Source organism: Pseudophryne corroboree, chromosome 6 (assembly GCF_028390025.1).
Source record: "Pseudophryne corroboree isolate aPseCor3 chromosome 6, aPseCor3.hap2, whole genome shotgun sequence".
NCBI lineage: Eukaryota > Metazoa > Chordata > Amphibia > Anura > Myobatrachidae > Pseudophryne > Pseudophryne corroboree.
Genome location: NC_086449.1, coordinates 327,673,933 through 327,818,111, shown reverse-complemented (window position 1 = coordinate 327,818,111; position 144,179 = coordinate 327,673,933). Strand labels below are relative to the sequence as shown.

Here is a 144,179-nt window from a genome sequence, read left to right as displayed (position 1 = left end):
TGGTCGGCTGCCTTAATTGAGGATTTGGATACGATGGATAGGGATGACGTTGCATTGTATTTACGCAACATTCATGATTCTGCACCCTTCATGGTAGAGTCCATGAAGTACCTGCGTTCCATGGCTGCAGGAATTTCTTCCATGTCTGTTTCAGCTCGTCGGGGACTGTGGCTCCGCCAGTGGTCGGCCAACACGGAATCCAGGAGAAGTATGGAGTCGCTACTCTATACAGGTAAGGCTCTCTTTGGGGAAGCTCTAGACGCGTGGATATCCACCGCTACAGCGGGTAAGTCTCAGTTTCTTCCCTCAGCAGCACCTGCTCCGAAGAAATCCTTCTCCTCAGCTGCGCAGCAGTCCTTTCGGCACAACAAGCCTAGAAAGGCCAGATCATCAATACCTTCTTTAGGGGAGGTAAGGTTAAGTCCAAGAAACCTGCCGCTGCAGGTTCCCAGGAACAAAAGCCTGCTTCAGGTACCCCAAAGTCCTCCGCATGACGGCCCGGAGGTGGGGCCTGTGAGAGCGAAACTCAGACAGTTCTGTCATGTCAGGGTATCGTCCGGCCTGGATCCCTGGGTAGTAGTTATTGTGTCTCAGGGATACAGGCTGGAATTTCAAAGTCTCCCTCCTCATCATTTTTTCAAGTCGGGCTTGCCAACTTTGTTGGAGGACAGCATAGTGCTTCAAGATGCTGTCCAAAAGCTAGTGGAGGCACAGGTCATTGTGCCGATACCACCTCACATGCTGACAAAGGGTTACTATTCGAACCTTTTCGTGGTACCGAAACCGGATGGTTCGGTCAGGCCCATTCTGAAGCTAAAATCGTTGAACCCTTTTCTAAAGGAGTACAAGTTCAAGATGGAGTCTCTCAGGGCGGTGATATCAGGTCTGGAAGAGGGGAAATTCCTGGTATCACTGGATATCAAGGATGCGTACCTTCACATTCCGATTTGGCTGCCGCATCAGGCTTATCTCCGCTTCGCATTGCTGGGCTGTCATTTTCAGTTCCAGGCTCTGCCATTCGGCCTCTCCACAGCACCGAGGGTGTTTACCAAGGTGATGGCGGAAATGATGATGCTACTCCGCAAGCAGGGTGTGAACATCTTTCCTTATATGGACGATCTCCTGATAAAGGCATCGTCCAAGGAGAAGCTGCTGCAGTCCATTGTTCTCACAACGCAACTGCTCCAGAGTCACGGGTGGATTCTGAATTTTCCAAAGTCACATTTGGAACCAACCCAGAGATTGTCATTTCTGGGAATGATCCTGGATACGGAAGTGCAGCGGGTGTTTCTTCCGCGGGACAAGGCGTTGGTGATCCAATCCATGGTCCGGGATGTCTTGAAGCCACCCTGGGTGTCGGTTCATCAATGCATTCGCCTATTGGGAAATATGGTGGCCTCCTACGAGGCTTTCCAGTACGGGAGGTTCCATGCTCGGACCTTCCAGCTGGATCTCCTGGACAAGTGGTCGGGATCTCACCTCCACATGCATCAGAGAATTCGTCTGTCGCCAAGGGCAAGGATCTCTCTCCTCTGGTGGCTCCAATTGCCTCACCTCCTAGAAGGCCGCAGGTTCGGAATTCAGGACTGGGTCCTGCTAACAACGGATGTCAGCCTCCGGAGCTGGGGAGCAGTCACTCAAGAAGTAACCTTCCAAGGACGGTGGTCAAGCTTGGAAGCCGGCCTGCCCATCAACATCCTGGAACTAAGAGCCGTCTACAACGGTCTTCAGGCGGCCCTGATTCTGAGAAATCGGGCCATCCAAGTGCAGTCGGACAACGTAACAACAATGGCTTACATAAACCGACAGGGCGGAACGAAGAGCAGAGCGGTAATATCAGAGGTGACAAGAATACTCCTCTGGACAGAAAAACACGCGTTGGCACTGTCAGCCATCTTCATTCCGGGAGTAGACAACTGGGAAGCAGACTTCCTCAGCAGACACCATCTCCATCCAGGAGAGTGGGGCTCCATCCGGAGGTTTTCAAGGAAATAACAGATCTTTGGGGATTGCCCCAAATAGACATGATGGCCTCTCGTCTTAACAAGAAGCTTCGGTGTTATTGTTCCAGGTCGAGGGACCCACAGGCAGTGGCAGTGGACGCCCTGGTGTCTCTGTGGGTGTTCCAGTCAGTGTACGTGTTTCCTCCACTCCTACTCATCCCAAGAATCCTAAAGCTCATAAGGAGAACAAGGGTTCAAGGGATCCTCGTTGCCCCCAGATTGGCCGAGAAGGGCTTGGTACGCGGACCTTCTGAATCTACTGCAAGAAGAGCAGAGGCCTCTTCCTCTTTGGGAGGACCTGCTGCAGCAGGGGCAGTTCGCCTATCAAGACTTACCGCGGCTACGTTTGACGGCATGGAAGTTAAGCGACTGATTCTTGCTCGGAAAGGTATTCCGAAGAAAGTTATTCCTACCCTCATACAGGCTAGGAAAGGGGTAACGTCAAAACATTACCATCGTATTTGGAAGAAATATGTTTCTTGGTGTGAGTCCAAGAAGATTCCTGCGGTGGAATGTCAACTGGGACGTTTCCTCCTCTTCCTGCAAGCAGGAGTGGATAGTGGTCTGAGGTTGGGATCTGTGATGGTCCAGATTTCAGCCCTATCTATTTTCTTTCAGAAGCAACTGGCTGCCCTCCCTGAGGTTCAGACCTTTTTGAAGGGAGTTCTGCATATCCAACCTCCCTTTGTACCGCCTACGGCGCCACGGGACCTTAACGTGGTGTTGCAGTTCCTCCAGTCGGATTGGTTTGAGCCTCTACAGGAGGTGGAGCTCAAATCTCTTACACGGAAGGCGGTCACTTTGTTGGCCTTAGCTTCTGCTAGACGTGTCTCCGAGCTGGGGGCTTTATCCTGTAAAAGCCCTTACTTGATCTTCCACGAAGATAGAGCTGAGCTCCGGACTCGTCAGCACTTTCTTCCAAAGGTTGTGTCGACTTTTCATATCAACCAACCTATTGTGGTGCCAGAGGCTACTGACTCCTCAGTTACTTCAAAGTCCTTGGATGTCGTGAGGGCTCTGAAGATATATGTGAAGAGAACTTCTCATCACAGAAAATCAGACTCTCTGTTTGTCCTATATGATGCCAAGAAAATTGGGTGTCCTGCTTCTAAACAGACTATTTCTCGCTGGATTAGGTTCACTATCCAGCACGCTTATTCTACGGCAGGACTGCCGTGTCCAAAATCTGTTAATGCCCATTCTACTCGTAAGGTGGGGTCTTCCTGGGCGGCTGTCCGAGGTGTCTCGGCAGTGCAACTTTGCCGAGCTGCAACTTGGTCTGGGTCGAACAAGTTTGCAAAGTTTTACAAGTTCGATACTTTGGCCTCTGATGATTTGAAGTTCAGTCAATCAGTTCTGCAGGAGCCTTCGCGCTCTTCCTCCCGTTCTGGGAGCTTTGGTACATCCCCATGGTACTAATGTGGACCCCAGCATTCTCTAGGACGTTAGAGAAAATAGGATTTTGGTACCTACCGGTAAATCCTTTTCTCATAGTCCGTAGAGGATGCTGGGCCCCCGCCCAGCGCTTCATTTTCCTGCAATTGTTATTTGGTTCAGTACAACTTCGTTTTGGTTGAGTACTGCATTGTTCCTTGGTAAGTAATGTTTCAGATGTTGCTGAGTAGTTCAAGCTAGTTGTCTTGACGTGCCTTGTATGTGTGAGCTGGTATGAATCTCACCACTATCTGTGATAAGTCCTTCTCTCGAAGTATGTCGTCTCCTCGGGCACAGTTTCTAGACTGAGTCTGGTATGAGGGGCATAGAGGGAGGAGCCAGCCCACACTCTCAAACTCTTAAGGTGCCAATGGCTCCTGGTGGACCAGTCTATACCCCATGGTACTAATGTGGACCCCAGCATCCTCTACGGACTAAGAGAAAATGATTTACCGGTAGGTACCAAAATCCTATTTTCACTTACACACACACGCCTCTTTCACTTACACACACATAATTACACACACGCCACTTTCACTTACACACACACGTCACTTTCACACACACAATTACACACACACATGCCTCTTTCACTTACACACACACAAATGCCACTTTTACTTACACACACACCTCTTTCACTTTAACACACAACTTTCCTTTAAAAAACACTGACATACACACCTCACTTAAAAACATTCACACACAAAAACACAGTGCTGCCTACATTTAAGATACCCCTGGTAATCACCCCCCCACACACACACGAACACACACACACACATACACCCATACACCACACACACACACACACATACACACACAATGCAGCAGCTTGAGTAGGGTGGTGCCAGTGCCTACCTGTTGCTATCCCCAGGACGGAGGAAGAGAGAGCTTAAGCCGGCCAGCTCTATTGGAAGTCCCTGTGAGCAGCTGTGTGCTGGAGCTCCCCCTAGCTGCATCCAGCTGTCAGCTGAGCTCTCTCTGTGGATACGAGGAGGCAGCTGCCGTCTCACAACACTGGCACAGCTCCTCCGTCCAGTCAGATGTGGCAATGGATTGTCAGGCAGTGGGAGGCAATGGAGAAGTGCCCCCTGCGGGTCAGGAGACCAGCGGCAGCCGACTCCATTGCCTCCCACAGTTCCGCCACTGCCCCTTTCTTGCTAGAAGAATCTTCTTTGGCATTCACCCAGAACCAGACACCCTCTCGGATCAGGTACTAGTTTGAAAATACCTAACTCTACAGATACTGGCCTGGCTTTCCCAAGAGAAGTGGAAATGGGGGTACTGTAGAGCAGTGATGTGCGGTCAGGTGAGGTAGAGCCTCTCCTGTCACAGGGCCTAATTCAGACTTGATTGCAGGAGCAAAATCTTTCTCTAATGGGCAAAACCATGTGCACTGCAGGTGGGGCAGATATAACGTGCAGAGACAGTTAGATTTGGGTGGGTTATTTTGTTTCTAGGCAGGCAGGGCCGGTGCTAGGTTGTTTAGTGCCCCCCTGCAAACTATAAATTTGCGCCCTCATACTTTACAAAGGGACAGCGCGCGCCACTGATACACACCAAAAAAGAGATGTGGTGTTACAAGGAAGGATCATGGCCACACAATAGTACCCTTATTTCAAATTACGCCACAGTAGCACAATTTTATTCACATAACACTGCATGTAGTAGTGCTTCTTATACACATAATGCCCCTGTAGTAGTGCCGCTTACACAAAATGCTCCCTTAGTAATGTTGCTTATACAAAATGCCCTCTGTTGTATTGCCGCTTACACAAAATCCCCCCTATAGTAGTGCCGCTTACACAAAATGCTCCCTTAGTAGTGCTGCTTACAGAAAATGCCCCCTGTAGTAGTGCCACTTACACAAAATCCCCCCCTGTAGTAGTGCCACTTACACAAAATGCTCCCTTAGTAGTGCTGCTTACACAAAATGCCCCCTGTAGTAGTGCCGCTTATACAAAATGCCCCCTTAGTAATGCCGCTTACACAAAATGCCCCCTTAGTAGTGCTTCTTACACAAAATGCCCCATTAGTAGTGCCACTTACACACATTATGCCCACACAGTCACATATAAACACAGATACACACACATACACACACACACACACACACACACACGCAGATAAACACTTGCACACAGATAGATAGATACATATATATACACACACACACACACACACACTTTCTCAAGCTCACACACTCTCTTTACATCTTCAAGTTCTAACCGAAGGTCTGGTTGGCTGGAGTTGCTCATGCTCCTGTTCCTCCTCAGTCCTCATCATGATCAGCCTGGTCCCGTGTAGCTCCACCCCTCTGTTCCGTGTAGGTCCGCCCCCTTTTTGGGTCTTCTTTCCTGCACAGTGCACAGTGACTGCGCGCCAGGGACGTGCAGTCAGGGGAGGCAGTGCCTCCCCTGTCATTACTGATTAAAATAATACAAAGAAGATACTTATGACACATATTCTGTGCCATATAAGTATCTGCTTTAACCTTTGTATTATTTTAATAATGTTTTTCGGTTTTAAAACTGAGTTAAATGTGTTTAGGAGGCACCACTCACAGTGCCTCCCGCTGTCAGTGTAAATGTCAGGAAGCGGGGGGCGGGGCCAAGCGGGGGGGCAATGAAATCCCATTAAAAAAAGCAGCTGAAGCGGCACTTAAGGGAAGTGCCGCTTTCAGCACGCCCCTCTCACATGCAGATCCAGTTGAGCATTGGCTTCTCTGGCATCGAGGGAGCAAAGGCAAATTATTATTATTATTTACATATGCCCGCCCCCCGCCCCTCCCCTCCCTTATTTTACTATGTGCAGCAGCGATAGATGCTGTAAGCTGTAGCTGCTGCACCCACCCCTTTCAGCTGCTGTCACTCTGGCCGGGAGTGCAGACATGTCATAGTCTGACATGTCTGCTGCAGCACAGCCAGCAGCAGCAGTGCCCGATGCCCGTCCCTTCCCTATTTGTATGGCTGCTAGCTTCCCCGGGACCAGCCACAGTCTCCTGCATCTGTATGTACCTGCTCAATACCCTCCTGAGGCCCCGCCCCCTCACGGCAGAGGCCACGCCCCTTTCCTGCTCTTGTTGGGAAGATCTGATTCCTTCCCAGCCAGCTCCATGGGGTGAACCAGGCAATACAGTATAGAGAGTGACTGCAACTTCCCACAGTCAAAAGTAAGTATCTGTGGGGGATGGGTGTGGGTTTTTTTTATACATGGGGGCTGGTGTATATATTAATATTATCTAGGAGTGTTGTGTTAGTATTATCTAAGGGAGTGGGTTGGTAAATAGTATTGTGTGGGGTGGGGATTGTATCACTGTCATGGGATTGTGTACTATCTTGTATTATAGTATGCTGAAGTTACTTGAAGATGGTGTAAAGTGTGTGTGTGTGTGTGGGGCAGAGGCGGAACTACCGCCAGTGCAACCAGTGCGTTGCACTGGGGCCCGCCTCTGTCCAGGGGCCCAAAGCATGTAATGAGACAAACTGACTCATTACATGCCGCTGTGCGCTGCGGGCAACCGCTGCCTGCAGCACACAGCCGCCCGAACAGAGAGGAGAGGAGCAGCAGTACGGAGGAGAAGGAGGAGGAGGGAGCCGAAGGAGGGAGCCGCAGCTGTGCTTTACTACTGGTGGAGGCGCTGTCTTCCGAGAACAGCCTATAGTGAAGCAGAGGGGCAGCAGCAGCAGCAGCGCCTCCACCAATGACACAGCGCTGCTGTGGCTCCCTCCTCCTCCGTCTCTCCAGCCCGGGAATCGTCTGAAAAATGGGTGACTGCCTGCCGCAATGTGTAAAAACTGTGGACTACCTGCCACAATGTGTAAAAACGGGGGACTGCCTGCCGCAATGTGTAGAAAGGGGGAATCTGCCTGCCGCAATGTGTAAAAAGGGGGGACTGCCTGCCGCTATGTGTAAAAATGGGGAATCTGCCTGCCGCTATGTGTAAAAAGGGGGAATCTGCCTGCCGTAATGTGTAAAAAGGGGGACGCTGTCTACCGTAATGTGTAAATAGGGGACGCTGTCTGCCGTAATGTGTAAAAAGGGGACGCTGTCTGCCGCTATGTGTAACAAGGGGGACGCAGTCTGCCGTTATGTGTAAGAAGTGTACGCTGTCTGCCGTTATGTGTAAAAAGGGGGACGCTGTCTGCCGTTATGTGTAAAAAGGGGACGCTGTCTGCCGTAATGTGTAAAAAGGGGCACGCAGTCTGCCGTTATGTGTAAAAAGTGTACGCTGTCTGCCGCTATGTTTAACAAGGGCACGCTGTCTGCCGTTATGTGTAAAAAGTGTACGCTGTCTGCCGCTATGTGTAACAAGGGCACGCTGTCTGCCGTTATGTGTAAAAAGTGCACGCTGTCTGCCACTATGTGTAACAAGGGGGACGCAGTCTGCCGTTATGTGTAAAAAGTGTACGCTGTCTGCCGCTATGTGTAACAAGGGGACACTGTCTGCCGTTATGTGTAAAAAGGGGACGCTGTCTGCCGCTATGTGTAAAAAGTGCACGCTGTCTGCCGTAATGTGTAAAAAGGGGGACGCTGTCTGCCGTAATGTGTATAAAAAGGGGACGCTGTCTGCCGTAATGTGTAAAAAGAGGAATCTGTCCGCTGTAAGGTGTAAAAGGGTCTCTACCTGGTGGAGTGGTGCTACTGTGCGGCGTAATTTGAATAATGGAGACTACTGTGCACCGTTTTATGAATTGGTATTAATTTGTGGCCACACCCCTTCCCCACGAAGCCACGCCACTATGTATTTTTGCGCGCGCCTACGGCGCGCACTGCCCGTTTTGCATGCAGGGGTGGGGCTCTAATGCCGTTTCTTGCACACAGTGCTAAAATGTCTAGTTACGGCACTGTTGCTAGGTATCCATTTCTCTGGTCCTGAGCAGGTCCCCCTCACCAGATACTCTCCAGGGGTGAGGGGGTGGACTTGGATGGGATGTGTGTGTGTGGGGGGGGGGGGCCCAAAGCATTTTGTCGCACCTGGGCCCACCGCTCGCTAGTTCCGCCACTGGTGTGGGGGGAGTAATGTTTTGTGAAAGTTGAGGAAGTGGATGTATTATTGTTGTCTATGTACAATACAGACACCGGGATCCCAACAGGGGTACTATACCGCCACTGAAATACCGGCGAGGTGATTCCCCCTCTGTGTGTGTCCATGACATCCATAGAGGGGGAATAGAACCTGTGGCGATTGAGACTCAACACTGAGCCCGCAGCGTGGTGAGTGCAGGGAGCTTTGTTGTGCTTGCCCCCCCTCTGCCGGCATTCTGGCTACTGACATTCGGCATCCCATGCAACGGAATCCCTTACCGATCCCACACAAAGGTGTATTCAGCAAGGAGGGGGCCTGTGTGCCATCTCCATCCAGGCCCCCTTCTCTCTAGGCGGTGGTGCAAGTGAGTAGACTCTGGTGCTGCCCTACAGTCTACTCACAAGCTTTTCCCAAAAGTCAATTGTGCAGGTTTTTGAGGGAGGATGGGTGGTAGGCTAAAATGTAGCCTAGAGCGCAGTGCCACCGGGCACCGGCCCTGCTCCCAGCCACACCTGGAGCCCTAATGACAGAGTAGTAATTCCAGCTGCCTGCGGCCCTGTACAGGGGGAGCTAGGAAGTACTGAAGGATGAGCAGCCCTGCCACAGGGAGCAGGTTTGTTGTTTCCTCTCTGTTACCGGTGGCGGCGGGAGCTGGCTAGGATTTTCAGGGGAGAGTGGCAGGTACTTTACTTTGACATGGGCTAAGCTCATCGGGAACCGGGCTGTACTGCTTATGTTCTATGCTGTACTGCCAACATGCTCTCCTTAGTATCACCGTCTCCCTTTCACCCTCTACTGTCACCCACTGCTGTCACCCTCTACCTGGCATCACCCTCTTCCTGTCACCCTTTCCCTGGCATCACCCTCTTCCTGTCACCCTTTCCCTGGCGTCACCCTCTCCCTGGCATCACCCTCTTCCTGTCACCCTCTCTCTGGTGTCACCCTCTTCCTGTCACCTACAGCTGGCACCCTCTCCATGTCACCCTCTTCCTGTCACCAGCTCCGTGGCATCACCCTATCCTTGTCACCTACTGCTATCATCCTTTAACTGACATCGCCCTCTTCCTGTCACCATCTCCCTGGCATCACCCTCTTCCTGTCACCAGCTCCATGGTATCACCCTCTCCCTTTTACCTACTGCTGTAAAACTCTCCCTGGTGTTACCCTCTTCCTGTCATCCTCTCCCTGGTGTCACCCTCTCCCTGTCACCCACTGCCTCTCTCTGTCACCCTTTACCTGTCACCCTCTCTCCGTCATCCTCTCCCTGTCACCCACTGCATCTCCTCTGCATCACTGTCTCCCCATCACCATCTCTCTACTGTCACACCCACTGCCTTTCCAAGGCATCACCCTGTCCTGATCAGGCATCACCCTGTCCTGATCACATGGATACAGCATTCCCATTGAGGCCATGCCCCTTGTTGTGAGGCCACACCCTCATTGCAAGACTACATCCACTTTTCCAGGAGCATGTGTGCCTTTGACGCACGCAAGGACAGTGGTGGTAGCGGGCATTGGCTCGGCGGCGGTAGGTTTCATCAACAAGGCTCGGCGGACATTATGGCTGCAGTGCCTCACCAGCCACTGACCTCACCGCACGCCACTGCTGCGCGCTATCACACAGCCAGGGAGGGGAGAGGACACTTAAAGCTGACGGCGCTTTCCTGCACTGCATCCCTTTGCTGAGCGGGTGGCGCCGGGCCTGTGTACAGGGTAAATACTGGCTGCTTTATTTTTTCACTGCAATTTAGATTTCAGTTTGAACACACCCCACCCAAATCTAACTCTCTCTGCACATGTTATATCTGATCCTCCCTGCAGTGCACATGGTTTTGCCCATTAGAGAAATAAATTGCTGATGCAATCAGGTCTGAAGTAGGCCCATACTCCAGTATACTCCAGAGTTTTGACTATACAAATTATAAGAAAACTACAAAGAAGATATTATAAATATCTTTGTAGTATTCTAATAATTTTTATAGTAAAACTCTGGAGGATACTGGAGTATGACAGGTAAGACAGTGCCTCACCTGCCTACATGGGCCCTCATTCCGAGTTGATCACTCGCTAGCTACTTTTAGCAGCCGTGCAAACGCATAGTCGCCGCCCACGGGGGAGTGTATTTTCGCTTTGCAGGAGTGCGGCTACAAGCACATTTTGTGCAGAACAAGACCAGCCCTGTAGTTACTTATTCTGTGCGATGATGGCTGCGACGAATGACACGGTAATGACGTCAGATACCCGCACAGCAAACGCCCGACCACGTCTGCGTTTTTTCCAAACACTCCCAGAAAACGGTCAGTTGACACCCAGAAACTCCCACTTTCTGTCAATCTCCTTGCGATTGGCTGTGCGACTGAAAGCGTCGCTAGAACCTGTGCAAAACCACGATGCTCTTTGTACCCGTACGCCACGCGTGTGCATTGCGGTGCATGCGCAATTTTTCCGTTTTTTTTAACTGATCGCTACGCAGCGAACAACGGCAGCTAGCGATCAACTCGGAATGAGGGCCATTGTCTGCTGCACACCTCTGCTCAAAACTCATCAAATTTCCAGCAGTTAATACTGCAGATCCTTTGTATCATGCCTACATGAACCCTCAGGTTCATATATGTGTGTTAATCTGGCTCTGATACTAGCCAGTGCCTGCCCAGCCATTTACCTCACTGCATGTTACTGCTTGTATAGAAGCGTGTGAAGGAAAAGCTGGAAGGGAAGTGGCATGCCTTATGTGAGGAAAAATGTGGTTGGCGGGGGGGCATTTAAGGAGAGGAGGGCATTGAGGGAAATGTCTGTGGGCTGGGGTATGTGAGAAAGCAAATGGCCATAAAAGCATATGAGGGAAACGTTGGCGGGCAGATGTGATGTGAATGCATAGCTGGTGAGTTTCATGTGTGGATTAACATCAGCAGCCACAAACTTTTCACTAGTGTACAGAGAAACTATATATATATATATATATATATATATAATTAGCAGAAGCGAACCGTCACTCAATGCTGGAAGAAATGCTGAACGGTGCCCTCAGTGAATTGATGATAGCAGACATGATAACTGCGGCACTCGTGGTAATATTGAAGAAAATAAGATTTTACTGTCAAAGTCAGAAAAATATCTCTATGCACACTACCATATTTGCACCTCACACAGGTCCGTGCTGCGCATGCGTACGCTCTCCCGTACGTGCGCATACTCACAGTCGCGGGCACCCGCAGGCGCATGGTATGCGTATTTACGGTAGAGTTTATGTGGTTGTAGCGTGCGACTCAATCGTAACATATTTTCAGTAATAATGTATTTTGTAGATCATGGTCCCTTTGATAGATTCTGAAAGTTTGGTTAATATAGAATGTTTATGAACAGAGGAATCCCTCTTTGTTTGATACGAAGGGTCAGACAGGAGTAATACAGTGGTGTTTAGTATCCATCGGAAGAATATTTAATTAGAAATATTCCGGTGTTGGTTTGAAGCAGATCAATCGCTCGTGCGAATAGTTATGGACATAAGAAGTTTATGAACATTTACTTTATTTGCACTTTATTACCCATGCGGCGGGAAACCCAGTTTCCCTCCCACCTGAGCAGTTGGAAATAGTCACAGCCCACCTGTATGAATCAACCTATGACCTTTTGTTATAATGCGAAGCCGAATTCCTATGTCCAATGAACAATGAGATTGTAGGGACCATTGAATTGTATTGTGTGTGGGGCATAAATAGGCAGGCCGACCGTATCCAGTTCTCTCTCTTCAACGGTTCTCATTGCTGATAAATCGGGAGCTGGATATCGAGGCGCATGCGATCGTTCCCCTTGTGCGTAAGTTTTCTCCGTAATCATATTGTCTTACTGTGAGCCATCTCTCTCTCTCTCTCTCTCTATCTCTATCTCTCTCTCTCTCTCTCTCTCTCTATCTCTCTCGTATTTTCCTTTAATTGTATTGTATTGTATTTCCTGTGTAGTTTATCTGGTTAGTTGGTTTATGTTATATTGTAGTGTATGCTTTGTACTGTGATTCTTTTTGCAAGTATAATAGTCATAATACATATAATAGGTTTCGGACCCTAAGCCCAGGTATCTGTGTATTCTTTATAAGGGTTAAGTATTCTCTGAGCGTCGGTGACGCTCAAGCAGCTTTGTAGTTAATCAGGTTACACCAGGTTGCACTTACACTCTGTCTCTACACCAGGCATTCCCAACCGCGGTCCTCAAGGCACACCAACAGCACAGGTTTTAGTGATATCCAGGCTTCAGCACAGATGGTTAAATCAAAATAACTGCAGTACTAATTAAGGCACCCGTGTTCAAGCCTGGATATAACTAAAACCAGGACTGTTAGTGTGCCTTGAGGACCGTGGTTGGGAAACACTGCTCTACACTAAGGTATACTGTGTATCTCACTGTTAAAGGTATAGCTATAAAGGTTTAACGTTGTAAGCGTCTCCACCGCTGGTGATCTCCTCGTGGTCCCGAGCGTACGCTACGCTATAGCGAATCATTACGTTAGTCGGCAGCCAATAGCGTCCCTGCCTGTGATCACTGGGCCGTAAGCGAACGTGACGCTTGAGCGTCTCGACTACGGTTGAGCGATCGCTACACAACTTGCGTACCCTTACGGTACTTCTTACGTAGATAGCGTATAGTGTTCTTAGACCTCTTAAAGTGTTTTATATACGATAAATATTTAGCTTTATCAATTGGCGGCTCGCCCGTCCTTCACATATCTGCACTAGGTAGATCAGCAGACATTATCCCTCAGCAAAGGGCGGGAGGTTGTATCCCTCGTAGTGCTGACAGGATAAGCGTCTGCTTCGCTTAAGTAAAGAGTGCTGAAGGAATCCGGGAACCGGAGGTAAGAACAAAACGCTAGTGTCTTTTAAAACTGTTTATTTTTCTGTCTTGCGTACACACGCACGCACACATATATATATCTGCATTTCTTTTTCTTTTTCATTTTCGTATATCACTCTCCTGTCTGCCAGTTTTTATAGTTGATAGAAGTGCTAAAAGAGAGTTGCCGTTATTTCATAGTTTAAGAGTAAAGGTAATATAGTTAAAAGATAGACAAACACACAGTTTTGCCTGGGAGATAAGGCGAAGTCAGTGTGTTGTGTGGTAGATGATCAAGGATCATCTACATTGATAAAAGTATAAATTGTGTTACGGTGGATCTTTGCTTTGCGTATACGTGTCTCTAACAAAGACTTGCGTACGCAATCCAAAGGCCGACGCACGCAGCGTACGTTACGCAACGGAGCGTCCGGTTACGCCCACGTAGCTCAAGTCACGATAAGTTGATTTTTAACGCAAAGCGATAAATAACGCGAGGCGAGAAATAACGCAAGTCTATTTTTGGGTGTCCAAAATTTAATTAACAGATCCTGCTCCTAATTGGTAACACACCTGATCTGAAGAAAAATTTCTGCGCAGAAATAGAAATAGAAACAAAAGTGTACATGTGATGAGTGAGTGTTTTTACAATTTTTAAAGGTTGAACCACAAGAAAAGTCGAGTACTCGTGAGGTACATGCGTGTAAGTGACGTGCACGGTGGCTAGGGAGGCAACTCTGGTTAAATATACAATTTTGAGCATTAGAGTATAGCAGACCAGGAGGTCATACTGTAACAAGACCAGGAGGTCGTACTGTAACAAGACCAGGAGGTCATAACAGACCAGGAGGTCCAGGTACAGCCGACAAGGAAGTCCGCTATACAGTCCACAGGCACAACACCGAAAAGGGTTGGTGCAACACCCATATAAGCTCTGGCTGAAGGAATTCGCAGTCGTAAGTTTCGATTCCATTGGTCTTTCCGTAAATAAGCTTAGTTGTTTGTGTACTGAACGACTGGACCGCACGTAAGTGTGTGCAGTAGTTAGTAATCTGACCTAATACCATTAGAGTAAAGGGGTCACAAACGCTATCTGTACACTCTAACGTGATTTGTGTAATTTTTTTATTTTAAGGGAAGTTCGCTGCTCACTCAGGAACTATCCAGCAACCAATAGTTACTGGAAAGAGTAAGTGTTCTTCGGATAACCCTCGCAGGTTCCAGTAAATAGAGGTTCAGGTCGCAGGGGCCCTAGGTCGAGTACGCCAGCACCATATCGGTGTGATCAGGTCGTATTGGTCGGCGTGGGCGAGTGAGTGGGGTACTCGGTAAACCGCCACCGTCAGCCTATTGTTGGCATTTGGTTTTTCGTAAGGGTTGGCTAAATAAAGCAACACTTTCGAACTATGGGGGCCACTTGTTCAGGTAGGGGGCGATCAACCTCGGTTCGGGTTGATTCAGTGGTCCGACCAATTGGGTCGGCCAGGTATATAATGTGTGAGAAATATGGAAGTCACACAGAAACTTTATGTGATGAATGGGAGAGAATGACTGTACATGACGGGGAGAAATTCCCAAGAATAGGGAGCTTCAGCTCAGAAGTGTTACAAAATTTAAGGAGGAGGATATGTCTCATAAAATCAACAAAGAGACGAATCCAGCATTATGATTATTTACAGTTGTGGCAACAGGAAGGTGAGATACAGAGAGGTTTGGCTCAGGCGGCGGGATCTGGCTCTAACAGAAAACTGATTGCCACGGCCCCGCCGCCACCATACATATCAGGAGAGAAGTTGATTGCGGAGAAAGACGCACTAAGGTGTAACACAAAATCACTTAGTAACTGTGTAAATGTTAATGATAATGTTAACCCATTAACCCATGCAAGTATTAACCCGTGCAAGTTGTACCCTGTTTTGAACTTTCCTCAGGAGTGTGATCAAGAGGACGAATCGGCAACGATTTCAGCGCTCTCTCTAGCAGCCACCATAGCAGAGACCACAGTAGGCACAGCTCCACCCACGAGATTAGTAAAGGCCCCTAGCGGAGGGATAGGTGAGGTCGTATCAACAGGTAAGTACGGCACCATGCATTATGCTGAGACTATTTCACCACAGCCTGTAGAATCTACACAGAATGAGGTTGTTAGAATTACACCTGTTAGAGTAATAGCAGTGCCAAATGGGAAAACAGACGCATCAGGAGCCACTCCCATTAGGAACATTGCCATGTACACCCCATTTTCCCGAATGGAATTAAGGACCATAGTGTCTGAATTTCCTGACCCTAGAAAAGACTTAGTTGCCAGTCAAAAATACATCAGAGACTTAGGTAACACTGTAGAGCCCAACAATAAAGACTGGCAGATATTGCTGAGAGCATGTTTACCCTCAAATGTCGACGCAACTCAATTTTTAGCTGATTGCAGACTAGGTCATGATGCACCTCTTACAGATGTGTACAACCAAGATAATGTGAAAAGAATAAACTTGCAGCTAAAAGAGTATTTCCCAGCAGTAGCTAAATGGAATAAGATATTCTCCATTAAACAGAAGGAGTCAGAGACAGCTGCAGAGTATTTTCACAGAGCATTATTAGAAATGGCAAAATACACAGGCATAGAGGACATTAAAACAGACACAAACCATCGGGAAGTAGGAGTATCGGTACTGATGGATGGTTTAAAAGAGTCATTGAAGACTAGGGTACAGACCACGCAACCATGTTGGCGAGGTCTGTCTGTGGCTACTTTGAGAGAGGCTGCTATTGATCACGATAGAAACATCACCAGACACAGGGAGCAACAAGGTGATAAATTAATGTCAGTAAGTATACAGGCTCTGACCACAAGGCAGCCTTTGTTTGTATCACCAAATCCTGTGGGTAAGTCAAGTATGGTTACTTGTTATTCTTGTCACAAACAGGGACACATGGCACGAGATTGTAGAGTAAAGAATCCACGAAACTCATACCAAACCCCTAGACAACGACACGACACACGACATTGGGAGCAAGGTCCGCAGAAACGGAGTTATGAGCCACATACAGGGGAAACAAAAAGATATCCCCCAAACAGAGACTGGCATGCCTCTGGTAGTTCCCAACTATCTCCCTCACAAGTAGTTGCTGCCAGCGGGATTCAGGGAGGTCACCATACCCAATAGGGGTGTGGCCATACCTGTAATCTGCAGCCAGTAAAATTAATTGCCAATCTTGGAAGTGAACCCGAGATCGCAATTAATGTTGCTGGTAAAACTTTAAACTTTCTTGTAGACACAGGGGCGGCCAAGTCAGTGATAAATTCGACAGTGGGCATGAGAACCACTGGTAGGACAATTCCAGCCATGGGAGTAACAGGAGTAGTCCAGCACTACCCTGTTAGCAAACCAGCCGAGATTACAATAGGGCCTTTGCATACCAAGCATTCCTTTTTGCTGGCTGCATCGGCACCAACTAATCTCCTGGGAAGAGACTTACTGTGTAAAATGGGGTGCGTCATTTATTGTACTCCTGAAGGTGTATTCTTGGACATACCTGAGAAACACGCTCAGGAAGTGCAAGACATGTTAGACTCCCCATCAAAATTAATGTCACATACCATTATGACAAATAGGAATCCATCCCAAATAGAAGAGATGACATCTCAGATACCAGAGTCACTTTGGACAAAAGACGGACAAGACACTGGATTAATGGCAAACGTAGCTCCAGTAGTTGTACAAGTAAAAGATGGTAGGATAGCTCCAAAAATCCCACAGTACCCTCTGAAGCCAGAGGTGGAGTTAGGAGTTTACCCAGTAATAGAGCGCTTGCTACAACAGGGCATTCTGGTAAGAACGTCCAGCACTGCCAATAGTCCCATCTTCCCTGTGAAAAAGAGTGGGGGGAGGGGTTACAGACTAGTGCAGGATCTAAGGGGGATTAACAAAATAGTTGAGAGTCAGTTCCCCGTAGTGCCAAATCCAGCTGTCATCCTAATGCAAATCCCTCCCACTGCCAAATTTTTCACTGTTATTGACCTCTGCTCCGCTTTCTTTTCGGTACCTCTGCACCCTGACAGCCAATATTTGTTTGCATTCACATACAGAGGAGTCCAATACACGTGGACTCGATTACCCCAAGGTTTCATAGATAGTCCAAGTATATTTTCTCAGGCTTTGCATGATTGTTTACAGTCTTTCCAACCAGACAGTGGATCAGTATTGATACAGTATGTGGACGATTTATTACTGTGTTCAGATTCACTGGAAGCATCTCTGAAGGATACGAAACAGCTCCTGTTTCATCTTTCAGACACCGGACACAAGGTGTCCAAAGACAAGTTACAATTATGCCAAACTAAGGTAAAATATTTGGGACACTGTCTAACACAAGGACTGAGACACCTGACCGCTGATAGAATCCAAGCAATTAGAGACATGACTCTGCCACAAACCCAGCAACAGATCAGAACGTTTTTAGGAATGTGTGGGTATTGCCGTAATTGGATCCCAGGGTTTTCCATTTTGGCGTTACCTTTGCAGGAAATGGTCTCCTCAAACAAACCTGATAGGATTTCGCATACAGACGAGTCCGAAACAGCATTTGAGAGACTCAAACAGTGCCTAACGCAGGCACCAGCACTAGGTATGCCAGACTATGGGAAACCCTTTGAACTATACGGAACAGAAAGTGCTGGTTGCGCGGCAGGTGTACTAACCCAAAAACACGGTGATGCCAGCAGGCCAGTTGCATACTACAGCGCTCAGCTAGACACGGTAGCGCGATCCCTCCCCACATGCTTGCGAAGCGTTGCTGCAATAGCATTGCTAGTGACAAAAAGCGAAGATGTCGTGCTAGGCCACAACCTCACAATCCATACGCCACATGCAGTATCAGCCTTATTGAATTCTGCCCAAACCAGACACGTCTCATCAGCGAGGTTTACAAGATGGGAATTGGCACTAATGGCCCCCGTAAACATCACCATAAGGAGATGCAGTGCATTAAATCCTGCAACGTATCTCCCAGGTGTGCCTGGTCAGGCACAAAGGGTGGAAGGTGAGAGTGATGGGGAAGGAGGATTTAATACAAAGGAAGATACACATGATTGTATGGAATATTTGACCCAAAATTTTACCGCAAGGCCTGACATCAGTGACAACCCACTGGAAGATGCAGAACTCACGTTCTACACGGACGGTAGTTGTCATAGACAGTCAGACTCGGGAGACTTGTGTACTGGATACGCAGTCGTAGATGACCAAGACACCATAGAAGCGGAACCGCTAGGCCCACCTCACTCAGCCCAGGTTGCTGAACTGGTCGCCCTAACCAGAGCATGTGAATTGGCTAAGGGTAAGTCAGCCAATATCTACACCGATTCTAGATACGCATTCGGGGTAGTCCATGATTTCGGAGCCCTATGGCGTCTCAGAAATTTCATGACGGCCGCTGGTACACCGGTAGCGCATGCAGCTCACATAAAAAGGCTTCTAACAGCGATACAGGAACCCGACAGAGTGGCTGTTATCAAATGTAAAGCACACACATATAGCCAAGACCCGGTATCACTTGGTAACAGCCGAGCAGACGAAGCTGCTAAGTTAGCAGCTGCTACCCCCATACAGACAGACACCACACAATTAATGGTATTTAATACCATTAACACACAGAAGTTGTGTGAAATGCAAAATTTGTGTTCCACACAGGAAAAGGCAGTCTGGAAGGCAAAGGGATGTGGCCAGGAGTCCTCAGGACTCTGGACGGATGGACATGGTAAACCAGTGGCCCCCAGAGCATATCTTCCATGTCTGGCTGAAGCAGCTCACGGGCTCACTCATCTAGGCAAGGAAGGGATGTGCAAATTGGTAAGAGCCTATTGGTGCGCCCCAGGATTCTCCTCTCATGCGAGTAAAAGAGCAATGTCATGCCTTACCTGTTTGAGAAAGAATATTGGAAAGGCAATACCTACAGAACCATCCCATATCCCACCTGCCGGCGGCCCTTTCCAGGTAATACAAATTGACTTTATACAATTACCCCCTTGTCGGAATTTGAAATATGTACTTGTTTGTATAGATGTTTTCTCAAATTGGGTCGAAGCATTTCCTGCGGCTACAAATACCGCTATGTTTACTGCTAAGAAAATTGTGCAGGAATTTGTATGTAGATATGGTATCCCTAGAATAATCGAAAGTGATAGGGGTACCCATTTTACAGGTGATGTCTTTCAAGGAATGTGTAAGTTGATGGGAATTGATAGCAAGCTGCACACTCCGTACCGTCCACAGGCGAGTGCGAAGGTCGAAAGAGTGAACAGCACTATTAAAAATAAATTGAGTAAAGTGATGGCAGAGACAGGATTGACATGGCCAGAAGCTTTACCCATTGTACTGTACAGCATCAGAACCACTCCCAGGTCCCCTCTTAATCTGTCCCCTTTTGAAATCTTGTTTGGTCGACAACCGCATGTCATGATTAACCCTCAGGATGATTTGAAATGTAACAATGAAGTGACTGTAAAGTACTTGATTAACATGAGTAAACAGTTAAGGAATCAAAATGATAATCTGAAGTTGGTGATTCCTGATCTACCTGATAGTAATTGTCATGACATTGAACCTGGGGATTATGTAATGATACGGAATTTTCTACGCTCAGGTTGCCTTATTGATAGATGGGAAGGACCATACCAGGTCTTATTGACTAGCACTACAGCACTGAAGGTTGCTGAGAGAGAGACTTGGGTCCATTCATCCCACTGCAAAAAGGTTGCTGATCCAGAGAAGTCCCGTGATAAGGAACAGACGGTAGAGGTTGTATCACTGGAGTGTCTGTTCCAGGAGGACTGAGGCGGCACCTGAGCCTTGAAGACCGAGAGCTGTTGTCGACTCCCCACTCCCTTTTATTATTTTCCTCCACTTCCCATCCCCTCTCCCTCAAATTTCTTTTTCCTCCTTCTCATTCTTCTCCATTTCCTCCTATAAGATGGACTTGCCCCAAGAGACTGTGATCCGGATTTTCCTGTTGACCATGATGTTGACCAGAGCAGTCTGTTCCGGCGAGAGTACCATGGAGGTCGATAGAGGTTCTGGAATGGGTTCTGATGATAAAGATGGAGGCGTAGTTTTCCAAGATCAACCTAACCAACAAGCAAAGGCGAGTATCAGAAAACGATCCGATAGCATTGACCATAGAAGAAATTGTGACGGATTGTTAGCTGAGGAAAACTGTATCTGTAGGCTCTGTAACAATGTCATTGAAGATGGGTGCATTAAGAAATGCCAATCCAGTTTTAATATCCATATGGACCGGCATCCATTGAGTGACTATCACTCCTTAGTGGGTAATGTGTTAAACAAAACAGATTGTTGGGTATGCTCTCAAGTACCTCAAGGTCATAGCAAATCAGGGCTAGTGCCATTTCCTTTAACGATAGGGGAGGTACTTGAGTTAAATGGTGGGAGACCGGTGGACAGGAGGTTTAATATCTCCAGCCCTCCTAGTTTGAAGCTCCACCAATACCATGTGGATAGGTCCCTATTATGTTTCAACATCTCCAATCCCAGAAAGCCGGGAAATTGGGAAGTGTCATGGAGTAACCACACCATGACCTTTTCGCATAGAGCAGATAGAATGCCTACAGATACAGAGCTTGTACGCCACATAGCCAGTAGAGGAAAATCTTTCCGGTATAGGTACACCTTAGGAAATAGGATTACGAGAGTTGGAGAAGTATCACCAGGATACTGTGCACATATCGTACAACCTGATACGTGTATTAAGCAAATGGAAGAATTAGGGTTAGGAGAGTTCACCTGGAAGGTGTGTAATATGGTTATGTCCTTCTCCGTCCCATATGTTCTCCCCGATGATGCATATTTCATATGCGGGAGAAAGGCGTACAAGTGGCTTGCCCCAAACTCTGAAGGATTGTGTTATATTGGAAAAGTATTGCCTGAAGTAATGACTGTAACACATGACAAAATGAAAGACATACATCGTGGTGCCCAAGCTCCTTATACTCACACCCATTACGAGCACGTCGTTAAAAGACACCTGATAGAGAAGACAGAGCATCCGGCCTCTGATCTGATAAGTGAATCCACCGGGATTCAATTCTTAATCGCGTTAGATTTCACCCGCACCGCTAGAGGAGTGCTAAATTATAAATACATATCGGCGCTCGCAAATTTGTTAGATAATATCACTGAAATGTATGATGACACGTTTAGATATACTGGAAGGGAACTTCAAGCTTATAAAACAGAACTGGTGCAGCATAGAATGGTTCTTAATTACCTCACAGCAGTGACAGGCGGATATTGTGTTACATTGGCAACACAGTACGGCGTGAAGTTTTGCACGTATATCACGAATAGCACAGAGGATCCGGTCGAGGTCATAGACCAAAAGATGGACGATATTCTCCAATTGAAGTGGGAATTTCGCCGAAAACACAATCTCACTCTTGCTGCTGTAGGTAATGAGCTGACTGGTTGGGTGTCATGGTTGAACCCGCGAAATTGGTTCTCCGGTTTGGGAGACTGGGCTCAAGGAGTCATAATGGATGTTGGGAAGTTTCTCCTATGTATCTTAGGTGTTATCATAACGATCGGTTTGATATTTAGATGCGGTCAGGCTTTAATGAGGTGCAATCGTCGTACTAAGGTAATGAGTTTGAGGAGTGAGGAAACTGTAATTAACCTGGATTTGATTTATGACCCAATGATAGAAACAATGATGTGATGAAAATGCGATTTCTACGGTCCGTTTCTTTCACCTGTTTTTCTGTTTTTCTCCAAGATAAAAAGACCCCCTTGGACGAGGAAGTCGACGAGACGCTATACAGACAACAGATAGACCAAAGAAGAAGTTTTGACCACTTGAGATATGGACACTTGATGAACTTTGCCATGGATCCCCAGTTTCCCTAGAATTCTTAAACTTACGCTAGCCCAACATTTTTTTTGTAAATCTAATGGCATTGACAAAGCTTTTTGCTCACACCTAATGGGCAACACAGCGCAAAGAAGACGACTTTCAACTGATACCGAACAAAACTTCAACCGACAGATGTACATTAACCTGACATAGAATACCACCGCATTTACCGTAATTATGTCTTTTCTACAACCCTCAGGTAATGACACACATAGTATAGGGAATACAGGCACAGATATCAGCAATCACATATTCCCCCATTCATGTATCATCAACTAAAATGTGCTCCCCATTTTGTTCAAAATCCGAAAAGAGCTCGGTAAAGTCTGACAGCCCATCCACAGACCCGTACCACGGGATAAGAAGGAATTCAAATGTATACTTCGCAATACCTCGAAGCTTGATTTACAACACGTACGGCACGATGATACATGACCCCCCAAACATGGACTCATACACACATGCTCCTGCTATCTCACTAGGTCATACCCTCTTCCCACCTACTCCTCTCTCCTCCCTTACCCAACCATGGAAATGAATTAACCCCTGACATATATTTTTCTCCTTTTGAAATGTTTTCAGGAAGTGGCAGTTATTATTGACTGCCAAAGGGTGGACTGTCAAAGTCAGAAAAATATCTCTATGCACACTACCATATTTGCACCTCACACAGGTCCGTGCTGCGCATGCGTACGCTCTCCCGTACGTGCGCATACTCACAGTCGCGGGCACCCGCAGGCGCATGGTATGCGTATTTACGGTAGAGTTTATGTGGTTGTAGCGTGCGACTCAATCGTAACATATTTTCAGTAATAATGTATTTTGTAGATCATGGTCCCTTTGATAGATTCTGAAAGTTTGGTTAATATAGAATGTTTATGAACAGAGGAATCCCTCTTTGTTTGATACGAAGGGTCAGACAGGAGTAATACAGTGGTGTTTAGTATCCATCGGAAGAATATTTAATTAGAAATATTCCGGTGTTGGTTTGAAGCAGATCAATCGCTCGTGCGAATAGTTATGGACATAAGAAGTTTATGAACATTTACTTTATTTGCACTTTATTACCCATGCGGCGGGAAACCCAGTTTCCCTCCCACCTGAGCAGTTGGAAATAGTCACAGCCCACCTGTATGAATCAACCTATGACCTTTTGTTATAATGCGAAGCCGAATTCCTATGTCCAATGAACAATGAGATTGTAGGGACCATTGAATTGTATTGTGTGTGGGGCATAAATAGGCAGGCCGACCGTATCCAGTTCTCTCTCTTCAACGGTTCTCATTGCTGATAATCGGGAGCTGGATATCGAGGCGCATGCGATCGTTCCCCTTGTGCGTAAGTTTTCTCCGTAATCATATTGTCTTACTGTGAGCCATCTCTCTCTCTCTCTATCTCTCTCTCTCTCTATCGTATTTTCCTTTAATTGTATTGTATTGTATTTCCTGTGTAGTTTATCTGGTTAGTTGGTTTATGTTATATTGTAGTGTATGCTTTGTACTGTGATTCTTTTTGCAAGTATAATAGTCATAATACATATAATAGGTTTCGGACCCTAAGCCCAGGTATCTGTGTATTCTTTATAAGGGTTAAGTATTCTCTGAGCGTCGGTGACGCTCAAGCAGCTTTGTAGTTAATCAGGTTACACCAGGTTGCACTTACACTCTGTCTCTACACTAAGGTATACTGTGTATCTCACTGTTAAAGGTATAGCTATAAAGGTTTAACGTTGTAAGCGTCTCCACCGCTGGTGATCTCCTCGTGGTCCCGAGCGTACGCTACGCTGTAGCGAATCATTACGTTAGTCGGCAGCCAATAGCGTCCCTGCCTGTGATCACTGGGCCGTAAGCGAACGTGACGCTTGAGCGTCTCGACTACGGTTGAGCGATCGCTACACAACTTGCGTACCCTTACGGTACTTCTTACGTAGATAGCGTATAGTGTTCTTAGACCTCTTAAAGTGTTTTATATACGATAAATATTTAGCTTTATCATTACTCACCGGTAAATCTATTTCTCGTAGTCCGTAGTGGATGCTGGGGACTCCGTAAGGACCATGGGGAATAGACGGGCTCCGCAGGAGACTGGGCACTCTAAGAAAGAATTAGGACTACTGGTGTGCACTGGCTCCTCCCTCTATGCCCCTCCTCCAGACCTCAGTTAAGGAAACTGTGCCCGGACGAGCTGACATTACAAGGAAAGGATTTTGGAATCCAGGGTAAGACTCATACCAGCCACACCAATCACACCGTATAACTTGTGATAACATACCCAGTTAACAGTGTGAAAAACAACAGAGCATCAGACAACCTGATGCAACATAACATAACCCTTATTGAAGCAATAACTATATACAAGTATTGCAGAAGAAGTCCGCACTTGGGACGGGCGCCCAGCATCCACTACGGACTATGAGAAATAGATTTACCGATGAGTAAAATCTTATTTTCTCTAACATCCTAGTGGATGCTGGGGACTCCGTAAGGACCATGGGGATTATACCAAAGCTCCCAAACGGGCGGGAGAGTGCGGATGACTCTGCAGCACCGAATGGGCAACACAAGGTCCTCCTCAGCCAGGGTATCAAACTTGTAGAATTTTGCAAAAGTGTTTGATCCCGACCAAGTAGCTGCTCGGCAAAGTTGTAAAGCCGAGACCCCTCGGGCAGCCGCCCAAGAAGAGCCCACCTTCCTCGTGGAATGGGCTTTTACTGATTTAGGATGCGGCAGTCCAGCCGCAGAATGTGCAAGCTGAATGGTGCTACAGATCCAGCGAGCAATAGTCTGCTTTGAAGCAGGAGCACCCAGCCTGTTGGGTGCATGCAGGATAAATAGCGAGTCAGTTTTTCTGACTCTAGCCGTCCTGGAAACATAAAGTTTCAGGGCCCGGACTACGTCCAGCAACTTGGAATCCTCCAAGTCCCTAGTAGCCGCAGGCACCACAATAGGTTGGTTCAAATGAAACGATGATACCACCTTAGGGAGAAATTGGGGACGAGTCCTCCATTCTGCCCTGTCCATATGGAAGATCAGATATGGGCTTTTACATGACAAAGCCGCCAATTCTGACACACGCCTAGTCCAAGCTAAGGCCAAAAGCATGACCACTTTCCACGTGAGATATTTTAGCTCCACGGTCTTAAGTGGCTCAAACCAGTGGGATCTTAGGAATCCAACACACGTTAAGAGCCCAAGGTGCCACAGGAGGCACAAAAGGGGCTGAATATGCAGCACCCCTGTAACAACGTCCGAACTTCAGGCAGTGAAGCCAGTTCTTTTTGAGAGAAAAAGGGATAGGGCCGAAATCTTGGCCTTTAAGGATCCTAATTTTAGGCCCATAGTCACTCCTGACTGTAGGAAGTGCAGGAATCGAACCCCCTGGAATTCATCTGTAGGACCTTCCCGGCCACACACCAAGCAACCTATTTTCGCCATATACAGTGAAAAAGTCTTGCTGTCACGTCTTTCCTAGCCTTTATCAGCGTAGGAATAACTGCATTCGGAATGCCCTTTTCCGCTAGGATCCGGCGTTCAACCGCCATGCCGTCCAACGCAGCCGCGGTAAGTCTTGGATCAGACAGGGTCCCTGTTGCAACATGTCCTGACTGAGAGGCAGAGGCCATGGGGCCTCTGAGAGCATTTCTTGCAGTTCCGGGTACCGAGTCCTTCTTGGCCAATCTGGAGCAAAGAATATTGTTCACACTCCTCCGTTTATTACAATTCTCAGCCCTTGGGTCTGAGAGGAAGAGGAGGGAATATATAGACCGACTGGAACACCCACGGTGTTACTAGTGCGACCACAGCTATCGCCTGAGAGTCCCTTGACCCAGCGTAAAACCTTTTTTATCTTTTTATTGAGGTGGGACGCCATGTAGTCCACCTGAGGCAGTTTCCATCAATTTGCAAAACTGCGTGAAGACTTCCTGATGAAGTCACCACTTTCCCGGGTGGAGGTCGTGTCCACTCCCGGAATGAACACTGCTGACAGTGCGCTTACTTGATTCTCCGCCCAGCGAAGAATTCTGGTGGCTTCTACCCTCGCCACCCTGCTCCTTGTGCCGCCCTGGCGGTTTACATGAGCCCGTGCGGTCTGACTGGATCAGAACCGGTTGGTCGCGAAGCAGGAACTCCGCTTGACTTAGGGCGTTGTATATGGCCCTTAGTTCCAGGATATTGATGTGAAGGCAAGTCTGTTGGCTTGACCACAAACCTTGGAATTTTCTTCCCTGTGTAACTGCCCCCCACCCTCGGAGGCTTGCATCCGTGGTCACCAGGACCCAGTCCTGAATGCCGAATCTGCGGCCCTCGAGAAGGTGAGCACTCCGCAGCCACCACAGGAGAGACACCCTGGCCCTGGGGGATAGAGTGATTAACCGATGCATCTGAAGATGTGATCCGGACCACTTGTCCAGTAAGTTCCAATGTCCTTGCATGGAACCAGCCGAAGGGGATGGCCTCGTTTGATGCCATCATCCTTCCCAGGACTCGAGTGCAGTGATGCACTGACACCTGTTTTGGTTTTCAATGGATTCCTGACCAGTGTCATGAGCTCCTGAGCTCTCTATCGGGAGATAAACCCTCTTCTGGTCTGTGTCTAGGATCATTCCTAGGCGAGGCAGATGAGCTGTAGGAACCAACTGCGACTTTGGAATATATAGAATCCAGTCGTGTTGCCGTTTCACTTCCAGAGAAGGTGATACGCTGTCCAGCAACTGCTCTCTTGATCTCGCTTTTATGAGATCATCCAAGTATGTGATAATAGTGACACCTTGCTTCCACAGGAGCACCATCATATCCGCCATTACCTTGGTAAAATTGGTAATGGCAATCCCGTACCGCAATTCTGAGGTACGCCTGATGAGGTGGATAAATGGGGACACGAAGGTATGCATCACTTATGTCCCGATTCATTTCAGGCATGCAATGACCGCTCTTAGCGATTCCATCTTGAACCTGAACCTTTTCAGGTATATGTTCAGGGATTTTAATTCAATATGGGTCTAACCGAACCGTCTGGTTTCGGGATTATAACATGGTCGAATAATAACACCCTCTTGTTGAAGGAGGGGACCCTTGACCACCACCTGTTGAAGATACAATTTATGAATTGCAGTTAACACTGGCTCCCTCTCTTGGGGGGAAGCCCGCTGGGTCCTCGGTGAGGGGGCATCTTCTCACAGTCCAGCCTGTATCCCTGCGATACAATTTCTATTGCCCAGGGATCTAACAGGGAGTGAACCCACTTGTGGCTGAACTTACGAAGGCGTGTCCCCACCGGGCCTAGCTCCGCCTGTGGAGCCCCAGCGACATGCAGTGGATTTTTGTAGAGGCCGGGGAGGACTTCTGTTCCTGGGGACTAGCTGTGTTGTACAGCTTCTTTCCTCTGCCCCCGGCTCTGACAAGAAAGGACGCACCTCAGACTTTCTTGTTTCTTTATTCGAAAAGCTGCATTTAATAATGTCGTGCTTTCCTAGGCTGTGCAGGAATATAAGGCAAAATATCAGAATTACCAGCTATAACTGTGGAGACCAGGCCCGAGAACCTTTCTCCACACAATGCTCAGCCTTCCATATGCCTCTTAAGTCGGCATCATCTGTCCAATGTATATTCTACAGGACACGTCAAGCAGAAATCGACATAGCTTTTGTCTCTAGGACCCAGTATACTCATGTCCCTTTGGGCATGCTTTATAATTATATATCTATCACTTAAGACAGCATCTTAAAATATTTATATGCATACTAGGGTCTCAATCTCTGGTGATAAGGTACCTGTCCACGCTGCCACAGCGCTATAAACCCATGCCGACACAATCGCCGGTCTGGGTAGTATACTAGAATGTGCACGCTATCTGCAGGATCCCTAAGAATAGCTAGTGCAAACAGGACACCCAAGGAGAAGATTCTCAACACATCCTGGCCCTAGTGGGGAAAGGATACAGCCTGAGAATTCTCTTGTGGGAAGCTGCCGTCTCTTGTCTGGAGATTCCCGCTCTTTTTCCTCATGAGAGGAGGGAAATTTACCTCAGCATTCTTCCCCTTAACATGTGTACTCTCGTGTCAGGGACAGATGAGTCATCAGTGATATTCAAATCATCTTTTATTCCAATAATCATATATTGAATATCTTTTAGCCCTCTTGGCTGTAACTTTGCATTATCGTAGTCGACAGTGGAGTTAAACTCCGTGTCGATACTTTGTTATTTTGGATAGTGAACATAGAGAGACTCTGAAGGACTCTGTGACATAGGGACAGACCAGGGTAGATTTCCTTTCTGTTCCCTAACCTTTTGTGCAATAATTTTACCTCAGCACTTACACATATCCAAACAGGTGTCGGCGTTGTTGATGGAGACACCCTCCCACACACTTATCCGCTCTATCACCTCCTTAGAGGAGCCTTTTACCTCAGACATGTCGACACACGCGTACCGACACACCACACACACAGGGGATGCTCTATTTGAAGACAGTTCCCCCACCAGGCCCTTTGGAAAGACAGAGAGAGAGTATGCCAGCATGCCAGCACACACCACAGCGCTATATAATACAGGGATGTACACTATACTGAGTGATTTTTCCCCTATAGCAGCTTATATACACAGTTTTGCGCCTAAATTTATGTGCCCCCCCTCTCTTTTTTACCCTTTGTGTACCAGGATACTGCAGGGGAGAGCCTGGGGAGCTTCCTTCCAGCTGAGCTGTGAAGAGAAAATGGCGCCGGTGTGCTGAGGAAGAAGGCCCGGCCCCCTCAGCGGCGGGCTTCTGTCCTTTTATGTACTTTAATGGCGGGGGTTAATGCACATATACAGTTTATCAGACTGTATTATGTGCTTTTCGCCAAGTAAGGTAATCTGATTGCTGCCCAGGGCGCCCCCCTCCACCCAGCGCCCTGCACCCATCAGTAACCGGAGTGTGTGGTGTGCTAAGGGAGCAATGGCGCACAGCTGCAGTGCTGTGCGCTACCTTAATGAAGACCGGAGTCTTCAGCCGCCGATTTTCAACTTCTCTTCGTTCTACTGGCTCTGCAAGGGGGACGGCGGCGCGGCTCCGGGACCGGACGACCGAGGACTGGGCCTGTGTTCGATCCCTCTGGAGCTAATGGTGTCCAGTAGCCTTAGAAGCCCAAGCTAGCTGCAAGCAGGTAGGTTCGCTTCTCTCCCCTCAGTCCCACGTAGCAGTGAGTCTGTTGCCAGCAGATCTCACTGAAAATAAAAAACCTAACAAATACTTTCTTTTCTAGGAAGCTCAGGAGAGCCCCTAGGGTGCATCCAGCTCTGGCCGGGCACAGATACTAACTAACTGAGGTCTGGAGGAGGGGCATAGAGGGAGGAGCCAGTGCACACCAGATATAGTACCTAATCTTTCTTTTAAGAGTGCCCAGTCTCCTGTGGAGCCCGTCTATACCCCATGGTCCTTACGGAGTACCCAGCATCCACTAGGACGTCAGAGAAACACATAAACCGACTGGAACACCCACGGCGTCACCAGTGCGTCTACAGCTATCGCCTGAGGGTCTCTTGACCTGGCGCAATACCTCTGTAGCTTTTTGTTGAGGCGGGATGCCATCATGTCCACCTGTGGCAGTTCCCACCGACTTGCAATCTGCGTGAAGACTTCTTGATGAAGTCCCCACTCTCCCGGGTGGAGGCCGTGCCTGCTGAGGAAGTCTGCTTCCCAGTTGTCCACTCCCGGAATGAACACTGCTGACAGTGCTTGCACGTGATTCTCCGCCCAACGAAGAATCCTGGTGGCTTCTGCCATCGCCACCCTGCTTCTTATGCCGCCCTGGCGGTTTACATGAGCCACTGCGGTGATGTTGTCTGATTGAATCAGCACCGGTTGGTTGCGAAGCAGAGGCTCCGCTTGACTCAGGGCGTTGTATATGGCCCTTAGTTCCAGGATATTGATGTGCAGACAAGCCTCCTGACTTGTCCACAGCTCTTGGAAGTTTCTTCCCTGAGTGACTGCCCCCCACCCTCGGAGGCTTGCATCCGTGGTCACCAGGACCCAGTCCTGTATGCCGAACCTGCTGCCCTTAAGAAGGTGAGCACTCTGCATCCACCACAGAAGAGACACCCTGGCCCTGGGGGATAGGGTGATCAGCCAATGCATTTGAAGATGCGATCCGGACCACTTGTCCAACAGATCCCACTGAAATGTCCTCGCATGGAACCTGCCGAAGGGAATGGCTTCATATGACGCCACCATCTTTTCCAGGACTCGCGTGCATTGATGCACCGACACCTGTTTTGGTTTTAAGAGGTCTCTGACCAGAGTCACGAGCTCCTGGGCCTTCTCCTCCGGGAGAAACACCTTCTTCTGGTCTGTGTCCAGAATCATGCCCAGGAAGGGCAGTCTCGTCCCGTGCTGTTGTAACACCTCCCGAGAGTGTGCTAGGCTGATCAGCAACTGCTCTCTGGACTTCGCCTTTATGAGGAGATCGTCCAAGTATGGGATAATTGTGACTCCTTGCTTTCGCAAGAGCACCATCATTTTCGCCATTACCTTGGTAAATATTCTCGGTACCGTGGACATACCAAACGGCAACGTCTGGAATTGGTAATGACAGTCCTGTACCACAAATCTGAGGTACTCCTGATGAGGTGGATAAATGGGGACATGCAGGTAAGCATCCTTTATGTCCAGAGACACCATAAAATCCCCCTCTTCCAGGCTTGCAATGACCACTCTCAGCGATTCCATCTTGAACTTGAACCTTTTCAGGTATATGTTCAGGGATTTTAAATTCAATATGGGTCTGACCGAAGCGTCCGGTTTCGGTACCACAACATGGTTGAATAATAACCCTTTCCTTGTTGAAGGAGGGGAACCTTGACCACCACCTGCTGAAGATATAATCTGTGAATTGCAGTTAACACTGTTTCCCTCTCGTGGGGGGAAGCCGGCAGGACCGTCGGTGAGGGGGCATCTTCTCAAAGTCCAGCTTGCATCCCTGAGACACAATATCTATTGCCCAGGGATCTAACAGGGAGTGAACCCACTTGTGGCTGAACTTACGCAGGCGTGCCCCCACCGGGCCTAGCTCCGCCTGTGGAGCCCCAGCGACATGCGGTGGATTTTAGTAGAGGCCGGGGAGGACTTCTGTTCCTGGGACCTAGCTGTGTTGTGCAGCTTCTTTCCTCTGCCCCCGCCTCTGGCAAGAAAGGACGCACCTCGGACTTTCTTGTTTCTTTGTTCTAAAGGCTGCATTTGATAATGTCGTGCTTTCCTAGGCTGTGCAGGAATATAAGGCAAATTATCAGAATTACCAGCTATAGCTGTGGAGACCAGGTCCGAGAACCCTTCTCCACACAATCCTCAGCCTTCCATATGCCTCTTAAGTCGGCATCATCTGTCCATTGCATATTTTACAGGACACGTCAAGCAGAAATCGACATAGCTTTGTCTCTAGGACCCAGTATACTCATGTCTCTTTGGGCATGTTTATATATATATATATATATATATATATATATATCTTAAGACAGCATCTTTAATATATATATATCTCTATATATATATATATATATATATACATATGTCTATATATATCTGTCAGATTGTGTTTGGGCTGTGTCCCCGGAGGGGGCGCTAGTGGGTCAGTGGAGGTAGATGGGAGAAAACGAGGAGGCTGGATAACGTTCCTGCGCATGAGCGCAATGGTATTTTATTTGGCAGATGATATAACACAGAATGGTAGCAGAAACAATAATAACAGATGAATAAAGTCAATCACTCAGTATGATAACTGAAAGTCTATGGCAATGGATGACAGATGACTTGAGAAAATAATATCCGGTAATATATAAACAGAAGAACAAGTGTTTGTGAAATGGTTCTGGTTTGGAAACCAGTGCAGGTTTTAAAACAGGAAACTTAGGCAGCAAGGTGTAGAATGGCAAACCTGAGCAGAGGCAGGAGTCTGACTTCACAGTGCAGGTGATGAGGCACTGGCAGCAGCAAGCTGTATCACAGGTGGAGGAATGAAACACACCTGGAGTCAGTCTTCAACTGCAGGCTGAAGCACACAAGGTGGTGATGAGTGTGAAGCCTTATTTGCAGGTTGCAGGTATTGCTGGGCCTTGAAGTTCCACGGAGCTGTGCAGAGTAACCAGGAGTACAAGTTCTTAAGCAGAGAACCAGGAACACAGGAGGAACAGGAACAGATCCTTTCACATGGGTCGCTGGAGAGACACAAAGTCCAGGATGCCTGCAGACTGATCCTGCAGTCTCTTATGTACCCCATGGTGCACAGGGATTGGATGAGTGAAGGAAAGTGGGTGCGGCCAAGCACCGGATTGGCCGCAGTATACTGGCTGTTTACAGACTGTCATGGCGGCGCCCACGCTGCGGCCTAGCAGGGACGCGGCGCGCTACATGCCCGCTGTCTCAGGAGTGTTCCCAGGCCCTTGATGATGTCCCATGGCAGGGGCATAGGTGACAGGTGACCGCAGGGAGCCAGGACGGAGTCCGCAGCGGCGGACGGATGTCAGCCTGGTAAGTCGATTCCTGACAGTACCCCCTCCTTTAGGGGTGGACACCGAACACCCACGTAGTTTGGAGGGATGAGTGCTATGGAAGACACGGACCAACCTAGGAGCATGGACATCGGACGAATTCACCCAACTTCTCTCCTCTGGGCCATAACCGGACCAATCGACCAGGTACTGGAGACGTCCATACCGACAACGGGAGTCCAGAATTTTGTTGATCTCGAATTCCACGCCCCGCTGAGTTCGAACCTTGGGACCTACTGGAAGAGTATTCTGAAAGCGGTTTAGGACTAGAGGTCTGAGGAGAGAAATATGAAAAGCGTTAGGTATACGAAGGGAAGATGGTAACTTTAATTTATAGGCCACTGGGTTGATGACTCTTTCGACAGGGTAAGGACCAATGAAGCGTGGTGCAAACTTCATGGATGGGACCCTGAGACGGAGGTTACGGGTTGATAGCCAAACCTTGTCCCCAGGTTTCAAATGGGGAACCGCACGTCTCTTGCGGTCGGCAAAGACCTTGTACCGACTGGAGGCCTTTTTGAGGGAAACGTGAATTTTTCTCCAAATAGATGAAAACTGAGTCAGAGCAGTAGTGGCAGCAGGAACATCCATATGAGGGAGTTCTTGGAAATCAGGTACACGGGGATGTTGCCCATATACTGCAAAGAATGGTGTCGTTTCAGTGGCAGTATGGTATCGAAAGTTGTGGGCAAACTCGGCCCATGGGAGCAGATCGAACCAGTCATCCTGGGAAGATGAAACATATAATCTTAAAAAAGTCTCAAGTTCTTGATTGACCCTCTCTGTCTGCCCATTCGTCTGAGGATGGTATGAAGATGAAAACTTCAGTTTGACCTGCATGGCAGAACAGAGGGCCCTCCAAAACCTCGCTACAAACTGTACCCCCCGGTCAGATATTATTTCAGAGGGTAAACCATGTAAGCGGAAAATCTCCCGTAGGAAGATTTGGGCAAGTTTTGGGGCAGAAGGGAGACCCTGGAGAGGAACAAAATGAGCCATCTTGGTGAATCTGTCCACTACAACCCAAATGGTATTATGTCCTTGAGAAGGAGGAAGGTCGGTGATAAAATCCATGGACAGGTGTGACCAGGGACGACTAGGGATAGACAGTGGTTGTAACTGACCTGCTGGAGACTGACGAGGAGTCTTGTGCTGCACACATTTAGGACAGGATGCCACGAAATCCTGGATGTCCATTTTCATCTTTGGCCACCAATATGTAGCAGAAAGGAACTTGAAGGTCTTCAGGACCCCAGGATGACCAGTGAACTTGGATTGATGGGCCCAAGATAGCAACTTGGGACGGAGATCTGGGGAAACAAAAGTCTTACCAGGAGGAGGAGCTGGGGAGACTTGAGATGCAGCGAAAACCACGGGACTCAGGATGGAATGTGGCACTGAGTCAGATGTTCCTTCTTCAGATTCCATGGATCGGGATAACGCGTCGGCTTTCACATTCTGCGAACCTGGGCGGAAATGAAGCTTGAAATTAAAACGTGAGAAAAACATAGCCCACCTGGACTGGCGAGGGTTAAGGCACTGAGCTGCCTTTAAATATAGCAGGTTTTTATGATCCGTGTAGATATTAAACGGATGTTTGGCCCCTTCTAGGAGATATCTCCATTCCTCGAGAGCCAGCTTGATCGCCAGTAGTTCTTGATCTCCCACGGAGTAGTTAGCTTCTGCAGGAAGAAACTTTCGAGAATAAAATCCACAAGGGTGGACTTTCCCATCGGATCCCTTCTGGGAGAGAACAGCTCCAACCCCAACTGTAGAGGCATCTACCTCCAACTCGAATGGTCTATTGACATCTGGCTGAGACAGCACTGGAGCAGACATAAAGGCTAGCTTGATCTTCTGGAAGGCTGCCAAGGCTTCTTCTGACCAGTTGGAATGGTCTGCCCCTTTCCGAGTCAGGTTGGTAATAGGAGCGATGAGAGTGGAGAATCCTCGAATAAATTTTCTATAGTAGTTGGCGAAACCCAGGAATCGCTGGATAGACTTGAGAGAGTTTGGAATGGACCAATTGGCAATAGCTTCCAATTTTGTCGGGTCCATCTGAAGATCCGATCCGGAAATTATATAACCCAGGAAGGGTATAGAGGGAACTTCAAAGGTGCATTTAGATAGTTTCCCGTAGAGCCGGTTCTCACGAAGACGTCGGAGAACTTCACAAACTTGTAGACGATGAGATGGAAGGTCTTGGGAGAAGATAAGGATATCATCTAAGTAAACAACGAGGTACTTATACAGGACATCACGAAAGATTTCGTTCACAAAGTGTTGGAACACTGCTGGAGCATTACTCAACCCAAATGGCATTACCAGGTATTCATAATGGCCATCTCGAGTGTTGAAAGCTGTCTTCCACTCGTCACCACTCCGGATTCTGATGAGATTATAGGCACCGCGGAGATCTAACTTGGTGAAGATGCGGGCTCCTTTAACTCTGTCAAATAATTCGGTAATGAGTGGTAATGGATAACTATTCTTGATAGTAATGTCATTGAGACCCCGATAGTCAATGCATGGACGCAGTCCTCCATCCTTCTTTTTAACAAAGAAGAAACCTGCACCAGCGGGAGATGATGACGGACGGATGAATCCCTTCTGAAGATTCTCTCTGATGTAATTACTCATCGCCTCAGTTTCAGGAACAGACAACGGGTAGGTGCGCCCCCTAGGTGGCTTCTTGCCAGGAAGGAGATCGATGGGACAATCCCATTCCCTATGGGGCGGCAGGATATCAGCAGCCTTTTCACAGAAGACGTCTGAGAAGTCTTGATAAGCTGCTGGGAGACTTGACTGTGTCTTTACTTCGGTAGACTTAATGGGACACACTTGGGCTAAGCAGGATTGATGACAATGTGAACCCCATGAGGTAAGCTGCAACGTTGACCAGTCAAACTGTGGATTATGTAGCTGGAGCCAGGGCATGCCCAAGACAATCTCCTGGGTGGCTTGAGGGATGACCAGGAACTTGATCAGTTCAGAATGGAGAAATCCAACTCCCAGAACCACTGGAACAGTTTGATGAGAAATGTTCCCCTTGGAGATTCGACTACCATCCACAGCAGTAATGTAAACTGGACAAGAAAGTTCACAGGTAGATAGGCAAAATTTATTTACCGCAGCTTGGGTGATAAAGTTTCCTGCAGCACCGCAGTCCACTAATGCTGACGCAGACTGGAGCCCAACTGGAGTCTCTAGCATCACTGGAAGGATGAGGTCTTGTTGAGAAGGAGCTTGACTGAAAGATCCTAACTTGACTCCTCCCTTACAAGTCAGGATCTGGCGTTTCCCGAACGCACCGTGCAGGAGTTAATCTGATGGCCCGCAGCAGCACAGTATAGGCAGAGTCTCTCACGTATTCTTCTTGCCCGCTCTTCAGGAGTTAGGCGGGACCTATTTATCTGCATAGGCTCGTCAGAAGAGGGAGACTGGAACTGTACAGAAGGTATGAACCTTGATCTGCGTGGCTCACTCCGAGCGCGTTCATTATTGCGTTCGCGGATGCGAGAGTCCAACTTAATGCACAGGGAGATCAAATCAGACAGTTGAACAGGAATGTCACGGGTCGCTAGTTCATCCTTGATCCGATCCGAGAGTCCGTGCCAGAAAGCTGCTACCAGAGCTTGGTTGTTCCACTGAACCTCTGCAGCCAACGTCTGGAACTGGATGACATATTGTCCCATGCTTCGGGTACCTTGACGAAGTTGGATCAGGTCTGCCGAAGCTGATGTCGCACGACCAGGCTCGTCAAAGATCCGTCTGAGGGTTGACACGAAGTCTGTGTAGTTGTTAATCAGAGGGTCAGCACGTTCCCACAGAGGAGACACCCAACTCAGAGCAGATCCAGAGAGTAAGGAGATGATGTAGGCAACCTTGGATCTTGGCGTGGGGAAATTATGTGGCAATAACTCAAACTGTATTTCACATTGATTGAGAAACCCGCGACATAACTTAGGACTGCCATCATACTTGCTCGGCACGGGCAGATGCAGACGTGACACTGGAGCTGATGCAGCCGGCATAGAAGAACTCACAGCACTGGCAGGTGCTGGAGTAACAGGAACAGTAGGAGAGAATACACTAGGCAGGGATTGCTGTAGTGTATCTAATCGGGAGGACATCCCTTGCAGGAATTGAAGCATCTGCTGCTGCGCAACCTCTTGACCATCCAGACGGGAGACCAGATTTTGCAAGGCCTCTGACCCCACACTCCGTCCACCATCCGAGTCCATCGATCCTGGACTTACTGTCAGATTGTGTTTGGGCTGTGTCCCCAGAGGGGGCGCTAGTGGGTCAGTGGAGGTAGATGGGAGAAAACGAGGAGGCTGGATAACGTTCCTGCGCATGAGCGCAATGGTATTTTATTTGGCAGATGATATAACACAGAATGGTAGCAGAAACAATAATAACAGATGAATAAAGTCAATCACTCAGTATGATAACTGAAAGTCTATGGCAATGGATGACAGATGACTTGAGAAAATAATATCCGGTAATATATAAACAGAAGAACAAGTGTTTGTGAAATGGTTCTGGTTTGGAAACCAGTGCAGGTTTTAAAACAGGAAACTTAGGCAGCAAGGTGTAGAATGGCAAACCTGAGCAGAGGCAGGAGTCTGACTTCACAGTGCAGGTGATGAGGCACTGGCAGCAGCAAGCTGTATCACAGGTGGAGGAATGAAACACACCTGGAGTCAGTCTTCAACTGCAGGCTGAAGCACACAAGGTGGTGATGAGTGTGAAGCCTTATTTGCAGGTTGCAGGTATTGCTGGGCCTTGAAGTTCCACGGAGCTGTGCAGAGTAACCAGGAGTACAAGTTCTTAAGCAGAGAACCAGGAACACAGGAGGAACAGGAACAGATCCTTTCACATGGGTCGCTGGAGAGACACAAAGTCCAGGATGCCTGCAGACTGATCCTGCAGTCTCTTATGTACCCCATGGTGCACAGGGATTGGATGAGTGAAGGAAAGTGGGTGCGGCCAAGCACCGGATTGGCCGCAGTATACTGGCTGTTTACAGACTGTCATGGCGGCGCCCACGCTGCGGCCTAGCAGGGACGCGGCGCGCTACATGCCCGCTGTCTCAGGAGTGTTCCCAGGCCCTTGATGATGTCCCATGGCAGGGGCATAGGTGACAGGTGACCGCAGGGAGCCAGGACGGAGTCCGCAGCGGCGGACGGATGTCAGCCTGGTAAGTCGATTCCTGACAATATCTACATACTAGGGTCTCAATCTCTGCTGATAAGTAGTGTTCACTCTAGCCTTCTTTCACGGGGCGCTGCGCCCTGCCCCTTTTCTGAGTGGCAGAATGCGCCCTGCCCGTTTGTGCCCGCCCTGCTGATTACTAAAGGACTGCCTACTCACCGCCGCGCCGGGTGCGCTGTCACTGCCTCCTGCTCCTCCCCACCGCTCTTTCACATCACGCTGTCACTGCCCTCTGCTCCTCCCCGCCGCTCTGTCACATCGCGCTGTCACTGCCCCCTGCTCCTCCCCGCCGCTCTGTCCCGCCGCGCTGTCACTGCCCCCTGCTCCTCCCCACCGCTCTGTCACATCACGCTGTCACTGCCCTCTGCTCCTCCCCGCCGCTCTGTCACATAGCGCTGTCACTGCCCCCTGCTCCTCCCCGCCGCTCTGTCCCGCCGCGCTGTCACTGCCCCCTGCAGCTGCCTTAGGCTTGTCGCGCTGATGCGCTGGCTGAAGGGAATCTGGTAAGCTAAGGAGGGCTGGGTTTGCTTCTCCCGCCGAGGCAAACCCAGCCCTCCCTCCTCTGTGTGCATGGATCAATGTGGTGGCCATTTTTAACCAGCTCCGCGGTGTGTGAGGGGGGACCAGCGCAATCAACTCCCGCAGCATCAGCCCCCAGTAAGTAAAATTGGCACAAAAAAAGCAGAGATCAAAAATGTACCCTACCTGGTGCAGTGTGTCTCAGTGCTCTCTACCTGGTGCAGTGTGTCTCAGTGCTCTCTACCTGGTGCAGTGTGTCTCAGTGCTCTCTACCTGGTGCAGTGTGTCTCAGTGCTCTCTACCTGGTGCAGTGTCTCAGTGCTCTCTACCTGGTGCAATGTTTCTCAGTGCTCTCTACCTGGTGCAGTGTGTCTCAGTGCTCTCTACCTGGTGCAATGTTTCTAAGTGCGCTCTACCTGGTGCAATGTGTATAACGTGCTCTCTACCTGGTGCAATGTGTATAACGTGCTCTCTACCTGGTGCAATGCGTATAATGTGCTCTCTACCTTGTGCAATGTTAATCAGTGCTTTCTACCTGGTGCAATGTGTATAACGTGCTCTCTACCTGGTGCAATGTTTTTCAGTGCTCTCTACCTGGTGCAATGTGTATAACGTGCTCTCTACCTGGTGCAATGTTTTTCAGTGCTCTCTACCTGGTGCAATGTGTATAACGTGCTCTCTACCTGGTGCAATGTTTTTCAGTGCTCTCTACCTGGTGCAATGTGTATAACGTGCTCTCTACCTGGTGCAATGTGTATAACGTGCTCTCTACCTGGTGCAATGTGTATAACGTGCTCTCTACCTGGTGCAATGTGTATAACGTGCTCTCTACCTGGTGCAATGCGTATAATGTGCTCTCTACCTTGTGCAATGTTAATCAGTGCTTTCTACCTGGTGCAATGTGTATAACGTGCTCTCTACCTGGTGCTATGTTTTTCAGTGCTCTCTACCTGGTGCAATGTGTATAATGTGCTCTCTACCTGGTGCAATGTGTATAACGTGCTCTCTACCTGGTGCAATGCGTATAATGTGCTCTCTACCTTGTGCAATGTTAATCAGTGCTTTCTACCTGGTGCAATGTGTATAACGTGCTCTCTACCTGGTGCAATGTTTTTCAGTGCTCTCTACCTGGTGCAATGTGTATAACGTGCTCTCTACCTGGTGCAATGTTTCTCAGTGCTCTCTACGTGGTGTAATGTTTCTTAGTGCTCTGTATCTGGTGCATTGTGTATAACGTGCTCTGCCTGGCGCAAAGTGTAGAATTTGCTCTATCTGGCGCAATATGTATAACGTGATCTACCTGTCGCAGTGTGTATAGGAGGTTCTACCTGGTGCAGTGAGTATTAGCTGCACTACTCTGTGGTGTACTGTGAATTGCCACTATTATGTGGCCGTGCTCCTTCCCCATGAAAAACAGCGCTCCTAAATTTTTCGCCGGGCACTGTCCATTCTTTGGCCTTTCAGAATGGGAGGACCAAGCATTATAGTATGTACCTAATTTTGCCCTTCTAAATGAAAAATGTGCCCTCCCGAATGAAAAATGTGCCCTCCCGAATTAAAAATGTGCCCTCCCCGTGATCAGCACCCTGCCCTAAAAAAATCCTAGAGTGAACACTAGATAAGGTACCTGTCCACGCTGCCACAGCGCTATAAACCCATGCCGACACAATCGCCGGTCTGAGTAGTGTACCAGAATGTGCACGCTATCTGCAGGATCCCTGAGAATAGCTGTTACGACAGGGCTACCTTTTGGGCAAACGTGACACCCTAGGGGAAGATTCCCATCGTATCCTGGCCCTAGTGGGGAAAGGATACTGCCTGAGAATTCTTTGTGGGAAACTGCAGTCTCTGGTCTGGAGATTCCTGCTCTTTTCCATCATGAGAGGAGGGAAATTTACCTCAGCTTTCTTCCCCTTAAACATGTGTACCCTTGTGTCAGGGACAGATGAGTCATCAGTGATATGCAAATCATCTTTTATTACAATAATCATATATTGAATACTTTTCTGCCATTTTGGCTGTAACTTTGCATTATCGTAGTCGACACTGGAGTCAACCTCCGTGTCGACATAAGTGTTTATTATTTTGGATAGTGAGCATTGGGAGACACTGAATGTCTCTGCGACAGAGGGACAGACATGGGTAGATTTCCTGTCTGTTCTCTAATCTTTTGTGCAATAAATTCACCTCAGCACTTACACATATCCAAACAGGTGTCGGCGTTGTCGACGGAGATACCCTCTCACACAGCCTGGTTTGGGAAGGGGACGTAATTGGAAACGTCGTCCCCAGAGGGAGAGGCAGTAAAGGCGGGGTAAGAGGGCTGGTGTGAGGGTGAGACTCAGACTGTGTCCACTGAACCCTCCATTACCAAGTTTGTTCCTGGCAAATGTTCAGTCACTCCCAAACAAAATGGATGCGATACAGGCAGATGTGGCAAACAAATGTCATTTGAGAAATTGCTCTCTTTTTATTTTTACGGAGACTTGGTTGAACAATTCTGTTCCAGATGCTGCTGTGGGTATTGGAGATATGATTTTATTTAGGGCTGATAGGACGTCGGCTTCAGGCAAGCATCGAGGCGGTGGCCTCTGTATATATTTGAACAATAATTGGTGTTCGGATGCAGTTATTATTGAGACTTTGTTCTGAGTCTGCGGAATATCTAATCATCAAATGTCGACCTTTCTACCTGCCCAGGGAATTTACGACAGTAATAATTGTAGCTGTCTATATTTCCCCACAGGTAAATGGAAGTGGTGCATTGGATCTGCTATATGACGCTCTGGGTAAATTACAATCAACCTACGTGGATGGGGCTTTTATAATTGCTTGGCCTGAGGGCGCGATGGAGCGGTTGAAGGATATTTTATCCTTAACTGATTGGGATTTATTAATAGATGAATCTGGAGTGGGTGGGAAAATTGATGTAGATCTTCTTACTTCCACAATTTTGGCCAACATAGATTGTTGCGTGGAAAGTGTAACAGTTAGACGATGTTTTAGAGTTTTTGCTAATGAAAAACCCTGGCTAAATGGAGAAGTTAATTCCTTGCTTAGGGCACGTGATAGGGCCTTTAGATCAGGGGATAAAGAGGTTTATAGAGCTGCTAGGGCTGAGCTGAGAAAGGGAATTAGAAGGGCCAAAATTAATTACTCGACAAAAATGGAAGATAAATTTAGTCAGAACTCTGATTCGCGGGGTATGTGGCGATGCATACGAGACCTTACAGATTACAGGGTGAAATCAGATGAGGTTAGGGGTGTGGATAGTTCCTTGGTAGAGAATTAAGTGTATTTTATTCCAGGTTTAGTGATGAAAGTAAATTAAATGACCTGGTATTGGAGATGAGGTCAGACGAGGCCCCTCTGGTGCTTGATGAATGGGCAGTCCGGCGGTGCCTGCGTTCGGTGGTGCCTGGTAGGGCTGCTGGTCCGGACGGCATCCAGGGTAAAGTTATTAAAGAATGTTGTGAACAGCTTAGTTGGATTTTTACATTAATTTTTAATCTATCATTAGCACACTGCTTAGTTCCAAGCAGTTTTAAGGCAACTACCATTATCCCGATTCCAAAATGTGGGGTACCAAAAAGTTTAAATGATTATAGACCAATAGCCCTGACTCCTTGATAATTAAATGTTTTGAACGTTTGGTGCTGGGTCATATCAAGGCTCACTTTCCGGTGGGCTTTGACCCTTTTCAATTTGCCTATAGGGCAAATCGATCTACGGATGATGCTGCAGTGACTATGTTACATCATATACATACTCATTTGGAAGGAAACACCTATATAAGAATCTTATTTGTTGATTTTAGCTCCGCTTTTAATACTATTGTGCCCAATTCTTTAGTTTTTAAAGTTGTCCAGGTTGGGCCTAAACAGTTCTACTTGTAAGTGGTTGCTCCACTTTTTATCGGATAGGCCTCAGGTTGTTAAATTGGGGGGGTTTAACTTCGGGGGAAGTGGTGTTGAATGTAGGTGTTCCACAGGGATGTGTCCTGAGTCCACTACTATATTCATTATTTACCCACGACTGTGAGTCTACATCCGATTCAGTAAAAATTGTTAAGTTTGCGGATGATACCGCTATTGTGGGTTTAATAAGCAATGAGAATGAGACTGCATATAGAAAAGAGGTCGTTAGTTTATTAGAGTGGAGCAGGGTGAATGGTTTAATTTTAAATACATCTAAAACCAAGGAGATGATTATTGATTTTAGGAAACGAAATAGTGCCCCAAAGTCTCCTGTTCTTTTGGATGGAATAGGTATTGAGCAGGTGGAGTCTTTTACATTTTTAGGCATTTTTATTTCAAATTCTGTCTTGGTCATTTAACTCAAATTTTTTGATAAAGAGAGCGCAGCAACGTCTTTTCTTTTTGAGGAAATTAAAATCTGCTAGTGTGAGTAAAGGGACCTTGGTAAATTTTTATCGTAGTGTTGTGGAGAGTGTACTGACCTACGGGATTGTCGCATGGTTCGGAAATTGTACTGTTGCAGAACGAAAGGCCCTGGATCGGGTGGTTAGGACAGCGGGTACAGCAATTGGTGTCAGGTTGCCCAGTATTTATGAGATATATGAAAAGAGGATCCTTAAGAAATCTATGGCCATTTTGGGGGACCCTAGTCATCCAAACTACCCAATCTTTTCAAGATTGCCATCAAATAGACGCTTTAGGGCTGTCTACTCACGCACAAAGAGGCTGCATAATAGCTTCTTTCCGAGCGCAGTACGCATGCTAAATTGTTAAAATGTTTCAATCTTAGGCCTTGAAATGTAACTTGCTGCACGTTTATGTTATGTGATATGGTTTTGCTTGATTTTTTTCGTTGACATCCCTTGGTGTTTGTTAATGACAAGATATATATATATATATATAGATATATAGATATATATATATATATATAAAACAAAAAATCAACCCTAATATCTTGCGCTATACCTCTAGTCTCAAACCAACAAGAAATACCCTCTGTCAGATAAGGTATTAAAAGTAGATTACAAATAGAAATGGATTCTCGTGGGAGCCAATATGCCTTTTGTATGACAATAATTAAAAGTTTTTATTGTACAGAAACAAACGATATTTATCCTAAGCGTTCGTTACTGACACAACCTTCTAAAAATTCATATAAAACAATATTACAATCTTATACATAAATTACAGTTGGATGTGAGGATTTTACAGCCAGGTGATCACAGTCAGAACTCGAAATGGATGTATCTCCAACCAGATGTTTGTGATAAGGACTTTGTTAACCAGACGTTGCAAAACCCAACGCGTTTCGTCCGTTAGGACTTCATCAGGGGTTTGGAATCTGGATAGTTACAAATGGAAATATATAAATCATATAGTCTTCATTAATAAGATATATTATTATCCAGGTAAGTATTCCATTGAAATCTATTGTGGATTAACATACATACCAGTTCTTATAGTAGGAGTGATTACCATTGATTAGAAAGGTTTAGAATATCCAATGATTACATCCAATTCGATAAATATAATATCTGAAACATTATCGTTATAATAATCAATAAACATTATCCTTATACAAATGATAAAAGGAAGAGGGAGGGAGAGTCAAAAGAAGAGAAAAGGGAGGGAAAGTCGAAAGAATATTATGAATGTCAATATAAATCAAATAGCTCCGTATTTATCCACATAATCAACATCAATTCAGCTGATGGAAATGATACAAAGGGCAGGGTCTACAAGTATCAGAAACTACCAATAGTTATAGAACACTCCAATTAAAGTCCACATAAAACTTCAAATTCACAATATACCACACAATTATATCCACATTACAGCTCATTGTACAATACATACCTAGATAGACTTAAAAAAAAAATATATATATAAATTTGGTTGAAATTAGATGATGTTACGTTCCCTAAAAGGAATAAAGATAAAATAGTTTTTTGTCACTCAAATGATTGTTAATAGGAAATGTTCCTGTAACATCCTGTTTACCATTAAAATAACATAGATGCTACCAACAAATCAGAGAAGATATAACAACAACTTCCTCAATTGATTATAAGAAACCATGCTGATGTCAGTATTTAATGTAAGGTATTTAAGGTGATTCAAATAGAAGAACTTTTTTATCCCAAACTAATTAATAAATGATGTCTTTAATCTAACATGCAATGGGGAGTGGTATATTCAATCAATCATTAGAGAGCCAATTAAGTTCACAGCTGTAATTTATAACCAGCAAGAATAACTTTTTAACATCTGAAATACTAATCTTAACATCATATGGTATTTAATATTTGCACTAAATTAGTCTGGTTCTTACCTATTTTCAATCAAGAATGGTGGAACCTTATAGTCTACCTCTGTTTATACATGTCACCAAACAGAGAACTTAGGAAAATTTCAAATCCTGAACGAAACTATTCCCTGTGGACAAGTAAATCTAAATCAGTATATTACAATCATACTAAAATTAAGTAGTTACTCTTAAATTAAGGAATCCATTCATCTAATAAATTTTCAAAAAGACCATCCAATAACTAAGTTCCAAATATACAATTATAGTACTCAAACTTACTTTTTACAGGAACAAGTGCAACCTCACTGAATCCCAACTACAGAATGAGAGGCAATATAAGGACATCCCTTTATAGCTCCCTTGATATTACATCACTTCCTGCTGGCTGATTAATTAATTTATTATTAGTTAGTGATGTGTTAAGACCTCATAGTACTATGTGGAATGCCATTCTTACTGGTTACCTAACAGATCCCCTAAATGATGTCTTTAATCTAACATGCAATGGGGAGTGGTATATTCAATCAATCATTAGAGAGCCAATTAAGTTCACAGCTGTAATTTATAACCAGCAAGAAGAACTATTTAACATCTGAAATACTTAACCTCATATATATATATATATATATATATATATAATATATATATATATTGCCTATAATGGCCAACGTTTCGGTGCTGCAAGCACCGTTTTCAAGGCAGGCATGAGCACTTAACAATTTGACAAATTGTTAAGTGCTCATGCTTGCCTTGTGGTATTGTGACCACACCATTTAAATAAAAAAATAATTTTTTTTTTAATTTAAATGGTGTGGTCACAATACCACTGGCACCGCGGATGTATGAGTGCTGTGGTTTCTTGCCTATTGTTTATATAAAATTTTTGTGGTCGCACTTTTTCTTGCACCCCTATTGTCCATATGTAAATTAAATGTTAAGAAATTCCCCAGGTGTTTATTAACTGATATACTTGGGTGTGGTTCCTGTCTCTTTAAAAGAGTGAGACAGGGCCTAAACCCATGATAGAAGCATACCGTGGGGTTTATTTACTAAGGTCCCGATTTTGACCGAGATGGTGTTTTTTCTTCAAAGTGTCATCTCGGGAATTTACTAAACTCAAATCACGGCAGTGATGAGGGCATTCGTATTTTTTTGGAAGTCCAAGGAAAAAAATACGAATGAATACACCATCGGTCAAATACGCCTGGAATTTGGTAGAACTCGGTCATTTACTAAAAAGTGCAATTCACAAACACTGCCGACAATAGCCAAACACTGCCGTGAAAAAATACAAATCGAGAAAAAAATAAGAATTTACTTACCGGTAATTCTCTTTCTCGTAGTCCGTAGTGGATGCTGGGAACTCCGTAAGGACCATGGGGAATAGCGGGCTCCGAAGGAGGCTGGGCACTCTAGAAAGATCTTAGACTACCTGGTGTGCACTGGCTCCTCCCACTATGACCCTCCTCCAAGCCTCAGTTAGGTACTGTGCCCGGACGAGCGTACACAATAAGGAAGGATTTTGAATCCCGGGTAAGACTCATACCAGCCACACCAATCACACCGAACAACTCGTGATATGAAAACACAGTTAACAGCATGAAACGATAGAGCCTCTCAACAGATGGCTCAACAATAACCCGATTTAGTTAACAATAACTATGTACAAGTATTGCAGATAGACCGCACTTGGGATGGGCGCCCAGCATCCACTACGGACTACGAGAAAGAGAATTACCGGTAAGTAAATTCTTATTTTCTCTAACGTCCTAGTGGATGCTGGGAACTCCGTAAGGACCATGGGGATTATACCAAAGCTCCCAAACGGGCGGGAGAGTGCGGATGACTCTGCAGCACCGAATGAGAGAACTCCAGGTCCTCCTCAGCCAGGGTATCAAATTTATAGAATTTTGCAAACGTGTTTGCCCCTGACCAAGTAGCTGCTCGGCAAAGTTGTAAAGCCGAGACCCCTCGGGCAGCCGCCCAAGATGAGCCCACCTTCCTTGTGGAATGGGCATTGACAGATTTAGGCTGTGGCAGGCCTGCCACAGTATGTGCAAGCTGAATTGTACTACAAATCCAACGAGCAATAGTCTGCTTAGAAGCAGGAGCACCCAGCTTGTTGGGTGCATATAGGATAAACAGCGAGTAAGATTTTCTGACTCCAGCCGTCCTGGAAACATATATTTTCAGGGCCCTGACAACGTCTAGCAACTTGGAGTCCTCCAAATCCTTAGTAGCCGCAGGCACCACAATAGGCTGGTTCAGGTGAAACGCTGACACCACCTTAGGGAGAAACTGGGGACGAGTCCTCAATTCTGCCCTATCCATATGAAAAACCAGATAAGGGCTTTTACATGATAAAGCCGCCAATTCTGACACTCGCCTGGCTGATGCCAGGGCCAATAACATGACCACTTTCCACGTAAGATATTTCAGATCCACGGTTTTTAGTGGCTCAAACCAATGTGATTTCAAGAAATTCAACATCATGTTGAGATCCCACGGTGCCACAGGAGGCACAAATGGGGGCTGAATATGCAGCACTCCTTTCACAAACGTCTGAACTTCAGGTACTGAAGCTAGTTCCATTTGAAAGAAAATCGACAGAGCCGAGATTTGTACTTTAATGGAGCCTAGTTTTAGGCCCATATTCACTCCTGCTTGCAGGAAATGCAGAAATCGACCTAGTTGAAATTCCTCTGTTGGGGCCTTTTTGGCCTCGCACCATGCAACATATTTCCGCCATATGCGGTGATAATGTTTTGCCGTAACATCTTTCCTGGCTTTAATAAGCGTAGGAATGACTTCCTCCGGAATGCCCTTTTCCTTCAGGATCCGGCGTTCAACCGCCATGCCGTCAAACGCAGCCGCGGTAAGTCTTGGAACAGACAGGGACCCTGCTGTAGCAGGTCCTGTCTGAGCGGCAGGGACCAAGGGTCCTCTGAGATCATCTCTTGAAGTTCCGGGTACCACGCTCTTCTTGGCCAATCCGGAACCACGAGAATTGTGTTTACTCCTCGCTTTCTTATTATTCTCAGTACCTTTGGTATGAGAGGTAGAGGAGGGAACACATACACTGACCGGTACACCCACGGTGTCACTAGGGCATCCACCGCTATCGCCTGAGGGTCTCTTGACCTGGCGCAATACTTCTCTAGTTTTTTGTTTATGCGGGATGCCATCATGTCCACCTGTGGACGACCCCATTGATTTACAATCATTTGGAAGACTTCTGGATGAAGTCCCCACTCTCCCGGGTGGAGGTCGTGCCTGCTGAGAAAGTCTGCTTCCCAGTTGTCCACTCCCGGGATGAACACTGCTGACAGTGCTAGTACATGATTCTCCGCCCATCGGAGAATTTTTGTGGCTTCTGCCATCGCCGTCCTGCTTCTTGTGCCGCCCTGTCGATTCACATGGGCGACTGCCGTGATGTTGTCTGACTGGATCAGCACCGGCTGGTGTAGGAGCAGGGATTTTGCTTGACTTAGGGCATTGTAAATGGCCCTTAGTTCCAGAATATTTATGTGAAGGGCAGTCTCCTGACTTGACCATAGTCCCTGGAAATTTCTTCCCTTTGTGACTGCCCCCCAGCCTCGTAGGCTGGCATCCGTGGTCACCAGGACCCAGTCCTGTATGCCGAATCTGCGGCCCTCCAGAAGATGAGCACTGTTCAGCCACCACAGAAGAGACACCCTGGTTCGTGGAGACAGGGTTATTAAACGATGCATCTGAAGATGCGATCCGGACCACTTGTCCAACAGGTTCCACTGAAAGATTCTGGCATGGAATCTGCCGAATGGAATTGCTTCGTAAGAAGCTACCATCTTTCCCAGGACCCGCGTGCAGTGATGCAACGATACCTGTTTTGGTTTTAGGAGGTCTCTGACTAGAGAAGACAACTCCCTGGCTTTCTCCTCCGGGAGAAACACTTTTTTCTGGGCCGTGTCCAGAATCATTCCCAGGAACATTAGACGTGTCGTGGGGACCAGCTGTGACTTTGGGATATTCAGAATCCAACCGTGCTGGCTCAGCACTTCCTGAGATAGTGCTACTCCCACTAACAACTGTTCCTTGGATCGTGCCTTTATTAGGAGATCGTCCAAGTATGGGATAATTAAAACTCCCTTTTTTCGAAGGAGTATCATCATTTCCGCCATAACCTTGGTAAATACCCTCGGTGCCGTGGAGAGTCCAAACGGCAGCGTCTGGAATTGGTAATGGCAATCCTGTACCACAAATCTGAGGTACTCCTGGTGAGAATTGTAAATGGGGACATGCAGGTAAGCATCCTTGATGTCCAGGGATACCATGTAATCCCCCTCGTCCAGGCTTGCAATAACCGCCCTGAGCGATTCCATCTTGAACTTGAATTTTTTTTTTTTTTTTATGTATGTGTTCAAGGACTTCAAATTTAGAATGGGTCTCACCGAACCGTCCGGTTTCGGTACCACAAATAGTGTGGAATAGTAACCCCGGCCTTGTTGAAGTAGGGGTACCTTAATTATCACCTGCTGGGAATACAGCTTGTGAATTGCCGCTAGCACTGCCTCCCTGTCTGAGGGAGCAATCGGCAAATCGGATTTTAGGAAACGGCGGGGTGGAATCGCCTCGAATTCCAGCCTGTATCCCTGAGATACTATTTGAAGGATCCAGGGATCCACCTGTGAGCGAACCCACTGATCGCTGAAATTCCTGAGGCGGGCCCCCACCGTACCTGGCTCCGCTTGTGAAGCCCCACCGTCATGCGGCGGACTTGGAAGAGGAAGCGGGGGAGGACTTTTGTTCCTGGGAACCTGCTGTTTGCTGCAGCCTTTTTCCCCTGCCTCTGCCTCTTGACAGAAAAGACCCTCCTTTTCCCCGCTTATTTTTCTGGGATCGAAAGGACTGAACCTGATAAAATGGCGCCTTCTTAGGCTGTGAGGGGACATGGGGTAAAAATGCTGACTTCCCAGACGTTGCTGTGGAAACTAGGTCGGAGAGACCATCCCCAAATAATTCCTCCCCTTTATAAGGCAAAACTTCCATGTGCCTTTTGGAATCTGCATCTCCAGTCCACTGGCGAGTCCATAAGCATCTCCTAGCAGAGATAGATAGTGCACTTACTTTAGATGCCAGCCGGCAGATTTCCCTCTGTGCATCTCTCATGTATAAGACTGAGTCTTTTATATGGTCAATTGTTAACAGGATCGTGTCTCTGTCTAGTGTGTCAATATTTTCTGACAGGTTATCTGACCATGCAGCGGCAGCACTGCACATCCAAGCTGACGCAATTGCTGGTCTGAGTATAATGCCTGAGTGTGTATATACAGACTTCAGGATCGCCTCCTGCCTTCTATCAGCAGGTTCCTTAAGGGCGGCCGTATCCTGGGACGGTAGTGCCACCTTTTTTGACAAACGTGTGAGCGCTTTTATCCACCCTCGGGGGTGTTTCCCAACGTAACCTATCCTCTGGCGGGAAAGGGAACGCCATTAGTAATTTCTTAGGAATCACCAATTTCTTATCAGGGGAAGCCCACGCTTCTTCACACACTTCATTTAATTCATCTGACGGGGGAAAAACTACAGGTAGTTTTTTCTCCCCAAACATAATACCCTTTTTTGTGGTACCTGGATGTAAATCAGAAATATTTAACACCTCTTTCATTGCCTCAATCATGCAGCGAATGGCCTTAACGGGCATTAAATTTGACTCATCGTCGTCGACACTGGCGTCAGTATCCGTGTCGACATCTACTTGTGCCACCTGAGATAACGGGCGTTTTAGAGCCCCTGATGACTTTTGAGACCCTTGGACAGGCACGAGTTGAAGACTCGGCTGTCCCACAGTCGGCATGTCGTCAAATTTTTTATGTAAGGAGTCTATACGTGCACTCATTTCTTGCCATAATACCATCCACTCAGGTGTCTGCCCCGCAGGGGGTGACATCTCTGCTAAAGGCATCTGCTCCCCCTCCACATCATTATCCTCCTCAAACATGTCGACACAGCCGTACCGACACACTCCACACACACAGGGAATGCTCAAATAGAGGACAGGACCCACAAAAGCCCTTTGGGGGGACAGAGTAAGAGTATGCCAGCACACACCAGAGCGCTATATATATACACAGGGACTAACTGAGTTATGTCCCTAATAGCTGCTTATACTGTATACAGTGCCAATTTTGTGCCCCCCCCCCCTCTCTTTTCCCTCTTACTGTACTGTAGAAATGCAGGGAAGAGCCAGGGAGCTTCCTTCCAGCCGAGCTGTGAGGGAAAAATGGCGCCAGTGTGCTGAGGAGATAGGCTCCGCCCCTTTTTCGCGGCCTATTCTCCCGCTTATTTTGGGATTCTGGCAGGGGTATTTACCTCATATATAGCCCCAGGGGCTATATATTGAGGTATTTTAGCCAGCCAAGGTGTTTTTATTGCAGCCTCAGGGCGCCCCCCCCCAGCGCCCTGCACCCTCAGTGACCGGAGTGTGAAGTGTGTATGAGGAGCAATGGCGCACAGCTGCAGTGCTGTGCGCTACCTTGGTGAAGACAGGATGTCTTCATGCCGCCGATTTTCCGGACCATCTTCCTGCTTCTGGCTCTGTAAGGGGGACGGCGGCGCGGCTCCGGGACCGAACATTAAGGCTGGGCCTGCGGTCGATCCCTCTGGAGCTAATGGTGTCCAGTAGCCTAAGAAGCCCAATCCGGCTGCAAGCAGGCGAGTTCGCTTCTTCTCCCCTTAGTCCCTCGCTGCAGTGAGCCTGTTGCCAGCAGGTCTCACTGAAAAAAACAAATTCTAAGACTATAACTTTCTAAGAGCTCAGGAGAGCCCCTAGTGTGCATCCAACCTCGGCCGGGCACGAAATCTAACTGAGGCTTGGAGGAGGGTCATAGTGGGAGGAGCCAGTGCACACCAGGTAGTCTAAGATCTTTCTAGAGTGCCCAGCCTCCTTCGGAGCCCGCTATTCCCCATGGTCCTTACGGAGTTCCCAGCATCCACTAGGACGTTAGAGAAATAAGAATTTACTTACCGATAATTCTATTTCTCGTAGTCCGTAGTGGATGCTGGGGACTTAGTAAGGACCATGGGGAATAGCGGCTCCGCAGGAGACTGGGCACAAAAGTAAAGCTTTAGAACTACCTGGTGTGCACTGGCTCCTCCCCCTATGACCCTCCTCCAAGCCTCAGTTAGGATACTGTGCCCGGACGAGCGTACACAATAAGCAAGGATTTTGAATCCCGGGTAAGACTCATACCAGCCACACCAATCACACCGTACAACTCGTGATCTAAACCCAGTTAACAGCATGATAACAGAGGAGCCTCTAGAAAAGATGGCTCACTACAACAATAACCCGATTTTTTGGTAACAATAACTATGTACCAGTATTGCAGACAATCCGCACTTGGGATGGGCGCCCAGCATCCACTACGGACTACGAGAAATAGAATTATCGGTAAGTAAATTCTTATTTTCTCTAACGTCCTAAGTGGATGCTGGGGACTCCGTAAGGACCATGGGGATTATACCAAAGCTCCCAAACGGGCGGGAGAGTGCGGATGACTCTGCAGCACCAAATGAGAGAACTCCAGGTCCTCCTCAGTCAAGGTATCAATTTTGTAGAATTTTACAAACGTATTTGCTCCTGACCAAGTAGCTGCTCGGCAAAGTTGTAAAGCCGAGACCCCTCGGGCAACCGCCCAAGATGAGCCCATCTTCCTTGTGGAGTGGGCATTTTTCTAGATTTTTGGCTGTGGCAGGCCTGCCACAGAATGTGCAAGCTGAATTGTACTACAAATCCAACGAGCAATAGTCTGCTTAGAAGCAGGAGCACCCAGCTTGTTGGGTGCATACTCCTGGAAATATATATTTTCAGGGCCCTGACAACGTCTAGCAACTTGGAGTCCTCCAAGTCCCTAGTAGCCGCAGGCACCACAATAGGTTGGTTCAGGTGAAACGCTGAAAACACCTTAGGGAGAAACTGAGGACGAGTCCTCAATTCCGCCCTGTCAGAATGGAAAATCAGATAAGGGCTTTTACAGGATAAAGCCGCCAATTCTGACACGCGCCTGGCCCAGGCCAGGGCCAACAGCATGACCACTTTCCATGTGAGATATTTTAACTCCACAGATTTAAGTGGTTCAAACCAATGTGACTTTTGGAACCCAAAAACTACATTGAGATCCCAAGGTGCCACTGGAGGCACAAAAGGAGGCTGTATATGCAGTACCCCTTTTACAACGTCTGAACTTCAGGGACTGAAGCTAGTTCTTTTTGGAAGAAAATGGACAGGGCCGAAATTTGAACCTTAATGGACCCCAATTTCAGGCCCATAGACACTCCTGTTTGCAGGAAATGTAGGAATCGACCCAGTTGAATTTCCTCCGTCGGGCCTTACTGGCCTCGCACCACGCAACATATTTTCGCCAAATGCGGTGATAATGTTTTGCGGTTACATCCTTCCTGGCTTTGATCAGGATAGGGATGACTTCATCCGGAATGCCTTTTTTCCTTCAGGATCCGGCGTTCAACCGCCATGCCGTCAAATGCAGCCGCGGTAAGTCTTGGAACAGACAGGGTCCTTGCTGGAGCAGGTCCCTTCTTAGAGGTAGAGGCCACGGATCCTCCGTGAGCATCTCTTGAAGTTACGGTTACCAAGTCCTTCTTGGCCAATCCGGAGCCACGAATATAGTGCTTACTCCTCTCCATCTTATCAATCTCAGTACCTTGGGTATGAGAGGCAGATGAGGGAACACATACACTGACTGGTACACCCACGGTGTTACCAGAGCGTCTACAGCTATTGCCTGAGGGTCCCTTGACCTGGCGCAATACCTGTCGAGTTTTTCCCAACGGTTTATAATCATGTGGAAGACTTCTGGGTGAAGTCCCCACTCTCCCGGGTGGAGGTCGTGTCTGCTGAGGAAGTCTGCTTCCCAGTTGTCCACTCCCGGAATTGCTGACAGTGCTATCACATGATTTTCCGCCCAGCGAAGAATCCTTGCAGCTTCTGCCATTGCCCTCCTGATTCTAGTGCCACCCTGTCTGTTTACGTGGGTGACTGCCGTGATGTTGTCCGACTGGATCAACACCGGCTGACCTTGAAGCAGAGGTCTTGCTAAGCTTAGAGCATTGTAAATGGCCCTTAGCTTCAGGATATTTATGTGAAGTGATGTCTCCAGGCTTGACCATAAGCCCTGGAAATTCCTTCCCTGTGTGACTGCTCCCCAGCCTCGCAGGCTGGCATCCGTGGTCACCAGGACCCAGTCCTGAATGCCGAATCTGCGGCCCTCTAGAAGATGAGCACTCTGCAACCAACACAGGAGGGACACCCTTGTTCTTGGTGACAGGGTTATCCGCTGATGCATCTGAAGATGCGACTCGGACCATTTGTCCAGCAGGTCCCACTGGAAAGTTCTTGCGTGGAATCTGCCGAATGGGATTGCTTCATAGGAAGCCACCATTTTACCCAGAACCCTTGTGCATTGATGCACTGAGACTTGGCTCGGTTTTAGGAGGTTCCTGACTAGCTCGGATAACTCCCTGGCTTTCTCCTCCGGGAGAAACACCTTTTTCTGGACTGTGTCCAGGATCATCCCTAGGAACAGAAGACGAGTCGTCGGAACCAGCTGCGATTTTGGAATATTGAGAATCCAATCGTGCTGCCGCAACACTACCTGAGATAGTGCTACACCGACCTCCAACTGTTCCCTGGATCTTACCCTTATCAGGGAATCGTCCAAGTAAGGGATAACTAAAATTCCCTTCCTTCGAAGGAATATCATCATTTCGGCCATTACCTTGGTAAAGACCCGGGGTGCCGTGGACCATCCATACGGCAGCGTCTGAACTGATAGTGACAGTTCTGTACCATAAACCTGAGGTACCCTTGGTGAGAAGGGTAAATTTGGACATGAAGGTAAGCATCCTTGATGTCCCGAGACATCATGTAGTCCCTTTCTTCCAGGTTCGCAATCACTGCTCTGAGTGACTCAATCTTGAATTTGAACCTCTGTATGTAAGTGTTCAAAGATTTTAGATTTAGAATCGGTCTCACCGAGCCGTCCGGCTTCGGTACCACAACAGTGTGGAATAATACCCCGTTCCCTGTTGCAGGAGGGGTACCTTGATTATCACCTGCTGGGAATACAGCTTGTGAATGGCTTCCAAAACTGTCTCCCTGTCAGAAGGAGACATCGGTAAAGCCGACTTTAGGAAACGGCGAGGGGGAGACGTCTCGAATTCCAATTTGTACCCCTGAGATATCACCTGAAGGATCCAGGGGTCTACTTGCGAGTGAGCCCACTGCGCGCTGAAATTCATTGAGACGGGCCCCCCACCGTGCCTGATTCTGCTTGTAAAGCCCCAGCGTCATACTGAGGGCTTGGCAGAGGCGGGAGAGGGTTTCTGTTCCTGGGAACTGGCTGATTTCTGCAGCCTTTTTTCCTCTCCCTCTGTCACGGGGCAGAAATGAGGAACCTTTTGCCCGCTTGTCCACGAAAAGACTGCGCCTGATAATACGGCGTCTTCTCATGTTGAGAGGCGACCTGGGGTACAAACGTGGATTTCCCAGCTGTTGCCGTGGCCACCAGGTCTGAAAGACCGACCCCAAATAACTCCTCCCCTTAATAAGGCAATACTTCCAAATGCCGTTTGAAATCCGCATCACCTGACCACTGTCGTGTCCATAACCCTCTACTGGTAGAAAAGGACAACGCACTTAGACTTGATGCCAGTCGGCAAATATTCCGCTGTGCATCACGCATATATAGAAATGCATCTTTTAAATGCTCTATAGGCAAAAATATACTGTCCCTATCTAGGGTATCACTATTTTCAGTCAGGGAATCCGACCACGCCAACCCAGCACTGCACATCCAGGCTGAGGCGATTGCTGGTCGCAGTATAACACCAGTATGTGTGTAAATACATTTTAGGATACCCTCCTGCTTTCTATCAGCAGGATCCTTAAGGGCGGCCATCTCAGGAGAGGGTAGAGCCCTTACAAGCGTGTAAGCGCTTTATCCACCCTAGGGGGTGTTTCCCAACGCACCCTAACCTCTGGCAGGAAAGGATATAATGCCAATAACATTTTAGAAATTATCAGTTGTTATCGGGGGAAACCCACGGATCATCACACACCTCATTTAATTTCTCAGATTCAGGAAAACTACAGGTAGTTTTTCCTCACCGAACATAATACCCCTTTTTGGTGGTACTCGTATTATCAGAAATGTGTAAAACATTTTTCATTGCCTCCATCATGTAACGTGTGGCCCTACTGGAAGTCACATTTGTCTATTCACCGTCGACACTGGAGTCAGTATCCGTGTCGGCGTCTATATCTGCCATCTGAGGTAACGGGCGCTTTAGAGCCCCTGACGGCCTATGAGACGTCTGGACAGGCACAAGCTGAGTAGCCGGCTGTCTCATGTCAACCACTGTCTTTTATACAGAGCTGACACTGTCACGTAATTCCTTCCAACAGTTCATCCACTCAGGTGTCGACCCCCTAGGGGGTGACATCACTATTACAGGCAATCTGCTCCGTCTCCACATCATTTTTCTCCTCATACATGTCGACACAAACGTACCGACATACAGCACACACACAGGGAATGCTCTGATAGAGGACAGGACCCCACTAGCCCTTTGGGGAGACAGAGGGAGAGTTTGCCAGCACACACCAGAGCGCTATATATATACAGGGATAACCTTACATAAGTGTTTTTCCCCTTATAGCTGCTGTATCTTTAATACTGCGCGTAATTAGTGCCCCCCCCTCTCTTTTTTAACCCTTTCTGTAGTGTAGTGACTGCAGGGGAGAGACAGGGAGCTTCCCTCCAACGGAGCTGTGAGGGAAAATGGCGCCAGTGTGCTGAGGAGATAGGCTCCGCCCCCTTATCGGCGGCCTTATCACCCGTTTTTCTATGTATTCTGGCAGGGGTTAAATGCATCCATATAGCCCAGGAGCTATATGTGATGCATTTTTTTGCCATCCAAGGTGTTTATATTGCGTCTCAGGGCGCCTCCCCCCAGCGCCCTGCACCCTCAGTGACCGGAGTGTGAAGTGTGCTGAGAGCAATGGCGCACAGCTGCAGTGCTGTGCGCTACCTTGTTGAAGACAGGACGTCTTCTGCCGACGATTTTCCGGACCTCTTCTGGCTCTGTAAGGGGGCCGGCGGCGCGGCTCTGGGACCCATCCATGGCTGGGCCTGTGATCGTCCCTCTGGAGCTAATGTCCAGTAGCCTAAGAAGCCCAATCCACTCTGCACGCAGGTGAGTTCGCTTCTTCTCCCCTTAGTCCCTCGATGCAGTGAGCCTGTTGCCAGCAGGTCTCACTGAAAATAAAAAACCTAAAACTAAACTTTTCACTAAGCAGCTCAGGAGAGCCACCTAGTGTGCACCCTTCTCGTTCGGGCACAGAAATCTAACTGAGGCTTGGAGGAGGGTCATAGGGGGAGGAGCCAGTGCACACCAGGTAGTTCTAAAGCTTTACTTTTGTGCCCAGTCTCCTGCGGAGCCGCTATTCCCCATGGTCCTTACGGAGTCCCCAGCATCCACTTAGGACGTTAGAGAAAGTGCTAAAATAAAACAGACCTGCTTTTTTTTTACCGTGTTCTGAGAGGCATGCACGGATCCATGAGATCCGTGCATGTTTATCAGTGGGAAGGGGTAAGAAAGTGTTAAATTTGCAAAAAAAAAAATGCGTAGGGTCCCCCCTCCTAAGCAAAACCAGCCTCGGGCTCTTTGAGCCGGTCCTGGTTGAAAAAATATGGGGAAAAAAGTGACCGGGGTTCCCCCATATTTAATCAACCAGCACCGGGCTCTGCGCCTGGTCCTGGTTCCAAAAACACGGGGGACAAAAAGCGTAGGAGTCCCCCGTATTTCTGAAACCAGCACCGGGCTCCACTAGCCAGATACATAATGCCACAGCCGGGGGACACTTTTATATTGGTCCCTGCGGCCCTAGCATTACATACCCAACTAGTCACCCCTGGCTGGGGTACCCTGGAGGAGTGGGGACCCCTTCAATCAAGGGGTCCCCCCCCCTCCAGCCACCCAAGGGCCAGGGGTGAAGCCCGAGGCTGTCCCCCCCATCCAAGGGCGGCGGATGGGGGGCTGATAGCCTTTTTGTTAAAATTTGAATATTGTTTTTAGTAGCAGTACTACAAGTCCCAGCAAGCCTCCCCCGCAAGCTGGTACTTGGAGAACCACAAGTACCAGCATACGGTGGAAAACCGGGCCCACTGGTACCTGTAGTACTACTACTAAAAAAATACCCCAATAAAAACAGAAGACACACATCTTGAAAGTAAAAGTTTAATACATACATCCACACCTCCAAACATACATACTTACCTATGTTCACACGAGGGTCGGTCCTCTTCTCCATGTAGAATCCATGGGGTACCTGTTTGAAAAATTATACTCACATAATCCAGTGTAGTTCGGTCCTCTTCTGTTCTATTTGTAATCCAGGTACTTTGCAAAATAAAAAAACGGATACACGACCACGCACTGAAAGGGGCCCCATGTTTTCACATGGGACCCCTTTCCCCGACTGCCAGGAACCCCCCCCTGACTTCTGTCTAAGAGGGTTCCTTCAGCCAATCAGGGAGCGCCACGTTGTGGCACCCTCCTGATTGGCTGTGTGCTCCTGTAGTGTATGTCAGGTAGCACATGGCAGTGATACAATGTAGCGCCTATGCGCTCCATTGTAACCAATGGTGGGAACTTTGTGGTCAGCGGTGAGGTTACTTTCGGTCAACCGCTGACCACAAAGTTCCCACCATTGGTTACAATGGAGCGCATAGGTGCTACATTGTATCACTGCCGTGTGCTGCCTGACATACACTACAGGAGCACACAGCCAATCAGGAGGGTGCCACAACGTGGCGCTCCCTGATGGGCTGAAGGAACCCTCTTAGACAGACGTCAGGGGGGGTTCCTGGCAGTCGGGGAAAGGGGTCCCATGTGAAAACATGGGGCCCCTTTCAGTGCGTGGTCGTGTATCCGTTTTTTTATTTTGCAAAGTACGTGGATTACAAATAGAACAGAAGAGGACCGAACTACACTGGATTATGTGAGTATAATTTTTCAAACAGGTACCCCATGGATTCTACATGGAGAAGAGGACCGACCCTAGTGTGAACATAGGTAAGTATGTATGTTTGGAGGTGTGGATGTATGTATTAAACTTTTACTTTCAAGATGTGTGTCTTCTGTTTTTATTGGGGTATTTTTTTAGTAGTAGTACTACAGGTACCAGTGGGCCCGGTTTTCCACCGCATGCTGGTACTTGTGGTTCTCCAAGTACCAGCTTGCGGGGGAGGCTTGCTGGGACTTGTAGTACTGCTACTAAAAACAATATTCAAATTTTAACAAAAAGGCTATCAGCCCCCCATCCGCCGCCCTTGGATGGGGGGGGGACAGCCTCGGGCTTCACCCCTGGCCCTTGGGTGTCTGGAGGGGGGGGCCCTTGATTGAAGGGGTCCCCACTCCTCCAGTGTACCCCGGCCAGGGGTGAATAGTTGGGTATGTAATGCCAGGGCCGCAGGGACCAATATAAAAGTGTCCCCCGGCTGTGGCATTATGTATCTGGCTAGTGGAGCCTGGTGCTGGTTTCAGAAATACGGGGGACCCCTACGCTTTTTGTCCCCCGTATTTTTGGAACCAGGACCAGGCGCAGAGCCCGGTGCTGGTTGATTAAATATGGGGGAACCCCGGTCACTTTTTCCCCCATATTTTTTCAACCAGGACCGGCTCAAAGAGCCCGAGGCTGGATTTGCTTAGGAGGGGGGACCCCACGGATTTTTTATTTTTTTATTTTAACAATGTATTATTTTTTACGAAAGGTGCACAATGAAGCCCAGTACGGATCTCGCAGATCCGGCCGAGAGTCATTGTGTTAAAGTCGGCAGTGTTTTACAATTCACTCAAGTAAAACAATGCCAAACAATACGAATGACATCGACATCGGTAAATACGAAAATGCAGAATACGACAGCTTAGTAAATTAGTCGTAATAAATTTAAAAACTTGCAATTTTAAACTTTCAATGTCATTCGTGATTGAAATTTACCCTCATTCGGAAAAATACGAATTTTAGTAAATATACCCCCGTGTATTTAAAATCCAAAAGATGCCTGAGAGCAATGCTCAGATTTGTGAAAGTCAGTGTAGGGACTGACCAAATGGGAATGGCCGTGAAGTGGCTGGTCAGCTTAACAAACTATTGCAATATTTTGGAACTAACATTCCCTGAATTCAGATGAATTAGTTTGAAGTGTTAATATTAGGTGAGTGCTGAATTTGTATGATTTTTTATGTATGTATGTATGTATGTATGTATGTATGTATGTATGTATGTATGTATGTATGTATGTATGTATGTACCAGCATAACTCTGGAGTGCCTGAAGCAATATACACCAAATTTGATACACATATGACTAACAATCTGGAACAAAATACTGTGGGGTAAGACACCCCTAGGGGTGGGAAGTGGGTGACATGTAAAAATAGGATTTTGATAACCTACTGGTAAATCCTTTTCTCCTAGTCCGTAGAGGATGCTGGGGACATCAAGACCATGGGGTATAGACGGGATCCGCAGGAGACATGGGCACTCTAAAGACTTTTCATTTGGTGTGAACTGGCTCCTCCCTCTATGCCCCTCCTCCAGACCTCAGTTGTATGAACTGTGCCCAGGGAGACTGACATTTCGAGGAAAGGAATTACTTAACTAGTGGTGAGATATCTACCAACTCACACCCTCAACCATGCCACACACATGGCATAACACACGCCAACAGGCATGAACTAATTGCAGCAACATGCTGAAACCAAGATAACACAACTTGTGTAACTGTAATAACTAAACTGCAGGTAAAGTACGCACTGGGACGGGCGCCCATCATCCTCTACGAACTAGGAGAAAAGGATTTACCGGTAGGTTATCAAAATCCTATTTTCTCATACGTCCTAGAGGATGCTGGGGACGACATCAAGACCATGGGGTCTATACCAAAGCTCCAGTACAGGCGGGAGACTGCGGATGACCCTGCAGAACCGATTGACCAAACTTTAGGTCCTCATCGGCCAAGGTGTCAAACTTGTAGAACTTAGCAAATGTGTTTGACCCTGACCAAGTAGCTGCTCGGCAAAGTTGTAATGCGGAGACCCCCCGGGCAGCCGCCCAGGATGAGCCCACCTTCCTAGTGGAGTGGGCCTTTACCGACGTCGGTAACGGCAATCCAGCCGTAGTATGAGCTTGCTGAATCGTATTTCTAATCCAACGTGCAATAGTCTGCTTGGAAGCAGGACAGCCAATCTTGTTGTGATCATACAGGACAAACAGAGCCTCTGTTTTCCATATACGAGCTGTTCTAGCAACATAGATTTTCAAAGCTCTAACCACATCTAGAGACTTTGAATCAGTGAATGTGTCAGTAACTACTGGCACCACAATAGGTTGGTTTATGTGAAAAGCAGAAACCACCGTAGGAAGAAAATGTTGTTGAGTTTGCAACTCTGCCCTATCTTCATGGAAAATCAGGTAAGGGCTCTTGTGAGACAAGGCCCCCAATTCAGACACCCGCCTTGCGGATGCCAATGCCAAAAGCATCACCACTTTCCAAGTGAGAAACTTCAACTCTATCTTTTGTAGAGGCTCAAACCAATCCGATTGAAGGAACTGCAATATCACGTTAAGGTCCCATGGTGCCACTGGAGGCACGAATGGAGGCTGGATGTGCAGAACCCCTTTCAAGAAGGTCTGAACCTCTGGAAGAGAGGCCAATTGTTTTTGGAAGAACACTGACAAGGCCGAAATCTGGACCTTGATTGATCCCAATCGTAGGCCCGCCTCCACACCATCCTGCAAAAAATTGAGAAAACGTCCTAAGTGAAACTCTTCTGAAGGAGCCTTCTTGGATTCACACCAAGACACACATTTTCTCGTTACTCCCTTTATAAGTAACGAATAAGGGCGGGGGTGACCTCCTTAGGAATACCCTTCCTAGCTAGGATACGGCGCTCGACAGCCATGCCGTCAAACGTAGCCGCAGTAAGTCTTGGTACACACACGGCCCCTGCTGCAGCAGGTCCTCCCGAGGAGGAAGAGGCCGAGGATCTCCTATGAGTAACTGCTGAAGATCTGGGTACCAAGCCCTTCTTGGCCAGTCTGGGGCAATGAAGATTGCTCGAACCCTTGCCTTTCTTATGATCCTGAGTACTTTTGGGATCAGCAGAAGTGGAGGGAAAACATACATTGACGGAAACACCCACTGGGTCACCAGTGCATCCACTGCTACTGCTTGAGGGTCTCTCGACCTGGAACAGTATCTCTGAAGCTTCCTGTTGAGACGAGATGCCATCATGTCTACTTGAGGAAATCCCCAAAGACTTGTCAGCTCTGCGAAGACTTCTTGGTGGAGGCCCCAATCTCCTGGATGGAGATCGTGTCTGCTGAGGAAGTCTGCTTCCCAGTTGTCTACTCCTGGAATGAATATTGCCGACAGAGCTTCTAGATGTTTTTCTGCCCAGCAGAGGATTTTTGTCGCCTCTGCCATTGCCACTCTGCTTTTCGTTCCGCCCTGCCTGTTTATGTATGCGACTGCTTTTACATTGTCCGCCTGGATCTACACGGGACGGTCTTGAAGAAGATGTACCGCTTGTTGAAGGCCGTTGTAAATGGCTCTTAGCTCCAGAACGTTTATGTGAAGGCAGCCTTCCTGTTGTGACCAACGTCCCTGGAAGTTTTCTCCATGAGAGACTGCTCCCCAGCCTCGGAGACTTGCATCCGTGGTTTCTAAGACCCAGTCCTGAATCCTGAACCTGCGTCCCTCTAGCAGGTGAGAGCTGTGCAACCACCCTAAGAGCGAAATCCTGGTTTTTGACGACAGGATTATCTTTCTGTGCATGTGTAGGTGTGACCCCGACCATTTGTCCAACAGGTCCCACTGGAATACTCTGGCATGGAACCTGCCAAACTGTATGGCCTCGTAGGCCGCCACCATCTTCCCCAACAACCGAATGCACTGATGGATCGACACACTTGATGGTTTCAATATCTGTTTTACCATTTTCTGGATTTCCAGAGCCTTTTCCAGCGGAAGAAATACTCTCTGAACTTCTGTGTCCAGAATCATCCCGAGGAAAGACAACCTTGTCGTCGGTTCCAACTGTGACTTTGGGTAATTTATGATCCACCCGTGTTGTTGGAGTATTGACAGGGAGAGGGATATGTTTTGTAATAACTGCTCCCTGGATCTCGCCTTTATCAGGAAGTCGTCCAGATAAGGGATTATATTGACTCCTTTCTGACGAAGGAGGACCATCATTTCCGCCATCACCTTGGTGAATACCCTCGGCGCCGTGGAGAGACCGAAAAGTAACGTCTGGAATTAGTAATGGCAATCCTGAATCGCGAATCTCAGATAAGCCTGGTGAGGAGGATAAATGGGAACATGCAGGTAAGCATCCTTTATGCCCACCGACACCAATTAGTCCCCCTCCTCCAGACTGGCAATCACCGCCCGAAGTGATTCCATCTTGAACTTGAACCTTTTCAGGAAGAAATTCAGATCTTTTAGATTTATGATCGGTCTGACCGAGCCGTCCGGCTTCGGAACAACAAAGAGGCTTGAATAAAAACCCCGCCCTTGTTGTGACAACGGTACCGAGATTATGACCTGGTCTTGACATAATTTTTGGATTGCCGCTGTTACTGCTTCTCTCTCTGGCAGAGAAGCTGGCAAGGTCGATTTGAAAAATCGGCATGGGGGAACGTCTTGAAACTCTAGTTTGTATCCCTGGGATACTATTTGCAACACCCAAGGGTCCAGGCCAGACAGAATCCAATCCTGGCTGAAGAGTTTGAGACGTGCCCCCACCCGAGCGGCCTCTCGCAAGGGAGTTCCAGCGTCATGCTGGGGATTTGGCAGAATTAGGGGTAGACTTTTGCTCTTGGGAACCTGGAGCCGGTGTGGGCTTCTTTCCCCTTCCCCTACCTGCAATGAAGGGGGAACCTCTCGTCTTTTTGTATTTATTGGGCCGAAAGGACTGCATTTGCGGGTGATAGGTCTTTTTTGCCGGTGCAGGCGCAGAGGGCAAAAATGTTGACTTACCTGCGGTAGCCGCCGATACTAACGCATCCAGGCCATCGCCAAATAAGGCCTCACCTTTATATGGGAGAGCCTCCATGTTTCTTTTGGAATCTGCATCCGCGTTCCACTGGCAATTCCATAAGGCCCGCCTAGCTGATACTGCCATGGTAGCGGCTTGTGAACTCAAGAGTCCAATATCCTTCATTGCTTCCAGCATGTAGGCGGCAGCGTCCTTGATATTCCCTAACTTAAGGAGTATCTCATCTTTATCAATCGTGTCAATTTCTGATGACACGCTTTCTGACCATTTTTCAATAGCGCGACTCACCCATGCGCAGACAATAGTGGGTCTGAGCAGTGTACCGTTAGTAACATAAATGGATTTCAATATCGTTTCCATTTTGCGGTCTGCCGGCTCTTTAAGAGAAGCCGTGCCAGGAGCAGGGATAATTACCTTCTTTGTCAACCTGGAAAGTGCACTGTCTAACACAGGGGGTGACTCCCATTTTTTCCTGTCTTCAACCGGGAAAGGATAAGCTATGTGAATCCTTTTGGGAATACGAATTTTTTTTATCAGGATTCACCCACATCCCTTCAAACAGAGCATTTAGTTCGTGTGAAGGAGGGAACGTGACTTTGGATTTCTTTTCCTTACATAAATAAGCTTTCTCCTGAAGTACAGGAGTGCTTTCTGTAACCTCCAACATGTCCCTTATAGCCACAGTCATATATTGTATACTTTTTGCCAATTTATGATCTATCTCTCTGGATTCACTATCGTCGACACAAGAATCAGAATCCGTGTCGGTATCAGTGTTTACAACATTTGCAAATGGTCTCTTATGTAACCCAGAGGGGCCGCCCGCATAAGGAATAACAGCATCCTGAAAAATCACATCTTCCACAGATTTTCTCCAGCATGCAGCCTTAGATTCAGACTTATCCAATCTACGGTTAATCAGATGCATACTGTCACGTAGCTCTTTCACCCATACAGGCTCTTGGTGTGCCGGTAGTGCCACCACATTACAACTCTGTGTCCCTAAAATGGCTTCCTCCGGGGAGGAACTCCCTGCCTCAGACAAGCCTCACACTTGTACAGCACTCACAGACACACTGGGAATTATTTGGGGACAGACCCACAGTAAAATCTGTCAGAGGGATACAGTATAGGAGCAGCCAGCTCACAACCCCAGCGCCTGTATTTAATGTCTGTGAACACAGAATGATCACTGACATGGGGGGTCATTCTGAGTTGTTCGCTCGCAAGCTGCTTTTAGCAGCTTTGCACACGCTAAGCCGCCGCCTACTGGGAGTGAATCTTAGCTTATCAAAATTGCGAACGAAAGATTAGCAGAATTGCGAATAGACACTTCTTAGCAGTTTCTGAGTAGCTCCACACTTACTCGGCATCTGCGATCAGTTCAGTCAGTTTCGTTCCTGGTTTGACGTCACAAACACACCCAGCGTTCGCCCAGACACTCCTCCGTTTCTCCAGCCACTCCCGCGGTTTTCCCAGAAACGGTAGCGTTTTTTCGCACACACCCATAAAACGGCCAGTTTCCGCCCAGAAACACCCACTTCCTGTCAATCACATTACGATCACCAGAACGAAGAAAAAACCTTGTAATGCCGTGAGTAAAATTCCTAACTGCATAGCAAATTTACTTGGCGCAGCCGCACTGCGGACATTGCGCATGCGCATTAGCGACTAATCGCTCCGTTGCGAGAAAAAAATAACGAGCGAACAACTCGGAATGACCCCCATGCAGCGCTCTTTACACAGTAAAACACATTTGTAAAGCACCCAAATCGCTTTGTGCCCCCCTTATTTACACCCTTAATACTTGTAGTCAGAAGTGGATGAGGACCAGCTATATCTCTGCAGCCTGAGAAGAGAGAGAAAATGGTGCTGAGCAGTGTGCCGGAGGAAGAAGCTCCGCCCTTTTTACTTCAGAGACTGTTTGTAATATTTATACTGGCGGGGGTAGGGCTGTGCCTGGGCATCTTATAACCCTATTAGCCAGTTTATAGAGGTATTTTGCTGCCCAGGGCGCCCCCCCGCCGCCCCCGCGGCCTGCACCCTGCAGTGCCTGTGTGTGTGGGCAGCAATGGCCTGCTGCGCTCCCGCCAGCCGCATCGTACCTCAGCCGTCACTTACTTGATTGAAGTTCAATCTTCTCATACTCACCTGTTTTCTGACTTCTGGCTCTGTGAGGGGGGTGACGGCGTGCTGTGGGAGTGAGCATCTAGACACGGCTAGCGTTCAGTTCCCTTCAGGAGCTAATGGTGTCCTGTCAGCCAGAAGCAGAGCCATGACACTCTGAGGAAGTTGGTTCTGCTTCTGCCCCCTCAGTCCCACGAAGCAGGGAGTCTGATGCCAGCAGTTCTCCCTGAAAATAAAAAACCTAACATAAGTCTTTTCAGAGAAACTCAGTAGAGCTCCTCAGAGTGCATCCAGTCGACCTGGGCACATTTCTAAAACTGAGGTCTGGAGGAGGGGCATAGAGGGAGGAGCCAGTTCACACCAAATGAAAAGTCTTTAGAGTGCCCATGTCTCCTGCGGATCCCGTCTATACCCCATGGTCTTGTTGTCGTCCCCAGCATCCTCTAGGACGTATGAGAAAATCCTTCGTTTTTGGGGTCGTGGAGATGAATAGTGACACTACGATGCCGTTTAAGTCCACGTTAAGCACCCATCAACATGGGGGGTGAGAAGGGGTGAAAAATAATCTCTCTCTCTATACATATAGATGGGTCAAGACACCCCTAGGGGTGGGGGTGGGAAGAATCCATAGTTATCAGGGTCGCTGAGATGAATAGTGACACTCCCGATGCAGTGTCAGTCCATGTTCAGCCCCCATCAGCATGGGTGGTATATATATATATATATATATATTTCAGATATAAGTACTTAACTACCCTATTTCCAGTCAGGAGAGAATAGTGTCTCCATTATCAGAGGTTAACATGTTCCTTTAACTAAACATTGCCGAACCTCTCAAGAGAGCAATAGAAGGAAAGGTGACATAAAAATGTTGACTCTTACATGCATTAAATGAAAGCTTGATAGTCAGCATGTGCTTAGCTCCTGTGTAAAGGGTACAGACAAATCTCCCAGTGACTTTAAAGGGGGCCATTCCGAGTTGATCGCTCGCTGGCAACTTTTTGCAGCGCTGCGATCAGGTTAATTCTCGGCAAAACTGCGCATGCACTGCATTGCGCAGGCGCGTCGTACGAGTACATAGAGGATTGGTGCTGGGCGATGGATTTAACGAAGAATCTATTCACACAGCCGATCGCAAGGTGATTGACAGAAAGAGGGCGTTTTGTGGGGGTCAACTGACCGTTTTCTGGGAGTGTTTGCAAAAATGCTTTTCCCTTTGGAATAGAGTCAGCCTATCCCTGCAAACCTTACATATTTAATATACAGCGGGCACAGCTTGGCCTGTCATCCCAGCATTTACAGCACTGACCAGGGCAGCATCAGAGGTGGGACGGGGCAGACAATGAGATGGATTATTCTCCTCAGCGCCAGCCTTTTGACAGCATCAATCCGAGGAAGGCCTCCCCGGAGTTGCAGCCTGACAAAGATTGGCAGCGGCCGGCGCAGCATGACCTGTTGTAAGTCTAATTAGTTTACCAGGAAGTCCTTCACAATTAAAGTTATACGCACGGAAATACTTGAAATTCCGTATGAAGCACGGGTATTCAGCTAGTAGCTTATAAATTTGTGGAAGGGAAACCTGAACCCCAAAACACAGTACATGTCGCATATTGCACTGAAAGAGTGTAGTGGCTGATGGATATCTGCAACTGCGCAAAAAATCAACAATGGAAAAATAAGATTGTAAACCTACCGGTAAATCTATTTCTCCTAGTCCGTAGAGGATGCTGGGGACTCCGTAAGGACCATGGGGTATAGATGGGCTCCGCAGGAGATAGGGCACCTAAAAAGAACTTTGACTATGGGTGTGCACTGGCTCCTCCCTCTATGCCCCTCCTCCAGACCTCAGCTAGAGAACTGTGCCCAGAGGAGATGGACAATACAAGGCAGGATTTAGCAATCCAAGGGCAAGATTCATACCAGCCCACACCAATCATACCATGTAACCTGGAACATACATAACCAGTTAACAGTATGAACAAACTACAGTAACGGTCCAAGACCGATGTCAACTGTAACATAACCCTTATGTAAGCAACAACTATATACAAGTCTTGCAGAGTTTCCGCACTGGGACGGGCGCTCAGCATCCTCTACGGACTAGGAGAAATAGATTTACCGGTAGGTTTAAAATATTATTTTCTCTGACGTCCTAGTGGATGCTGGGAACTCCGTAAGGACCATGGGGAATAGCGGCTCCGCAGGAGACTGGGCACAAAAAGAAAAGCTTTAGGACTACCTGGTGTGCACTGGCTCCTCCCCCTATGACCCTCCTCCAAGCCTCAGTTAGATTTTTGTGCCCGACCGAGCTGGGTGCAATCTAGGAGGCTCTCCTGAGCTTCTTAGGAAAAGTTAGTTTTAGGTTTTTTATTTTCAGTGAGACCTGCTGGCAACAGGCTCACTGCATCGAGGGACTAAGGGGAGAAGAAGCGAACCTGCCTGCTTGCAGCCAGCTTGGGCTTCTTAGGCTACTGGACACCATTAGCTCCAGAGGGACCGAACACAGGCCCAGCCTCGGAGTCCGGTCCCAGAGCCGCGCCGGCCCCCTTACAGAGCCAGAAGCAAGAAGAGGTCCGGAAAATCGGCGGCAGAAGACATCAGTCTTCACCAAGGTAGCGCACAGCACTGCAGCTGTGCGCCATTGCTCCTCATGCACCACACGCTCCGGTCACTGATGGGTGCAGGGCGCTGGGGGGGGGGCGCCCTGAGCAGCAATATAAACACCTTGGCTGGCTAAATTACATCACATATAACCCCCAGGGCTATATGGATGTATATTAACCCCTGCCAGATTCCTGAAAAAAGCGGGAGAAAAGTCCGCCGAGAAGTGGGCGGAGCCTATCTCCTCAGCACACTGGCGCCATTTTCCCTCACAGCTCCGCTGGAAGGACGTCTCCCTGACTCTCCCCTGCAGTCCTGCACTACAGAAAAGGGTAAAACAAGAGGGGGGGGGGGCACTAATTAGGCGCAGTATAATAACAGCAGCTATAAAGGGAAAAACACTCTGTTTAGTGTTATCCCAACATATATATAGCGCTCTGGTGTGTGCTGGCATACTCTCCCTCTGTCTCCCCAAAGGGCTAGTGGGGTCCTGTCCTCTATCAGAGCATTCCCTGTGTGTGTGCTGTGTGTCGGTACGACTGTGTCGACATGTATGAAGAGGAAAATGATGTAGAGGCGGAGCAATTGCCTGTAATGGTGATGTCACCCCCTAGGGAGTCGACACCTGAGTGGATGAGCTTATGGAAGGATTTACGTGAAAGTGTCAGCTCTTTACAAAAGACGGTTGATGACATGAGACAGCCGGCTACTCAGCTGGTGCCTGCCCAGGCGTCTCAAAGACCATCAGGGGCTCTAAAACGCCCGCTACCTCAGATGGCAGATACAGACGCCGACACGGACACTGACTCCAGTGTCGACGATGAAGAGACAAATGTGACTTCCAGTAGGGCCACACGTTACATGATTGAGGCAATGAAAAATGTTTTACACATTTCTGATAGTACAAGTACCACTAAAAAGGGTATTATGTTTGGTGAGAAAAAACTACCTGTAGTTTTTCCTGCATCTGAGGAATTAAATGAAGTGTGTGATGAAGCGTGGGTTTCTCCCGATCAAAAACTGATAATTCCTAAAAAGTTATTGGCATCATACCCCTTCCCGCCAGAGGATAGGGCACGTTGGGAAACACCTCCTAGGGTGGATAAAGCGCTCACACGCTTGTCAAAACAGGTGGCACTACCGTCTCCGGATACGGCCGCCCTTAAGGAACCTGCTGACAGAAAGCAGGAGAATATCCTAAAATGTATATACACTCACACGGGTGTTATACTGCGACCAGCAATCGCCTCAGCCTGGATGTGCAGTGCTGGGGTGGCTTGGTCGGATTCCCTGACTGAAAATATTGATACCCTGGATAGGGACAGTATATTACTGACTATAGAGCATTTAAAAGATGCATTTTTATATATGTGTGATGCACAGAGGGATATTTGCCGACTGGCATCAAGAGTAAGTGTGCTGTCCATATCTGCCAGAAGAGGGTTATGGACGCGGCAGTGGTCAGGTGATGCTGATTCCAAAAGGCATATGGAAGTATTGCCTTATAAAGGGGAGGAGTTATTTGGGGTAGGTCTATCGGACCTGGTATCCACGGCAACTGCTGGGAAATCCACATTTTTACCCCAGGTAGCCTCTCAACATAAAAAGACGCCGTATTATCAGGCGCAGTGCTTTCGGCCCCATAAGGGCAAGCGGGCGAAAGGCTCCTCATTTCTGCCCCGTGGCAGAGGGAGAGGAAAAAGGCTGCAGCAAACAGCCAGTTCCCAGGAACAGAAGCCCTCTCCCGCTTCTGCCAAGTCCTCAGCATGACGCTGGGGCTCTACAAGCGGACTCAGGCACGGTGGGGGCCCGTCTCAAGAATTTCAGCGCGCAGTGGGCTCACTCACAAGTGGACCCCTGGATCCTTCAGGTGGTATCTCAGGGGTACAAATTGGAATTCGAGACGTCTCCCCCTCGCCGTTTCCTAAAGTCTGCCTTACCGACGTCTCCCTCCGACAGGGAGGCGGTATTGGAAGCCATTCACAAGCTGTATTCACAGCAGGTGATAATCAAGGTACCCCTCCTGCAACAGGGAAAGGGGTATTATTCCACGCTGTTTGTGGTACCGAAGCCGGATGGCTCGGTGAGACCTATTTTAAATCTAAAATCTTTGAACACTTACATACAGAGGTTCAAATTCAAGATGGAGTCACTCAGAGCGGTGATCGCGAACCTGGAAGAAGGGGATTATATGGTGTCTCTGGACATCAAGGATGCTTACCTCCATGTCCCAATTTACCCTTCTCACCAAGGGTACCTCAGGTTTGTGGTACAGAACTGCCACTATCAGTTTCAGACGCTGCCGTTTGGATTGTCCACGGCGCCCCGGGTTTTTACCAAAGTAATGGCCGAAATGATGATACTCCTTCGAAGGAAGGGAGTTTTAATTATCCCTTACTTGGACGATCTCCTGATAAGGGCAAGATCCAAGGAACACTTGGTAGTCGGAGTAGCACTATCTCAAGTAGTGCTGCGGCAGCACGGTTGGATTCTCAATATCCCAAAATCGCAACTGATCCCGACGACACGTCTTCTGTTCCTAGGGATGATCCTGGACAGTCCAGAAAAAGGTGTTTCTCCCGGAAGAGAAAGCCAGAGAGTTATCCGAGCTAGTCAGAAACCTCCTAAAACCAGGCCAAGTATCAGTGCACCAATGCACAAGGGTCCTGGGAAAAATGGTAGCTTCCTACGAAGCAATCCCATTCGGCAGATTCCACGCAAGAACATTCCAGTGGGACTTGCTGGACAAATGGTCCGGATCGCATCTTCAGATGCATCAGCGAATAACCCTGTCCCCAAGGACAAGGGTGTCTCTCCTGTGGTGGTTGCAGAGTGCTCATCTTCTAGAGGGCCGCAGATTCGGCATTCAGGACTGGGTTCTGGTGACCACGGATGCCAGCCTGCGAGGCTGGGGAGCAGTCACACAGGGAAGAAACTTCCAGGGCTTGTGGTCAAGCCTGGAGACATCACTTCACATAAATATCCTGGAGTTAAGAGCCATTTACAATGCTCTAAGCCAAGCAAGACCTCTGCTTCAAGGTCAGCCGGTGCAATGGCAGAAGCTGCAAGGATTCTTCGCTGGGCGGAAAATCATGTGATAGAACTGTCGGCAGTGTTCATTCCGGGAGTGGACAACTGGGAAGCAGACTTCCTCAGCAGGCACGACCTCCACCCGGGAGAGTGGGGACTTCACCCAGAAGTCTTCCACATGATGATAAACCGTTGGGAAAAACCAAAAGGTGGACATGATGGCGTCCCGCCTCAACAAAAAACTGGACAGGTATTGCGCCAGGTCAAGGGACCCTCAAGCAATAGCTGTGGACGCTCTGGTAACACCGTGGGTGTACCAGTCAGTGTATGTGTTCCCTCCTCTGCCTCTCATACCCAAGGTGCTGAGAATTATACGGCGGGGAGGAGTAAGATCTATTCTCGTGGCTCCGGATTGGCCAAGAAGGACTTGGTACCCGGAACTTCAAGAGATGCTCACAGAGGACCCGTGGCCTCTACCTCTGAGAAGGGACCTGCTCCAGCAGGGACCCTGTCTGTTCCAAGACTTACCGCGGCTGCGTTTGACGGCATGGCGGTTGAACGCCGGATCCTAAAGGAAAAAGGCATTCCAGACGAAGTCATCCCTACTTTGATAAAAGCCAGAAAGGATGTAACCGCAAAGCATTATCACCGCATCTGGCGGAAATATGTTGCGTGGTGCGAGGCCAAAAAGGCCCCGACGGAGGAATTTCAATTGGGTCGATTCCTGCATTTCCTGCAAGCAGGAGTGTCTATGGGCCTAAAATTAGGATCCATTAAGGTCCAGATTTTGGCCCTGTCGATTTTCTTTCAGAGAGAACTGGCTTCAGTGCCTGAAGTCCAGACGTTTGTTAAGGGAGTGCTACATATACAGCCTCCTTTTGTGCCTCCAGTGGCACCCTGGGATCTGAATGTTGTTTTGGATTTCCTAAAATCACATTGGTTTGAACCACTCAACACTGTGGAATTAAAATATCTCACATGGAAAGTGGTCATGTTGTTGGCCCTGGCTTCAGCCAGGCGTGTGTCCGAATTGGCGGCTTTATCCTGTAAAAGCCCTTACCTGATTTTTCATACGGACAGGGCAGAATTGAGGACTCGTCCTCAATTTCTCCCAAAGGTGGTTTCAGCGTTTCATCTGAACCAGCCTATTGTGGTACCTGCGGCTACTATGGACTTGGAGGACTCCAAGTTGCTGGGCGTTGTCAGGGCCCTGAAAATATATGTTTCCAGGACGGCTGGAGTCAGAAAATCTGACTCGCTATTTATCCTATACGCACCCAACAAGCTGGGTGCTCCTGCTTCTAAGCAGACTATTGCTCGCTGGATTTGTAGTACAATTCAGCTTGCGCATTCTGTGGCAGGCCTGCCACAGCCAAAATCTGTAAAAGCCCACTCCACAAGGAAGGTGGGCTCATCTTGGGCGGCTGCCCGAGGGGTCTCGGCTTTACAACTCTGCCGAGCTGCTACTTGGTCAGGGTCAAATACTTTTGTAAAATTTTACAAATTTGACACTCTGGCTGAGGAGGACCTGGAGTTTTCTCACTCGGTGCTGCAGAGTCATCCGCACTCTCCCGCCCGTTTGGGAGCTTTGGTATAATCCCCATGGTCCTTACGGAGTTCCCAGCATCCACTAGGACGTCAGAGAAAATAAGAATTTACTTACCGATAATTCTATTTCTCGTAGTCCGTAGTGGATGCTGGGCGCCCATCCCAAGTGCGGATTATCTGCAATACTTGTACATAGTTATTGTTAACAAATCGGGTTATTTGTTGTTGTGAGCCATCTATCCAGAGGCTCCTCTGTTATCATGCTGTTAACTGGGTTCATATCACAAGTTGTACGGTGTGATTGGTGTGGCTGGTATGAGTCTTACCCGGGATTCAAAATCCTTCCTTATTGTGTACGCTCGTCCGGGCACAGTATCCTAACTGAGGCTTGGAGGAGGGTCATAGGGGGAGGAGCCAGTGCACACCAGGTAGTCCTAAAGCTTTTCTTTTTGTGCCCAGTCTCCTGCGGAGCCGCTATTCCCCATGGTCCTTACGGAGTTCCCAGCATCCACTACGGACTACGAGAAATAGAATTATCGGTAAGTAAATTCTTATTTTCTCTTACGTCCTAGAGGATGCTGGGGACTCCGTAAGGACCATGGGGTTTATACCAAAGCATCCAATTGGGCGGGAGAGTGCGTATGACTCTGCAGCACCGACTGAGCAAACGCTAGGTCCTCATCAGCCAGGGTATCAAACTTGTAGAATTTAGCAAAAGTGTTTGACCCCGACCAAGTAGCCGCTCGGCAAAGTTGTAAAGCCGAGACGCCTCGGGCAGCCGCCCAAGAAGAGCCCACCTTCCTAGTGGAATGGGCCTTAACCGAATTTGGTATCGGCAATCCAGCCGTAGAGTGAGCCTGCTGAATCGTATTACAGATCCAGCGAGCAATAGTCTGCTTCAAAGCAGGAGCGCCAATCTTATTGGCCGCATACAGGATAAACAGAGCCTCTGTTTTCCTAATTCTAGCCGTCCTGGCTACATAAATTTTTAAGGCCCTGACTACGTCCAGGGATCTGGAATCCTCCAGGTCACTTGTAGCCACAGACACCACAATAGGTTGATTCATATGGAACGAAGAAACCACTTTAGGCAAAAATTGCGGACGTGTCCTCAATTCAGCTCGATCCACATGAAAAATCAAGTAGGGGCTCTTGTGTGACAAAGCCGCCAATTCTGACACTCGCCTTGCTGATGCTAAGGCCAACAACATGACCACCTTCCAGGTAAGAAATTTCAACTCAACCTTGTTAAGCGGTTCAAACCAGTGTGATTTTAGGAACTGCAACACCACGTTCAGGTCCCATGGTGCCACTGGAGGCACAAAAGGGGGCTGGATGTGCAGCACTCCCTTTACAAACGTCTGGACTTCTGGAAGAGAAGCCAATTCCTTCTGAAAGAAAATCGAGGGCCGAAATCTGTACCTTAACAGAGCCTAATTTCAGGCCCATATCCACTCCTGTCTGTAAGAAGCGGAGAAGACGACCCAGATGAAAATCTTCCGTAGGTGCATTCTTGGTTTCACACCAAGACACATACTTTCGCCAGATACGGTGATAATGTTTTATCGTCACCTCCTTCCTAGCCTTTATTAACGTAGGGATGACCTCTTCCGGAATCCCCTTTTTCGCTAGGATTCGGCGTTCAACCGCCATGCCGTCAAACGTAACCGCGGTAAGTCTTGAAATACACAGGGCCCCTGCTGCAACAGGTCTTCCCTCAGAGGAAGAGGCCAGGGATCTCCTGTGAGCATCTCTTGTAGATCCGAGTACCAGGCCCTTCGAGGCCAGTCTGGGACAACGAGTATCGTTCGTACTCTTCTTCGTCTTATGATCCTCAACACTTTTGTGATGAGAGGAAGAGGAGGAAACACGTAGACCGATTTGAACACCCACGGTGTTACCAGAGCGTCCACTGCTATTGCCTGAGGGTCCCGAGACCTGGCGCAGTACCTCTGAATTTTTTTGTTGAGGCGTGACGCCATCATGTCTATTTGAGGAGTTCCCCAAAGACTTGCTACGTCTGCAAAGACTTCTTGATGAAGTCCCCACTCTCCTGGATGGAGATCGTGTCTGCTGAGGAAATCTGCTTCCCAGTTGTCCACTCCCGGAATGAAGACAGCTGACAGAGCGCTTACATGATTTTCCGCCCAGCGAAGGATCCTTGTGGCTTCCGACATCGCGACTCTGCTTTTGGTCCCGCCTTGGCGGTTCACATGAGCCACTGCTGTGACATTGTCTGATTGAATCAGAACCGGTAGGTTTCGAAGAAAACTCTTCGCTTGTCGAAGGCCGTTGTAAATGGCCCTGAGTTCCAACACATTGATGTGTAGACAGGACTCCTGGTCTGACCAAAGACCCTGAAAATGTTTTCCTGTGTGACCGCTCCCCATCCTCGGAGGCTCGCGTTCGTGGTAACCAGGATCCAATCCTGAATTCCGAACCTGCGACCCTCCAGGAGGTGAGCACTTTGCAACCACCACAGGAGGGACACTCTGGTCCCTGGGGACAGAGTTATTTTCCTATGTAAGTGCAGATGGGACCCAGACCACTTGTCCAGAAGGTCCCATTGAAAAGTCCTTGCATGGAACCTGCCGAAGGGAATGGCCTCGTAGGCCGCCACCATTTTCCCCAGAACTCGAGTGCATTGGTGAACTGACACCCTTTTCAGTTTTAGCAGGTCTCTGACCATGTTCTGTATGTCTTGGGCTTTCCCTATTGGGAGGAAGACCTTCATTTGTTCCGTATCCAGTATCATACCTAGGAACGGTAGTCGAGTTGTCGGAATCAACTGTGACTTTGGTAGATTTAGAATCCAACCGTGTTGCTGGAGCACTCTCAACGAGAGGGCCACACTGTTCAGCAATTTCTCCCTTGATCTCGCTTTTATCAGGAGATCGTCCAAGTATGGGATAATTGTGACTCCATGCTTGCGCAGGACCACCATCATTTCCGCCATTATCTTGGTGAAAATCCTCAGGGCCGTGGAGAGTCCCAACGGCAACGTCTGAAATTGGTAATGACAATCCTGTACAGCGAATCTCAGGTATTCCTGATGGGGGGCATATATGGGGACATGAAGGTACGCATCCTTTATGTCCAGAAACACCATAAACTCCCCCTCCTCCATGTTGGCTATTATCGCTCTGAGAGATTCCATTTTGAATTTGAATCTTCTTATGTACAGGTTTAGGGATTTCAGATTCAAAATAGGTCTGACCGAACCGTCCGGTTTCGGGACCACAAATAGGGTTGAATAGTAACCTCTTCCCTGCTGGTGCAGGGGAACCTTGATTATCACTTGCTGTATACACAGCGTTTGAATTGCAGCTAACACTACATCCCTTTCCGATGTGGAAGCTGGTAGGGCCGATTTGAAAAATCGGCGCGGGGGCACCTCCTCGAATTCCAATTTGTAACACTGGGAAAATAAGAATTTACTTACCGATAATTCTATTTCTCGGAGTCCGTAGTGGATGCTGGGGTTCCTGAAAGGACCATGGGGAATAGCGGCTCCGCAGGAGACAGGGCACAAAAGTAAAGCTTTCCGATCAGGTGGTGTGCACTGGCTCCTCCCCCTATGACCCTCCTCCAAGCCAGTTAGGTACTGTGCCCGGACGAGCGTACACAATAAGGGAGGAATTTTGAATCCCGGGTAAGACTCATACCAGCCACACCAATCACACCGTACAACTTGTGATCTAAACCCAGTTAACAGTATGATAACAGCGGAGCCTCTGAAAAGATGGCTCACAACAATAATAACCCGATTTTTGTAACTATGTACAAGTATTGCAGATAATCCGCACTTGGGATGGGCGCCCAGCATCCACTACGGACTCCGAGAAATAGAATTATCGGTAAGTAAATTCTTATTTTCTCTATCGTCCTAGTGGATGCTGGGGTTCCTGAAAGGACCATGGGGATTATACCAAAGCTCCCAAACGGGCGGGAGAGTGCGGATGACTCTGCAGCACCGAATGAGAGAACTCCAGGTCCTCCTTAGCCAGGGTATCAAATTTGTAGAATTTAGCAAACGTGTTTGCCCCTGACCAAGTAGCTGCTCGGCAAAGTTGTAAAGCCGAGACCCCTCGGGCAGCCGCCCAAGATGAACCCACCTTCCTTGTGGAATGGGCATTTACATATTTTGGCTGTGGCAGGCCTGCCACAGAATGTGCAAGCTGAATTGTATTACACATCCAACTAGCAATAGTCTGCTTAGAAGCAAGAGCACCCAGTTTGTTGGGTGCATACAGGATAACAGCAAGTCAGTTTTCCTGACTCCAGCCGTCCTGGAACATATTTTCAGGGCCCTGACAACATCTAGCAACTTGGAGTCCTCCAAGTCCCTAGTAGGTGCAAGGCACCACAATAAGCTGGTTCAGGTGAAACACTGACACCACCTTAGGGAGAGAACTGGAGACGAGTCCGCAGCTCTGCCCTGTCCGAATGGACAAACAGATATGGGCTTTTTTTTTTTTTGAGAAAAAACCACCAATTTGACACTCGCCTGGTCCAGGCCAGGGCCAAGAGCATGGTCACTTTTCATGTGAGATGCTTCAAATCCACAGATTTGACTGGTTTTAAACCAATGTGATTTGAGGAATCCCAGAACTACGTTGAGATCCCACAGTGCCACTGGAGGCACAAAAGGGGGTTGTATATGCAATACTCCCTTGACAAACTTCTGGACTTCAGGAACTGAAGCCAATTCTTTCTGGAAGAAAATCGACAGGGCCGAAATTTGAACCTTAATGGACCCCAATTTGAGGCCCATAGACACTCCTGTTTGCAGGAAATGCAGGAAACGACCGAGTTGAAATTTCTTTGTGGGCCTTCCTGGCCTCACACCACGCAACATATTTTCGCCACATGTGGTGATAATGTTGTGCGGTCACCTCCTTTCTGGCTTTGACCAGGGTAGGAATGACCTCTTCCGGAATGCCTTTTCCCTTAGGATCCGGCTTTCCACCGCCATGCCGACAAACGCAGCTGCGGTAAGTCTTGGAACAGACATGGTACTTGCTGAAGCAAGTCCCTTCTTAGCGGCAGAGGCCATAAGACCTCTGTAAGCATCTCTTGAAGTTCCGGGTACCAAGTCCTTCTTGGCCAATCCGGAGCCATGAGTATAGTTCTTACTCCTCTACGTCTTATAATTCTCAGCACCTTAGGTATGAGAAGCAGAGGAGGGAACACATACACCGACTGGTACACCCACGGTGTTACCAGAACGTCCACAGCTATTGCCTGAGGGTCTCTTGACCTGGCGCAATACCTGTCCCGTTTTTTGTTCAGACGGGACGCCATCATGTCCACCTTTGGTATTTCCCAACGGTTTACAATCATGTGGAAAAAACTTCCCGATGAAGTTTCCACTCTCCCGGGTGGAGGTCGTGCCTGCTGAGGAAGTCTGCTTCCCAGTTTCCATTCCCGGGATGAAACACTGCTGACAGTGCTATCACATGATTTTCCGCCCAGCGAAAAGTCCTTGCAGTTTTTGCCATTGCCCTCCTGCTTCTTGTGTCGCCCTGTCTGTTTACGTGGGCGACTGCCGTGATGTTTTTCCCACTGGATCAATACCGGCTGACCTTGAAGCAGAGGTCTTGCTAAGCTTAGAGCATTATAAATTTACCCTTAGCTCCAGTATATTTATGTGGAGAAAAGTCTCCAGACTTGATCACACTCCCTGGAAATTTTTTCCTTGTGTGACTGCTCCCCAGCCTCTCGGGCTGGGCTCCGTGGTCACCAGCATCCAATCCTGAATGCCGAATCTGCGGCCCTCTAGAAGATGAGCACTCTATAACCACCACAGGAGAGACACCCTTGTCCTTGGATATAGGGTTATCCGCTGATGCATCTGAAGATGCGATCCGGACCATTTGTCCAGCAGATCCCACTGAAAAGTTCTTGCGTGAAATCTGCCGAATGGAATTGCTTCGTAGGAAGCCACCATTTTTACCAGGACCCTTGTGCAATGATGCACTGTTTTTAGGAGGTTCCTGACTAGCTCGGATAACTCCCTGGCTTTCTCTTCCGGGAGAAACACCTTTTTCTGGACTGTGTCCAGAATCATCCCTAGGCACAGCAGACGTGTCGTCGGGATCAGCTTCGATTTTGGAATATTTAGAATCCACCCGTGCTGTTGTAGCAGTATCCGAGATAGTGCTACTCCGACCTCCAACTGTTCCCTGGACTATGCCCTTATCAGGAGATCGTCCAAGTAAGGGATAATTAAGACGCCTTTTCTTCGAAGAAGAATCATCATTTCGGCCATTACCTTGGTAAAGACCCGGGGTGCCGTGGACAATCCAAACGGCAGCGTCTGAAACTGATAGTGACAGTTCTGCACCACGAACCTGAGGTACCCTTAGTGAGAAGGGCAAATTTGGGACATAGAGGTAAGCATCCCTGATGTCCCGGGACACTATATAGTCCCCTTCTTCCTGGTTCGTTATCACTGCTCTGAGTGACTCCATCTTGATTTGAACCTTTGTAAGTGTTCAAAAAAATTTTTAGAATAAGTCTCACCTAGCCTTCTGGCTTCAGTACCACAATATAGTGTGGAATAATACCCCTTTTCTTGTAGTAGGAGGGGTAATTTAATTATCACCTGCTGGGAATACAGCTTGTGAATTTTTTCCCATACTGCCTCCTTGTCGGAGGGAGACCTTGGTAAAGCAGACTTCAGGAGCCTGCGAAGGGGAAACGTCTCGACATTCCAATCTGTACCCCTGGGATACTACTTGTAGGATCCGGGGGTCCTGTACGGTCTCAGCGCCATGCTGAGAACTTGTCAGAAACGGTGGAACGCTTCTGTTCCTGGGAATGGGCTGCCTGCTGCAGTCTTCTTCCCTTTCCTCTATCCCTGGGCAGATATGATCTTATAGGGACGAAAGGACTGAGACTGAAAAGACGGTGTCTTTTTCTGCAGAGATGTGACTTAGGGTAAAAACGGCGGATTTTCCAGCAGTTGCCGTGGCCACCAGGTCCGATGGACCGACCCCAAATAACTCCTCTTCCTTTATACGGCAATACACCTTTGTGCCGTTTGGAATCTGCATCACCTGACCACTGTCGTGTCCATAACATCTTCTGGCAGATATGGACATCGCATTTACTCTTGATGCCAGAGTGCAAATATCCCTCTGTGCATCTCGCATATATAGAAATGCATCCTTTAAATGCTCTATAGTCAATAAAATACTGTCCCTGTCAAGGGTATCAATATTTTTAGTCAGGGAATCGGACCAAGCCACCCCAGCTCTGCACATCCAGGCTGAGGCGATCGCTGGTCGCAGTATAACACCAGTATGTGTGTATATACTTTTTATGATATTTTCCAGCCTCCTGTCAGCTGGTCCTTGAGGACGGCCCTATCTATAGACGGTACCGCCACTTGTTCTGATAAGCGTGTGAGCGCCTTATCCACCCTAAGGGGTGTTTCCCAACGCGCCCTAACTTCTGGCGGGAAAGGGTATACCTCCCATAATTTTCTATCGGGGGGAACCCACGCATCATCACACACTTTATTTAATTTATCTGATTCAGGAAAAACTACGGTAGTTTTTTTTACATCCCACATAATACCCTCTTTTGTGGTACTTGTAGTATCAGAAATATGAAACACCTCCTTCATTGCCTTTAACGTGTGGCCCTAATAAGGAATACGTTTGTTTATTCACCGTCGACACTGGATTCAGTGTCCCTGTCTGTGTCTGTGTCGACCGACTAAAGTAAACGGGCGTTTTAAAACCCCTGACGGTGTTTTTGAGACGTCTGGACCGGTACTATTGTTTGTCGGCCGTCTCATGTCGTCAACCGACCTTGCAGCGTGTTGACATTATCACGTAATTCCCTAAATAAGCCATCCATTCCGGTGTCGACTCCCTAGAGAGTGACATCACCATTACAGGCAATTGCTCCGCCTCCTCACCAACATCGTCCTCATACATGTCGACACACACGTACCGACACACAGCACACACACAGGGAATGCTCTGATAGAGGACAGGACCCACTAGCCCTTTGGAGAGACAGAGGGAGAGTTTACCAGCACACACCAAAAACGCTATAATTATATAGGGACAACCTTATATAAGTGTTTTCCCTTATAGCATCTTTTTTATATATTTCTAACGCCAAATTAGTGCCCCCCCTCTCTGTTTTAACCCTGTTTCTGTAGTGCAGTGCAGGGGAGAGCCTGGGAGCCTTCCCTCCAGCCTTTCTGTGAGGGAAAATGGCGCTGTGTGCTGAGGAGATAGGCCTCGCCCCTTTTTCGGCGGCCTCGTCTCCCGCTCTTAACGGATTCTGGCAGGGGTTAAATATCTCCATATAGCCTCCGGAGGCTATATGTGAGGTATTTTTAGCCAAAATAGGTATTCATTTGCCTCCCAGGGCGCCCCCCTCCCAGCGCCCTGCACCCTCAGTGACTGCCGTGTGAAGTGTGCTGAGAGGAAAATGGCGCACAGCTGCAGTGCTGTGCGCTACCTTTAGAAGACTGAGGAGTCTTCTGCCGCCGATTCTGGACCTCTTCTTACTTCAGCATCTGCAAGGGGGCCGGCGGCAAGGCTCCGGTGACCATCCAGGCTGTACCTGTGATCGTCCCTCTGGAGCTGATGTCCAGTAGCCAAGAAGCCAATCCATCCTGCACGCAGGTGAGTTCACTTCTTCTCCCCTAAGTCCCTCGTTGCAGTGATCCTGTTGCCAGCAGGACTCACTGTAAAATAAAAAACCTAAGCTAAACTTTTCTAAGCAGCTCTTTAGGAGAGCCACCTAGATTGCACCCTTCTCGGCCGGGCACAAAAATCTAACTGGCTTGGAGGAGGGTCATAGGGGGAGGAGCCAGTGCACACCACCTGATCGGAAAGCTTTACTTTTGTGCCCTGTCTCCTGCGGAGCCGCTATTCCCCATGGTCCTTTCAGGAACCCCAGCATCCACTAGGACGATAGAGAAACTATTTCCAACACCCAGGGATTCAGGTCCGAACTGACCCAGGCCTGACTGAAAAGTCGAAGACGTGCCCCCACCGGTGCGGACTCCCTCAGGGGAGTCCCAGCGTCATGCTGTGGGTTTTGGAGCAGCCGGGGAGGACTTTGGTTCCTGGGCACCTGCCGTAGCAGGTGCTCTCTTGCCTCTGCCCTTACCTCTGGCGAGGAAAGAGGATCCCCGACCTCTTTTGGACTTGTGCGACCGAAAGGACTGCATCTGATAGGGTGTTACTTTCTTTTGCTGTTGGGGAATATATGGTAAAAAATTTGATTTACCTGCTGTGGCTGTGGAAACCAGGTCCGTCAGCCCATCCCCAAACAATACATCACCCTTGTAGGGTAGTACTTCCATATGTTTCTTGGAATCCGCATCACCCGTCCATTGGCGAGTCCATAAGGATCTTCTCGCTGAGACAGACATGGCATTGGCCCTAGAAGCTAGCAATCCAATGTCCCTTTGAGCATCCCTCATAAATAAGACTGCGTCTTTAATATGGGCTAGTTAGGAATATAGTATCCTTATCCATATTATCAAATTGATCTGTCAGCTCATCTGTCCAAGCTGCAATTGCGCTACACACCCATGCCGACGCAATTGTCGGTCTTAGCACAGCACCCGTATGAGAATAAATACACTTTAAGGTAGTTTCTTGCCTGCGATCTGCAGGGTCCTTAAGGGCTGCTGTGTCAGGAGACGGTAGCGCCACTTTCTTGGACAAGCGCGTCAGGGCTTTGTCCACAGTGGGGGGTGATTCCCAAATCTCCCTGTCCTGCTTAGGGAAAGGGTATGCCATATAAATTCTTTTGGGGATCTGCGGTCTCTTATCCGGAGTCTCCCAAGCTTTTCCAAAGAATTCATTTAATTCATGAGATGTGGGAAAGTTAATAATCTGTTTCTTTTCCTTAAACATGTGTACCCTTGTGTCGGGGACCAAGGGTTCATCCACAATATGCAACACATCCCTTATTGCCACAATCATACACTGAATGGTTTTAGTCACCCTAGGGTGCAATTTTACTTTGTCATAGTCGACACTGGAATCAGAATCCGTGTCGGTAGTAGTGTCTTGTGTTAAGGGACGCTTTTGAGACCCCGACGGGCCCTGTGAGTCGGTCCAATCTGAGGATTGACCCCCTGATGTCCCCCCTAAATCAGCCTTATCAAGCTTTTTATGTAAAGATGCCACACTTGCATTCAACATATGCCACATGTCCATCCAATCTGGAGTCGGCACAACCAACAGGGACACACCACTCATTTGCTCCACCTCCTCCTTGGAAAAGCCTTCCGCTTCAGACATGTCGACACCACGTACCGACACCCCACACACACAGGGATTAACCTATAAGGGGACAAAACCCCACCCAGGCCCTTAGGAGAGACAGAGAGAGAGTATGCCAGCACACACCCAGCGCTTAATAACACTGGAAAAATATGACCAGATAGCGCTTTTATATATATATATATATATATATATATATATATATATATATATATAATATGACCAGATTCCCACTCACTGCGCTCAAAATGCCCCCCTCCTCTTTTTTCCAGCCTGAATGTTCAGCAGGGGAGAGACCAGGGAGCCAGCGTTTTCCTCATGCAGCTTCTGTGGAGAAAATGGCGCTGGTTAGTGCTGGGGATCAAGCTCCACCCACCCGACGGCGGGCTTCGGTCCAGGTGATTTTTTTTATATAAAATGGTGGGGGATCGTAGAATTACTGCCCAGCAGCCTAATCTACCTTGTCAGTGCCCAAATGTGAGGTTTATTGCTGCCCAGGGCGCCTCCCCCCTGCACCCTTCAGTGCTGCTCTGTGTGTGTGAATGTGAGCAATGGCGCGCAGCTTACCGCTGCGCGCCTTACCTCATGAAGATCTGATGTCTTCTGCCGCCTATGATGTCTACTGCCTTCTCATACTCACCCGGCTTCTATCTTCGGCATCTGTGAGGAGGACGGCGGCGCGGCTCCGGGACGAACCCCAGGTGAGACCTGTCTTCCGACTCCCTCTGGAGCTAATGGTGTCCAGTAGCCTTAGAAACAGAGCCCAACTTGACAAGCCAGCTCTGCTTCTCTCTCCTCGGTCCCACGATTCAGGGAGCCTGTTGCCAACAGGACTCCCTGAAAATAAAAAACCCATCAAAATTATTTTTCCACAGAAAACTCTGGAGAGCTCTCTGCAGTGCACCCATTCTCCTCTGGGCACAAGATCTAACTGAGGTCTGGAGGAGGGGCATAGAGGGAGGAGCCAGTGCACACCCATAGTCAAAGTTCTTTTTAGGTGCCCTATCTCCTGCAGAGCCCGTCTATACCCCAAGGTCCTTACTGAGTCCCCAGCATCCTCTAGGACGTAAGAGAAATATTGATATTATTTCCACAATTATTACCGTTAATTTCACGTGCTAAACCATTTACATGATGTAGCAATATACACATCAACCAGTACAGGGTACAAGTTCAGAACATGGGACCCTCAATATTAGCATAAGTAAACTGCTTATTAAAAGGTGTGCGCTCTCCATGCTTCAGGCATTACTATTCCCGATAGATGTCCACATGAATTGTAAAACTACTAGCCCATGGGGTCCAATGTTCTGAACTTGACTACTTGAGCCCCTGTAGTTGTTACTAAAAGTTTTTCTTACCACACTGTTAATATCACAAGATAGGAAGTAATTGCACAGCCGGGCCCAATCACATCAGAGAGCGGGAAACTCAACACATATACTGTACTGGGACTGCCACACAGCTCATATAACTCAGGAGTCGGACTTGAGCCTTCCTCCTGCACAAATACACATTATTAGCGGTAGGCGACGCCTCAGAAGACAGAGCTTTAGGCGGGAAGGAGGCGTGAACGGCTGATGCGTTCATTGCGCTGTTAGTGGTCTCTGAGTGTAGTGGGCGGACCAAGGAAGAGTCTGACCAATAGGAGAAAAAGGGGGGCGGGTAATAATTTCGAGCGCCAAATTGGGATGTTTAAATTGCGCCGGAGAGCGGGCGGCGCGCAGTGCGGTGTGTGACGGGCATCAGTACGGGAAGATGGTGCGTACCAAGGCAGACAGCGCGGGCCCCTCCACCGGCAGCTACAGGAAGGGTGAGTCCGGGCTTCCTCTGTACACTTACACTACTGCTCTTACTATATGCAGCGGTGTGTGTTTATAGTAACGTTAAAGTTGCACTTCGGCTATGGAGAGGGGGTGGGGACTATTTTGGCGCCAAGGCTAGGAGCGCGGTTACTTGCGTCGGTTCTGTCTGATCCCGCTTACAGCGCTTCCCGGTCTGCAGTGCCCTATAGCAGAGGCGTGGAGCGTGTTAGAGCCGAGCCTGTGGTGCTGGCAATACGCAATGTGTGGTGGGGCTATAGCTGTCTGTGCTGGAGAGAAAGCTGTGTCTATCAGATATACTTCTCTCCAGCCCATGTAGTCGATGCTAATGCCGCTCTGTGTATCGCAGATGGCGGTGAGTGACCCGCTGTGCGGGAATTTCCTTACTGGGTGTCAGTGCTCTCTGCTGCAAGCCGCCTACCCGCTTTGTAATGGAGTAATTCGGGTTCTATGTACTAGGTCTTAAAGAGAAAGTGCCAGCCAATCCTCTTCAAACTGCCATGTTAAAGGCTGGATTTGAAAGTGTATTTATTTATTGCCAGTTATTTATATAGGGCACACATATTCTGCAGTGCTTTACAGAGGAAAACTGTCCATTCCCATTAGTCCCTGACCCAGATGAGTTTACAATCTATATTCCCTACCACATGTGTGCACAGTCATGATAGGGTTAATTTTTGTTGGAAGCCAGGTAACCTACCAGTATGTTCTTGGATTGTGGGAGGAAACGAGTACCTGGAGGAAACCCACGCTAGTACTGGAGAATATACAAACTGCACAGTTATGGTGCCCATACACTTATGACATTATTGATACTATCCTTCGGTTTTGACCACATCTGTGAGAAAATGCAGGATTGTATGCACAGTACCTTTCTTCGTGATGTGTGCATGCCAGTCGAATATCTCGTCTCAAGATATTATGTGCTGCACATAATTATCGAAACGCAGCGCGATCGCATGTGTTTCTAGAAATGCATGCTATATATTGCACTGCGATAGGTACCTGCTGGCCCCTTGGCGGTGACGTGCCCCTCACGTGATTACCATGTGATCTATTGCATGGTAATCTTTTTGGCAGTTCAGGTGCTATTTCATTGCACCTGAACTGCTGGTACGATTCCCTGTGATGTTGCTGGGTATCGCACAAGTGTATGGGCACCATTAGGGTCATGGTTGGAGTTGAACCCATGACCTCAGTGTTGTGAGGCAGTAGTGCCAACAATTACACCATCCGTACTGCCCATGAAAATGAGTTTTGTTTACTTTATCTCTAAAAATTTTTTTACTAAGGCTTGGTAAATATACTCCTGAATGATACCATAATACTGGTGCCTTCCTGCATCCCCCCCTCCTCAATGCACTCGCAGATAGCTGCCTTACGTCCTCCCTTTATCTGCTGCTGTGACAGCTGCCCATCCTGCACTGACAGACTAGAGGTGCTCTGTGGGTAGATGTTAAATCCAAGTTGGTTAAAGTAGGGATAAACATCAAAATAAAAAAATGGTGGATATTGAAACCATGACCTCTGTGCTATGAGGCAGTAATTCTAATCATTACACCATCCGTACTACCCTAAATTCAGTGGGAGCACTTTGTCTGCAGAACTGCGAGAATCTGATTGCCAGCCATCGGTGCAGCTTACAGATGGTTGAGGCGCTATATATAGATAGATATATAGAGATAGATAGATATATCTCAACTAATGTGTGTGTGCAAAGCTATGGCTGCTTCTGCGCAAATTCCAAGTATCTTAATGGTATTACCATTGGGTTGATGTGATGGCTAGTGCCACTGTATTGCTAGATTTGATGTCTGAAGCCTGGCAGCTTCAGTTGTCAATTCCTGGGCTAAAGTGGCAAGGTCAGTGGGATAGCACGTGGACATCAATTGGAAATAGTGACGTGGGTACAACTTTAGCGGATTTTGTTGCCGTCATGTGGTTGTGACATCAAAGTTCCTCTAGATAACTTGAAATCGGACATAACAGTTTTCGAGTTCCCCCTCAGTCTGACCTTTGACTGGAGGCTGGCTCTGCAGCTATTGCAGTGTTCAGTAGCCCTACACGTTACAGTATGGACTGCATTTCTTTGATTCTTAATTTATTTTGACTATAGCGTTGGTAAAATCTGTAAAGCTAATTTTCCAGAAGTGTGCTAAATACTTGTTTGGTTGTGTGTAGTTTTACAGCTGGATACTGCTCCTGCTAGGAATCTTTTGTGTGAATAGATGTTGTGCACATGACATGTATTCACCAGGCAGCACAGAGTGGGCAGGCAGTTATAGGAGGGTTGCCTCTATATAGAAGAGAACCTAGAAAACGTGCCTTGCTTCAGGCTGTATTCCATATAATAAAGAAGTAATGTTCTGTATATTAGCATTTTATGGTAAGCAGGCCAGATTGCTGTAAGGTCTTCACTATCTGGTCGGTCCTGCAGCTATCGCTTGAAAATAAAACTTCCAAGTGTATAGTAATTATCAGGTTGAAATTAGTGACTTCTGGTGTACTTTCCAAATTAGGAATGCTTTGAATTAGGTGGGCAGCTTAACATATTTCAATAAGTGGCACAAATTTCCCTTTGAATTGTAGCACAGATTGAAATGTGAATTTGTGTTTGCGCACACTACACAAAAAAACCCATTGATGTGATGGGTATTCTATGCACAATTTGTCACTCAAACTAGTGCCTATAGTTATGGCTGACAAGCTCTGCCTGGAGCAATTCAATTAATGCTGCTACCCTGCAGCCTCATGAGCGTAGAGTAAAAATCCATACTAAATGCACCTTACGGTGCAGGGTGACCCATAGGTACTGGGTAATTAACGTGCTGTCTCTGTAAACTTAGCTGTAGGCTTACTGCATAGGAGAATTGGTTAATTGAAAAGTGCTTGGAGTTGTTAGCTATGCTTGTTAGCCCTGCAGCTAATTGAATCTGACCCAGTGTGTGGCAGAGTAACAAGTTATATCTATGCATACTATTTTATTGTACTTTCCCTTCAAAGAATGTATTAAAAGTTGAGTCACTTTCAGATTGCTTCACTTAAGTTGCTTGCTTTATATTCATTCATTTTATCTTTCTGTTGAAGCTGTTGCTGCTAGAGCACCAAGAAAGTCTTTTGGTGCCACACCGGGAACGTCTAACCACAATACATCCCCTACAGGGAAGAAATGTAAGTTGTCACCTGTATTGTTTTAAAAGTAGTACTCCAGGTATAATCTTATAGTGCTCACTTTTTTTTTTTTTTTTTTTTTTTTTTTTCTCATTTAAAATCTCAGCTGAAGGCAAATATGCAGGAGGAAATCCAGTATGTGTCAGACCTACTCCAAAATGGCAGAAAGGCATAGGAGACTTTTTTGGATCACCATCTACAAGCTGTCCTGAAAAAGAGAATCGTGTGCCTTCTGATGATGAGGAAGAAGCTGGTGGCAGTGGCATTGGTAAAGCACCAAGAAAGTAAGCTTGCTTTATTCAATCCTAAAACCTTGTGTTGTGCAGAATAGTGATGGAGTCTACTTATGTTTGCAGACCAGTTGTCTTCTGGAATCTCTGCTCAGTCTGCCTGAGTAAAGCTGGGTACACTATATGGTTTTGTCTGACAATGCTAACTACTAGGCTGATCCTGAAAATTGTTTTATGTACAGCATATACAAACTGTCCTTGAGGACTCACCAACAGTACTTGTTTCCCAGGTCTTCTCACAGAATCGTGAGATAATTAGCTCTACCTGTGGATTAATTAAAATGTGTTTGCAATGAATCCACCTGTTAGGTGACCTGGAAAACAATAACTTTTGAGGGTTTGGTAACCACTGAATTGTGGTCTGAGAGATGTCCAGTGAAGCTGGCTGAACTTTAGACAAGGTACAGTATGATCATTGACAAGAGTTCTCACTTGGTATACACCTACTGACTTACAGTATACGAAGCTGTAAACATGGCTTAATATTTTACAGTAATGGTTAAATGCTGGAACACCAGAAGTATATGCTCAATTAGTAGTAACAGAATTATACTGGCAAGAATAACAGGTTTTTCTCTATCGTCCTAGTGGATGCTGGGGTTCCTGAAAGGACCATGGGGAATAGCGGCTCCGCAGGAGACAGGGCACAAAAAGTAAAGCTTTAGGATCAGGTGGTGTGCACTGGCTCCTCCCCCTATGACCCTCCTCCAAGCCTCAGTTAGATTTTTGTGCCCGGCCGAGAAGGGTGCAATCTAGGTGGCTCTCCTAAAGAGCTGCTTAGAAAAGTTTAGCTTAGGTTTTTTATTTTACAGTGAGTCCTGCTGGCAACAGGATCACTGCAACGAGGGACTTAGGGGAGAAGAAGTGAACTCACCTGCGTGCAGGATGGATTGGCTTCTTGGCTACTGGACATTAGCTCCAGAGGGACGATCACAGGTACAGCCTGGATGGTCACCGGAGCCTCGCCGCCGGCCCCCTTGCAGATGCTGAAACGAGAAGAGGTCCAGAATCGGCGGCAGAAGACTCCTCAGTCTTCTTAAGGTAGCGCACAGCACTGCAGCTGTGTGCCATTTTCCTCTCAGCACACTTCACACGGCAGTCACGCAGGGTGCAGGGCGCTGGGAGGGGGGCGCCCTGGGAGGCAAATGAAAACCTTTTTTGGCTAAAAATACCTCACATATAGCCTCCGGGGGCTATATGGAGATATTTAACCCCTGCCAGAATCCGTTAAGAGCGGGAGACGAGGCCGCCGAAAAAGGGGCGGGGCCTATCTCCTCAGCACACAGCGCCATTTTCCCTCACAGAAAGGCTGGAGGGAAGGCTCCCAGGCTCTCCCCTGCACTGCACTACAGAAACAGGGTTAAAACAGAGAGGGGGGGCACTAATTTGGCGTTAGAAATATATAAAAAAGATGCTATAAGGGAAAACACTTATATAAGGTTGTCCCTATATAATTATAGCGTTTTTGGTGTGTGCTGGCAAACTCTCCCTCTGTCTCTCCAAAGGGCTAGTAGGTCCTGTCCTCTATCAGAGCATTCCCTGTGTGTGTGCTGTGTGTCGGTACATGTGTGTCGACATGTATGAGGACGATGTTGGTGAGGAGGCGGAGCAATTGCCTGTAATGGTGATGTCACTCTCTAGGGAGTCGACACCGGAATGGATGGCTTATTTAGGGAATTACGTGATAATGTCAACACGCGCCAAGGTCGGTTGACGACATGAGACGGCCGACAAACAATTAGTACCGGTCCAGACGTCTCAAAAACACCGTCAGGGGTTTTAAAACGCCCGTTTACTTTAGTCGGTCGACACAGACAGGGACACTGAATCCAGTGTCGACGGTGAATAAACAAACGTATTCCTTATTAGGGCCACACGTTAAGGGCAATAAAGGAGGTGTTACATATTTCTGATACTACAAGTACCACAAAAGAGGGTATTATGTGGGATGTGAAAAAACTACCGTAGTTTTTCCTGAATCAGATAAATTAAATGAAGTGTGTGATGATGCGTGGGTTCCCCCCGATAGAAAATATGGGCGGTATACCCTTTCCCGCCAGAAGTTAGGGCGCGTTGGGAAACACCCCTTAGGGTGGATAAGGCGCTCACACGCTTATCAGAACAAGTGGCGGTACCGTCTATAGATAGGGCCGTCCTCAAGGAGCCAGCTGACAGGAGGCTGGAAAAATATCATAAAAAGTATATACACACATACTGGTGTTATACTGCGACCAGCGATCGCCTCAGCCTGGATGTGCAGAGCTGGGGTGGCTTGGTCGGATTCCCTGACTAAAAATATTGATACCCTTGACAGGGACAGTATTTTATTGACTATAGAGCATTTAAAGGATGTATTTCTATATATGCGAGATGCACAGAGGGATATTTGCACTCTGGCATCAAGAGTAAGTGCGATGTCCATATCTGCCAGAAGATGTTTATGGACACGACAGTGGTCAGGTGATGCAGATTCCAAACGGCACAAAGGTGTATTGCCGTATAAAGGAAGAGGAGTTATTTGGGGTCGGTCCATCGGACCTGGTGGCCACGGCAACTGCTGGAAAATCCACCGTTTTTACCCTAAGTCACATCTCTGCAGAAAAAGACACCGTCTTTTCAGCTTCAGTCCTTTCGTCCCTATAAGAGTCATATCTGCCCAGGGATAGAGGAAAGGGAAGAAGACTGCAGCAGGCAGCCCATTCCCAGGAACAGAAGCGTTCCACCGCTTCTGACAAGCTCTCAGCATGACGCTGAGACCGTATAGGACCCCTGGATCCTACAAGTAGTATTCCAGGGGTACAGTTTGGAATGTCGAGACGTTTCCCCTGCGCAGGCTCCTGAAGGCTGCTTTACCAAGGTCTCCCTCCGACAAGGAGGCAGTATGGGAAAAAATTCACGAGCTGTATTCCCAGCAGGTGATGATTAAAATTACCCCTCCTACAACAAGAAAAGGGGTATTATTCCACACTATATTGTGGTACTGAAGCCAGAAGGCTAGGTGAGACCTATTCTAAATCTAAAAAAATTTGAACACTTACAAAGGTTCAAATCAAGATGGAGTCACTCAGAGCAGTGATAACGAACCGGGAAGAAGGGGACTATCTGGTGTCCCGAGACATCAGGGATGCTTACCTCCATGTCCCAAATTTGCCCTTATCACTAAGGGTACCTCAGGTTCGTGGTATAAAACTGTCACTATCAGTTTCAGACGCTGCCGTTTGGATTGTCTACGGCACCCCGGGTCTTTACCAAGGTAATGGCCGAAACGATGGTTCTTCTTCGAAGAAAAGGCGTCTTAATTATCCCTTACTTGGACGATCTCCTGATAAGGGCAAAGTCCAGGGAACAGTTGGAGGTCGGAGTAGCACTATCTCGGATACTGTTACAACAGCAGGGGTGGATTCTAAATATTCCAAAATCGCAGCTGATCCCGACAACAAGTCTCCTGTGCTTAGGGATGATTCTGGACACAGTCCAGAAAAAGGTGTTTCTCCCGGAAGAGAAAGCCAGGGAGTTATCCGAGCTAGTCAGGAACCTCCTAAAATCAGTGCATCATTGCACAAGGGCCATGGTAAAAAAAAATGGTGACTTCCTTCGAAGCAATTCCAGTCGGCAGATTTCATGCAAGAACTTTTCAGTGGGATCTGCTGGACAAATGGTCCGGATCGCATCTTCAGATGCATCAGCGGATAACCCTATATCCAAGGACAAGGGTGTCTCTCCTGTGGTGGTTACAGAGTGCTCATCTTCTAGAGGGCCGCAGATTCGGCATTCAGTTTTGGATGTTGGTGACCACGGAGGCCAGCCCGAGAGGCTGGGGAGCAGTCACACAAGGAAAAAATTTCCAGGGAGTGTGATCAAGTCTGGAGATTTTTCTCCACATAAATATAGCTAAGGGTAAATTTATAATGCTCTAAGCTTAGCAAGACCTCTGCTTCAAGGTCAGCCGGTATTGATCCAGTGGGATAGAACATCACGGCAGTCGCCCACGTAAATAGACAGGGCGGCACAAGAAGCAGGAGGGCAGTGGCAAAAACTGCAAGGACTTTTCGCTGGGCGGAAAATCATGTGATAGCACTGTCAGCAGTTTTTCATTCCGGGAATGGAAACTGGGAAGCAGACTTCCTCAGTAGGCACGACCTCCACCCGGCAGAGTGGGAACTTCATGGGGAAGTTTTCCACATAATTGTAAACCGTTGGGAATTACCAAAGGTGGACATGATGGCGTCCCGTCTGAACAAAAAACGGGACAGGTATTGCGCCAGGTTAAGAGACCCTCAGGCAATAGCTGTGGACGTTTCTGGTAACACCGTGGGTGTACCAGTCGGTGTATGTGTTCCATCCTCTGCTTTTCATACCTAAGGTACTGAGAATTATAAGACGTAGAGGAGTAAGAACTATACTCATGGCTCCGGATTGGCCAAGAAGGACTTGGTACCCGGAACTTCAAGAGATGCTCACAGAGGACTTATGGCCTCTGCCGCTAAGAAGGGACTTGTTTCAGCAAGTACCTTGTCTGTTCCAAGACTTACCGCAGCTGCGTTTGACGGCATGGCGGTGGAACGCCGGATCCTAAGGGAAAAGGCATTCAGGAAGAGGTCATTCCTACCCTGGTCAAAGCCAGAAAGGAGGTGACCGCACAACATTATCACCACATGTGGCGAAAATATGTTGCGTGGTGTGAGGCCAGGAAGGCCCCACGAAGAAATCTCAACTCGGTCGATTCCTGCATTTCTTGCAAACAGGAGTGTCTATGGGCCTCAAATTGGGGTCCATTAAGGTTCAAATTTCGGCCCTGTCGATTTTTCTTCCAGAAAGAATTGGCTTCAGTTCCTGAAGTCCAGAAGTTTGTCAAGGGAGTATTGCATATACAACCCCCTTTTGTGCCTCCAGTGGCACTGTGGGATCTCAACGTAGTTCTGGGATTCCTCAAAACACATTGGTTTAAAACCAGTCAAATCTGTGGATTTGCAGCATCTCACATGGAAAGTGAACATGCTCTTGGACCTGGCCTGGACCAGGCGAGTGTCAAATTGGTGGTTTTTTTCTCAAAAAAGCCCATATCTGTTTGTCCATTCGGACAGGGCAGAGCTGCGGACTCGTCCCCAGTTCTCTCCCTAAGGTGGTGTCAGTGTTTCACCTGAACCAGCTTATTGTGGTGTCTTGCGCCTACTAGGGACTTGGAGGACTCCAAGTTGCTAGATGTGGTCAGGGCCCTGAAAATATAGGTTCCAGGACGGCTGAAGTCAGGAGAACTGACTTGCTGTTATCCTGTATGCACCCAACAAACTGGGTGCTCTTGCTTTTAAGCAGACTTTTGCTAGTTGGATGTGTAATACAATTCAGCTTGCACATTCTGTGGCAGGCCTGCCACAGCCAAAATATGTAAATGCCCATTCCACAAGGAAGGTGGGCTCATCTTGGGCGGCTGCCCGAGGGGTCTCGGCTTTACAACTTTGCCGAGCGGCTATTTAATCAGGGGCAAACACGTTTGTAAAATCCTACAAATTTGATACCCTGGCTAAGGAGGACCTGGAGTTCTCTCATTCGGTGCTGCAGAGTCATCCGCACTCTCCCGCCCGTTTGGGAGCTTTGGTATAATCCCCATGGTCCTTTCAGGAACCCCAGCATCCACTAGGACGATAGAGAAAATAAGAATTTACTTACCGATAATTCTATTTCTCGGAGTCCGTAGTGGATGCTGGGCGCCCATCCCAAGTGCGGATTATCTGCATTACTTGTACATAGTTACAAAAATCGGGTTATTATTGTTGTGAGCCATCTTTTCAGAGGCTCCGCTGTTATCATACTGTTAACTGGGTTCAGTTCACAGGTTGTACAGTGTGATTGGTGTGGCTGGTATGAGTCTTACCCGGGATTCATAAATCCTTCCTTATTGTGTACGCTCGTCCGGGCACAGTACCTAACTGAGGCTTGGAGGAGGGTCATAGGGGGAGGAGCCAGTGCACACCACCTGATCCTAAAGCTTTACTTTTTGTGCCCTGTCTCCTGCGGAGCCGCTATTCCCCATGGTCCTTTCAGGAACCCCAGCATCCACTACGGACTCCGAGAAATAGAATTATCGGTAAGTAAATTCTTATTATTTTTTTACTTAATGACATTCCTATCTAATTGCAGATCTCGTCCTCTACCTGAAGATGCTTCTGATGAAGACTGAATCGTTCAACTCTAAATTGTGTACATTTTGTAAATAAAGCTTTTTTTCTTTTTTTTTGTACATATCTTTGACAACTGGGTTTGTTCATATATATAATTTAAAACTAGAAGGCAGTTTTAATGTTCTACTGTAGTTCTGTAACTAAATACCAGAGTAACAAGTTGCTGAAACATAAAGGTTCATTCTAGTATTGGTGAACATGTTAATTTGCTTCTGTTAACACTTATTTGGACCCATGTAAAAGTTGTAGTTTGAAACTCATTAGGTTTGTTCAGTGCCATTTTAAGACCTTTTTACAGTTGTACTGAAACATTATAGATATTTTATGTAGCTTTTGCTAAATAAAATATTAGCTGAACCTAGTTTGATGTCTACTTTAAGGCACAAAGGTAATCTTACTACTTGGGCCTACCACATCCTTGAGGGCAAGCCTGCCCAACCTGTGGCTCTCCAGCTAATGTGAAACTTAAAGTTTCAGCATGCTCTACCACAGTGTTGCTATTGGGAAATGACTAAACTGGCTGGGGTTTATAGTTTCACAACATAAAACAGGTTGGCCAAGCTTGCTCTAGGGATCAGGGTCCAGACTGCACTCAAACTACATTGTCTCTTTTGGAGGGTCAATTACCAGTTGGTACCATGGATGAACATGAGTGTTACATTTGTATCCATAAAAACTACACCATGAAATGCCCTCCTTTCAATGGAAGTGGGCAATCATGACACTTCTTTCCCCTTCTCTTATTGGCTGTGAACTTTAGCATACTGAACCATTTTTAACTGGAATTGCGTTGTGGTTCTAACTTTATGAATTGCCCTACAATTAAGTTATCCCAGTGGTAACAACTCAGTCCAAATCCCACACACACACACACACACACTTTTACAACACTCATTGGGGGGAATGCAATTGTTTTGGGTATCTAAAATTTCTATCTAAACAATTGTCACTATTCATTTGTTTAGGCGCTCATGCACATTGTGCATGACCTGCCCAAACAGACAGGTTTGGCTAAACCTGTCTAAACTCCAGGTGCAGGGTTTGGACACTTTCTCGCACCTCAAGAGGTTGTGTATCCTCCCCAGGTGCCCAAATGGCAGAAAAATTGGATTGCTGCTGTTGGGTGCCCTGAAGTGGCAGCTGCAGATAAAAGTTTAATCTGCCCTGTTAAATCTTTAGGTGTAAGGGCACCTTAACACTCATTGTTGGAATGAAAATCTGTTAATGGATGGGAGCAAGTGACAGTTGACCATTTGAAATGGTCAACTGTCTGCGCCCATCCATTCCCTGATTTTCATGCCAACCAGCCAGATTGGAAGATACATCTTTAGGTGTATGGGCACCTTTTAGAGACTGGTCATTTGGTACCAGAGTCTCCAGTCACATGCACAGTGCATTAATGTGATATATACACTGCTCAAAAAATAAAGGGAACACTTAAACACAATGCAACACCAAGTCAATCACACTTCTGTGAAATAAAACTGTCCACTTAGGAAACAACACTGATCATTTCACATGCTGTTGTTCAGATGGAATAGACAGGTGCAAATTATAGGCAATTAGCAAGACACCCCCAATAAAGGAGTTGCTCTGCAGATGGTGACCACAAACCACTTCTCAGCTCCCATGCTTTCTGCCTGATGTTTTGGTCACTTTTGAAAGCTGGCGGTGCTTTCACTCTAGTGGTAGCATGAGACAGTCTACAACCCACACAAGTGGCTCAGGTAGTGCAGCTCATCAAGGATGGCACATCAATGCGAGCTGTGGCAAGAAGGTTTGCTGTGTCTGTCAGCGTAGTGTCCAGAGCATGGAGGTGCTACCAGGAGACAGGCCAGTACATCAGGAGATGTGGAGGAGGCCAACAACCCAGCAGCAGGACCCCTACCCTCACCTTTGGGCAAGGAGGAGCACTGCCAGAGCCCTGCAAAATGACCTCCAGCAAACCACAAATGTGTATGTGTCCACTCAAACGATCAGAAACACTCCACGAGGGTGGTATGAGGGCCCGACGTCCACAGGTGGGGGTTTTGCTTACAAACCCAACACCATGCAGGACGTTTGGGATTTGCCAGAGAACGCCAAGATTGCCAAATTCGCCACTGATGCCCTGTGCTCTTCACAGATGAAAGCAGGTTCTCACTGAGCACATGTGCCAGAGTCTGGAGACGCCAAGGAGAACGTTCTGCTGCCTGCAACATCATCCAGCATGACCTGTTTGGCAGTGGGTCAGTAATGGTGTGGGGTGGCATTTCTTTGGGGGCCGCACAGCCCTCCATGTGCTCGCCAGAGGTAGCCTGACATCCATTAGGTACCAAGATGAGATCCTCAGACCCCTTGTGAGATCATATGCTGGTGCGGTTGGTCCTGGGTTCCTCCTAATGCAAGACCATGCTAGACCTCATGTGGTTGGAGTGTGTCAGTAGTTCCTGCAAGATGAAGGCATTGATGCTATGGACTGGCCTGCCCGTTCCCCAGACCTGAATCCAATTGAGCAAAATCTGAGACCTCATGTCTCCCTCCATCCACCAGACTGTACCACAGACTGTCCAGTAGACCTCCTCAGGAGCATGCCCAGGCGTTGTAGGGAGGTCATACAGGCACGTGGAGGCCACACACACACTACTGAGCCTCATTTTGACTTGTTTTAAGGACATTACATCAAAGTTGGATCAGCCTGTAGTGTTTTTCCACTTTCATTTTGAGTGAGACTCCAAATCCAGACCTCCATGGGTTAATAAATTTGATTTCCATTGATAACTTTTGTGTGATTTTGTCAGCACATTCAACTATGTAAAGAACAAAGTATTTAATAAGAATATTTCATTAATTCAGATCTAGGATGTGTTATTTTAGTGTTCCCTTTATTTCTCTGACGTCCTAGTGGATGCTGGGAACTCTGTAAGGACCATGGGGAATAGCGGCTCCGCAGGAGACTGGGCACAAAAAGTAAAAGCTTTAGACTAGCTGGTGTGCACTGGCTCCTCCCCCTATGACCCTCCTCCAAGCCTCAGTTAGATTTTTGTGCCCGAACGAGAAGGGTGCAAGCTAGGTGGCTCTCCTGAGCTGCTTAGAAGTAAAAGTTTAAATAGGTTTTTTATTTTCAGTGAGTCCTGCTGGCAACAGGCTCACTGCATCGTGGGACTAAGGGGAGAAGAAGCGAACTCACCTGACTGCAGAGTGGATTGGGCTTCTTGGCTACTGGACATTAGCTCCAGAGGGACGATCACAGGTTCAGCCTGGATGGGTCCCGGAGCCGCGCCGCCGGCCCCCTTACAGAGCCAGAAGAGCGAAGAGGTCCGGAGAAAGCGGCGGCAGAAGACGTTCCTGTCTTCAAATAAGGTAGCGCACAGCACTGCAGCTGTGCGCCATTGCTCTCAGCACACTTCACACTCCGGTCACTGAGGGTGCAGGGCGCTGGGGGGGAGCGCCCTGAGACGCAATAAAAATGATATAAAAACCTTGTATGGCTAAATAAAATGCATCACATATAGCTCCTGGGCTATATGGATGCATTTATCCCCTGCCAGTTTCCTGAAAAAAGCGGGAGAAAAGGCCGCCGTGAAGGGGGCGGAGCCTTTCTCCTCAGCACACAAGCGCCATTTTCTTTCACAGCTCCGCTGGAAGGACGGCTCCCTGACTCCCCTGCAGTCCTGCACTACAGAAACAGGGTAAAACAGAGAGGGGGGCACTATTGGCAGCTAATATATAAATACAGCAGCTATAACAGGGAGTAACACTTATATAAGGTTATCCCTGTATATATATAGCGCTCTGGTGTGTGCTGGCAAACTCTCCCTCTGTCTCCCCAAAGGGCTAGTGGGGTCCTGTCCTCTATCAGAGCATTCCCTGTGTGTGTGCTGGGTGTCGGTACGATTGTGTCGACATGTATGAGGAGGAAAATGATGTGGAAGCAGAGCAATTGCCTGTGTTAGTGATGTCACCCCCTAGGGAGTCGACACCTGACTGGATGGTAGTAATTAAAGAATTACGTGACAATGTCAGCACTTTGCAAAAAACTGACGACATGAGACAGCCGACAAATCAATTAGTGCCTGTTCAGGCGTCTCAGACACCGTCAGGGGCGTTAAAACGCCCGTTACCTCAGATGGTCGACACAGACCCTGACACGGATACTGAATCCAGTGTCGACGGTGACGAGACAAACGTAATGTCCAGTAGGGCCACACGTTACATGATCACGGCAATGAAGGAGGCATTGAACATTTCTGACACTACAAGTACCACAAAAAAGGGTATTATGTGGGGTGTGAAAAAACTACCAGTGGTTTTTCCTGAGTCAGATGAATTAAATGAGGTGTGTGATAAAGCGTGGGTTTCCCCCGATAAAAAACTGCTGATTTCTAATAAATTATTGGCACTATACCCTTTCCCGCCAGAGGTTAGGGCACGTTGGGAAACACCCCCTAGGGTAGATAAGGCGCTCACACGCTTATCAAAACAAGTGGCGTTACCGTCTCCTGATACGGCCGCTCTCAAGGAACCAGCTGATAGAAGGCTGGAAAATATCTTAAAAGGTATATACACACATACCGGTGTTATACTGCGACCAGCGATCGCCTCAGCCTGGATGTGCAGCGCTGGAGTGGCTTGGTCGGATTCCCTGACTGAAAATATTGATACCCTGGATAGGGACAGTATATTATTAACTATAGAGCATTTAAAGGATGCATTACTATATATGCGAGATGCACAGAGGGATATTTGCACCCTGGCATCTAGAGTAAGTGCGATGTCCATTTCTGCCAGAAGAACGTTATGGACGCGACAGTGGTCAGGTGATGCTGATTCCAAACGACATATGGAAGTATTGCCGTATAAAGGGGAGGAGTTATTTGGGGTCGGTCTATCGGACCTGGTGGCCACAGCAACGGCTGGAAAATCCACCTTTTTACCCCAGGTCACCTCTCAGCAGAAAAAGACACCGTCTTTTCAAACCCAGTCCTTTCGTCCCTATAAGGGCAAGAGGGAAAAAGGCCGCTCGTTCCTGCCCCGGGCAGAGGAAGGGGAAAAAGACTGCACCATGCAGCCTCTTCCCAGGAGCAGAAGCCCTCCCCCGCTTCTGCCAAGTCCTCAGCATGACGCTGGGGCTCTGCAAGCAGACTCGGGCACGGTGGGGGGCCGTCTCAAGAATTTCAGCGCGCAGTGGGCTCACTCGCAAGTGGACCCCTGGATCCTGCAGGTAGTATCACAGGGGTACAAATTGGAATTCGAGACGTCTCCCCCTCGCCGGTTCCTGAAGTCTGCTCTACCAACGTCTCCCTCCGACAGGGAGGCAGTATTGGAAGCTATTCACAAGCTGTATTCCCAGCAGGTGATAATCAAGGTACCCCTCCTACAACAGGGAAAGGGGTATTATTCCACGCTGTTTGTGGTACCGAAGCCAATTTTAAATCTAAAATCTTTGAACACTTACATAAAAAGGTTCAAATTCAAGATGGAGTCACTCAGAGCAGTGATAGCGAACCTGGAAGAAGGGGACTATATGGTATCTCTAGACATCAAGGATGCTTATCTCCATGTCCCAATCTACCCTTCTCACCAAGGGTACCTCAGGTTTGTGATACAAAACTGTCATTATCAGTTTCAGACGCTGCCGTTTGGATTGTCCACGGCACCACGGGTCTTTACCAAGGTAATGGCCGAAATGATGATTCTTCTTCGAAGAAAAGGCGTATTAATTATTCCTTACTTGGACGATCTCCTGATAAGGGCAAGGTCCAGGGAACAGTTAGAGGTCGGAGTAGCACTATCTCAGGTAGTGCTACGTCAGCACGGGTGGATTCTAAATATCCCAAAATCACAGCTGATTCCAACAACACGTCTATTGTTCCTAGGGATGATTCTGGACACAGTCCAGAAAAAGGTGTTTCTCCCGGAGGAGAAGGCCAGGGAGTTATCCGAGCTAGTCAGGAACCTCCTAAAACCAGGACAAGTGTCTGTGCATCAGTGCACGAGAGTCCTGGGAAAAATGGTGGCTTCTTACGAAGGGATTCCATTCGGAAGATTCCATGCAAGAACTTTTCAGTGGGATCTGCTGGACAAATGGTCCGGATCGCATCTTCAGATGCATCAGCGGATAACCCTATCTCCAAGGACAAGGGTATCTCTCCTGTGGTGGTTACAGAAGGCTCATCTTCTAGAGGGCCGCAGATTCGGCATTCAGGATTGGATGCTGGTAACCATGGATGCCAGCCTGAGAGGCTGGGGAGCAGTCACACAGGGATGAAATTTCCAGGGCTTGTGGTCAAGCATGGAAACGTCTCTTCACATAAATATCCTAGAGCTAAGGGCCATTTACAATGCCCTAAGTCAAGCAAGGCCTCTGCTTCAGGGTCAACCGGTATTGATCCAGTCGGACAACATCACGGCTGTCGCCCACGTAAACAGACAGGGCGGCACAAGAAGCAGGAGGGCAATGGCAGAAGCTGCAAGGATTCTCCGCTGGGCGGAAAATCATGTGATAGCACTGTCAGCAGTGTTCATTCCGGGAGTGGACAACTGGGAAGCAGACTTCCTCAGCAGACACGACCTCCACCCGGGGGAGTGGGGACTTCATCCAGAAGTCTTCCAAGTGATTGTAAACCGTTGGGAAAAACCAAAGGTGGACATGATGGCGTCCCGTCTCAACAAGAAACTGGACAGATATTGCGCCAGGTCAAGGGACCCTCAGGCAATAGCGGTGGACGCTCTGGTAACTCCGTGGGTGTTCCAGTCGGTATATGTGTTCCCTCCTCTTCCTCTCATACCAAAAGTACTGAGAATCATAAGAAGGAGAGGAGTAAGAACGATACTCGTGGCTCCGGATTGGCCAAGAAGAACTTGGTACCCGGAGCTGCAAGAGATGCTCACGGAGGACCTGTGGCCTCTACCTCTAAGGAAGGACCTGCTCCAGCAGGGACCTTGTCTGTTCCAAGACTTACCGCGGCTGCGTTTGACGGCATGGCGGATGAACGCCGGATCCTGAAGGAAAAAGGCATTCCAGATGAAGTCATCCCTACCCTGATCAAGGCCAGGAAGGATGTAACTGCAAAACATTATCATCGCATTTGGCGAAAATATGTTGCGTGGTGGGAGGCCAAGAAGGCCCCTACGGAGGAATTTCAACTGGGTCGTTTCCTACATTTCCTGCAAGCAGGATTGTCTATGGGCCTAAAATTAGGATCCATTAAGGTTCAAATTTCGGCCCTGTCGATCTTCTTTCAGAAAGAACTGGCTTCAGTGCCTGAAGTTCAGACGTTTGTCAAAGGGGTACTGCATATACAGCCTCCTTTTGTGCCTCCAGTGGCACCTTGGGATCTCAATGTAGTTTTAGGGTTCCTAAAATCACATTGGTTTGAACCACTTGCCACAGTGGATTTGAAATATCTCACATGGAAAGTGGTAATGCTGTTGGCCCTGGCTTCAGCCAGGCGCGTATCAGAATTGGCGGCTTTATCCTATAAAAGCCCTTACCTGATATTTCATTCGGATAGGGCGGAATTGAGGACTCGTCCTCAATTTCTCCCTAAGGTGGTTTCAGCGTTTCACATGAATCAACCTATTGTGGTTCCTGTGGCTACTAGGGACTTGGAGGACTCCAAGTTGCTGGACGTAGTCAGGGCCCTGAAAATATATGTTTCCAGGACGGCTGGAGTCAGAAAATCTGACTCGCTGTTTATACTGTATGCACCCAACAAGCTGGGTGCTCCTGCTTCTAAGCAGACGATTGCTCGTTGGATTTGTAGTACAATTCAACTTGCACATTCTGTGGCAGGCTTGCCACAGCCAAAATCTGTAAAAGCCCATTCCACACGGAAGGTGGGCTCATCTTGGGCGGCTGCCCGAGGGGTCTCGGCTTTACAACTTTGCCGAGCAGCTACTTGGTCAGGGGCAAACACGTTTGCTAAATTCTACAAATTTGATACCCTGGCTGAGGAGGACCTGGAGTTCTCTCATTCGGTGCTGCAGAGTCATCCGCACTCTCCCGCCCGTTTGGGAGCTTTGGTATAATCCCCATGGTCCTTACGGAGTTCCCAGCATCCACTAGGATTTTAGAGAAAATAAGAATTTACTTACCGATAATTCTATTTCTCATAGTCCGTAGTGGATGCTGGGCGCCCATCCCAAGTGCGGATTGTCTGCAATACTTGTATATAGTTATTGTTACAAACAAATCGGGTTGTTTATTGTTGGAAGCCATCTTTTCAGAGGCTCCTACGGTTATCATACTGTTAACTGGGTTCAGATCACGAGTTGTACGGTGTGATTGGTGTGGCTGGTATGAGTCTTACCCGGGATTCAAGATCCTTCCTTATTATGTACGCTCGTCCGGGCTCAGTATCTTAACTGAGGCTTGGAGGAGGGTCATAGGGGGAGGAGCCAGTGCACACCAGCTAGTCTAAAGCTTTTACTTTTTGTGCCCAGTCTCCTGCGGAGCCGCTATTCCCCATGGTCCTTACGGAGTTCCCAGCATCCACTACGGACTATGAGAAATAGAATTATCGGTAAGTAAATTCTTATTTTTTTTGAGCAGTGTATATAAACAAGGTCGCCTTGTGCTTGATTATACATGTTACGCTATACTGCATTACCAGGGCTATGGTGTATTGAATAAGTGCATTGGTATTGCAGTAAGTAGAAATGGATTCTAACAATCGGCATAGTCTCTGGTTGGCCACATCCTTTAATCATGGCCCCCTTAGGCCAGTTTATCGCACACCAGTTTTGACTGGATGGCAAAATGTTGGATGAAAGTTTTATCTGTTTTTTTGTCCGGCAGTGCCTTTCACACAACTGCTTTGAGCCGTGTTTAATGCTGTGCGCATGTGCAGCAGTGGCACAAAAACCCATTGTGTGAAAGGCCATTCACACACTATATACTGCCTTCAGGGACGCCACGGCCCAGCAACCGTCCTATTCAGTGGAAATGCTGTGTGAAAGGACTCCAATGGGCTTATGTATTCATTACAATCCCGACACTGCAAAAAGCCGCTCGCGAGTTTGCAGTGTCGGCTAGTGTGAAAAAGGCCCGTACTGAAATTAAGCATACAAAGTTTTATCCTAATTTTAAATGGTTGTGGACTGTCTCGCCTAGGCGGCTACTCGGTAAAGGCATTTATGTGCCAGCCATCTATGGTGGGGGATGCAGTTAATATACTGTCTGTCAGGATCCTGGTGTTAGGGAGAATGATGCTGGAATCCTGACAGCTGGTGAAGTAACTCCAGCTGGAATTATATCAAACATGAGATATATTCCCACTCAATTGGTGGGTCCACCAACCGAGTGGGAATATAACCTGTGGTAAGCTGACTCGCTGTTGGTATAGTGATAGCCAGCATTCTTTCTGCTTGTAAATCATATATTTCTCTGATGTCCTAGTGGATGCTGGGTACTCCGTAAGGACCATGGGGAATAGACGGGCTCCGCAGGAGACTGGGCACTTCTTTAAAGAAAAGATTAGGTACTACATCTGGTGGGCACTGGCTCCTCCCTCTATGCCCCTCCTCCAGACCTCAGTTAGAATCTGTGCCCGGCCTGAGCTGGATGCACTTAGTGGGCTCTCCTGAGTTCACTATAAAGAAAAGTATTTGTTAGGTTTTTTATTTTCAGTGAGATCTGCTGGCAACAGACTCACTGCTACGTGGGACTTAGGGGAGAGAAGCAAACCTACCTGCTTGCAGCTAGCTTGTGCTTCTAGGCTACTGGACACCATTAGCTCCAGAGGGATCGAACACAGGGCCCGACCTCGATCGTCCGTTCCCAGAGCCGCGCCGCCGTCCCCCTTGCAGAGCCAGAAGACGGAAGAAACCGGAGGAAATCGGCGGCTGAAGACTCCGGTCTTCAATACGGTAGCGCACAGCACTGCAGCTGTGCGCCATTGCTCCCACAGCACACCACACGCTCCGGTCACTGGTGGGTGCAGGGCACTGGGGGGGCGCCCTGGGCTGCAATTAGTATACCTTTTGGCACAAAAAAGCACATAATACAGTGTATAACACTGTATATGTGCAGAAACCCCCGCAATTAATGTTATAGAAAGCGGGAGAAGCCCGCCGCTGAAGGGGCGGGGCTATCTTCCTCAGCACAGCCAGCGCCATTTTCTCTTCACAGCTCCGCTGGAAGGACGCTCCCCAGGCTCTCCCCTGCAGTATACACTACAGAAAGGGTAAAAAAAGAGAGGGGGGGCACATAAATTTAGGCGCAAAATTGTGATATAAGCAGCTATAGGGGTAAATTAGGGGTAAAATTCACTGTGTATATAGTGCTCTGGTGTGTGCTGGCATACTCTCTCTCTGTCTCCCCAAAGGACTTTGTAGGGTCCTGTCCTCAGTCAGAGCATTCCCTGTGTGTGTGCGGTGTGTCGGTACGGCTGTGTCGACATGTTTGATGAGGACGCTTACGTGGAGGCGGAGCAGGTGCCGATAAGTGTGATGTCGCCCCCTGCGGGGCCGACACCTGAGTGGATGGATATGTGGAAGGTATTAACCGACAGTGTCAGCTCCTTGCATAAAAGGTTCGATGACGCAGCTTTGGGACAGCCGGCATCTCAGCCCGCACCTGCCCAGGCATCTCAGAGGCCGTCAGGGGCTCAAAAACGCCCGCTACCTCAGATGGCAGACACAGATGTCGACACGGAGTCTGACTCCAGTGTAGACGAGGATGAGACAAATGTACAATCCACTAGGGCCATCCGATGCATGATTACGGCAATGAAAAATGTGTTGCACATTTCTGACATTAACCCGGTTACCACAAAAAAGGGTATTATGTTTGGGGAGAAAAAGCAGCCAGTGACTTTTCCCCCATCTGATGAGTTAAATGAATTGTGTGAAGAAGCGTGGGGTTCCCCAGATAAGAAACTAGTAATTTCTAAGCGGTTACTAATGGCGTACCCTTTCCCGCCAACGGATAGGTTACACTGGGAGACATCCCCTAAGGTGGACAAGGCGCTCACACGCTTATCAAAAAAGGTGGCACTGCCTTCTCAGGATACGGCCGCCTTAAAGGAGCCTGCAGATAGAAAGCAGGAGGCTATCCTGAAGTCTGTGTATACACACTCAGGTACTATACTGAGACCTGCTATTGCTTCAGCATGGATGTGTAGTGCTGCAGCAGCGTGGTCTGATTCCCTGTCTGATAATATTGATTCCCTTGACAGGGACACTATATTGCCAACCATAGAGCATATTAAAGACGTAGTCTTATATATGATAGATGCACAGAGGGACATTTGCCGGCTGGCATCTAGAATTAATGCAATGTCCATTTCTGCCCGGAGAGTATTATGGACTCGGCAGTGGACAGGTGATGCTGATTCTAAAGGGCACATGGAGGTTTTGCCTTATAAGGGTGAGGAATTGTTTGGGGACGGTCTTTCGGACCTCGTATCCACAGCAACAGCTGGGAAGTCGACTTTTTTACCTCAGGTTCCCTTACAGCCTAAGAAAGCACCGTATTATCAAGTACAGTCCTTTCGGCCTCAGAAAGGCAAGCGGGTTAGAGGCGCGTCCTTTCTGCCCAGAGGCAGGGGTTGAGGGAAAAAGCACCATACAGCCGGTTCCCAAGAACAAAAATCCTCCCCTGCTTCCACTAAGTCCACCGCATGACGCTGAGGCTCCACATGTGGAGCCAGGTGCGGTGGGGGCCCGTCTCCGGAACTTCAGCGACCAGTGGGTTCGCTCACAGGTGGATCTCTGGGTTCTACAAGTGGTATCTCAGGGATACAAGCTGGAGTTCGAGACGTCTCCCCCTCGCCGTTACCTCAAATCAGCCTTGCCAGCTACTCCCCAGGACAGGGAGGTAGTACTGGCGGCAATTCACAAGCTGTACCTCCAGCAGGTGATAATCAAAGTTCCCCTCCTTCAACAGGGACGGGGTTACTATTCCACAATGTTTGTGGTACCGAAACCAGACGGTTCGGTGAGACCTATTCTAAATTTGAAATCCTTGAACACTTATATAAGGAAGTTCAGGTTCAAAATGGAATCGCTCAGGGCGGTTATTGCAAGCCTGGTAGAGGGGGATTACATGGTATCACTGGACATCAAGGATGCTTACCTACATGTCCCCATTTACCCACCTCACCAGGTGTACCTCCGTTTTGTGGTACAGGACTGCTATTACCAATTCCAGACGTTGCCGTTTGGTCTGTCCACGGCACCGAGGGTATTTACCAAAGTAATGGCCGAAATGATGATACTCCTTCGAAAGAAGGGTGTTATAATTATCCCGTACTTGGACGATCTCCTTATAAAGGCGAGGTCCATGGAGCAGTTGTTGGTCGGAGTAGCACTATCTCAGGAAGTGCTACAACAGCACGGCTGGATTCTGAATATCCCAAAGTCGCAGCTGGTTCATACGACGCGTCTGCTGTTCCTGGGTATGATTCTGGACACAGAACAGAAGAAGGTGTTTCACCCGGAGGAGAAGGCCAAGGAGTTGTCATCTCTGGTCAGAGACCTCCTGAAACCAAAACAGGTGTCGGTGCATCACTGCACGCGAGTCCTGGGAAAGATGGTAGCTTCTTACGAAGCGATTCCCTTCGGCAGGTTCCATGCAAGGGTCTTTCAGTGGGATCTGTTAGACAAGTGGTCCGGATCGCATCTTCAGATGCATCGGCTGATCACCCTGTCCCCGAGGGCCAGGGTGTCTCTGCTGTGGTGGCTGCAGAGTGCTCATCTTCTCGAGGGCCGCAGATTCGGCATTCAGGACTGGGTCCTGGTGACCACGGATGCAAGCCTCTGAGGTTGGGGGGCAGTCACTCAGGAAAGAAACTTCCAAGGACAATGGTCGAGTCAGGAGGCTTCCCTACACATAAATATTCTGGAACTAAGGGCCATTTACAATGCCCTAAGTCAGGCAAAACCCCTGCTTCAAAACCAGCCGGTGCTGATTCAGTCAGACAACATCACGGCGGTCGCCCATGTAAACCGACAGGGCGGCACAAGAAGCAGGATGGCGATGGCAGAAGCCACAAGGATTCTCCGATGGGCGGAAAATCACGTGATAGCACTGTCGGCAGTGTTCATTCCGGGAGTGGACAACTGGGAAGCAGACTTCCTCAGCAGGCACGACCTCCACCCAGGAGAGTGGGGACTTCATCCAGAAGTCTTCCAGCTGATTGTAAATCGTTGGGAAAGGCCACAGGTGGACATGATGGCGTCCCGCCTCAACAAAAAGCTAAAAAGATATTGCGCCAGGTCAAGGGACCCTCAGGCGATAGCTGTGGACGCTCTAGTGACACCGTGGGTGTACCAGTCGGTTTATGTGTTCCCTCCTCTTCCTCTCATACCAAAGGTACTGAGGATAATAAGAAAGAGAGGAGTAAGAACTATACTCATCGTTCCGGATTGGCTAAGAAGGACTTGGTACCCGGAACTACAAGAAATGATCTCAGAGGACCCTTGGCCTCTGCCGCTCCGACAGTACCTGCTACAGCAGGGGCCCTGTCTGTTCCAAGACTTACCGCGGCTGCGTTTGACGGCATGGCGGTTGAACGCCGGATCCTGATGGAAAAGGGCATTCCGGCTGAAGTCATTCCTACGCTGATAAAAGCTAAGAAGGATGTGACAGCAAAACATTATCACCGCATATAGCGAAAATATGTTGCTTGGTGTGAGGCTATGAAGGCCCCAACAGAAGAGTTTCAGCTGGGTCGATTTCTGCACTTCCTACAGTCAGGAGTGACTATGGGCCTAAAATTGGGATCCATTAAAGTCCAGATTTCGGCCCTGTCGATTTTCTTTCAAAAAGAACTGGCTTCACTGCCTGAAGTTCAGACGTTTGTTAAGGGAGTGCTGCATATTCAGCCCCCTTTTGTGCCTCCAGTGGCACCTTGGGATCTCAACGTTGTGTTGGATTTCCTAAAATCACATTGGTTTGAGCCACTTCAGACCGTGGAGTTGAAATATCTCACGTGGAAAGTGGTCATGCTTTTGGCCTTGGCTTCGGCTAGGCGTGTGTCAGAATTGGCGGCTTTGTCATGTAAAAGCCCCTATCTGATCTTCCATATGGACAGGGCAGAATTGAGGACTCGTCCCCAATTTCTCCCTAAGGTGGTATCAGCGTTTCATTTGAACCAACCTATTGTGGTGCCTGCGGCTACTCAGGACTTGGAGGCTTCCAAGTTGCTGGATGTAGTCCGGGCCCTGAAAATATATGTTTCCAGGACGGCTAGAGTCAGAAAAACTGACTCGCTGTTTATCCTGCATGCACCCAACAAGCTGGGTGCTCCTGCTTCTAAGCAGACTATTGCTCGCTGGATCTGTAGCACGATTCAACTTGCACATTCTGAGGCTGGACTGCCGCATCCTAAATCAGTCAAAGCCCATTCCACGAGGAAGGTGGGCTCTTCTTGGGCGGCTGCTCGAGGGGTCTCGGCTTTACAACTTTGCCGAGCTGCTACCTGGTAGGGATCAAACACGTTTGCAAAATTCTACAAGTTTGATACCCTGGCTGAGGAGGACCTAGAGTTTGCTCATTCGGTGCTGCAGAGTCATCTGCACTCTCCCGCCCGTTTGGGAGCTTTGGTATAATCCCCATGGTCCTTACGGAGTACCCAGCATCCACTAGGACGTCAGAGAAAATAAGATTTTACTCACCGGTAAATCTATTTCTCGTAGTCCGTAGTGGATGCTGGGAGCCCGTCCCTAGTGCGGAATTCTGCAATACTTGTATATAGTTATTGCTTAACTATAGGGTTTTTTGTTCTGAGCCATCAGTTTAATGAGGCTCAGTTGTTGTTCATACTGTTAACTGGGTATAGTTATCACGAGTTGTACGGTGTGATTGGTGTGGCTGGTATGAGTCTTACCCTGGATTCCAAATCCTTTCCTTGTAATGTCAGCTCTTCCGGGCACAGTTTCCCTAACTGAGGTCTGGAGGAGGGGCATAGAGGGAGGAGCCAGTGCACACCAGATGTAGTACCTAATCTTTTCTTTAAAGAAGTGCCCAGTCTCCTGCGGAGCCCGTCTATTCCCCATGGTCCTTACGGAGTACCCAGCATCCACTACGGACTACGAGAAATAGATTTACCGGTGAGTAAAATCTTATTTTTTCCAGCAGGGTCCACAGGTTATCCACAGGATAACATTGGGATATGAAGGAGCGACCGCGGATCGGCAACAAATAATCACAAGCTTTCTGGCTTCCCAGGATGCAATGGGCTCATCCATATATTCCCACCCACTGGCTCAGGCAAATCCGTTTTTTGTTTGGTGCGGCAGGAGCCGGACCATGGTCACAGGGCTGCTGTGTTTGGCAGCCCTAAGCTTTTTCTTATTTTCTCATACGTCCTAGAGGATGCTGGGGTCACTTCAAGAACCATGGGGTATAGACGGGATCCGCAAAAGACATGGGCACTTTAAGACTTTCAAAGGGGTGTGAACTGGCTCCTCCCTCTATGCCCCTCCTCCAGACTCCAGTTTAGAATCTGTGCCCAGGCAGACTGGATGCACACTGAGGAGCTCTACTGAGTTTCTCTGAAAAGACTTTGTTAGGTTTTTTTATGTTCAGGGAGAACTGCTGACAACAGACTCCCTGCTTCGTGGGACTTAGGGGAGAGAAGTCAGACCTACTTCTGTGAGTTTAAAGGCTCTGATTCTTTGGCTACAGGACACCATTAGCTCCTAGGTACGCCTAGATGCTCGTTCCCAGAGCCCGCCGTCACCACCATTGCAGAGCCAGAAGTCAGCAGGTGAGTAGAAGAAGATCAGAAGACTTCAGTGACGGCTTTGAGGTACCGCACAGCGATCGCACGCTGCGCGCCATGCTCCCACACACGGCGGCACTACAGGGTGCGGGGTGGGGGGGCACCCTGGGCAGCATATAAACCTCAGTAACTCACTGGCAAGAGCGGATTAAGTGCCAGTATACTTTCTCTAACGTCCTAAGTGGATGCTGGGGACTCCGTAAGGACCATGGGGATTAGCGGCTCCGCAGGAGACTGGGCACAACTAAAGAAAGCTTTAGGACTACCTGGTGTGCACTGGCTCCTCCCACTAAGACCCTCCTCCAGACCTCAGTTAGATTCTTGTGCCCGGCTGAGCTGGATGCACACTAGGGGCTCTCCTGAGCACCTAGAAAGAAAGTATATTTAGGTTTTTTATTTTCAGTGAGATCTGCTGGCAACAGACTCACTGCAGCGAGGGACTAAGGGGAGAAGAAGCGAACCTACCTAACAGGTGGTAGTTTGGGCTTCTTAGGCTACTGGACACCATTAGCTCCAGAGGGATCGACCGCAGGACCCGACCTTGGTGTTCGTTCCCGGAGCTGCGCCGCCATCCCCCTTACAGAGCCAGAAGCACGAAGAAGGTCCGGAAAATCGGCGGCAGAAGACTTTGGTCTTCACCAAGGTAGCGCACAGCACTGCAGCTGTGCGCCATTGCTCCTCATGTACACCTCACACTTCGGTCACTGATGGGTGCAGGGCGCTGGGGGGGGGCGCCCTGAGGGCAATAGATAACACCTTGGCTGGCAAATATACATCATATATAGTCCTAGAGGCTATATAGATGTAAAATTACCCCTGCCAGTATTACAGAAAAAGCGGTAGAAAGCCCGCCGAAAAGGGGGCGGGGCTTCTCCCTCAGCACACTGGCGCCATTTTCTCTTCACAGTGCAACTGGAAGAAAGCTCCCCAGGCTCTCCCCTGTAGTTTTCAGGCTCAAATGGTTAAAAAGAGAGGGGGGCCACTAAATTTAGGCGCAATATATGTATACAAGCAGCTATTTGGGGAAAAATCACTCAGTTATAGTGTTAATCCCTGCATTATATAGCGCTCTGGTGTGTGCTGGCATACTCTCTCTCGGTCTCCCCAAAGGAATTTGTGGGGTCCTGTCCTCAGTCAGAGCATTCCCTGTGTGTGTGCGGTGTGTCGGTACGGCTGTGTCGACATGTTGGATGAGGAAGGTTACGTGGAGGCGGAGCAGAGGTCGATAAATGGGATGTTGCCCCCTGTGGGGCCGACACCAGAGTGGATGGATAGGTGGAAGGTATTAACCGACAGTGTCAACTCCTTACATAAAAGGCTGGATGCCGTAACAGCTGTGGGACAGCCGGCTTCTCAGCCCGCGCCTGCCCAGGCGTCTCAAAGGCCATCAGGGGCTCAAACAACGCCCGTTACCTCAGATGGCAGACACAGATGTCGACACGGAGTCTGACTCCAGTGTCGACGAGGTTGAGACATATACACAATCCACTAGGAACATCCGTTACATGATCTCGGCAATGAAAAATGTGTTACGCATTTTCTGACATGAACCCAAGTACCACATAAAAGGGGTTTTATTTTTGGGGAGAAAAAGCAGCCAGTGTTTTGTTCCCCCATCAGATGAGTGAATGAAGTGTGTAAAGAAGCGTGGTTTCCCCCGATAAGAAACTGGTAATTTCTAAAAAGTTACTGATGGCGTACCCTTTCCCGCCAGAGGATAGGTCACGTTGGGAGATATCCCTTAGGGTGGATAAGGCGCTCACACGTTTGTCAAAAGGTGGCACTGCCGTCTTAGGATACGGCCACCTTGAAGGAACATGCTGATAAAAAGCAGGAGGCGATCCTGAAGTCTGTATTTACACACTCAGGTTATATACTGAAACCTGCAATTGCCTCAGCATAAATAGTGCTGCTGCAGCGTGGTCTGATACCCTGTCAGATAATATTAATACGCTAAGACAGGGATAATATTTTGCTAACATTGAGCATATTTAAGACGTTGTCTTATATATAAAGGATGCACAGAGGGATATTTGCCGGCTGGCATCCAGAATTAATGCAATGTCCATTCTGCCAGGAGGGTATTAGAAACCCGGCAGTGGACAGGTGATGCTGCATTTAAAAGGCACATGGAGATTCTGCCTTATAAGGGTGAGGAATTGTTTGGGGATGGTCTCTGGGACCTCGTATCCACAGCAACAGCTGGGAAGAAATTTTTTTACCTCAGGTTTCCTCACAAAAGCCTAAGAAAGCACCGTATTTTCAGGTACAGTCCTTTCGGCTTCAGAAAAGCAAGCGGGTCAAAGGCGCTTCCTTTCTGCACAGAGACAAGGGAAGAAGGAAAAAGCTGCACCAGTCAGCCAGTTCCCAGGATCAAATATCTTCCCTCGCTTCCTCTGAGTCCACCGCATGACGCTGGGGCTCCACAGGTGGAGACAGGTGCGGTGGGGGCGCGTCTCGGGAACTGCAGGGACCAGAGGGCTTGCCCACAGGTGGATCCCTAGGTTCTGCAAGTAGTATCACAGGGATACAGGCTGGAGTTCGAGACGACTCCCCCTCGCCGTTGCCTCACATCAGCCTTGCCTGCTGCCCTCGGAGAAAGGTAGTACTGGCGGCAATTCACAAGCTGTACTTCCAGCAGGTGAAATCAAGGTACCCCTCCTTCAACAAGGCCGGGGTTACTATTCCAAAATGTTGTGGTACCGAAACCAGACGGTTCTGGACACAGAACAGGAAAAAGGGTTTCTCCCGGAGGAGAAGTCCAACGAGTTGGCGTCTCTAGACGGAGACCTCCTAATACAAATACAGGTATCGGTGCATCTATGCACGCGAGCCTTGGGAAAGATGGTAGCTTCTTACGAAGAATTTCCATTCGCCAAGTCCCATGCAAGGATCTTCCAGTGGGATCTGTTGGACAAGTGGTCCGGGTCGCATCCTCAGATGCATCGGCGGATAACCCTGTCTCCAAGGGCCAGGGTGTCGCTGTGGTGGTGACTGCAGAGTGCTCATCTTCTAGGGGGGCCGCAGATTCGGCATACATGACTGGGTCCTGGTGACCACGGATGCCAGCCTTCAGGGCTGGGGGGCAGTCACACAGGGAAGAAACTTCCAAGGCCTATGGAAAAGTCAGGAGACTTCCCTACACATAAATGTTCTGGAACTATGGGCCATTTACAATGCCCTAAGTCAGGCTAGACCCCTGCTTCAACACCGGCCGGTGCTGATCCAGTCAGACAACATCACGGCGGTCGCTCATGTAAACCGACAGGGCGGCACAAGAAGCAGGATGGCGATGGCAGAAGCCACAAGGATTCTCCGATGGGCGGAAAATCATGTGTTAGCACTGTCAGCAGTGTTCATTCCCGGAGTGGACAACTGAGAAGCAGACTTTCTCAGCAGACACGACCTCCACCCGGGAGAGTGGGGACTTCATCTAGAAGTCTTCCAAATGATTGTACACCGTGGGGAAAGGCCACAGGTGGACAGGATGGCGTCCCGCCTCAACAAAAAGCTACAAAGATATTGCGCCAGGTCAAGGGACCCTCAGGCGATAGCTGTGGACGCTCTGGTAACACCGTGGGTGTACCAGTCGGGGTATGTGTTCCCTTCTCTGCCTCTCATACCCAGGGTAATGAGAATAATAAGAAGGAGAGGAGTAAGAACTATACTCATTGTTCCGGGTGGCCAAGAAGAGCTTGGTACCCAGAACTCCAAGAAATGATCTCAGAGGACCCATGGCCTCTGCCGCTCAGACAGGACCTGCTGCAGAAGGGGGCCTGTCTGTTCCAAGACGTACCGCGGCTGCGTTTGACGGCATGGCGGTTGAACGCCGGATCCTGAAGGAAAAGGGCATTCCGGAGGAAGTTATCCCTACGCTATTTAAAGCTAGGAAAGAAGTGAACGCAAACCATTATCACCGCATATGGCGGAAATATGTTGCGTGCTGTGAGGCCAGGAAGGCCCCAAAGGAGGAATTTCAGCTAGGTCGATTTCTGCACTTCCTACAAGTCAGAGGTGACTATGGGCCTAAAATTGGGTTCCATTAAGGTCCAGATTTCGGCTCTATCGATTTTCTTCCAAAATAGAACTGGCTTCACTGCCTGAAGTTCAGACTTTTGTTAAGGGAGTGCTGCATAGTCAGCCCCCGTTTGTGCCTCCAGTGGCACCGTGGTTTCTCAACGTAGTGTTGGATTTCCTGAAGTCGCATTGAGTGGAGCTACAATAACCTCACGTGGAAAGTGGTCATGCTGTGGGCCTTGGCGTCGGCCAGGCGTGTATCAGAATTGGCGGCTTTGTCAAAAGCCCTTATCTGTATTTTATATGGATAAGGCGGAATTGAGGACTCGTTCCCAATTCCTTCCTAAGGTGGTAGCAGTTTTTCATGTGAACCAACCTATTGTGGTGCCTGCGGCTACTTGGGACTTGGAGGATTCCAAGTTTCTGGACGTAGTCAGGGCCCTGAAAAGTATATGTTTCCAGGACGGCTGGAGTCAGGAAAACTGACTCGCTATTTATCCTGTATGCACCCAACAAGCTGGGTGCTCCTGCTTTTAAGCAGACTATTGCTCGCTGGATCTGTAGCACGATTCAACTCGCACATTCTGCGGCTGGACTGCCGCACCCTAAATCTGTGAAAGCCCATTCCACGAGGAAAGTGGGCTCTTCTTGGGCGGCTGCCCGAGGGGTCTCGGCTTTACAAATTTGCCGAGCTGTTACTTGGTCGGGTTCAAACACTCTTGCAAGAGTCTACAAGTTTGATACCCTGGCTGAGGAGGACCTAGAGTTTGCTCATTCGGTGCTGCAGAGTCATCCGCACTCTCCCGCCCGTTTGGGAGCTTTGGTATAATCCCCATGGTCCTTATGGAGTCCCCAGCATCCACTTAGGACGTTAGAGAAAATAAGATTTTACTCACCGGTAAATCTATTTCTCGTAGTCCGTAGTGGATGCTGGGCGCCCATCCCAAGTGCGGATTGTCTGCAATACTTGTATATAGTTATTGCCTAACTAAAGGGTTATTGTTGAGCCATCTGTTGAGAGGCTCAGTTGTTATCATACTGTTAACTGGGTATAGTATCACGAGTTATACGGTGTGATTGGTGTGGCTGGTATGAGTCTTACCCGGGATTCAAAATCCTTCCTTATTGTGTCAGCTCTTCCGGGCACAGTATCCTAACTGAGGTCTGGAGGGGGGTCTTAGTGGGAGGAGCCAGTGCACACCAGGTAGTCCTAAAGCTTTCTTTAGTTGTGCCCAGTCTCCTGCGGAGCCGCTAATCCCCATGGTCCTTACGGAGTCCCCAGCATCCACTACGGACTACGAGAAATAGATTTACCGGTGAGTAAAATCTTATTTCTCTGACGTCCTAGTGGATGCTGGGAACTCCGAAAGGACCATGGGGAATAGCGGGCTCCGAAGGAGGCTGGGCACTCTAGAAAGATTTATGACTACCTGGTGTGCACTGGCTCCTCCCACTATGACCCTCCTCCAAGCCTCAGTTAGATCTTGTGCCCGGCCGAGGTTGGATGCACACTAGGGGCTCTCCTGAGCCCTTAGAAAGAAAGTATAGATTTAGGTTTTTTATTTTCAGTGAGACCTGCTGGCAACAGGCTCACTGCAGCGAGGGACTAAGGGGAGAAGAAGCGAACTCGCCTGCTTGCAGCCGGATTGGGCTTCTTAGGCTACTGGACACCATTAGCTCCAGAGGGATCGACCGCAGGCCCAGTCCTTGGTGTTCGGTCCCGGAGCCGCGCCGCCGTCCCCCTTACAGAGCCAGAAGCAAGAAGAGGTCCGGAAAATCGGCGGCAGAAGACATCAGTCTTCACCAAGGTAGCGCACAGCACTGCAGCTGTGCGCCATTGCTCCTCATACACACTTCACACTCCGGTCACTGAGGGTGCAGGGCGCTTGGGGGGGGCGCCCTGAGCAGCAATAAAAACACCTTGGCTGGCAAAAATACCACAATATATAGCCCCAGAGGCTATATATGTGGTAAATACCCCTGTCAGAATCCAGAAAAAAGCGGGAGAATAGTGAAGGGTTAACTCTTCTGTGCTTTGTAAATATTACTGTCTATATGATCAATTTCCTTATAATAGTTACAGTGTAAAAGTGAATATTTCTACTTCCCTAATGAAGGGTTAAAACATGCTATATGAACTGTTATGTGCTTGCATAGATGCGTGCTACCCTGTGCTGGATACCTTTATCTCCTCATACAATACCAGGCTTGTATGTGTCTGACTTCTTAAGGTCAGTTCTATACCAGATGAAACCTGTTACAGACTTTGTTAAATGTTTTGAGAAACTTGTAGAAAACCCATATATGAACATCCGCCTTTTTCAATTCTGCCTGGTAACTACCAACAAGCCAATGGGAGTGTAACGACATGTCAGTTACACCCATATACATTGTCTTATATACTTTTGTTAACCTCATAATAAACAGTGTGAATTTTTACTGCTTGTGTTGTGCATGTACCTTGTGGCTAAAAGTTCATACTCCAGACGTCTAAGAGGCCATCACATCGAGGGTTAAAGAATATAAGGGCAAATCCTTTCAGCTGGGGGCTATGTCCGGAATTCAGTGATCGTCCCTGAATGGTAAAGATAGAGAATTTATTGTCTGTCTTTGCTATGCGGGATTGCGGTCATACACTGAAGCTGAATCCGTGTCAGTGTTCCGGGAACACGTGACAAGGTAATATTTAAGTCCGGGACTTAATATTACGAAGTTTTATGTAAAAGCATAAAACAGGTATCAGGGATACCATAGAATCTTTAATGTCTGGGACTTAAAGATACGTCTGAGAAAGGACCCGGGGTCCAAGCGCAATTCTCCAAAGACGTCAGTATCTGGGATACTTAAAAATAGACCTGGGGTCTATACGTAACGTAGAGAATACCTCGATTTGATCGTCTATATATTTTTGTATGTTTGTAGTGAGATAAGTTCTTATATTTGGTCCAGACGGCTGGTAAGTTTTCGTCTGCCAGATATCTTTACTCAAACACTTTTCTTGCTTCCTGTCTAAAACGCTGTATTTTTCTGACATCTTGTACGAATGGTAAGTATCGTACCCGTCAAAAGATTTCATGTTCTCACTGTACAGATAATATTGTGATATTGTCAATGACTAATTAACTGGTTAAGCTGATGCATGTATAGTAAGTAGAGTGTTGTATATTTTAGATATTTTCCTTTAAAGTTGTACTGTTGATTTATATTACTGTCTGACAATGGGCTCTAGTCAGAGTAAAAAAACCTGCATATTCCCCGCCCCTCCCTGGTGAGACATGCAAGATGTATGTCGCCCGCAACTCTACCTCAGAGTATTACTTAGTTAACCCATGGGTGGATAATTTAGCGGGATGGATAGAGAAAGCAGGACAGGACCCATTCCTACGGGAAGGCAGTAATTACCCTTTCTATATGGAGATTTAAGAAAAAATGTCAGTTTCCAACAGCACAGAAGCGAGGCAGTGAGAAACTGTATCCCTCTCCCTCCCCCTTGCATTCCAATGTATCCTGCGCTCAGAGACACAAATCTCTTGGCAGCAGTAACTCTTTCACACTAAATGGGATTGCCTCCAGCTCCACTGCTGGAGGGTGCGTCCACTAGCTCTATCCCTAGCACCAATAACCCAGAGTTTAGATAATAGTAAAACACTGTCCCAAGCCCACCATTACCCTCGATGGCTGTATATCTTATTTGCGCAAAGCTTGCAAAGGACGCAGCTATACACATATGAAGGAAGGCTTTTTTGCCTGTGCTTTTTTTTTTGCCTGTCGCTGTGGCTTGTAAACAGAAACCTTCATAGTCTGTTACTGCGTTTTGGAAAAGGTTTAAGGACTGCTGGACAGATGACGCTGGCTTACCTTTGCTTAACTCAGAAAGCTTACTCATTTCCCCACCCACTCATGCCTATCAGAGCTCCGGACGCTTTGACAGACAGAGCCGGCCCCGCAGTCAGGGAAGATTCCAAAGACCCCGCGCACTGACGGGGCCCGGAGGAGGGTATCCCAGCCTTTATTCAACTCTCCCGTCATAGTAAAGATTCACCTCTGCTGCCACTTATTATAAATGGAAGTAAAATTCCCTTTTTAGTGGACAGCGGTGCAACAACCAGTGTTTTGTGTTCTGACCTATGCAGTATCCCCTCTCACCAGAAAAGATAGAAGGTCTCCGCCCCATGATACAGCAATTCTTACAACAGGGTATTCTCAGACATATTGTATCACCATACTGTACTCCTGTGAACCCTGTTGCCAAAGCTGATGGCAGTATAAGATTTGTACAGAATCTCAGAGCGATCAATCAGTTAATTGTCCCAATTGCACCAATTGTTCCAGATGTAAACTCACTCATTTCTGCAATCCCTGCAGATGCTGCGTTCTTCTCTGTAATTGATTTGAAGAATGCCTTTTTTCAGCATACCTGTAGATTCACAGACACAATTACTTTTTGCCTTTTCTTTTGAGGGTAAACAACTTACCTGGTGCAGATTATTGACGCACCTGTTGTCTCCAGGCCACATTGGGGCCCTGGCAACCTCACCATGGTTCAGTCCTGCTACAGTATGCAGATGATCTGCTGCTCTGTAGTAAAACTGAGGAGGCCTGCCGAGAGGATGGTGTTTCATTACTAAACTGGCTTTGTGAATGTGGACACAAGGTGTCCAAAATAAAAATGCAATGGTGTAAAAAGCATGTTGATTACTTAGGTTTTGTGCTCACTCAGGGAGAGAGGAAAGTCAGTCCACAACGCATACAGTCTGTATTGGGCCTGGTCACCCCAACTACCCAGAAGGAACTATTGTCCTTCCTGGGTATGGTAAATTACTGCAGACAGTGGATATCTGATTGCTCTTATTATGATAACATTTTGAGACAAGCCACACTGAAGGACAAACCTAAAACTGTACAATGGTCACAAGAAATGTTAACTGCATATGAAAGTTTAAAATGTATGTTGATAAAAAGTCCGGCACTTGGCCTCCCCAATTATGTACTACCTTTCCATCTATATGCAAGGGACAATTGTAAAACCATGGCGGGGGTGCTCACACAGTTTCATGGAGGGAAGTTGCGCCCCGTGGCATTTTTTTTCCAAAGTCATGCCAGTGTCTGTGCAAGGTATGCCTGCCTGCCTCAGGGCTTTGGCAGCCTGTGCAATGGTTGCAGAAATGGCCACTACCCTCACTTTAGGCCACATCACAGTACTCCACACCACACATGATGTCCTGGCAATACTTAAAGGCTTACACACACAGCACATGTCAGCACAACGCCTTAGTGGATATGAAGTACTCCTTTTGAGTAACCCTACCCTTACCATCAAGTACACTGCTAGTTCTTCTGGCCCTGCACCCATTCTCAATGCCCTTTTAGGCTTGAAAGGTCCCGAGGATGAACCACCCGACCTACATGACTGTGCTGCTTCCATTGAAGCTGAAACTTCTCCCAGACTTGACATGTCTCCCGTTCCCATACCAGGCGCAGACGTAGTTTTTGTTGACGGCTCATGTAGTAGGCCCAATGACAATACATACCAGGCTGGCTATGCCATTGTCACCCTCCCTGATACTGTGTTGGAAACCCTACCAATACCTTATCAGTCCGCGCAAGCTGCAGAACTCATTGCACTCATTAGAGCATGTCCCTCCCTTGACAACGTCCATCTGCTCACTCAACTTCAAGCTGCTGCGACTAATGCTGATCTCTCCGACTGAACTTACCCAATTCTGCAGAAAAAAACCTAAATCAGGATTAATCTGCAAAGAGGGGAAACCCTGTATACCCCAGTCCAGTGCCCCTTTGCTCGTTGCCCAGTGCCGTGGTGTTGGTCACCGTGGTGAAGCCACAACACTCCTCCTACTAACCAATGATTTTTATGTTACTAATGCCAAATCACTTGTGGACCAGTATGTTAGCAGATGCATCACTTGCCTCAGGAACAACCCTAATAAAGCTAAACACCAGCATCTTGAATACCCCACAGAAAACTCTAGGATACTCACCCTTTGAAATACTAATGGGTAGACCCTTTTCCTACACCCTGGGCTAAGAAACCACTAGTAATACAGGAAGGAGATCTAGAACTCATCAGAGAAGAGTATGTCAGGTCCCTGATAACAAAACTGAATGAAATTGAACATGAGGTTGTTTGTAAAAACCCTTTTGAATCCACAGGAACCTACACACCCCTTTAAAGTCAGAGACAGAGTCGTGGTGAAGGTGCTCCCCAGGAACAAGAGCCCAGGAGACTTCACCTATGGTCCAGAGACAGAGGTCATAGCAGTTACCCGAACAGCAGTCCTGACAGAGGAAAGTCCTGCCTGGATCCATGCATCCCGAGTAAAAAAGGTTCCTAGACCAGACCTAGAGAGGGAAGCAAGTGATTCCAGTGAGGTACGAACCGGGGCAGACAGCCCTGACCTCCCACCTAGCGAAGAAAGAAGAACAGAAGAAGATGAGGAACCTGTCCCCTATCTCTATCCTGGGGACTATCTCGATAGCCCTACTGGCCCTCATTCACCTCACAATATGTGAAGTCGACATCACACAAACAGATGGGGTCCCCACCTTGTGGTACAATTCCTCCAATACACACGTAGCCACATACATCCTTGATTATTTTATGTTCCCCAAAATTGCTGATGACAAATATTATATACAACAAAGGAGGAAATCAGGAATGTCTGAGACAGTATATATTTGTGTTACTGACGAATGGTACTATAGTGCAAGACAAATGTTTTATTTGTGGGACATGTATAAAAACCCAAAATACCAGCCTAAAATTGCTCCCCAAAACAAACCTTTAAAGCCCCATATTGCCACTTCTAAAGATATGGTGGCTATTACTAACCCTACCTTTGAAGACACCCTAGCTATTGAAACTGGTTTCTCTGACATTAATTTTTGGTTGGAATGGATGAAGTATAGTGCTAACAAACACAATAAAAGCAACTGTTATGTCTGTGGCAAATCTAGGCCCCACCTAGGTACAGTGCCCCTTAATATACCCCTAGAACAGGAAAATTGTTTTTTCAGCCTTTCCAATGACACCAAAACAAATGACAGTCAGTGCGAAATGTGGAAAAGGGAATATCCCATATTGTCAAAAAATCCCAACCCAGGAAGCACCATAACCATATATCCTGGAAACTATACCTGTTATACATCTAACACCACCACAGGGAGAAATTTAAAAGGAGCCTCACTCAAGAATCATGTCATATAATAATCATGATTCTAAGAGGGGATTGAAGGGTTAACTCTTCTGTGCTTTGTAAATATTACTGTCTATATGATCAATTTCCTTATAATAGTTACAGTGTAAAAGTGAATATTTCTACTTCCCTAATGAAGGGTTAAAACATGCTATATGAACTGTTATGTGCTTGCATAGATGCGTGCTACCCTGTGCTGGATACCTTTATCTCCTCATACAATACCAGGCTTGTATGTGTCTGACTTCTTAAGGTCAGTTCTATACCAGATGAAACCTGTTACAGACTTTGTTAAATGTTTTGAGAAACTTGTAGAAAACCCATATATGAACATCCGCCTTTTTCAATTCTGCCTGGTAACTACCAACAAGCCAATGGGAGTGTAACGACATGTCAGTTACACCCATATACATTGTCTTATATACTTTTGTTAACCTCATAATAAACAGTGTGAATTTTTACTGCTTGTGTTGTGCATGTACCTTGTGGCTAAAAGTTCATACTCCAGACGTCTAAGAGGCCATCACATCGAGGGTTAAAGAATATAAGGGCAAATCCTTTCAAATAGGCCGCGGAAAAGGGGCGGAGCTATCTCCCTCAGACACACTGGCGCCATTTTCTCTTCACAGTGCAACTGGAAGAAAGCTCCCCAGGCTCTCCCCTGTAGTTTTCAGGCTCAAAGGGTTAAAAAGAGAGGGGGGGCACTAAATTTAGGCGCAATATTGTATATACAAGCAGCTATGGGGGAAAATTCACTCAGTTATAGTGTTAATCCCCACATTATATGGCGCTCTGGTGTGTGCTGGCATACTCTCTCTCTGTCTCCCCAAAGGGCTTTGTGGGGTCCTGTCCTCAGTCAGAGCATTCCCTGTGTGTGTGCGGTGTGTCGGTACAGCTGTGTCGACATGTTTGAGGAGGAGGCTTATATACGGAGCAGATGCCGATAAATGTGATGTCGCCCCCTGTGGGGCCGACACCAGAGTGGATGGTTAGGTGAAAGGTATTAACCGACAGTGTCAACTCCTTACATAAAAGGGTGGATGACGTAACAGCTGTGGGACAGCCGGCTTCTTAGCCCGCGCCTGCCCAGGCGTCTCAAAGGCCATCAGGGGCTCAAAAACGCCCGCTCATTCAGATGGCAGACACAGATGTCGACACGGAGTCTGACTCCAGTGTCGACAAGGTTGAGACATACACACAATCCACTAGGAACATCCGTGACTTGATCCCGGCAATAAAAAATGTGTTACACATTTCTGACATTAACCTCTAAAAATGGGTTTTTATGTTTGGGGAGAAAAAGCAGGCAGTGTTTTGTTCCCCCATCAGATGAATGAATGAAGTGTGTGAAAAGCGTGGGTTCCCCCTGATAAGAAACTGGTAATTTCTAAAAAGTTACTGATGGCGTACTTTTTCCCGCCAGAGGATAAGTTACGCTGGGAGATATCCCCTAGGGTGGATAAGGCGCTCACACGGTTGTCAAAATAGGTGGCACTGCCGTTTTAGGAACGGCCACTTTGAAGGTACCTGTTGATAAAAAGCAGGAGGCTATCCTGAAGTCTGTATTTACACACTCAGGTATTAGACTGAAACCTGCAGAGCGTGCTGCTGCAGCGTGGTCGGTGACCCAGTCAAACATACTAGTTTCCTAACATGAGAACATATTAAAGACGTCGTCTTATATATGAGGGATGCACAGAGGGATATTTTGCCGGCTGGCATCCAAAATGAATGTAATGTCCATTATGTCAGGAGGGTATTAGAGACCTGTCACTGGACAGGTGATGCTGACTTTAAAAGGCACATAGAGATTCTGCCTTATAAGGGTGAGGAATTATTTGGGGATGGTCTCTGGGACCTCGTATCCGCAGCAACAGCTGGGAAGAAATATTTTTACCTCAGTTTTCCTCACAGACTAAGAAAGCACTGTATTATCAGGTACAGTCCTTTCGGCTTCAGAAAAGCAAGCGAGTCAAAGGCGCCTCCTTTCTGTACAGAGACAAGGGAAGAGGGAAAAAGCTGCACCAGTCAGCCTGTTCCCAGAATCATAATTCTTCTCTCGCTTCCTCTGAGTCCACAGCATGACGCGGGGGCTCCACAGGTGTAGCCAGGTACGGTGGGGGGCCGTCTCAAAAATTTCAGCGATCAGTGGGCTCGCTCACAGGTGGATCCCTGTTTCATTCAAGTAGTATTTCAGGGGTACAAGCTGGAATTCGAGATGTCTTCCCCCCGCCGTTTCCTCAAATATGCCTTGCCGACAACTCCCTCAGGCAGGGAGGCTGTGCTAGAGGCAATTAATAAGCTGTATTCCCGGCAGGTAATACTTAAGGTGCCCCTACTTCAACAAGGACGGGGTTACTATTCCACACGGTTTGGGGTACTGAAACCGCATGGTTCGGTGTGACCCTTTTTTATATTTAAAATCCTTGAACACATACATAAAAAAATTCAAGTTCAAGATGGAATCGCTCAGGGCGGTTATTGCAAGCCTGGACGAGGGGGATTACATGGTATCCCGGGACATCAAGGATGCTTACCTGCATGTCCCCATTTACTATCCTCGCCAGGAGTACCTCAGATTTGTGGTACAGGATTACCATTACCAAGTCCAGACTCTGCCGTTTGGACTGTACATGGCACCGAGGGTGTTACCAAGGTAATGGCCGGAATGATGATACTCCTTCGAAAAAGGGGAGTTTTTAATGATCCCGTACTTGGACAATCTCCTTATAAGGGCGAGGTCCAAGGAGCAGTTGCTAGTCGGGGTAGCACTATTTTGGAAAGTGCTACAACAGCACGGTTGGATTCTAAACAGTCCAAAAACACAGCTGTTTCCTACGACACGTCTACTGTTCCTGGGGATGGTTCTGGACACAGACCAGAAATAAGTGTTTCTCCCGGAGGAGAAAGCCAAGGAGCTGTCATCTCTAGTCAGAGACCTCCTGAAGCCAAAACAGTTATCGGTGCATCATTGCACGCTAGTTCTGGGAAAAATGATAGCTTCTTACGAAGCAATCCCATTCGGCAGGTTCCATGCAAGAACTTTTCAGGGGGACCTGTTAGACAAGTGGTCCGGATCACATCTTCAGATGCATCGGCTGATAACCCTGTCTCCAAGGACCAGGGTATCTCTACTGTAGTGGCTGCAGAGTGCCCATCTTCAAGAGGGCCGCAGGTTCGACATACAGGACTAGGTCCTAGTGACCATGGATGCCAGCCTTTGAGGCTGGGGGGCAGTCACACAGGGAAGAAGCTTCCAGGGACTTTGGTCAAGTCAGGTGACTTCCCTACATAAATATTCTGGAACTGAGGGCTATTTACAATGCCCTGAGTCAGGCAAGGCCTCTGCTTCAAAACCGGCCGGTCCTGATCCAATCAGACAACATCACGGCAGTCGCCCATGTAAACCAACAGGGCGGCACAAGAAGCAGGATGGCGATGGCAGAAGCCACAAAGATTCTCCGATGGGCGGAAAATCATGTGTTAGCACTGTCAGCAGTGTTCATTCCCGGAGTGGACAACTGGGAAGCAGATCTTCTCAGCAGACACAACTTCCACCCGAGAGAGTGGGGACTTCATCCAGAAGCCTTCCAAAGGATTGTACACCATTGGGAAAGGCCACAGGTGGACATGAAGGCGTCCCGCCTCAACAAAAAGCTATAAAAGATATTGCGCCAGGTCAAGGGACCTTCAGGCGATAGCTGTGGACGCTCTGGTAACACCGTGGGTGTACCAGTCGGTTTATGTGTTCCCCCCTCTGCCTCTCATACCAAAGGTACTGAGAATAATAAGAAGGCGAGGAGTAAGGACGATACTCGTGGTTCCGGATTGGCCAAGAAGAGCCTGGTACCCAGAACTTTATGAAATTGTATTAGAGGACCCATGGCCTCTGCCGCTCAGACAGGACCTGCTGCAGCAGGGGCCCTGTCTGTTCCAAGACTTACCGCGGCTACGTTTTGATGGCATGGCGGTTGAACGCCGGATCCTAAAGGAAAAGGGCATTCCGGAGGAAGTCATTCCTACGCTGATTCAAGCCAGGAAAGATGTAACTGCAAAACATTATCACCGCATATGGCGGAAATATGTTGCTTGGTGTGAGGCCACAAAAGGCCCCAACAGAGGAATTTCAACTAGGTCGATTTCTGCATTTCCTACAAGCAGGAGTGTCTATGGGCCTAAAATTAGGCTCCATTAAGATACAGATCTCGGCTCTGTCGATTTTCTTCCAGTAAGAATTAGCTTCAGTACCTGAAGTTCAGACATTGTAAAAGGAGTGCTGTATATTCAGCCCCCGGTTGTGCCTCCAGTGGCACCTTGGGATCTCAACGTGGTGTTGAGTTTCTTAAAATCACATTGGTTTGAACCACTAAAAACCGTGGATCTAAAATATCTCACGCGGAAAGTGGTCATGTTATTGGCCTTGGCTTCGGTCAGGCGTGTATCAGAATTGGCGGCTTTGTCATATAAAAGTCATTATCTGATTTTCCATATGGATAGGGCAGAATTGAGGACTCGTCCCCAGTTTCTCCCTAAGGTGGTATCAGTTTTTCACTTGAACCATCCTATTGTGGTGCCTGCGGCTACTAGGGACTTGGAGGATTCCAAGTTACTGGACGTAGTCAGGGCCTTGAAAACTTATGTTTCCAGGACGGCTAGAGTCAAGAAAATTGACTCGCTATTTATCCTGTATGCACCCAACAGGCTGGGTGCTCCTGCTTCTAAGCAGACTATCGCTCGCTGGATCTGTGACACGATTCAGCAGGCGCATTCTGCGGCTGGACTGCTGCATCCTAAATCAGTGAAAGCCCTTTCCACAGGGAAGGTGGGCTCATCTTGGGCGGCTGCCCGAGGGGTCTCGGCTTTACAACTTTGCCGAGCTGTTACTTGGTCGGGTTCAAACATTTTTGCAAAAGTATACAAGTTTGATACCCTGGCTGAGGAGGACCTTGAGTTCTCTCATTCGGTGCTGCAGAGTCATCCGCACTCTCCCGCCCGTTTGGGAGCTTTGGTATAATCCCCATGGTCCTTTCGGAGTTCCCAGCATCCACTAGGACGTCAGAGAAAATAAGATTTTACTCACCGGTAAATCTATTTCTCGTAGTCCGCAGTGGATGCTGGGCGCCCATCCCAAGTGCGGATTGTCTGCAATACTTGTAAATAGTTATTGCTAACTAAAGGGTTATTGTTGAGCTATCTGTTGAGAGGCTCAGTTGTTTTCATACTGTCAAACTGGATATAGTATCACGAGTTGTACGGTGTGATTGGTGTAGCTGGTATGAGTCTTACCCGGGATTCAAAATCCTTCCTTATTATGTCAGCTCGTCCGGGCACAGTGTCCTAACTGAGGCTTGGAGGAGGGTCATAGTGGGAGGAGCCAGTGCACACCAGGTAGTCATAAATCTTTCTAGAGTGCCCAGCCTCCTTCGGAGCCCGCTATTCCCCATGGTCCTTTCGGAGTTCCCAGCATCCACTACGGACTACGAGAAATAGATTTACCGGTGAGTAAAATCTTATTTTTTTTTCTCTGACGTCCTAGTGGATGCTGGGAACTCCGTAAGGACCATGGGGAATAGACGGGCTCCGCAGTAGACTGGGCACTCTAAAGAAAAGATTAGGTACTATCTGGTGTGCACTGGCTCCTCCCTCTATGCCCCTCCACCAGACCCCAGTTAGAATCTGTGCCCGGCCAGATCTGGGTGCTCCTAGTGGGCTCTCCTGAGCTTACTAGTAAAGAAAGTATTTATTAGGTTTTTTATTTTCAGTGAGCTTCTGCTGGCAACAGACTCACTGCTACGTGGGACTAAGGGGAGAGAAGCAAACCTACCTGCTTGCAGCTAGCTTGTGCTTCTTAGGCTACTGGACACCATTAGCTCCAGAGGGTTCGAACACAGGCACCTGTCCTCGATCGTCCGTTCCCGGAGCCGCGCCGCAGTCCCCCTCGCAGAGCCAGAAGAACAGAAGCTTGAAGACGACGAAACCGGCGGCTGAAGACTCCTGTCTTCATTAAGGTAGCGCACAGCACCGCAGCTGTGCACCATTGCTCCCAGCACACTTACACACTCCGGTCACTGTAGGGTGCAGGGCGCTGGGGGGTGGGGGGGGGGGGGGGGGGCCTGGGCTGCAATTGAAGTACCTTTTGGCATAAAAATACATATATACAGTCTGGCACTGTATATTTGTAAAAAACCCCGCCATTTTTTCACACAGAAAGCGGGACAGAAGCCCGCCACTGAGGGGGCGGGGCCTTCTTCCTCAGCACACCAGCGCCATTTTCTCTTCACAGCTCCGCTGGAAGCAGCTCCCCAGGCTCTCCCCTGCAGTATCCAGGTACAAGACGGGTTAAAAAGAGAGGGGGGGCACATAAATTTAGGCGCAAATAAGACATATAAAGCAGCTATTGGGTAAATCACTTATTATCAGTGAGAATCCCTGTGTTATATAGCGCTGTGGTGTGTGCTGGCATACTCTCTGTCTCCCCAAAGGACTTTGTGGGGTCCTGTCCTCAGTCTGAGCACTCCCTGTGTGTGTGCGGTGTGTCGGTACGGCTGTGTCGACATGTTTGATGAGGAAGGTTACGTGGAGGCGGAGCAAGGGCAGATAAGTGTGGTGTCGCCCCCGTCGGGGCCGACACCTGATTGGATGGATATGTGGAAGGTCTTAAATGACAATGTAAACTCCTTACATAAAAGGTTTGCTGACGCTGCAGCCTTGGGACAGCCGGGGTCTCAGCCCGCGCCTGCCCAGGTGACCCAGAAACCGTCAGGGGCTCATAAACGCTCTCTATCTCAGATGGTTGACACAGATGTCGACACGGAGTCCGACTCCAGTGTCGACGATGATGAGGCACATTTACAGTCTAAAATGACCAAGGCCATCCGATACATGATTATTGCAATGAAAGATGTATTACAGGGGGGCGTGGCCTGGAGGCTGAGTGAGTAGGCAGCGTTTCTTGAGAGCTCTCAGAGATCTGGGAGCTAACTATAAAATAATAGCCTCCTAACATCCCTGATTCGACCCTACTTTATCCAGCTGCAGTGCTAGACCAGTGTGAAAGCGGGGAAGTGGTGCTGCGGAGTCGGGGAGCCGGTTTCCTGGCTCCCGCGGATTGCGGCCTACTCCCTGCTCCGAAGCCGGGACCTCAATTTTAAACTTTACCCGTCGGCTGGGCGGCTGCCACACCGGGACGTCTGGGTGACTCGCCTGACCCCTGCTCCCTCGGAGTATCCCCTGCAAACCCTCCAGTGCCCCCCGCCGGGAGACGGGAACGATAGAGGCCCAGATCGGAGCTGTGCAGTGAGCTCCGTCACACGAGCGGCGGCCATCTTAGGTGCTGGGAGCAGGAGAGACGATCCGGCTGCAACACGGAGGAGACGGCTGACGGCCCCCGGGGTAAGTGAGATCTACAGACCCGGCTCGGACGAGCAGACGGCGGGCCTCTCCTCCTTCCCCGTAGACGTCGGCCGAGAACCCGCCCGGCGCCGCTGCGATCTGCCCTCCCTCCCTCTGACCTCGGCCTGGCTGTGGCCCAGCCCGGCGGCGCTTATTGCAGGCGCACCCCCTGCAAATATTAAACCAGGCCTGCACCTCCTGTCCGTGCCCTGGAGTGTGAGCTGCCCCTGGTTGGTGGCGGAGACCCCCCCCCCCCCTGCAGTTACCCCTTTATAGGACTGGGAGCTCTGGGGCACCCCTGCTCTCCTGAGTGGCCTCCCACGGCCGTGGGCGGCTGGCTGGACGGGCCTGGGGACCGACTCGGCCTTCCACAGCCTTCAACTATTTCGGGGCTAAAGTGTAGAAGCCGGACACACCACGACCGGAAAGGGGTGAAGAAAAAGGAAACGACTCCCGGCGCTACCGTTACCGTTAACGTTTCATACCTACTTGGGTCAGAAGCTCACCGGGTGAAGGAGATACACCCCCGGACCCCGCGCCTGGGTTGACCAGGAATTAATTGTCCAAGTGAGGACGACTAGCGCAATGGCTCTGTCTACTCTGCTCATACCAATGTAAAGCAAGAGATTTCTCCTACCTCTGCCATTATCCATGTGATGTCTTGTTAACTTCTGAAAAAGTGGAGCCTCCCGGTCTCTCCACCCTCCGTGTTTGGTTACATTAAGCTATCCTCGTCTGGGCTTTATCATGCCCACTAGGCGCAGCAAACCGCCAAAGCCTACACAGCAGCTCTCATTTTTCAAATCATCTCCGAAAATGCCTGGCCCTAAAGTTACCGGGCCCTCTACAGCAGGTGCAGCTCCCCAGACCCCACCGTCACAAGAGGCAAATCCGCCAGCCAAGACCTTGGATAAGGTCGGAGATGGGGAGGCCCTCACGGTGGGCACTATGAAGTTACTTTTGTCCCGCTTTAAGGAGGAGGTGGCAGCTGAGTTCCGTACCACCTTGACGGCATGCCAACAATCTATAGATGACCTGGGTGGCCGTACGGACCATCTGGAAACTAAAATGGAAGAAGTCGTGGGGTCTCATAACAACCTATTGGACTCTCATGATGCATTAGAAGCAGAGGTGAAGCTCCTACGGGACAAGGTCACGGATCTGGAGGACAGGTCGCGTCGCAGCAATCTTAAACTACGCGGAGTCCCCGAGTCGGTGTCACATAGTAGTCTGCACGATTACGCGGTGACCATTTTTAAGGCTTTGCTGCCTCGATCTCCATCTACAGACCTCATTATCGACCGAATACATCGGCTACCGAAGGCCAGAGCGGCCCCAGGAGATGCACCGAGAGATGTCCTCATGAAGATGCACTACTTTCATGTTAAAGAGGCCTTACTGAAAGCAGCCAGACCGTCGTCTGACACATCTTCAGCCCTACAAGGACTTCAACTCTTTGGGGATTTGTCTGCAGCCACTCTCTACAAACGGCGATCATTTCATCAGATCACTGCGGCCCTCAGAAAGGCTGATATCCCTTACAGATGGGGTTTCCCCACCAAGCTGCTGATCCATCGGGATGGCTCTACTGTCTCTATCTCTACTGCAGATGAAGGAGAAAAGCTGCTTAAATCATGGAATATCACGGAACCCACGGCGGGCCCCTCCCCCCGACGTCTTCAGCAGGACTGGTCGTCGGTGAAGTGAGGAGACCTGCTCTGTGACTGATACCACACCGTTGTGGTCATGATGTTACTACTCCAGTGACTCTTCAGATAAAGGCTTTATCCCAGACATATAGGGCCATGGTCTGTCGTGATGGGGGGCGCTGGGTATAGAGAAAGAAATGTCTCTGTTTTAAAGCATTTCAATGATTCCCCGCTATGCTCAAATAGTTGCTCCTTTTTTTTCCTTCTTTTTTAGGGAGCTGTGCCCGACGTCCCCCCGGACATGACTGTTTACATTAATGTTGGCCGGTGGGATTAATTTTAAAGTTTGATAAGCTATATGAGCCGCTGGACTAGTTCTAGTTCTAATGTTAGAAGTAATAGCCCAGGTTTTCTTGTAGGTTGGAGCGCCTTTGCTCTGCCGTATTTGTTCTTAAGGTTCCGTGTGCACTGACGTGCATACATCTGCTGTTATGTTATCAAGACGTCCTTATATTCTTCAGTTTACAGCAATCAAGTATGGCAGTAGGTGGGAGTTATGCCGCTAACCCCTACCTTAGCCTACACAGTCGCCTTAACATGGCGACTGGATGTGATCTCACGAGAGATCAATTTAGTTTGGTTTTGTTTTATATTTTATGTCTGTTTTCCCACATGTATTCTTATATGTTTCCCCCCCCCTATCAGGTATACCGGTCTCAGCACAGATATTGGTCATCAGAGATATTGGTTCCTTCTGTAATTGAAAATGGTGAAGATAGTCTCTATTAATGCCAAAGGGCTTAACTCTCCTCAAAAACGTAGAGTAGCCTTGAACTATTTTCATAAGCTAAGAGCACAAGTAGTAGCGGTTCAGGAAACCCATTTCCAGAGTCAAAGTCCCCCCCTCTTCACTAATTCACGTTACCCCCTTTGCTATACAGCAAATGGACCTGCCAAGAAAGCCGGCGTGGCTCTTCTCATAGCCCAACACTGCCCGTTTGTCTTATCCTCTAAATATGAAGATCCTGACGGGAGATATTTAATTTTAGTAGGTAAGCTAGATAATGTGGAGACCACTCTGGTCTCATGCTACGCCCCCAATACCAAGCAAATAAAATTCCTTAGAACCTTTTGTAAAATTCTTCAAGAGCATACGAAAGGAGCCCTGTTGATCCTTGGAGATTTCAACATGGTGCTGGATCCCAATATAGATCGCTCTCGTCCAACCCGGACTCTTCGTAGCAGTCCGGCCCGGGATCCCTCAGGCAGATTCGGTCAATTGTTAGCTGAATATTCGCTGTATGATGTATGGAGAGCCAAGCACCCTGCAGAGCGAGATTATACTTTCTTTTCCCACGTACATAGCTCGTACTCTAGAATAGATCTGGCGTTAGTTGATAAGTGGACATTAGCTGCCATTAGCAAAGTGGATATATTACCTATGTCTTGGTCAGATCACTCGCCACTTGTTGTGATTTGGGAAGCTGACAAGAGGGTGGTCCCCCATGGCCCCTGGAGATTAGGCCCGTACCTTCTATCCCGCCCTGAGGCCCGCCAGGCCATCCAGCAATCTCTAGACCTATATTTAGCTACTAACTGTCCCAAGGACACAAATGTTTTCACCCATTGGTGTTCACTGAAAGCCGTGGTTAGAGGCTCTGCAATCCAGATAGCTGCTAGACTTAAACGTGAGTATAAAAGTAGACAGGCCTTGGCTGAAAGGGAGGCTGCTCATCTGGAAACTGCACATAAAAGTAACCCTAATAATAAAGCCCTCTTTAAGGAACTCCTTGCTGCCCGTGACAAGGTGAATGCATTTGCCCTATCGGAAGTCCATCGTAATCTGCAGCGACTCAATCAACAATATTATAGGCTTGGTAATAGAGCGGGACGCTTGCTGGTGCGTAAACTAAGGGGACGTAGAGCTAAAGAACGCATACATGCGGTACATACTGCTTCGGGAGTTAAAGTAACCGACCCGGTAGAGATAGCTAACGCATTTGCCGAATACTATTCACAGCTGTACAACCTTAGAGATGATCCTGATACCCCTCAGCCTTCCTCGGTAGACATTGCTGGGTTCTTGGAAGGGCTGTCCCTCCCCACTATTGACCCTCAGACCCGGGAATCCCTTTGTTCGCCCTGGGTGCCTGAGGAAGTCATAGCAGCTATCGATTCCTGTCCAGTAAACAAGGCCCCGGGCCCAGATGGATACCCAACTAACTTCTATAAAACCTTTAAGTCTACTCTAGCCCCGATTTTAGTGTCGGTTTTCAACGAAGCTTCAGACTCCACATGCTTCCCGAAGGAGATGTTGGAGGCCCGTATAGTCACTATTCCAAAGGCCGGTAAATCTCCTGCGGTGGTCCAGAACTACCGCCCAATAGCACTTCTAAACACGGATCTTAAATTGTTCGCTAAGATGGTTGCGAATAGGATATCCCCACTCCTGTCTGGTCTGATTAACCCCGACCAGGTAGGTTTCGTTTTAGGTCGGCAAGCATCTGATAACACACGGAGGGTTATCAATTTGATTGAACGCTGCCAGGCCCGAGACGAGCCTCTCCTGCTTCTCTCTTTAGATGCAGAGAAGGCATTTGATAGGCTTCACTGGGACTATCTACGGGCTACCTTGGGCTGCTTTGGATTTGCAGGTAGGATACTCGACTCCATTTTGGCCCTGTATTCCTCCTCATCGGCTTCGGTGTTCACCAATGGTTGCAATTCATATACATTCAATATCACGAATGGGACTCGTCAGGGTTGCCCCCTTTCACCCCTCATTTTCGTGCTGGCTATTGAGCCCCTGGCGGAGCGGATCAGGACATTAGACTCCATTGTTGGCCCAGTGGTGGAAGGGACGCACCATAAAATGTGTCTTTTTGCTGACGACATCTTAGTATGCCTTAGCGACCCTGAATCATCATTACCACATCTACACTCTCTCTTGGACTCCTATACAGGGATCTCCTACTATAAGCTAAATACTACTAAGACCGAGGCCCTACCTCTGAATATTTCGGATGACACTCTTGGGCGTCTAAGGAGGGCTTACAAATACGCATGGCAACTCAGGTCACTTAAATATTTAGGTGTACATATATCTAGAGGGCGAGATTTAATGGGATGTAATTATGACCCCCTCTTCAGAATGTTTGAGCTATTTATTAAAGACTGGATGATGCAGGAGGTTTCCTGGGTCGGACGAGTAGCAGCTGCAAAGATGGTGCTCTTACCCAAACTGATGTACCTTTTCCGTACCATTCCTAGGACCTTCCCTAAAGATATTTGCAATAGATTTAACCGTTTACTATCAAACTATGTATGGGGGGGCTCAAAACCGAGAATAGCGAAATCCACCCTAGTGGCACGGAAGTGTGACGGGGGAGTAGCCTACCCAGATTTGGAGAGATATCACAATGCCTGTTTACTGGCCCAGGCCAGAGATTGGTTCACTCAAGACACCCCTAAACCATGGGTGTCACTGGAACGGAGTGCTGTCTCCCCCTTCACACTACCCGACTTGTTCTGGTTGCCCACCGCTTCTATCCCTTCAGGGGGGGGCGGAAAACTCTGCGGTTCAAGCAACGTTGTTAGCATGGAAAAACGTACTTAAGTCCCTCCCCACCGGAGCTCTACCCTCTCCCCAGTTATCTCTCCACGCTATAGCCACATTGATCCCAGACCTTGACTTGCACCACTGGCGAGACAGGGGCCTCTCCACCTTGAGGGATGTCCTTCGGGACGGGGTGCTAGTCCCCTTTTCCCTACTTCAGGAACAATTCCAGGTACCTAAGCAAGATTTTCACAAATACCTGCAATTGAGGCATTGGCTTCAAAGTTGTTCCCCTAACCGAGTCCCCCATTTTGGCCCCCCTAAACTACTGATGTCACTCCTGTTGCCTGTCAGCAATAAAGGAGGCATCTCCAGATGGTACCAATATCTCGTGACTGAGTCCCGACATGGAGTATTCCCCTCACAGACCAAATGGGAAAAAGACCTCCCTGCGGCCTTTACCGAGGATATTTGGAAAATTATCTTTCAATCCTGCTTTAAAATTTCTAAATGTATAAATCATTGTGAAATGTATTACAAATTGGTCCATAGGGTGTACTTTACGCCGGAACGTTTGCACAAGATTTGGCCCGAGGTCTCTGCTAGTTGCTGGAGGAATTGTGGGATGGTGGGGGATTTGCTCCACATTTTTTGGCTATGCCCAACAATTGGGGCACTTTGGAGGGATGTGTTTCTTTTCATGTCACTGGTCCTAGGGGAAACCCTCACGCCTGACCCCCTACTGGCACTATTTCACTATTACCGGGGTGAGATGTCTAATTCCGACAGATACATTTTAGGCCACATTCTCATAGCAACTAAGGCCGCCATTGCCTCCAAATGGAAGTCGGCGGTTGTTCCCACGCTATTAATGATAGAACAAAAAGTTCACCAACATTATGTGTTTGAAACGTCGGAGGGTGGATTTCCCTCCGGGACACCCAATATGAGTAAGAAATGGGATAAGTGGTTCCTATATAGAGAGAAATCGGGCCAAAGAGGTTTATCCGGTACCATGAATGGCATTCCTGACCCTTCTGTGCTTAACTCCCCAAACCAAGATGGCCCCTAATTTGCAATTTGTAATTTGATAACTCAATATGGACCTCAGATCTCTTCACTTGCATTATGTTTATATTCCAATTCTATTGCTACTTAAAGATGTCCCTGATACCTAACCTTCCTTTCCCTTGTCTTTATTAGTTCTGTTATGTGCTTGTCTTTTCCCCCTATTTCTGTTTTATTTTTTATTTACCAATGCAAATGTTACTATAATTTGTACAAAACTTCAATAAAAATTTAATATAAAAAAAAAAAAGAAAGATGTATTACACATTTCTGAGATTAACCCTGTTAATACCAAGAGGGTTTATATGTTTGGGGAGAAAAAGCAGCCAGTGACTTTTCCCCCATCTGATGAATTAAATGAATTGTGTGAAGAAGTGGAGTTCCCCTGATAAGAAATTAGTGATTTCTAAGAGGTTACTGATGGCGTACCCTTTCCCGCCAACGGACAGGTTACGTTGGGAAACATCCCCCAGGGTGGACAAGGCACTGACACGCTTATCTAAAAAGGTGGCCCTGCCGTCTCAGGATACGGCCGCCCTAAAGGAGCCTGCGGATAGAAAGCAGGAAGCTATCCTGAAGTCAGTGTATACACACTCTGGTACTCTACTGAGACCTGCTATTGCTTCAGCCTGGATGTGTAGTGCTGTAGCAGCGTGGACAGATACTCTGTTAGACGACATAGATTCCCTCGACAGAGATACTGTTTTGCTAACCCTGGGCCATATCAAAGACGTCGTCTTATATATGCGGGATGCTCAGAGGGACATTTGCCTGCTGGGCTCTAGAATTAATGCTATGCCCATTTCTGCCAGGAGGGTCTTATGGACTCAGCAATGGACAGGAGATGCTGATTCTAAAAAACACATGGAGGTTTTGCCTTATAAGGGTGAGGAATTGTTTGGGGACGGTCTGTCGGACCTCGTGTCTACAGCGACAGCTGGAAAGTCGACTTTCTTGCCTCAGGTTTCCTCACAGCTTAAGAAAGCACCGTATTATCAAATGCAGTCCTTTCGTTCCCAAAAAGGCAAGAGGGTCAGGGGCGCATCCTTTCTTGCCAGAGGCAGGGGTAGAGGTAAGAAGCTGCACCATGCAGCCAGTTCCCAGGAACAAAAGTCCTCCCCTGCTTCCACTAAGTCCACCGCATGACGTTGGGGCTCCACAGGCGGAGCCAGGTGCGGTGGGGGCGCGTCTCTGAAACTTCAGCAACCAGTGGGTTCGCTCACAGGTGGATCTCTGGGCTATACAAATTGTATCTCAGGGATACAAGCTGGAATTCGAAGCGACTCCCCCCCCGCCGTTACCTCAAATCAGCCTTGCCAGCTTCCCCCATGGAAAGGGAGGTAGTACTGGCGGCAATTCACAAGCTGTACCTCCAGCAAGTGATTGTCAGGGTCCCCCTCCTTCAACAGGGAAGGGGTTACTATTCCACAATGTTTGTGGTACCGAAACCGGACGGTTCGGTGAGACCCATTCTGAATTTAAAATCCTTGAACACTTATATAAAGAAATTCAAGTTCAAAATGGAATCGCTCAGAGCGGTTATTGCAAGCCTGGAAGAGGGGGATTTTATGGTGTCGCTGGACATCAAAGATGCTTACTTGCATGTCCCCATTTACCCACCTCACCAGGGGTACCTCAGGTTTGTGGTACAGGACTGTCATTACCAGTTCCAGACACTGCCGTTTGGCCTGTCCACGGCACCGAGAATATTTACCAAGGTAATGGCCGAAATGATGATACTCCTTCTGCAGAAGGGAGTTATAATTATCCCGTACTTGGACGATCTCCTCATAAAGGCGAGGTCCAGGGAGCAGTTGTTGATCAGCGTAGCACTCTCTCAGGATGTGTTGCAACAGCACGGCTGGATTCTGAATGTTCCAAAGTTGCAGCTGATTCCTACGACGCGTCTGCTTTTCCTGGGCATGATTCTGGACACAGAACAGAAGAAGGTGTTTTTCCCGGTGGAGAAGGCCCAGGACTTAGCATCTCTGGTCAGGGACCTCCTGAAACCAAAACAGGTATCGGTTCATCACTGCACGCGAGTCCTGGGAAAGATGGTGGCTTCATACGAAGCCATTCCCTTCGGCAGGTTCCATGCGAGGATCTTTCAGTGGGATCTGTTGGACAAGTGGTCCGGATCGCATCTTCAGATGCATCGGCTGATCACCCTGTCCCCAAGGGCCAGGGTGTCTCTTCTGTGGTGGCTGCAGAGTGCTCACCTTCTTGAGGGCCGCAGGTTCGGCATACAGGACTGGGTCCTGGTGACCACGGATGCAAGCCTCCGAGGGTGGGGGGCAGTCACTCAGGGAAGAAACTTCCAAGGGCTGTGGTCAAGTCAGGAGACTTCTCTACACATAAATATACTGGAACTAAGGGCCATTTACAACGCCCTGAGTCAAGCAGAGCCCCTGCTTCGAAACCGGCCAGTACTGATTCAGTCAGACAACATCACGGCGGTCGCCCATGTAAACCGCCAGGGCGGCACAAGAAGCAGGATGGCAATGGCGGAAGCCACAAAGATTCTTCAGTGGGCGGAGAATCACGTGCAAGCACTGTCAGCAGTGTTAATTCCGGGAGTGGACAACTGGGAAGCAAACTTCCTCAGCAGACACGACCTCCACCCGGGAGAGTGGGGACTTCATCAAGAAGTCTTCACACAGATCGCAAAGCGATGGGAACTGCCACAGGTGGACATAATGGCGTCCCGCCTCAACAAAAAGCTAAAAAGATATTGCGCCAGGTCAAGGGACCCTCAGGCGATAGCTGTGGACGCCCTAGTGACACCATGGGTGTACCAGTCGGTATATGTGTTTCCTCCTCTTCCTCTCATACCCAAGGTACTGAGAATAGTAAGAAAGAGAGGAATAAGAACAATACTCATTGTTCCGGATTGGCCAAGAAGGACTTGGTACTTGGTACCCGGAACTGAAAGAAATGCGCACAGAGGACCCATGGCCTCTGCCTCTCAGACAGGACCTGCTGCAACAAGGGCCCTGTCTGTTCCAAGACTTACCGCGTCTGCGTTTGACGGCATGGCGGTTGAACGCCGGATCCTAGCTGAAAAAGGCATTCCGGATGAAGTTATTCCTACGCTGATAAAGGCTAGGAAAGACGTGACAGCGAAGCATTATCACCGTATATGGCAAAAATATGTTGCTTGGTGTGAGGCCAGGAAGGCCCCTACAGAGGAATTCCAGCTGGGTCGATTCCTGCACTTCCTACAGTCAGGGGTGACTATGGGCCTAAAATTGGGGTCCATAAAGGTCCAGATTTCGGCCCTATCCATTTTCTTTCAAAAAGAACTGGCTTCACTGCCTGAGGTTGTTATGCACACCAGTGCCAGCAGGAATGTACTGGTGTCTGAACGGTGAGGGATGCAAAACAAATGAACTCACAGACAGACTGGGGAATATGACATTACATACACAGAAGGTGATAGGGTAACAAAATAAACACAAAGTGAACAGAGAAGCCCAAAGGCTAAGAAACTGGGTGTCTCCCTAGTATTAGGAATGCTCAGATGGAAAGAAGCGAGATGTAGTGATTTAATACGTAGAGAACCCGAAATGCTGTTGCTAAGGGCAACAGCAAAACCCTAAAGGGTTACCAACGGGTGTGGCAGTAAACTCCTTGGTCAGAGATGGAATAATAGACACAAGGAGAGTCTCCACAATCCTAGTCCTCACTTGCAGTGCACTGGTTCAGCTTACTGCCACTAAACTGACACCTGAACACCTTGCACAGTGAGAAAGGATTTTGGCAGGCAAGTCTGAGAATACAGCCGCAAACTTGCTAGGTTCACAGAGTAGCAAAAGAACCCCAGCCGGTTAAACGACTGACTCCAGTCTTACTGCTAGGTCTGGATTGGCAGAGTGTAATACCAAATCCCAAGGCCTATTTGCAGTAAGCAACAAACAAATACAAAGTTTACACAGTACTAGCTAGCTTTCAGGAACTGACTAACCAACAAAGATTCAGCAGCATCTGCCTAACCTGAGAAGAGGGTTTATATAGCAGGTGCTGTCCACGCCCCACTCAGACCTCACAGACTGTGAGCACAAAAACCAGCACCGGATCCCCTGCCGTGCAGAGAGCCTGTAACCACTGCACAGCAAAAGACCCGAACCGGAGTATCAGCTACGCTCAGGTTACTCCGCTAGCACTTGTCTCCCGGTTGCCATGACGACGTGGCAGCACAGAGCAGGAGACCCTAACAGTACCCCCCCTCTGACGAGGGGTCAAAGAACCCCTACCACCGGGTTTATCGGGGAACTGCGAGAAGAAAGAGCGTAACAGTCTGGGGGCATGAAGATCACAACTGCGCACCCACGACCGCTCCTCCGGGCCATACCCCTTCCAGTGCACCAAAAATGACAGCCGACCCCGAACCATCTTGGAGTCAAGAATCCTTTCAACAACAAACTCCCTCTGGCCACGTATCAGAAGAGGGGAAGGTCTTCCACTGGAAGAAGGATTACTAATCACCCGTTTTAAAAGGGAACAATGAAATGTTTTATTGATACCCAAAGAACGGGGTAGATCTAACTGAAATGCCACCGGATTGATAACCCTAGTGATCTTATAAGGACCGATGAACCGGGGGCCTAACTTATGAGATGGCTGTCTCAACTTCAAATTCTTGGTAGACAACCAGACGAAGTCTCCTAATTTGAAGCTGCAGGGTCTTTTCCGCTTATCAAAAACCCTTTTGGTCACTAATGACACAGACACAAGGGCTTTCTTCACTTTCCTCCAAATACCTCTAAGGACCGAAACCACAGAGGAACCACCAGGCGTGGAGTCCAGGGGGTCAAAAGAATTGGCCTTAGGATGATGCCCATACACACAAAGGAAGGGAGAGATCCCTGTAGCAGAGTGAGCCGCGTTGTTATAGGCAAACTCCGCCATGGACAGATGAGCCACCCAGTCAGTCTGACACTTGGAGACATAACACCTGAGGAACTGCTCCAAGGACTGGTTCACCCTCTCAGTCTGCCCATTAGACTGCGGATGGTAGCCTGACGACAAGCTGACAGAAATCTGGAGATCGGAACAAAATGCCTGTTATGATACCAGTACGTCTGACCAGAGGTGATCTTATGACGGAGGTCAGAGTACTGGAATGGAATGCTGGTTACGGGAGCAGGAAAGCCTAGTAACCCCTGGCGCCCTAACTCCGTTGTCTCGCCCGTGTTATCAGAAATCCCCTGCGAGACTATGGTTGCTTGAGCCCATGGCAGCCGCGTTTGAAGGGCGGATTATGTCTGCCCAACTCCGATGCCCCCTCAGGTCTTAATGGGAGACAAAGGGAAATCCGAGACAGGGTGATAAAAAGGGGCCCTCTGACTAAGCAACCAGGCCAGGGGCTACAAGCTAACTAACTTAAACCAGAAGTATGTGCGGACAAACCGCCAGGGAAAAGGACAACCAAAAATCCACGAATCCGTTACTCCTATCCAGCACCGCTGGATACCAGAGTGGATTTGTGGGAGCGGAATCCTCCGCAAAAGCTCCGAAACACAATATAACCAAATAATAAATAGTAAGCGGTCAAGCCGCAACACACGGCTACGCCGCGACTCACGAACACCACAGGATGTTAAAGGTGCTCGGTCAGGACTCCAGGAAAAGATGACAACTTCCGAGTATTGGACCACTGAGGACAGGAACGACCGGATAGACAGGACTGGAAAACTCTCTGCAACAGACACAGCAAACAGGAAGCTATTACCGGCGTCTGTGAGAAGTCCAGAGAGTGCTTTTAACTGGGAGCTCTCCAATCAGGAGCCAGACAGGGTAATTAACAATCATGCCGTGCAGCTGCATGCTGCACGGCCAGGATACCAATGAGGTGATTAATCTAGACCCAGCAACGGGGAACGCGGTCCGACAGTGGCGTCCCCGTTGCTAGGGTCTGAGCGGCTCCGTGCGCCCGGCGTCTAGCGTTGCTAGGGAGCCGGCGGCTGTCCGCATGCGGCGTCCCTAGTTGCTAGGCGCCGGGCCGCACTGACGGGCGGACCCTCGGCGCCTAACAGTACCCCCCCCTTGAGGAGGGGTCAAGGAACCCCTAAGGCCAGGTTTCTGAGGAAATTCTCGAAAAAATGCCTTTTTGAGCCTCGGGGCATGGAGATCCTCATCCAGGACCCAAGACCTTTCTTCTGGACCATAACCTCTCCAATGTACCAAAAAATAAAGCCGACCCCGGGACAACTTGGAATCGAGAACCTTCTCCACCAAGAACTCCTGCTGACCCTGTACATCTATTGATGATTTCCCCTGAGAGATCTTCCGAGGAAATCTACTGGAAGAAACGTATGGTTTCAACAGGGAGCAATGGAAAGTATTTCCGATCCGGAGAGTTCTTGGTAAACGTAACCGGAAAGCAACTGGATTGATTTTTTTTATAATATGAAATGGTCCAATAAATTTAGGGCCCAATCTGGCTGAGGTTTGTCGAAGTCTAATGTTGCGAGTCGACAACCACACCCTATCTCCAACTTTAAAAGTGCACGGCCGCCGGAGCCTGTCAGAAAAAATTTTCTCCCGAAATGCCGCTTTTCTGAGAGCAAGGTGCACTTTTCTCCAAATGAGTCTGAGATGAGCGGTCAAGGTCAGTGAGGAGACAGAGGAATGTTGAAAAAAGGAATTAGCTCTGGGGTGAAAACCAAAAACTGTAAAAAATGGAGACACATTGGTGGAGGAATGACAGGCATTATTGTAAGCAAACTCCGCCAACGGATGAAACTCGGACCAGTCATTTTGGAGTTTGGCCGAGTACAAACGCAAATATTGTTTTAATGATTGATTAACTCGCTCAGTCTGCCCGTTGGATTGGGGATGGTAGCCAGACGTTAAAGACAATTTCATCTTTAAAGAGGCACAAAAAGACTTCCAAAATTGTACAATGAATTGTGGACCCCGATCAGAAACAATATCAGTGGGTAATCCATGGAGTCTGAAAACATGGCGGAGGAACAAAACTGCCAATCCCTGGGCAGATGGCAATCGGGGAAGAGCAATGAAATGGGCCATCTTGCTAAAACGGTCAACTACCACCCATATGACTCGGCATCCGGCTGACAGAGGGAGATCCACCACAAACACAAAATCCATGGAAATATGAGACCATGGCCTGAGAGGAACATTCAAGGGAATAAGTTGACCGATAGGCAAGGAACGGGGAACTTTATGCTGTGCACAGACCTGACACGAAAAAACAAACTCCTTAATGTCTTTGGAAAGACCAGGCCACCATACTGAGCGGGAGACTAATTCCAAAGTCTTAGCGATCCCCGGATGCCCGGCAACTTTGCTATCATGAAACTCCGTCAAAACAGTTGCTCTCAAAAACTCAGGGACATAAAGACGACCAGCAGGAGTATTTCCAGGAGCTTGATGTTGAAGCTGCTTTAACTGGGTAAATAAATCTTGTGTGAGGCCTGCCCGAATGACTGAAGACGGAAGTATGGGAGTAACAGGACTGTTATCATGAACTGGAAGAAAACTGCGTGACAGGGCATCCGCCTTGGCATTCTTGGAACCTGGCCTGAAGGTGATAATAAACTTGAAACGAGTAAAAAATAAAGCCCAACGAGCTTGCCGGGCATTCAGCTGTTTAGCTGATTCAATGTACTGAAGATTTTTGTGATCAGTCAAAACTGAAATGGTATGTGTTGCTCCCTCAAGCCAATGCCTCCACTCCTCGAAAGCCCATTTAATAGCCAGTAATTCCCGGTTACCAACATCGTAGTTGGATTCAGCAGATGAGAATTTCCTGGACATAAAGGCACAAGGATGTAATTCTAGAGAATCCGGATCCTTCTGAGATAGGATAGCCCCTACTCCAACCTCCGAGGCATCAACCTCAACAATGAAAGGCAATTCTGGGTTGGGATGTCTGAGGACCGGGGCTGAGACAAAGGCTTGTTTCAAGGCCTGAAAAGATAACTCAGCTTCACGTGACCAGTTGGTTGGATCCGCTCCCTTCTTAGTCAGTGCCACAATGGGAGCAACTAGGTCGGAGAAAGAGTGAATAAATCTTCTATAATAATTCGCAAACCCTAAAAAGCGCTGAATTGCTTTTAAGTTGGTGGGTTGCGCCCAACTAAGGATGGCTTGGAGCTTCTTCGGTTCCATACAGAATCCCCGAGGGGAAATAATGTACGCTAAAAAGGATACCTCCGTGACATGAAATTCACACTTCTCCAGCTTGGCATATAGGTGATTTTCACGTAATTTTTTTAGAACCTGACGCACCTGGGTAACGTGTTGTTCAATAGAGTCAGAATATATCAAGATATCGTCTAAATAGACTACTACGAATCTTCCAAGAAAATCACGGAGCACATCGTTAATGAGATCCTGGAAAACTGCCGGAGCGTTAGACAGGCCGAATGGCATAACCAGATACTCATAGTGACCCGACTGAGTACTGAATGCCGTTTTCCACTCATCCCCTGACTTGATTCGGATGAGGTTATATGCTCCTCTCAGGTCAATCTTAGAAAAAATCACAGCCGAACGTAGCTGATCAAAGAGGACAGAAATCAGCGGCAAAGGGTAAGTATTTTTTACTGAGATTTTATTCAAGGCTCTAAAGTCAATGCAAGGTCTGAGTGATCCATCCTTCTTCTCCACAAAGAAGAA

General features: G+C 48.1%; 1 protein-coding gene and 1 long non-coding RNA gene across 2 annotated transcripts; one reads left to right on the top strand and one right to left on the bottom strand.

Annotated features, from left to right (window-relative positions):
• Positions 1-43,513: 43,513 nt before the first annotated feature.
• LOC134932179 (uncharacterized) lies at positions 43,514-84,955 on the bottom strand. Its single transcript, XR_010179255.1, has 3 exons — positions 84,823-84,955; positions 43,904-44,888; positions 43,514-43,794 (listed from the first exon to the last, which is right to left on the bottom strand). It is a non-coding gene; the product is annotated as an uncharacterized LOC134932179 (long non-coding RNA).
• Positions 84,956-85,059: 104 nt separating this feature from the next.
• Positions 85,060-95,281, top strand: PCLAF (PCNA clamp associated factor). The gene is made up of 4 exons (XM_063926355.1): positions 85,060-85,274; positions 88,372-88,455; positions 88,562-88,739; positions 94,884-95,281. The coding sequence occupies exons 1-4, from the start codon at positions 85,220-85,222 to the stop codon at positions 94,921-94,923; spliced, it is 357 nt and encodes a 118-aa protein (XP_063782425.1). The 5' UTR covers positions 85,060-85,219; the 3' UTR covers positions 94,924-95,281.
• Positions 95,282-144,179: the final 48,898 nt, after the last annotated feature.

Coding starts and splice junctions, on each gene's coding strand:
- PCLAF (XM_063926355.1), top strand. CDS start 85,220: ATGGTGCGTACCAAGGCAGACAGCGCGGGCCCCTCCACCGGCAGCTAC. Junction 85,275..88,371: donor CACCGGCAGCTACAGGAAGG/GTGAGTCCGGGC, acceptor TTTCTGTTGAAG/CTGTTGCTGCTAGAGCACCA. Junction 88,456..88,561: donor ATCCCCTACAGGGAAGAAAT/GTAAGTTGTCAC, acceptor TTAAAATCTCAG/CTGAAGGCAAATATGCAGGA.